The 144,179-nt window shown below is 40.9% G+C and overlaps 1 protein-coding gene across 2 annotated transcripts; it reads right to left on the bottom strand.

The window, feature by feature from the left end:
• Window positions 1–37,133: 37,133 nt before the first annotated feature.
• Window positions 37,134–116,929, bottom strand: ube2e3 (ubiquitin-conjugating enzyme E2E 3 (UBC4/5 homolog, yeast)). Of its 2 annotated transcripts, none has more exons than XM_078404031.1 (6): window positions 116,549–116,929; window positions 115,646–115,835; window positions 115,136–115,186; window positions 49,105–49,237; window positions 46,717–46,864; window positions 37,134–37,768 (listed from the first exon to the last, which is right to left on the bottom strand). In XM_078404031.1, the coding sequence occupies exons 2-6, from the start codon at window positions 115,828–115,830 to the stop codon at window positions 37,671–37,673; spliced, it is 615 nt and encodes a 204-aa protein (XP_078260157.1). In that variant the 5' UTR covers window positions 115,831–115,835; window positions 116,549–116,929; the 3' UTR covers window positions 37,134–37,670. The 2 variants fall into 2 exon arrangements, with proteins under 2 accessions (XP_078260157.1, XP_078260156.1); XM_078404030.1 differs by lacking the exon at window positions 116,549–116,929 and adding an exon at window positions 116,064–116,339.
• Between the last annotated feature and the right edge of the window lie 27,250 nt (window positions 116,930–144,179).

Genomic DNA, 144,179 nt, shown 5'->3' with positions numbered 1-144,179 from the left:
CTGCGAGACATCACGACGCGTGATGAATGTCGAGGTCACCAGTGTAGTGGCCTGGCGGAGGCCAGAGAAAAGGCAGGACGCCAGGCAGTTTTAGATAAAGGTCTTTATTAGGCTGTGAGCTCCTGCTCACAGCGTAGTCCACCTAGGGATGAGCCACGCCTCCCAACGGGCTGGTTTTTAACCACTTACGCCTGTCCGTCAAGTGACGAGGGGGCTGACCCAAGGAGTGGCCTGATCCCCAGGGACCGCCACAATATATTCAATTTTCATATTGTGAGTATGTATCAATGGAAAACACATCGTACTCTCCAACAGTGATGCATGTATCTGTGATAAAGACCCAACAAAATGTGCCATTGAATATCAACGGTAATTTTTTGCACAAGAACCTTAAGATCTCTTGGCCCAGGAAAGGATATTTCCCTTGGCATGGGCTTGGAATCTGTTTTTTTTTAATAAGCAAAATCAGCAAAAGATCATTGTTAGCTATTGCTTCAAAATTAAATGCATTAAAGATTTTACATCACTTACAGAGCAGAGTAAATTTGACTGGCAGTGCATGTTTAAGTCTGTAATACCTCAGTTGGTTCTAAAATATAAAGACAATGCTCTCCAAGGTTTGTTCAGTGGGTACTTGCCCTTAGGTGGTACAACACCTCGCACTACATCCCTGAAATGCTGCTTTATACCACATGGACAGGGGGAGACAGTGAATAGGATTTAATGTAAGCAGGCAGTTTCTAGCTTACCATCTGGGGTCTCTCTTTCATCATTAAGTTTAACTTCAAGATTTCAAGATCAGTTTATTGTCACATGTACCAATTAAGGTACAGTGACATTTGAGTTACCATACAGCCATACTAAGTAAAAAGCAACAAGACACACAGCCACATAAAATAAAATTTAACATAAACATCCACCATAGCGGATTCCACATTCCTCACTGTGATGTAAGGTAATAGAGTTCAACCAGCTTCCTCTTTGTTCTCCTGCGGTCGGGGCTGTTGAACCATCCACAGTTGGGGGCCCCCAATCAAAGCCCCCACAGCTGACCACTGCAAGGGCAGTACAATCAAGATAACGATTACCGTCACCTCCTCAATAACAATTCCAAACCAGGGAAGAACATTAAGAAGTTATAATAAAAGGTGAAAAATAAAATGATAAAATGCTGGAAATGCTCACTAGGTCAGTACAAACAAACATAATTAATGTTTCACGTTAATTATTTTTCAGAAATGACCTGAAATTTGGCTTCTCCTTCCACAGCAGCTGTGAACTTTTTGATACTTTATATTACCAACATCTGGAATATTTTGCTTTAATATATCAGCTTTATTTGTAATCCAGTCAAGATATGTCCTATATTATAAACGGTAAAAGTCTAATATTCTGCTCTCTGATAGTTCATGAATCTGCCGCACTCTGGCATTGGCCAATGTACCCCTTTAACACACCGTCAGGGGAAAGGGAGACGAGAGGTATAGACGGCGATAGAGATATCGGAAAAATGAATGAAAGAAAGATATGCAAAAAAGTAATGACGATAAAGGAAACAGGCCATTGTTAGCTGTGGGCTAGGTGAAAACAAGTTACAGACAATGAGACTGAACAAGGCATCTTTGAAGCTAGCCAGGTAGATCTGGTGCTGCATAAGCCTGGCAAATTTCAAACTGAGCATTGGTGAGCAATTTATTAGTCAGTAAGTGCTGATCGATAGCATTTGTGATGACCCTAACTATGAATTTGTTGATAATTGAAACGTAGACTGTTTAGGCGGTACCTGAGCCAGATTAGATTCATCCTGGTATTTTTAATAAATCGGAGAAACCTGGGCAATTGTCCACATTGACGAATTGACGTCTGTGTTGTAACAGTTCTGGAACAACTTGGCTAGAGGTGTAGCTGGATCTGGACAGTAGGTCTCCAGTTTTACAGCTGGGACGTTGCCTGGTCCCATAGACACGGCTGTAGCAGCCGTTTCCCCATACCGCGAGGAATTGAATTAAATTGGCTGAAGTCCAGCCTCTGAAAACGTTAAGCAGTCTACCACCTGTGAGCAACTTAAATTTAAATAATTGAAAATGACTTTGGCCAGAACTAGTGACTAGTATTCTTGCTTAATTTGTAAACTTAGTAATAATGAATTTTCTTTAAACTTTTAAAATAATAGGAATAGGAATAGGAATATATTATTGTCTAAGCACAGTGAGATTCTTTGCTGCATACACAATGTATACAAATAGCGGCCACCTACGGCACTAACAAAGTTACAAAGCACGCCGGCTCTCCCTTTTGTTCTTCCCCCCCCCAACAGTTCCCCCATTGACTTCCCCACATTGTCCATTGTTCTCCCCCCTTCCCCATCACGGTGGTTCCCCCACGCTGGGTCCTCTGTTATTCTCCCCCTCCCCCCTCACGGTGGTCCTCCACGCTCATCGACCATCGACCGCGGGCCGACCGGCGAGGCACCGCGAGGCTTCACCACCACCGAGGCCCCAATGTCGCGAGGCTTCACCACTGTTGATGCCTCACTTCACGCCTCTGTGGTGCCGACCCGGGCCCCAGCCGCGGGCTCTGTCGGCCACTTCACTCGACCCGGGCTTCTACCTGCGAGGCCCTGGCTGGGCCCCGACCCGGGTTTCTACGTGGTGATCCGGGAGGCATCAAGACCATGGCGCCTTGATAAAGGCCTCCGGTCGCGTTCCCAGTCCGCAGCCGCAGCCCGTCGGGAAGACTTCCGGCCGCACGGCCCGTCGGGAAGCCAGGTAGTTGGAGGGACTTTTATGCTTAAATATATGTTTATTGGAAACATAGAAATATAGAAACATAGAAAATAGGTGCAGGAGTAGGCCATTCGGCCCTTCGAGCCTGCACCACCATTCAATATGATCATGGCTGATCCTTCCATGGGTAGAATGAATAAGGACTTACTCTGGGGAAGAAAGGCTTAACCAATGATGTAGGATAGATCAGCTGCCAACTGCAAGACCAGCATAACTTGTGCAAACTATTCCCTTGCCTTTATGCCTTTTTTGGGATGGAAAAAAATGATTACTTTCCTGCACATTATATACACAAACGTACACCAATATTTAACATTCCACAGCCACTTTTCCGCAAACAAGGTTCCCAATTGTAAAATATAAACCATAAAATATATCCACATTTGCATTTTTGCATTGCTCAATCTGAACTAAAAAGGCTGAGTCCAGTTTACAAATTTGCACCTCCGCAATACATGTAAAATTCAGAATCCACTATTTACATTTAGCTCTGGTATTTTTTTAAAAAGGAAAATAAAGTATTTCTGCATTACATTAAGCTTTACTTGTACATTGATGTTTCATTTTAAATAACCAAGTACAAATTTCACACTCAAGTAACACGGACATTAAATTACAAGGTTACTATTATGAGGATCTGTCACTTTGGAATATATAGTCTAATTACCTGCAGCCGGTGAATGAAAGGATTAGAAATAAATTGCTCTTCAAAGGATAATTGATTTGGTATGATACTCAAAGCACTTGAACAGAATGTTTCAGTAACAAGCTTTCATACAATTCTGATTAGGCCATGGTGGCAGCAGCCCCTCGTGGAATTGTAAGATGAATAGCCCTGAAGTATAGCATGATTGGTCACATTGCTCTGGTCTTGTTGCTTATACAACTAGTACTATTGCCACTGCTTTGCCCGCAAAAAAGTGCAATTGACATATTCTAAAAATCTGACATTATGTGTGTTAAAAAAAAATTGACAATTAATTTATTGGATGAAATTATTAAAACAGATTTCATGAAGATGAGTCCAGTTTGCATCCCGCCGCAGGTAGATGCTCGGCTTGCACTGAAGGAGCTATTTCCCGTAGTCAACAAACATCAGACTGTGTACCCCATCATAGCCAGAGACTTCAACGAGGCTAGTCTGAGGAAATCACTTCCAAACTACCACCAGCATTATTCCTGCAGCATCAGAGGGTCAAATACTCTTAACTGCCACTACTCCACCATCAAAGATACCTATCGCTCTATCCTTCATCCTCACTTTGGAAAATCAGACCATCTGGCTGAGCCCCTTCTTTTGCCGTATTATGATCTGATTACCTCGTATTTGTTTAGTTTAGTTTAGTTTAGAGATACAGCACGGAAACAGGCCCTTCAGCCCACCGAGTCCACACCGACCAGTGATCTCCGCACATTAACACTATCCTACACACACCAGGGACAATTTACACATATACCAAGCCAATTAACCTACAAGCCTGTACGTCTTTGGAGTGTGGGAGGAAACCGAAGATCTCGGAGAAAATCCATGAGGTGACGGGGAGAACGTACAAACTCTGTGCAGACAGCACCAGTAGTCGGGATCGAACCCGGGTCTCCGATGCTGCAAGCGCTGTAAGGCAGCAACTCTACCGCTGCGCCACTCGTGGCCCCCCCGTGTTATTGTTTATTCATTTATTGTATTAGTTACATTTATTTGTGCGTTTGTGTTAATGGGCCTGTAAAGCTGCAGCAAGTAAGAATTTCACTATCATTTGCTGATACATAAGACAATTAAACACTCTTGACCCTTTACCTTTCTGATAAAAGCAGGAAAAATATTAACTGCAAATAAGACAAAGACTTATGGAAGAAATTAAAAAAATCATAGGATTTTTAAAATCTCTTAAATCAATAGATTACTCCTTAATTTTTTTAAAAAGTTTGCAGAAAACTGTTTTAATCATTTAGTGTTAAACGTTGTGACAGTACCAGCCTGAACTACCTTCTCCGGCAGCTCATTCCATACACCCATCATAGCCAGAGACTTGTGTGGAAAAAGTTACCCCTCAAGTTCCTATTAAATCCCCCCCCCCCCCCCCCATCTTAAACCGATGTCCTCTGGTTCTCAAGGGACTTTTAACAATTAAGGTAATTTCAATGTTCCAAGCATCGTGAAATAGTGAATACAAATATAATCTTCTAACACTGTCTCTCATACATCAATTCAAATAGATCTGATAATATCTTTAGAAAAATATTTTTTAAAATCTTTTGATATCTCTACAGTAAGCTGAGTGTAACAAGCCTTGACCACTGTGTAAATGATAAGAATTGAAGTGCTGAGACTGGGTGGTAAAGTACAAAACCGTTATTTTACACCATGTCACCTCATGCTGCTTTGTACTACCAGCAGTATGCATTAATCTTACTGATAAAGATGCACCATGAGAGGGCAGTAGAATGCGCTGAAGCATTGAGCAAGATTTCACACAACTACTGTGTAGCAATGAAATACAGTAAAATAATCGTTTGTCACATTTTCAACACATGCTATTGATTTTTTATTCCGTCATCTGTGCTGCTTCGCATTGCAGCAGCAAAACATTGGTGGTTTCTTCCTTCTAATGATTTTGCCACAACTGAGACCTCAAATGGGTTTGTCATATGATCCTTATTTGATATTTTCAGTGATATTTGTATGTAAGTAAATTCATGCCATCAGCTTAGATTGTCCAGCTCTCCATAAAAATAAACTGAACACATACAGGAAAATTAAATGCCATCAATAACTGCTAATATTTCTTTACAATCCAATAAGTGTCTCTCTTCTTCCATTGTCCAGAGCTGGAAAAGTGCAGTCAGGGCATCAATTGAATGGATTCTGCCTTATGTTGTGCACCCACACATATCCATCCCTGGACCCCTGACATGGGTTTTGTTAAAAAGCTTGTCTGAAAACTGAATACACTATCTTGTGGAAAAAATGGCAAACATCCTAAAACATCAGGATGTACTACAATTACCGAGCATAATTAATATTAATCTGCCTTTAAAGTAACATGACACACATCAAAATCTTGCACTTCATAATGTTATTTTAGTTTGTGCAATCTTTTTCAGCTGTCAAGGTACTGTATAATTGCCACCATGTCTATGACTATGCTTAACATCTTCATTGTATATTCAGCATCAATCTCCCAATGGCGGCACGGTGGCGCAGAGGTAGAGTTGCTGCATTACAGCGAATGCAGCGCCGGAGACTCAGGTTCGATCCTGACTAAGGGCGCCGTCTGTACGGAGTTTGTATGTTCTCCCTGTGACCTGCGTGGGTTTTCTCCGAGATCTTCCGTTTCCTCCTACACTCCAAAGACGTACAGGTATGTAGGTTAATTGGCTGGGCAAACGTAAAAATTCCCCCTTGGGTGTGTAGGATAGTGTTAATGTGCGGGGATCGCTGGGCGGCGCGGACCCGGTGGGCCGAAGTGCCTGTTTCCGCGCTGTATCTCTAAATCTACAAAAATCCCGCCAATAAAAAAATGCCTCTTGTTCTCCATGGCTGTCAGTTGATGCATGGCTATATTATTAAAGCAAAATTTTCATTTTCATTGCTGAGTTGGATTTTACAGCAGTGAATGAATGCACAGATGCATTGGAGCAATGTGATGTGTTAAGATGCTTGCACATCATGAGATTAATTATTACCAATGATTCATGATCACCTAATGGAATAAAAAAGGGACATCTGAAAGAAAACAAAAAATATTGATAATAAACCACTGGCTGAATAGCATCTGTAAAGAATAGAGGCAACTGTACAATTGTTAACAGACCAGGTACTTGGACAACAAATAAGCTCCTTGCAAAGCAGAACAGAAACATAGTGACAGGAGCCAGAGGAAAAAGGAGATAGATTGTCAAGTATTGGGTGTTTCACAGACAGGTTTATTCTTCACATCAATGGCAGCAGCGAACTGGAGTTACTATTGAATTAAATGGCAAACAAAAGTTCAATAAAATCCTGGGAATTGTTGGAAACAAAAATATTTATAGTATCAATTGTAGCTCAGTTCTCTTGACAGAACATGAAACCAGGTTCAGTATAAAAGAGCTGTAATTTGGACCTGCTAACTTTATTTGTTGATAAATGCTGGCCTATGTCTTGTTTTCAGTATGTTCCTGATGTGATTGTACCTTTAGAAGATAATCGATCATGGACTTCTCTTGAGCATTGTGCTTTTATCAGTACTCCTTCGGCTTAGAAATAAACTGTCAACAAATATGGGAAAACTAACTTAAACAAATTCAGTTGACAGGGCAATGTAATTTTTACATCATAAACTTAATGGGTGATTTATTTTTTGATGTTGATGCAAAAATGTGATTAGATCAAAAATACATTGAGGTCCAAGGGTATTCTGTTGAAGAAATGGTGTAAGGTTGTGAAGGCTGGTTCAAGAACCTAGTTGTAGGAAAGTAGCTGTTCCTAAAACTGGTGGTATGGGACTTCAGGTTTCTGTACCTCTAGTAATGGCCTGGATTGTGGGGTCCTTGACACCACCATCTTGAAACAGCATTTCATGTACAGTGCATTCAGAAAGTAATCAGACCCCTTCACCTTTTTCCACATTTTGTTACAGCCTTATTTTTAAATGGATTAAATTATTTTTTCTTATCATCAATCTATACACAATACACCCGAAAAAAGAAACGAAAACAGGTGTTTAGAAATTTTTGCAAAGTAATTAAAAAGAAAAAACTGAAATATCACATTTACATAAGTATTCAGACCCTTTGCTATGACACTCAAAAATGAGCTTAGGTTCATCCTGTTTCCACTGATTATTCTTGAGATGTTTCTACAACTTGATTGGAGTCCACCGGTGGTAAATTAAATTGATTGGACATGATTTGGTAAGGCACACACCTGTCAATATAAGGTCCCACAGTTGACAGTGCATGTCAGAGCAAAAACCAAGCCATGAAAATGAAGCAATTGTCCGTAGACCTCCGAGACAGTTGCGTCGAGACACAGATCTGGGGAAGGGTATAAAAACAATTTCTGCAGCATTGCAGGTCCTGAAGAGCACAGTGGCCTCTGTCATTCTTAAATGGAAGAACTTTGGAACCACCAGGACTCTTCATAGAGCTGGCCACCCGGCCAAACTGAGCAATCGGGGGAGAAGGGCCTTGGTCAGGGAGGTGACCAAGAACCCAATGGTCACTCTGACAGAACTCCAGAGATCCTCTGTGAAGATGGGAGAACCTTCCAGAAGGACAACTATATCTGCAGTACTCCACCAATCAGGCCTTTATGGTAGAGTGGCCAGACGGAAGCCACTCCTCAGTAAAAGGCACATGACAGCCCACTTGGAGTTTGCCAAAAGGCACCTTAAAGGACTCTCAGACCATGAGAAACAAGATTCTCTGGTCTGATGAAACCAAGATTGAACTCTTTGACCTGAATACCAAGCAGCACCGCTCATCACCTGGGCAATACCATACCTATGGTGAAGCATGGTGGTGGCAGCATCATGCTGTGGGGATGTTTTTCAGTGGCAGAAACTGGGAGACTAGTCAGGATCGAGGGAAAGATGAACGGAGCAAAGTACAGAGATCCTTGATGAAAACCTGCTCCAGAGCGTTCTGGACCTCAGACTGGGGCGGAGGTTCACCTTCCAACAGGACAACGACCCGAAGCACACAGCCAAGACAACACAGGAGTGGCTTCGTGACAAGTCTGTGAATGTCCTTGAGTTGCCCAGCCAGAGCCCGGACTTGAATCTGATCGAACATCGCTGAAGGGACCTGAAAATAGCTGTGCATCCACGCTCCCCATCCAACCTGACAGAGTTTGAGAGGATCTGCAGAGAAGAATGGGAGAAATGACCCAAATACAGGTGTGCCAAGCTTGTAGCGTCATACCCAAGAAGACTTGAGGCTCTAATCGCTGCCAAAGATACCTCAACAAAGTACTGAGTAAAGGGTCTGAATGCTTATATAAATGTGATATTTCAGTTATTTCTTTTTAATTACTTTACAAAAATTTCTAAACATCTGTTTTTGCTTTTTTATTATGGGGTATTGTGTGTAGATTGATGATAAAAAAAAAGAATTTAATCCATTTTAAAATAAGGCTGTAACGTAACAAAATGTGGAAAAAGGTAAAGGGGTCTGAATACTTTCTGAATACACTGTACATGCTTTCAATGGAGGGGAGGGCTGTGTCCAAGATGGGCTGGGCTGAGTCCATCACTCTCTGCAGCCTCTGTTAAGCGTCTGTCTGTGACTCCAGCTCAGTTTGAAATTGTCTCTTTGTGCTCTTCAAGAATTTTTAACTGGACTTCTTGTATGATATTGAATTGTCACTCTTAAACACCACAGATCTAGCCCTCAGCAGATTACAGCGTGCTGGTTCATCCAGGGCTTCTGTTGGGGGAAAGCTCTGGATATTTTTGTAGTTTCACGCTTGTCCACACATTATGAAGTTGGTGACGGCATTAACTTATTCATTCAGGGCCGCTTACATAATCTTGAACATGGCCCAGTCCGCCGATCTGAAGTGGCCCCTAACCCCTTGCCACTTCCTGTTATTTTCCCAAATGCGGGCACGGTATGAAGAAATAGGGTTTTCCTGATGTTGGTCTAACAATGGTCAAGTGTGCTGGGTGCTCTGGTGTTGAAGGCGATGTGTTGATGGTAGTTTGGCAAATACTTCTTCAAGCTAGCCTGGTTAATTCATCAGTGCTGATGTGGAAGGCACCAGGATATCCTGCTTCTTGCTGGTACTACATGCAGGAAACATACCTTTCATTCATTCTGCTTTCTTTCATCCAGACTACTGCTCAGTAATGCAAGATAAAACCCTGCTACAAAATAAGCTTGTTTTCTCAGCTAGATCAATGGTGTGCATACCCTGGCCCATAATCCTCAACCATCTCTGTTTATACTAGTACAGATATAAATATAACTGGAGCTCTTCAAGACTGTAATCACAGGACAATCCCGGCTTTATTTCCCAGTAACTTAATTTATTGTATAAAATGAAACATCAAAAAATATACATCTGAACATTAGATGGGTGTAAAACATTTAAAAGTAGTATTCAATAAGCAGCATGCCAGTTCTTACCAGTTTACTAGTCAATATCTATACCTCAAACACCATTAAAAATGGCATTATTATTGTCTATGCAAACTAATTACACATTTCCCCACATTACAACAGTAGCTTTTTTTTCCCAATAATGCCTTTTTTTGTGGTGAAATTGCGAGGTTACATAATAATTGGATGTCCCCAAAATCAAAGATGGGGTATTAATAGGAATAATTCCTGTAAACAGGAGCCTATGATGTATTTATGTACAGATGTTCTCATTTAAAACACATCAGTATTTTAAATGCAATGGGTACATCTAATCATTGAAACAGCCAAACAAAATGTTCTGTTTCTTGCCACTTGGCAGGACTAAGAGGAAAGTTACTGGACCAAATCTTGTTGACTGTTGGCGGCTTCGAATGGAACAGTTGACTGTGCTATTTGAGCTTAAACACATCCTGGCCTTGTGTGTGTACACAGTAAAAGGTGGGAGACCAATACAAGCTGGTGGTCAAATGCCAGAACGTCAAACTGTACTGTTTTGTTGCAGTATAACTGTGGAGCACTCATCTTGAGAAATGGTCCATGCGCAAGTGGTCATGTGGAAAAATGTAGGTACACCACCCTGGTGCACAACCATTTGTCCCACCCACCCCTCAATCACCCTACTCCTTATCTCTCCTTCATACACTCAACTCCCATCCCCGTATTCTCCCTTTTATGCCCCCTTTTTCCCCTCCATCATTTCTTCCCAATCATATCCCTCCCTCCAGCTTTACATTTCACTCCACCACCTGTCTCCTTATTTGATGGCCTTTTGTCTCCTTTTCATTTCAAGCCTTTGTCACTTACTACACCCATTTGCCATTCAAAACCTATAACCAAACCACCTATCTCTTACTATGCTTTACTCCATCCCACCTCTCTTTTCCAGCTTGCGCTCTCTCCTCCCCCTCCTCCTCCTTCCTTCCTGTCCTGGCCCTAAACAGCATCTGTCTATTCCTTCCACAAATGCTGCCTGACCCACTGAGTTCTGGTCGCACTTGGTGTTTGATTGAATTATTTTCCTTTATTTTAATATTTTTGTTTAAAAGATGGGCATTTTAATGTGCTTTTAATTTATTTTAAAAAACATTTTATATTTTTATCATTTAAAACTACTTGGATATTTTTTTAAATTTCTATCAGTCCCTGGGTCTATTTGTTGTTCATAGCCTGCTTCGCCTTGTAACGTGTTTGCCAGATGCAGGAGGTCAACTTATTTAACCCTCTGCATCTGTGGACAGGGACTGTGAGTGGTGGGTCAGATTCAGCATAATCCAGATCACCCTTTTTTCATCCTTCTCAGTGAAAAACAGAGTCAGAAATGAACTAAAAAGTAATATCGTTATAAAAATAAAACCTAACCTAGAGTGCGAGTAACAAATTCAACCCAATTCCTGCATATTGAATGTTGACAAACTGGAGTACTGTAATTTACACAGGAATATATTTGAACTTAAATACTTATATATAGATATACCTGAGATATATATATATATATATATATATAGCAAGACACCAATGGGAGAGATATATATATAGATATATATATACACATCTATATCTCACTGGTGTCTTGTTTGCTGCATAGTTACACATATTCACAACTTCAACTTCTTACAAAAATACACCAATTACTCCAGCATCTTGGAACTGTGGCTTCATCGTTCTTTCTTCTGATCAGGTAACCATACAGATTGTCACATGAATGTGTTAGTAAGGATGTTTTTTCTTTGCAGTCCAAAGGCTGATACGTATATATTCAGCCTCTCTTGGTCGTGCCACCCAGTTTTCCCTGCCGTGCTGAAACTGGCAAAAACAAACTGGAAATTAAGAAAATTAACTCTGTGTCTGCATCTCTAAATTTGCCACCCAATGCAAAAATGAAGGGTTTGTATTTATATGATCTTTTGCATTTAATAGCCAGTTATGTAATTTGATGAAAAGCTATTGGTGTGATGTAGGAAACAAGGCAGCTAATGCCGAGAGAAGGTTTTCCTGTTGGTCGTGTCAACGGGAATAACCATCTTGTGCGACTTCAAAATGGTGCCATGGGGTCTTATACAACCAGCCATGAGTGGCAGAGAGGCCTTCGGCGAATGCACCAACACGTTTTACATTGGAGTTTCAGCTTAGATTTTAGTGCTGAAGCCTCAGACTTAGGACCGTCTCTATGAATAAATCATTTATTTTAATCTAGATTTTTTTTTAAAGTTCCTTTGTTTCATCTACATTGGTAATAATATCATACATCCCCTCTGTGATATCAGCCACAGCATTTATTTCTTTATCAACTTGAAAGACAATTTGTTGCAGATTGAAAACAAGTTGATTCAATCCATCTTGAAAGAAATCCAATAAGCAAGGCTAATCTTCTAAGTACTTAAGCTTTATACCCGATTCCCATACACGGAGAGTTTTCAACAGAATGGCAAAAGAAAACCTTATTCAACAATTTATTAATCTTGAGGAAACCTAATCTCTCCCTTGCTGATCACTCAGAGGTCTGAAAAACTGCCAATTTAATATGGGTTTTTAATCCTTTATCTCAGCAATTGCCAAAAGAACCAGAGGAAAAATCTTTTTTTTTTTTCACACAGCAAGCTGCTATGATCTGGGATTCATTACATAAAAGTGTGTTTGAAGCAGAATTTAATAGTAAGTTTCGAAGGGAGTTAGATAATTATTTGGAGAGAGGATAGCAGGGTCATGAGAACAGAGAGCTAATTTTCAGAGATAGTCATAGTCAATGATACAATGGAACAAGTGGTCTGCTTCTCTGTTGTACTTTTCGTCATTTCCCTCCACCATCAATGGCTTTGGCTTCCTTTACAACCTTGGGTCCCTTTGATGCTATCCTGACATCATTTGATTATAACCTTAAATTCAATACGTCTTGATTCCCATTTTTCCTGCTGAACTGAGATTAGCCACATTAGATTATTTCATTAATTAAAAACATTTGGGATAGGTATGTGGATATGGTAAGTTTATTGGGCAGTGGGACACCAGGGGGCACCGCACGATGGCTGCCTCACCTACAGTCTGTCTGTCCTTTTCAAACTCTTTTTGTTATTTTTGGTAAGTTTTAAAAGTTGGTGTAAATGTTCTCTGGTTTGTTTTATGTGGGGGGTGGGGGGAAACTTTTTTTCAATCTCTTACCTAGCCGGAGATGCGATTGTTTTCCGGATCGTATCTCCAGTCGCTCTGCGGCCTAACATCACGGAGCTGGAGGTCTTGCCTGGGACTGACCTTGAGTCCCCGCGGGGGCATGGACTTATCATCTGAGCCTGCGATCCCTTGCCTGGGATCGACGCTCCAATGCAGCCTGCGGACTTTAACATCAGGAGCTCACATTCTCGGGTTGAGACCGGTCGGCAGCACCAAAAGCTGCACGAAGTTCGACTGGTCCCGGCGCGGGGGAGCTTAGATTCCCCCCCGATGAAAGAGCTGGATTGCCCCGACGAGGAAGGCTCGCCGCCGGCTACGGGAGTCAAGATCATCCCGTCAACGGAAGGTTAGAGCCCCCGACCGCTGGAGGACAAAGAAGGGAGAGATTGGACTGTTTTTTCACCTTCTATCACAGTGAGGAATGTGGAGGAATCACTGTTGTGGATGTTCATGTTAAAATATATGTCCTGTGTGTCCTGTTGCTTTTTATTATTATGACTGTACATCAACTGAAGTTCCTCGTATGTTGTAAAACATACTTGGCTAATAAAGTTTTATTGTGATTGTGAGTTGGTCGAATGCAGGCAAATTCATTGGGCATAGGCATCTTAGTCAGCATGGATGAAATGAGCTAAACAGTCTGTGACCATGCTGTATAACTATGAATCTAATTCCTCAATGAACTGGTGTATAGAAATAGTGTACAAATCTATCCTTTATATATCTTTATACTTCAAAGTGTCATAAATGTGCAGGTTTGATGAGTCAAGGCCATCCTTAAAGATTATATGTAATATATCCATTTGAGGGAGCACGTCCATATTGAAAGATATGCAGTCCATATAATTAAATGCTAAAGACATTGGGCATAAATGAAAGGGGAAAAAAAAAGTCGGGACAGAAACAAACTAGAAATTCAATAGATAAACCTCAGTCCAGAAAATTAAAGGAGTAAAATGACAGAAATATTTGAATGTGTGCTTGAAAAAGGGGGTAAGTTTGGAGATGCTTATGTTTGAGTTAGTCTTACAAAACAGGCCCAATTATATAGAAGTAAAATAGTTCACTGTCCATCATGCAAAAAATGATCAATGAAGTTGAATACATGGTAGACACAAACTGGTGGAGTAACTCAGCAGGTCAGGCAGCATCTCTGGAGAGAAAGAATGAGTGACGTTTCGGGTCGAGACCCTTCTTCAGACTGATGTCAAGGGAGGGGCCGGTGCATGACAATACATGACTATTTTTTAAAGTGTTCAGAGGATACTTTATTGTATGCAAATTGAAACATACTTTTCTATCCTTACAGCTTGCTCAGTTGGTGGAAACGTACTTGGAATATTGTGTGCAGATCAGGAACTCCACATTTTTAAAAGCGCGCCAAAAGATTCAGGAAAAGGAAACAAGAATGACTAAAGCACTTATCCTAAGTTATGAAAACAAGCTGTTTCCTTAATTGGATCTGCTGTTGTAGCTTGAATAGTTGGCCACGAGGTGGCAGTATGATTTTAAATACGACAAGAGGAAACTGGATTTTTCAGAGAAAGGGGCTTTGCTGAAACAATAACGATGGGCTGCATTTTGAGATTTACATCAATGGCTCAGTGTTAGTCAGAAATTCTGGGAAGTTCATTATAAGTGGCAAAGTGTGAATTCACAAAATTAAGACAAAGATTCACAGAGAGGGGTTGGGTATATGGAATTACCTGCCAGAGGAGGTAGCCGAGGCAGGTACTACAACATTAAAAAAAACATTTAGACAGGTACATTGATAGGAAAGATTTAGAGTGATATGGGACAAACGGGACTAATGTGGGTACAGCACCTTGGTCGGCATGGGCAAGTTGGGCTGAACGGCTTGTTTCCGCGCTGTATGACTTTAACTATGAGACTTGAGAACCTCCAGAAAGGGGCTCGATTTACCTGGTTCTGCCAGTGGCTCTGCACAATTTCGTTTGAACACCAATATTTTAAAATAAATTGCTGATTTTGCACATTAATATGCATTAAACACACTACAGGCAAGTTAAGGCTAGCAATAAATAAAGTTCCTGTGGAACAGCAAGCACTGCCAATCAACCTTGCTATCTTCAAAATCGAGCAACCAAATTGAGGTATCTCATTTCTTCAGATGGTAAAGTGTTTTGAAGAGATTCTTTTAAACAACAAATTTTGAGCTTAAAGCTTATCTTTTAAAAAACATTTCACTTTTAATTGTAATTGTAATTAATTTATTAGCCAAGTATGTAAAAACATACAAGGAATTTGATTTGCCATAGAGTCATACCAAAAAAGCAACAAGATACATAACTACATAAAAATTAAGACAAACATCCACCACAGTGCACTGTGGTGGAAGACAATAACATATTGCCTCCTTTTCTCCCGTGATCGGGGTAGTCGATCCATCCGCAGTCGGGGTGATCGAAGCTCCCGCGTCGGGGCGATTGAAGCTCCACTTTGGCGGCAAGAACAGGAAAGCAGAGTATTACCTGAATGGTGGCCAATTAGGAAAAGGGGAGATGCAACGTGACCTGGGTGTCATGGTGCACCAGTCATTGAAAGCAAGCATGCAGGTGCAGCAGGCAGTGAAGAAAGCGAATGGTATGTTGGCATTCATAGCAAGAGGATTTGAGTATAGGAGCAGGGAGGTTCTGCTGCAGTTGTACAGGGCCTTGGTGAGACCGCACCTGGAGTATTGTGTACAGTTTTGGTCTTCTAATCTGAGGAAAGACATTCTTGCCTTAGAGGGAGTACAGAGAAGGTTCACCAGATTGATCCCTGGGATGGCAGGACTTTCATATGAAGAAAGACTGGATAGACTAGGTTTATACTCGCTGGAATTTAGAAGACTGAGGGGGGATCTTATAGAAACATATAAAATTCTTAAGGGGTTGGAGAGGCTAGATGCGGGAAGATTGTTCCCGATGTTGGGGAAGTCCAGAACCAGGGGTCACAGCTTAAGGATAAGGGGGAAGTCTTTTAGGACCGAGATGAGAAAACATTTCTTCACACAGAGAGTGGTGAGTCTGTGGAATTCTCTGCCACAGAAGGTAGTTGAGGCCAGTTCATTGGCTATATTTAAGAGGAAGTTAGATGTGGCCCTTGTGGCTAAAGGGATCAGGGGGTATGGAGAGAAGGCAGGTACAGGTTACTGAGCTGGATGATCAGCCATGATCATATTGAATGGCGGTGCAGGCTCGAAGGGCCGAATGGCCTACTCCTGCACCTATTTTCTATGTTTCTATGTAAGCTCCCGTGATCGAGGCAGTTTGAGCTCCCAAAGTCGATCCCTAACCAAGGTTCCGCAAGCTCCATAATGTTAAGTCCGCAGGCTCCTGTGGTTGGAGCTCGCGAGATTGATCCCCAGCAAAGGGACCGCCGGCTATACAATGTCAGGCTGCAATGCGGAAGGAGATACGATCCAGAAAAAGTCGCATCTCCGTTGAGGAACGAGATTAAAAAACGTTTCCCCCACCCCCCACACAATACAAAACTAAAGATACACTAAAACATACATTTAACAACAGACTAAAAACAACAAAAGAAAAGGACGAGACAGACTGTTGGCGAGGCTGCCATCGTACGTCACCACCCATCATGTTCCCAGAAATTGGACTTGGAAATCAACGAGAATATGAAACATTTGTAATAGCCTTTCGAAGGCTAAAGTATCTCATTAAATGCAACTGTCTATTATGTAGCTCTGTATAACACCTCATGCCACATGTCAATTTATTGAGGAGGAGGAGCAGGAGGTGCTCAAAGCTTCTTTGAAGAAGTGCAATATTCCTGTTGATTCCTGGGAACCTTTGGCCCATGATGGATCAAAGTGGAGAAGGAATATTCAGGATAGTATTGAAAATGTCGAACACAGAGTGTTGCATAAGCAGCAGTATCGCATAATCCGGCATCTACTTATCTGCCTGGACCATTATGTGTCTCCTGCCCCACCTGTGGAAGAATCTGGTCTCTTCAGCCACCTCAGAACCTCCAAAACAATCCTGAGGAACTGCATGAAAAGAAGTCATCATCATATGGGCAGCACATCCATGCAGCTGGTAGAGCAGCTGCCTCACAGCACCAGAGACCTGGATTCACTCTTGACCTCGGGTGCCATCGGTGTGGAATTTGGATTTTCTTCCTGTGACCACGTAGGAGGAAACTGGAACACTTGGAGGAAACCTATGTCCCAAAGATGTGTGGGTTTGTAGGTTATTTGCCTTTGTAAATCACCCCTAGTATGCAGAGTATGGATGCGAAAATATGATAACACAGATCGAGCGTGATCGATGGTTGGCATACACTCGATGAGCCAAAGTGCCTGTTTCCATGATGGATCTTTCAATTCAACTCAATCTTCCTCTAGTCCAGTGATTAAATTATCTAGACTGATGCTTTGTTAAATTTTAGAACAACATACTTGTTCTTTTATCCAATTCTTGATTAATCTGTGATTAATTGATCAATCTAAATATTTCATATACATGTACCCATTCAAATGTCTTCTAAATGGTGTTATAGTTTCTGCCTCACCTATTTCCTCCAGCAACTCATTCCATATACCCACTACCCTCTGTGGGAAGAAGTTGCCCCTCAGGTTCCTCTAAATCTTTACCCTCTCGCCTTAAACCTATGTCCTCTATTTCTTGATTCCCCTACTCTGGATAAAACACTTTGTGCATCGACCCTGTTTATCCCATACTCTGTGTATGCACCCAATGTGTTCCTTGTTATTCCCTCAAAAAGATGGAAATGTCTAATTAAACTCAGAGTTTATTATGTGGATTCTGCTGAGTTTAATGGTGTATTTCAGAAGATTTTGACCTGCAACATTAATTCTCACTGATGTAGCCTAACTGGCTGCACATTTATAGTATTTTCCCTTTGTTTTCGATTTCCAGTATTTGCAGGTTTTTTTTCATTGTTGCTTACATGGTGGAAATGCGAAATGTGATCCAACCATGAATTTTATTTAATACCACTGCAATAGTAATATTTTGGCAGTGATCCTATTCAATAAATTAATTAACCGTAGCTCAGAAATTCATGCCTATTTTCAAAGAAAGAGATTTTAAGCCATATTTTATCGAATAACATATTTACATATCGATTATTATATAAGTAATTGTAGAAAATCTGGTTCATAAATAGCCCTTACACACATTTTTAAAAACAAGAGATGGATGATAGGCAAATGATGCTTAAATACAACATTTGCATGATGCATTAAAACTGATTAAAGCCATCACTGAAAATCTTTTCATGTTCAGGGAAATTTTTATGCAATAAATATTGATGGAGCTTGATATTAAATCACTTTTATACCATCCTTGCAATTAGAAGCCTGCCAGGAATCTATACTAACATAAAATTCACAAGGCTAAATTTTTTATCAGGTTCCAAGCCATTAAAAAAATATATCATTTCCTTTTTAAACACAACAGTCAAGAGAACTGATTTAAATAGATCATCCAGAAAGCTACACATTCCTTGCATGCACAGATTTATTGTTATTACATTACCACATAAAAGTGCTGTAAAGTTGACATCTTTATGAGCAAAAACAAAGACAGTAAGCTCCATTAAAAGTAGCTTCTGTTTTTGTTTTAAATTATGAAGAGTATCACTGCAAATTGCATAAAATGAATGTAAGAAAAAACAAGATCAATTCAATTAAATTTCAATTTTAAAATCCAAATAAACCTTTTTTCCCCCAGGGTGGAAATGTCAAAAATTAGTGGCATAGCTTTAAGGTAAGAGGGCAAAGTTTTAATGAGATGTGCAGAACAAGTTTTTTTTACTTAGAGTGGTGGGTGCCTGGAACACACTGTCAGGAGCAATGATAGAGGCAAATACAATAGGAGCATTTAACAGGTTTTTAGATAGGCACAAGGGTTATGTAGGGAATAGAGGGATACGGATTACGTACAAGCCGAGGAAATTAGTTTAGCTTGACATCATGTTCCATGTGGACATTGTGGCCGAAGGACCTGTTCCTTTGCTATACTGTTCTATGTTCTACAAAACAATTATCAAAGAAAGAAGTGTATTGTCAAGTTCGAATACATCAGAGAATATTGAAACACTGAACATAAGGTTTAATTGCAGCAGTGTGAAGATATAAAGCAAGACAATGCTCATATCATTCACAGTTAAAATTAGGCACTGAAGATTTGTTGAGCAGTCCCTGCTTTGTAAGGAATTCACATTCAACTGTTGCCGAACTGGTTCTTTTCAGGTGGGAGTACTGATTATTTTAGCATACTGTATGTATCCAAACAGGCAGAAATATTACAAGGAAGCCTGGTTTATATCCTTGGGCCACAAATAAATACTGCAGGTAATAGCTTTGCAGCATCTTTCTTTTTAGACATTTTATAGCTCTTCCTGAAAATCAAAAGAGAGTGTAAGGAATAACCACAAAATGAAGAACATTGGCTCTGCCAAGTGGAATAGTGGCTGCATCCCTAAGAACATAATTAGAAACATGACAGCTGAAGTACTGTAGACATATTACACAGACCTGCACCTTTGAAGCACATGCTGTCAAGGCCAAGGGGAATTTACATTACTGCCGCAACTGTGCCATCCATACCAAAGTGCTTATAAATGATTCATTGGAGGTCATGAAGAATGAAACACCTGCCACACTTTTCAGACCAGCCCATCAACATTCCATGTGGGGCTGTTCCTGAGCAAACATAAACATCTATTATTTGGTTAAAAATAATGAAAATGTTGGGCTACTGAAAAATTGAATGATTTATTGAAAACCACTCCAACAATGCAAATTTATATGGAAATCACATTTGAATCTGGTGTGCATTCCTGAGAGTGTAACTGAGTTAACAGATGGGTGAATAAAGACATAATAGATTTCAAAAGGAAGTTGTCAATGGTATTGTTCAAAACACACGTTAATATTTATTGTAAGGATAGACAACTCATAAATGTGACAAATGGATTACATGGAAATAAGACAATATGACCAACTGTCACCACACAAGACTCCTACCACCCCTTTTTGTCAAATCTCATTATTTTACTTTCCTTCCTATATTTATCCAGCTGCCCCTTAAAAGCATCGACAATGGGCAGGGGCCATTCTTTGGACCTGTACTTTACATAAATTGGTGGAAATTTTCAAGGCTAGGGTCTAAATGCCTTAAGTATTTGTATGCAAACAAATAGAATACAGTAATAACACAAAATATTACTCACAAAGGGGGGGGGGGGGGGATTAATTGGACAAAGGCCATAGGTACAAATACAAAAAGTGTGGGAGTTATGAGATAAGAATCGAAGAGGCAACAAAATGTGAAGCCAGAATATATGTGGAAGGGGAGGGTCGGGGGAAAGGGAGAAATGGGTGTGCATCTGGGCGGGGCACAGGTAAGAGAGGGTTAAAAAAGGAGGGGAGAGTGGGTTGTGGGTTTGAAGGTTAGTTACCTGAAATTGAAACAGCCCACCCCCCTCCCCATTTACCCCCTCTTCTCTGCACCCCACCCAGATGCACACCCATTTCTCCCTTTCCCCCTCCTCTCATCCAATTCCACCCATATTCCTTCCAATGGTTTCATATTTAACACCTCTTCTATCCCTAACTCCTTATTTTACCTTGTTGTCTTTTCATCTCTGGCCTTTGCCTAACTATCTGTGCATGACGCAACCCAACGTCCTTTTCATTGATTTCATCTACACTTCACGCTGCCTCAACAAAGCCACCAGCATAATCAAGGACCAGTCTCACCCCGGTCACTCCTTCTGCTCTCTCCCATCTGGCCAGTACAGAAGTTTGAAAACATACACCTCCAGATTCAGACAGTTTATTTTCAATTATTATCAGGCAACTGAACAGTCCTCTCGCCAGCTTGAGTGCTGATCTCCCATCTACCTCAATGGAGATCTTTGAACTATCTTTAATTAGACTTTATCTTGCACTAAATGCCACACCCTTTATCCTTTATCTGTATAATGTGGACAGCTTGATTGTATTCATGAAAAGTCTTCTTTGACTGGATAGCATGCAACAAAAGCTTTTCACTGTACCTCTGCACATGTGACAATAATAAACAAAACTAAATTTAAAACTGGAGGGCAATGGCTGAACTTGAGCGGGGTGGGATTTAAGAGGAATCTCAGGGGCAACATTTTTACTCATAGGATAGTTGGTAACTGGAATGAGCAGTCAGAGAAAGTGACAGAGGTGATTGCAATTACAACTTTTAAAAGGCATTTGAACAGAAATATGGAAAGGAAGGGACCAGAGAGATATGGGCCAACTGCAGGTAAATGGGACAAGCCTAATTTGCCAATTTGGTCAACATGGACAAGGTGGGCTGAAGGCCCTGCATTCATGCTGCACAGCACTATGACTCTAACATTGATTGAAGATTGTGCAAAAAAATAGGTATCCATAGGTGGACCATAGTGTTCTATTGCCAATTTAGGACCAGGTTTGTATAGTTTGTTTCAAGAACCTGATAGCTGCATGTCAAAGGTGCTCTTCAACCTGGTGGAACTTCCTTCCCAATGGTGGCAGTTAGACGAGGGCTTGAAGAGGGATGGTGGAGATCCTTGACGATAGATGGAACTTTCTTGCGACAGTGCCTCAATAGATGCTTTCCATGGAGGAGGAGAGCTGTGCCCGTTATGGGCTGGGCAGAGTCCTCCACTCTCTGCAGCCTCCTGTGCTCCGTAATTGCCATACCAGATCATGATGCAACCAGTCAGGATATTTTCTAAAGGACATCTGTAGCAGTTTGTTGGAATATTCAGAAACATACAGAAACTTGTTAAACTTTTAAGAAAGTAGCAGGAATGTATTCTTCACGATAGATCAATGTGCAGGCCCAGAACATGTCATCCGAAATGTTAATTTCCAGGAGATTGAAGCTGCTCTCTTCACCTCCGACCCACCAATGAAAACTGACGCATGGCTTCCTGACTTCTCCTTTCTGAACTCAACAATTAGTTTCATGGTCTATTTGGTAATTGAGTGAGAAGTTGCTGTTGTGGCACCACTCAACCAGGTGTTCAGTCTCTCCTCTGCATGCCAACTCATCACCACTATTGATTGATTCAACCATAGTGGCGTTGTCAGTGAATTTGTAGATGGCTTTGGATATGTGCTTAGCCACACAATCATGATTGTAAGGAGAGAAGAGCAGGTTAAACCTCAGGTGCCCTGAGGTGCACGTGTGTTAATGGTCAGTGTGGAGATGCCATTACTGATCCACATTTATTTCCACTTTGACACATCGCCCATCTGTTACCACTGCCAGTGAAAGCTTCTCCTCAATTCCTTTGATAACCAGAGGCTTGACTTTTTCAGCTGATTCTTTCAGATTCTACCTTGCCCAAAAGTAGGGATGAAACATTAAATTGAAGCAATGAATCTCTGAACCACCCTATTGATACGATCGCACCTTGTCCTTGTCAACCCTCTCACCCCATTCACACCAAATTGGACATCAGTCTGAAGAAGGGTCTCGACCCGAAACATCACCCATTCCTTCTCTCCCGAGATGCTGCCTGACACGCTGAGTTACTCCAGTTTTTTATGTCTCCCTTCAATTTAAACCAGCATCTGCAGTTTTTTTTCCTACACCAAATCGATGCATATACTTCAACTGTCCTGGCTTTTGATATCTATGAAACTGAATTTTTTAAAAGGAACATAAAACTGTTCTTTTAAAACTTAATATTTTATTGACCTACGTGTAGAGAAACACATTTACAAGGAATTTGTATTCTGTCACACAAATAAAAGCTTCAAAATAAGCTGCTGGTATAACAATTCTTTCATCAGCAGCTTATTTTGAAGGCCCCCAATTCAAACAGCAAGAAAAATAATTTATGTTTGACTCATGGTGATATAAATGTAATGCTCTCACTCCATTCAATTCTCTTCAGAATATTTTGTCTCATACACTCAGCAGATGCTTGCTGGCCTCTTGTACCTCACTAGAATGGTCTTTCTGAATCTGAATAGTGTGAACAGGTTGCTCAAACAGTGGCATGGGGATATTTCATTTTAAGATCAACCTTGACCTTTTAACAGTGACATTGCACCGTTACTGGTTGATCAGAATCACTTATTTTTGCACCATTCAACAATTGGGTAGTGAAGTGAGTATTTTAGTCTGCTTAGAATAGTTAACACACAAGATATTGGAATTAGAACTTTGGACCTACTGATAGTTCACAGTACATTGAATAGTGCAGTAAGTTCACAGTGCATTGAATAGTGCATTAAGTAATGAAGTTACCTGAAACATAGGATGATAATGGGCTTACAGAAAATGGAATCAAAACTTCACAGGCAAACTAAATGGTGTAAAAAAAGACACAAAGTGCTGAAGTAACTTAGCTAGTCAGCTAGCATCTCTGGAGAACATGGACAGGCAAAAGAGATGCTGCCTGACCTGCTGAGGAACTTCAACAATTTGTGTCTTTTTTTTTGTAAACTATTATCTGCAATTCCTTGCGTAAACATCATAAAGCATTTAAGGTAGAACCACAGGTCTCGAAACATTCCGATGAGGGAGATAGGTAAGAAAATTAAAGCCAGAACTTCATGTATGAACAAAAAAAGAGATTAATATAGAACTGAAGACAAAGAGACAGACAAGTAATACAGTTGATTAGTAAATTCAGAGGAAAAGTGAAAAATGAAAAGGAAAAAACTGGCAGCATCAGAGAATCCAAAGTTTGAAGAAGGGTCTTGATATGAAACATCACCCATTCCTTCTCTCCAGAGATGCTGCCTGTCCCGCTGAGTTACTCCAGCTTTTTGCATCTATCTTCGGTTTAAACCAGCATCTGCAGTTCCTTCTTACACAATCCAAAGTACACTGTAAACATGTGAACAGGAAGCAAATTGTGAAAGGAGAAATGGGCCAAATAAAGACCAAAGAAATTGTAAAAGTAAAGGCTATGGTAGAATTACTTAATTAGTACTTTGCATTGGTCTTCAGCAAGGATGAAATTGCTGCAAGAGCTTCATTTACGGAATTAGATTCTGATGGACTAAAAATTGATAAAGGTAAGGTGCTGAGAAAGATGAGCTGCACTTAAGGTAAATAAATCATCTTGCTCACATCAAATATATCTTAGGTTGCTGTGGGATGGAAGGTGGGAAATTGCAGAGTCCTAGGCCATAATCTTTCAAATAGTTACAGATTCAAGGATGGTGCCTAAGCACCTGAACATGGGAAAACAAAAGGCTGCAGGGATAAATCCTGTAATCAAATTTTAAACATTGATATTGAGGAAAGTTGAAAGTATAATCAAAGGCTGAAATAGTGGTCACATATTTAAAGTTAGACAGACTTCTTAAAGAGCCAGGATGATTAATCCCTTTCTACTATTTATTTCCCTGTAACCTAATCTCACACATGCCTATTAACACTTCTGATTCTTCCAGCCACCTACACCAGCTGCAACATAGTCACCAATTAACATATCATCTTTAGGATGTGCAAGGAAAACTGATGAACCGAGGGGAGTGGGTGAGGGAGGGGGGAGTGGGTGAGGGAGGGGGGAGTGGGTGAGGGAGGGGGGAGTGGGTGAGGGAGGGGGGAGTGGGTGAGGGAGGGGGGAGTGGGTGAGGGAGGGGGGAGTGGGTGAGGGAGGGGGGAGTGGGTGAGGGAGGGGGGAGTGGGGAGTGGGTGAGGGAGGGGGGAGTGGGTGAGGGAGGGGGGAGTGGGGCAAGTAGTCACCGGGTGAACAAGCAAACTGCAATGACACAGACTGAAGGTCAGAAATGAACCAGTCATTACAACTGTCTCAGTTGCAACCTGCAGCACTGCCATGCCAATGTCTAGATCCACTAGAAATCATTACTCAGTGTTGCAGAGTGCACCTCTCCACACAGATAACATGGTTGAAATACAAACCATTCAGAAAAAGCACTTTGATCATTTCAGAAATGAAAAGTAGACCAATATGGAATAAGCAAAAGTAGTTATGTTTATTAAATACAACCTCAAAATCAAAATTTAGTCTTTAAAACATTCCATGATTCAAAAAGTTAATAAACATCAACCTACTCTGGTATAGATAAGAGTAGGCAGTCAGAAGCTTTGTCCCAGGGCATGCTGGTAGATTGATTGGTCACTTTAAATTGCCACTTAGAGTAGGTAAATGATAAAAGAGGAATTGATGGATATGTAATAGATAATATATTGCAGAGCTACATGGAATTGGAGACTGGGGCTGATGACATAGATGGGAGCTGGCATCAGCAGGATAGAAGGATGTAGTAGAACCAAGGAACTGCAGATGCTGGTTGACAAAACAGACATCTAGACTAACTCAGCAGATCAGGCAGGATCTCTGGAGAACATGGTAGGTGATGTTTCTGTTTGGGGGAGGGGAGAAAGAGGGAAGAGAGGAGGGACAGTTCAAAGCCTGGCAGGTCATGTTGGGAGGCAGATGGTTGGACAAAGTCTCGAGATGAAAAGATGTGAGACAAAAGGATTCAAGGTCAGTGTCAGTTTATTGTCACATGTACCAATTAAGGTGAAATTTGAATTTCCATACAGCCATACTAAGTGAAAAGCAAGACACACAACCACATAAATGTTAACATAAACATCCATCACAGTGGATTCCACATTCCTCACTGTGATGGAAGGCAATAAAGTTCAATCTTCTTCCTCTTATTCTCCTGCAGTCGGGGCAGTCAGACCATCCACAGTCGGGGCGATCAAAGCCTCCGCAGCCGATGATCGAAGCCCCAGTCAGGGCGGTTGAAACTCCCGCGTCGGGGCGATTGAAACTCTCCGCGGCATGGAGCTCCCGAATCGGCCTCTTCTTTCCAGAGACCGCAAGCTTCACGATGTTAAAGTCCAGAGGCCCCACAGTTGGAGCTTCGATTCCCGGCAAAACGATTGCAAGCTCCGTGATGTTAAAGTCCCGCAGCTTGGAGCGCCAGGTCGATCTCCAGGAAAGGCCGCCAACTCCATGATGTTAGGCCGCTGTGGGGACGGAGATACGATACAGAAAAAAAATAGCATCTCCGTCCAGGTAAGAGATTGAAAAAAGTTCCCCCCCCCCACCCCACATAAAACAAACCAAGGAACACTAAAACATACTTTTTAACACATACTAAAAATAACAAAAAGAAAGGATAGACAGACTGTTGGCGAGACAGCCACTGCAAATGAAGGTGTGAGACAAATGATGAAGCTAGAAGAAGGAACATGTGTGGAAGAAGGTGCATGTCCAGGTGTGGTATAAAGGATGGGGAGTGCGGGTGGAAAGGCATGTGGGGGAAGAAGGGAGAGGGGAAGGTTTTGCAGTTACTGAAAACTGGAGAATTCAATGTTAATACTGTTAGGGTAAAGTTAATGAAATCAATGAGTTCTGCATGAGGTGAAGGAGGCAGCCCCCATTGTTTTCAATGCAGCGGAGAAAGAGTTGAGAGATGGTGCCAGTGTACTTTTGGAACAAGAACTGTTGGACATAACCAGCAAAAGTGGGGACGTATAGTTGGGGCTGTGCTGAGTGCCAAAAGCTGCACCTTTAACTTGGAGAAAGTGAGAGGAGTTAAAGTGAGTTGTTGAGGGCGAGAACATGTTCTGCCAGGTGAAGGAGTGTTAATAGAAATTTCTGATAAAGGGAGAACTAGAGGGCCTTGAGACTTTCCAGATGGGGATAGGGATGGTGGTGTAAACTAAAATAAGAACTCAATATTAATAACTACTATCTTAAAAAACATACCAACTTCAAAAAAACAAATTAACTTAAATCAATTGCTCGTTCTAGTCTGCCATCTGTGGACAACAGTTCCGCTCCATTGATTTTAATGGGACTGCTGCGTTTATAGCAGATTAACTGAGCGTAGGCTCAGTAAACAGATTTTGCAGAATCTGAAGATCTGCCAACTCATTCATTATTAAAAAATATGGTGCAATATATCTTTCTATATTGTTTCAAGCACCTTTAATTTTAAAAAAAACATGCAAATTAACATTCCTGTGAATAACTTGAATTTCCACAAAACGAAAACCATTTGCAAGCATAATTTGAAAACACAAAGTGCTGGAGTAATTCAGCGGGACAGGCGACATCTCTGGAGAACGTAGATATGTGACATTTCACATCGAGACCCTTCTTCAGACTGATTGTGGTAGGGGGAAAAAGCTGGAAGAGAGGTGCGCAAGTGATAGGTGGACACAGGTGAGAGGGATTTTATGTATAAGAAGGAACTGCAGATGCTGATTTAAACCGAAGATAGACGCAAAAAGCTGGAGGAACTTAGTAGGACAGGCAGCATCTCTGGAGGGGAGGAATGGTTGACGTTTTGGGTCAATACCCTTCTTCAGGTTTTAAATTGGCTGATGGATAAAGGCCAGAGATGGGAAGAGGCCAAAATGTGGTAAGATAGGAGGCCCAAAATATGAAGTCAGAGGAAGGGATGTGGGTTGAAGAGAATGGGGGGGGGGGGGGGGAAGAGGGGGGGAAAGTGGGAGTAATGGGTGCTCATCCAAGTGGGGCACAGGGAAGAGAGTGGGGTAAAAAAAGAGGGGGGGGTCAGATATTGTTGTTAGGTTACATAAAAGTGAAGAATTCAATAGGCCACATGTTCATACCGTTAGGTTGTAACCTACCCAAGAAGAATAGGAGTTGCAGTTTCTCTATTTTGTGCGTGGTCTCACAGTGGCAATGGAGGTGGTCCAGGACAGAAAGGTCGGTATGGGAATCAAAATGGGAGTTAAAATGGTTTGCAACCATGAGGAGATTTATTGCAGAACTCCCATCAGAGAGAGAACTTTTTCCAAAGTAGGTGAGATCAAGTGCAGACCGTTTCTCTGAACACTTAAGCTTGGTCCACCAAGACCTAATGGATCTTCCGGATACTACCCATTTTAACACCCCTTCCCACATGACGTTTCTGTCCTTGACCTCCTCCATTGCTAGAGTGAGGCCACATGCAAATTGGAGGAACAACACCTCATAGTTCATTGGGGCAGTTTTCAATTCAGTGGTATGAACGTTGAATTCACTCATTTTAGGTAACGTATACAAACACTCCCCACTCCCTTTAAAAGTCTGTTAACCAGTTCCACAGTTCACAACGATCACAAGATCATAAATGATAGGAATTGAATTAGGTCATTCAGCCCATCAAGTCTACTCCATCATTCAATCATGGCTTATCCATCTCTCCCTCCTAACCCCATTCTCCTGCCTTCTCCTCATAACCCCTGACATCCGTATTAATAAATAATCTATCTATCTCTGCCTTAAATATACCCACTGACTTTGCCTCAAAGAATTCCAGATTCACCACCCTCTGACTAAAAAAATTCCTCCTCATCTCCTTCCTAAAATAATGTCATTTAATTCTGAGGCTATGACCTCGTCCTAGACTCTCCCACGAGTGGAAACATCCTCTCCACATCCACTCTATCTGAGCCTTCCACTATTCTGTACGTTTCAATGAGGTCCCCCCCCGCGTTCTTCTAAACTCCAGCGAGTACAGGCCCAATGCCGTCAAATGCTCATCACCTATTAACCTACTCATTCCTGGGATCTTTCTTGCAAACCTCCTCTGGACACTCTCCAGCACAACTTTCCTCAGATATGGTGCCCAAAATTGCTCACAACATCCCAAATGCTGCCCGACCAGCGCCTTATCGAGCCTCAACATTTTACGGGGAAGGGGGAGATACAATATCATTCAAGGAAATGGGAAACTTAAGAGTAAAGAACAAACACGTTGAGATGGAGAAATTCCCCAATAGAATACAGTTATTTAAAAGTCAATAGCTACAAAAACTACAAGTTATATTGGCTTTTTGCTTTTAAAAAATGGTTTACATTATTTTACTTCAAATTGTCTTGCTTTACTTATCTCTTGGCATGCAAAACAGCATTCTTCAGAAAATCGGCAGTCAGAAGACTGGCCACCAGAAGGCACATGATAACCTACTTAAAATCATCTATTTGATTTTGCCCAATTTGTATCCATACACGAGTCTTTAAACCTTTATCCACTTTAAGGCCAGATTATTTTGTTTTGGAAAGCATTGGGAAGGTCAACATATTACGCAAAAACAACACAGCTTTTGATCAGAAAGTATTCAGACCCCTTCAGTTTTTCCACATTTTGTTGCAGCCTTATTTTAAAATGGATTAAATTCATTTTTTTAATCATCAATCTACACACTCAATCAATCAATCAACTCCCCAGAATGAAGAAGCAAAAACAGGTGTTTAGAAAGTTTGCAAATTAATTAAAAAGAAATAGCTGAAATATCACATTTACATAAGTATTCAGACCCTTTGCTATGACACTCAAAATTGAGCTTAGGTTCATCATGTTTGCATTGATTATCCTTGAGATGTTTCTACAACTTGATTGGAGTCCACCAGTGGTAAATTAAATTGATTGGACACGATTTGGAAAGTCACACACCTGTCTACATAAGGTCCCACAGTTGACGGAGCATGTCAGAGCAAAAACCAAACCATGAAGATGAAGGAATTGTGCGTAGACCTCCGAGACAGGATTGTGTTGAGACACAGATCTGGGGAAGGGTATAAAACAATTTCTGCAGCATTATAGACAATAGGTGCAGGAGTAGGCCATTCAGCCCTTCGAGCCAGCACCACCATTCAATGTGATCATGGCTGATCATTCTCAATCAGTACCCCGTTCCTGCCTTCTCCCCATACCCCTTGACTCCACTATCCTTCAGAGCTCTATCTAGCTCTCTCTTGAATGCATTCAGAGAATTGGCCTCCACTGCCTTCTGAGGCAGAGAATTCCACAGATTTACAACACTCTGACTGAAATAGTTTTTCCTCATCTCCGTTCTAAATGCCCTACCCCTTATTCTTAAACTGTGGCACCTGGTTCTGGACTTGCCCAACATTGGGAACATGTTTCCTGCCTCTAACGTGTCCAACACCTTAATAATCTTATATGTTTCGATAAGATCCCCTCTCATCCTTCTAAAACCCAGTGTATACAAGCCTAGTCGCTCCAGTCTTTCAACATATGACAGTCCCGCCATTCCGGGAATTAACCTAGTAAACCTATGCTGCACGCCCTCAATAGCAAGAATATCCTTCCTCAAATTTGGAGACCAAAACTGCACACAGTACTCCAGGTGCGGTCTCACTAGGGCCCTGTACAACTGCAGAAGGACCTCTTTACTCCTATACTCAACTCCTCGTTATGAAGGCCAACATTCCATTGGCTTTCTTCACTGCCTGCTGTACCTGCATGCTTCCTTTCAGTGACTGATGCACTAGGACACCCAGACCTCGTTGCACATCCCCTTTTCCTAATTTGACACCATTCAGATAATAATCTGCCTTCCTATTCTTACCACCAAAGTGGATAACCTCACACTTATCCACATTAAACTGCATCTGCCATGCACCCGCCCACTCACACAACCTGTCCAAGTCACCTTGCAACCTCATAGCATCTTCCTCACAGTTCACACTGCCACCCAGCTTCGTATCATCTGCCAATTTGCTAATGGTACTTTTAATCCTTCATCCAAGTCATTATTGTATATTGTAAATAGCTGCGGTCCTAGCATCAGGCCTTGCGGTACCCCACTAGTCACTGCCTGCCATTCTGAAAGGACAGGTCCCGAAGAGCACAGTGGCCTCCGTCATTCTTAAATGGAAGAACTTTGGAACCACCAGGACTCTTCATAGAGCTGGCTGCCCGGCCAAACTGAACAATTGGGGGAGAAGGGCCTTGGTCAGAGAGGTGACCAAGAACCCGATGGTCACTCTGACAGAGCTCCAGAGTTCCTCTGTGAAGATGGGAGAACCTTCCAGAAGGACAACTATATCTGCAGCACTCCACCAATCATGCCTTTATGGTAGAGTGGCCAGACGGAAGCCACTCCTCAATAAAAGGCACGTGACAGCCCGCTTGGAGTTTGCCAAAAGGCCCCTAAAGGACTCTCAGATCATGCAGCGCCGGAGACTCAGGTTTGATCCTGACTACGGGTGCTGCACTGTAAGGAGTTTGTACGTTCTCCCCGTGACCTGCGTGGGTTTTCTCCGAGACCTTCGGTTTCCTCCCACACTCCAAAGACGTACAGGTATGTAGGTTAATTGGCTGGGTAAATGTAAAAAAAAAAAAAAAAATTGTCCCTAGGGGGTGTAGGATAGTGTTAATGTACGGGGATCGCTGGGCGGCACGGACTTGGAGGGCCGAAAAGGCCTGTTTCCGGCTGTATATATATGATATGATATGAGAAACAAGATTTTCTGGTCTGATAAAAACCAAGATTGAACTCTTTGGCCTGAATGTCTGGAGGAAACCAGGCACCACTCATCACCTGGCCAATACCATACCTGCGGTGAAGCATGGTGGTGGCAGCATCATGCTGTGGGGATGTTTTGCAGCGGCAGGAACTGGGAGAATAGTCAGGATCGAGGGAAAGATGAACGGAGCAAAGTACAGAGATCCATGATGAAAACCTGCTCCAGAGTGTTCTGAACCTCAGACTGGGGCGGAGGTTCACCTTCCAACAGGACAATGACCCTAAGCACACAGCTAATAAAACGCAGGAGTGGCTTCGTGACAAGTCCGTGAATGTCCTTGAGTGGCCCAGCCAGAGACCGGACTTGAACCCGATCGAACATCTCTGGAGGGACCTGAAAATAGCTGTTTCATCGACACTCCCCATCCAACCTGACAGAGGTTGAGAGGATCTGCAAAGAATGGGAGAAATTACCCAAATACAGGTGTGCCAAGCTTGTAGCGTCATACCAAAGAAGACTTGAGGCTGTAATCGCTGCCAAAGGTGCCTCAACAAAGCACTGAGTAAAAGGTCTGAATACTTACATAAATGTGATACTTCAGTTATTTATTTTTAATTACTTTGCATTATTATGGGGTATTGTGTGTAGATTGATGATTTAAAAAAAAGAATTTAATCCATTTTAAAATAAGGCTGTAACATAACAAAATATGGAAAATGTGAAGGGGTCTGAATACTTTCTGAACGCTTTGTATAATCATTATGCTATTATAGTAAAAGACATTTTGGTATCATTATTAAAAATCAACAATACTGACTTCATCTTGATCTCATGTGAGGGTTAGTCAAAATCTCATGAGGATGGTGATAGACATGTGAAGTGGACAGACACATGCAGGTAAAATTTAGATAAATATGTTTAATGACAAAGAGAAGAATTGGAAAATATAATACAAATTTTAAAAATTGTATTCAACCCTATAAAGGTTGTATTTAAAGGGGGTGCAGGAAGATTGCGACCCATGTGTTTAAAAATAAAATCTTCAAAGAAAACCAAGTTAAGAAGTTGTCACATTAGTTATTAAAGTATAAAGTATGTAAAGTAAAGTATATGTTACATTAAAAAAAGCAGTGATCAAGCATCATCTGAAGTACTGTGTGGTCAATTTGAATAACAGGATGTGTAGGAAGGAACTGCAGAAGTCTGTCGACCCGAAACGTCACCCATTTCTTCTCTCCAGAGATGCTGCTCGTCCCGCTGAGTTACTCCAGCATTTCTTGTCTACCTTCGATTTAAACCAGCATCTGCAGTTCTTTCCAACACAAGGAACTGGAGATGTTGGTTTAAACCGTAGACACAAAAAGCTGGAGTAACTCTGCGGGACAGGCAGCATCTCTGGAGAGAAAGAATGGGTGACGTTTCGGGTCGAGACCCTTCTTCAGACTGGTTAGGGATAAGGGAAACGAGAGATACAGACGATGATGTGTTGAGATAAAGAACAATGAATAAAAGATATGCAAAAAAGTAACGATGAAGGAAAAAAGGAAACAGGCCATTGTTAGCTGTTTGTAAAGTGAAAATGAGAAGCTAGGTGACTTGGGTGTGGGTGGCAGTGTTGCAGTGCTAATTTTTTAGGTGCCGGAGCGGCAGCCGTTAGGTTCCCCGTTAGTTAAAATTCCCCGGTTTATTTTGGCTTTTTTTTTTTACAGAGGTGCCGGAGCGGCGTTCTGGTGAGCTCTGGCAGCACTGCACCCCTGGTGGGAGGGACAGAGAGAGAGGAAATGCCAGGGCTACCTAAAATGAGAAAAATCAATATTCATATTACTGGGCTGTAAGCTGCCCAAGCGAAATACATGATGCTGTTCCTCCAATTTGCATTTAGCCTCACTCTGACAATAATGGAGACCTCAGACAGAAAGGTCTATGTGGGAATGGGAAGGAGAATTAGTGTCTGGCACTCAGGAGATCAGGTAGGTTCAGGCGGGCTGAGCGAAGGTGTTCTGTGAACATCACCCAGTCTACATTTCGTCTCGGCGATGTATAAGAATCCACATCTTGAACAACGGATACAATAGATGAGGTTGGAGGAGGTGCAAGTGAACCTCTGCCAAACCTGAAAGGACTGTCGGGGTCCCTGAACAGAGTCGAGGAAGGAGGTATCGGGATAGGTATTGCATCTTCTGCAGTTGCAAGGGAAGGTACCTGGGGAGGGGTGGTTTGGGTGGGATGGGATGAGTTAACCAGGGAGTTGCAGAGGGAACGGTCTCTGTGAAAGGTGGAAAGGGGTGGAGATGGGAAAATGTGGCTCATGGTGGGATCCCGTTGGAGGTTTGATTATGTGTTGATTGTGATGGCTGATGGGGTGGAAGGACCAGGGGGACTCTGTCTCTGTTGCGACTAGGGGGAGGGGGAGAAAGGGCGGAGTTGCGGGGTACCGAGGAGACACGAGCGAGGAGAAAGGGCGTAGCTGCGGGATTATTTCACTTGGGCAGTTTACAGCCCAGCGGTGTATTGATTTCTCTCACTTCAGTTAGCTCCGGCATTCACTCTCTCTGTATCCCTCCCCCACCCAAGTCATACTAGCTTCTTGTTTTCACCCGACAAACAGCTAACAATGTCCTGTTTCCTTTTCATCGTTACTTTTTTGCACATCTTTTATTCATTGTTCTTTATCTTTCCACATCAGTGTCTATATCTCTCATTTCCCTTATCCCTAACCAGTCCGAAGGAGGGTCTCAACCCGAAACGTCACCCATTCCTTCTCTCCAGAGATGCTGCCTGTCCCGCTGAGTTACACCAGCTTTTTGTGTCTAACTTCAGAGGATGTAATGGCTATAGAGAAGGCTATAGAGATTCATTTGAATGATACAAGGAATGAACAATTTCAGTTGTGGTGAGAAACTGGGGAAGATGGGGATGTTCTTTGTATCCATAGAGTGAGGAGTGATTTGGGAAGGGCATTTGATGTGCAAGAGATGATTTTCATTGGCACAAGGGTCAGTAACAGAGGTCACAGATTCTAATCAGCAAAGGAGCCAGTAGTATCCCATGAGAAATGAAAATGGGGAACATTTATCATTCACTCCCCAAGAGCATTTCCAAAATAACACTTCAAAAAGAGAATTGGATAAATACTTCAAAGTGAAAGATTTGTAGAACTTCAGAGAGGACAAAGGAACAGAACTTGGTGCACAGTTCTGGACAGGCAGTATGATAGTGATTCAAAACATATCTGCAGCATGAAATCTCATTAGTTATACTGTACACATGCAAAAGAATACCATAAACATTGCAAACTTCAACTATTACCTGTGAAAAGTAAAAAGTACAAGAACCATGGAGAGATGGCCAATTAATCCCTCAACCCTGCACTACCATTAATAAGATCATGGCTGATTCAATCTTGGCATGAATACAATTTTTCTTTGTCCCCATTGCTCAACTCAGTTTCATTTCAAATATCTGCAGATCTATCTTGAATATCTTCCCCACTCCACTTCTCTCCCAGGTCTCTGGGGTCTAGAAGTTCTTCTGCTGTTTGTGATGTATAGAAATGACTTGGACATAAATGTATATCGATGGATGGATTAGTAAATTTGCAGATTACACCAAGATTGCTGGGGTCCTGGATTGTGAAGAAGGCTTTCAAAGTATACAATGGGATATAGATCAGCTCCAGAGGGCGGCACAGTGATGCAGCTGGTAGAGCTAGGGTGAATGGGTGATCAATGGTCAGCGTGGACTCCAAACTAAACCAAAATTGACAGAGAAATGGCACATAGGATTTTGGTTAGGCCGGATATGGAATGTACCATTCTGGTTACTCCATTGCAGGAAGGTTGTGGAGGCTTTGGAAAGGGTGCAGAGGATGTTTATTAGAACGATGCCTGGCTTAGAAAGCATTAGCTGCAGGGAGAGTTTTGACAGGCTTGTATTGACTTGTATTTGTTTTCCCTGGAATGTCAGAGGTTGGAGAGAAACGTGATAGGAGTGTATAAAGTTATGAGAGGCATAGAAAGGGTAACAGTTTGAGATGTATATAAATGACCTGTCAGAATCTTTTCCCAAGATGGAAAAATAAAATGCTAAAGGGCATGGCTTCAAGACGAGAGGGCCAAACTTTATAGATGTGTGGGGCAAGTTTTATTTTTGGAGGTGATGAGTGCCTGGAATGTGCTGCTAGGGTTGATGATTGAAGCAAATATGTTAGTGGCATTTAAGAGACATTTGGATAGGCGCAAGGATATGCAGTTGCTAGCTCCACTCCAGAACTAAGGTCCATTAGCTTATCTCTGCGTTTCTCTCCTCACAAATGCTGCCCGGCCTGCTGGGTATTTCCAGTGTACTCTCTTATTTTAGATCATCAGATATTGCAGTGCAATACTTACAAGGCTGTTATAAATTGGAGGTCCAAATCATGAACTGTATCCAGTTGCTCAGCAACTACCCATGGATCTGGTCCTGAGTGCAAGGGTGAAGCAAGAGGTCAGGTACCCCAACATGCGATCTCCTGCTCATTCCCACATGCCACACTGCAGCATGCAAACCAGCCTCCACCATCCCCATTGATTCTATCTATACATCACTGCCTAAGGACAGCAGTCAACATAATCAAGGACCAATTACACCCCAGACATTCTCTCTCCTCTCCTGTCAGATAAACAAAAGCCTGAAAGCCTGAACCACTAGATTCAGGAACAACCTCTTCCCTGCATATATTAGGCTTTTCTTCAAAGGACCTCTCATAAGATACGGGTTTAGTCCCGATCTCCCAAAGTACCTCATTGTGGCTCTTGTAATTTCTCCATAGCTGTAAAACTATATTCCACTTCGGTTATATTTCATACTATACTACCATACTACCTGTTGTACTTGCATGTGGTTTGATTGCAATGAGACGGGTTAGTATACAAAACTTTACATTGTAGCTCACTACACATGATGATAATAAACCAATACTAATATGTCCATTGAAGTACAGAGCACGCTGACTCACAAAAGACACCATTCCAGCAGTTCTGAACCACTGCTAAAACGCAAGCACATTTAAGTCCCTTAAAAATTAATGTACAGGTAATTACATTAACTGAAATTATTTGTGACATTCTCCATTCCCATCTTGTCTTTATACATTCAGATCCTTTGATAGGGTCCTTGGGAAAGGCATTTTTGACACTACTGTTATACTGCTCTGAGAACCGGGAGCTGACTTTTAAACACGTGAAAGATATCTTAAACATTCCAAAAACCTGAATAAAACTAATCAAAAACATGTTCTATTCAAGTATTAAAATACAGAAAAATAACACCATTTAAATCAAACCAGTTGCAAGGCTGTTATAAACCAGAGGAACCAAGCACAAAGTGTGTCTGCTTGCTCAGCTGAGGTTGATCAGTAACGTAGGTAGAAACAGCCACTTCTTAATATTAAAATACCAACTCACAACAACAAGAGATTGGGAGATATTCAGCGAATTATACTGTCATTGTAAATCAATGTTTACCAAATTCTGCTCTTCTTCAGTAAGAAAGTGCCAAAGATAATTACACACTTATACAAGTGCACCACAATTTGCATTGTCAACTTCATATACTATGGAGTGTTGTTACTTAATATCCATCAATATATGCTTTGCCCTCCCCTTCTCCAATACATGGTTATTTTCAAAGCATTCATTTCTACAGCACCCACATAATTTATCCACCTATACAGAAATATCAATCAATTTCAATTACATCCAAACATCTACTTTAAGATATACTACAATGCCCACCAAATAATACACCAAATATAAAATAAATAAATAACCTCGGAAACAAGTTTATTGTGTTTTGAGATGATACATCAGATGCTCATTATTTAGAGCTACAAAGTTTTAAATGAAATCTCTTCATTACAAATTGACAAAAGGTAAAACGGATTCACAACAGCATGTACCACATGATCAGAAATGGAACTGAGTCTAATACGAATGCCAAAATTCTAATAATCTACAGCTATAATAGATTTCATACAGATAATGGATTAGGCTAAAATGCACCATAATATTTGGTTGACTTGAGGAACAGTTTCCTTATTACATCACAAAATACATTTTCATATCCCAAAGAAGCAGACTTGCAAGTAGGCATTTAAACATAACTAATCTACTGCTACAAAGATCTACTTCAATAGCATTTACCTTTTTACAGGGTCTTGTCCCATTCTTCAAAAGATAAAAGCAGAGATTAGAATCAGTATAACATATACACAGAAGTCCGTATTGTAAAGGCTATAAAGAATTGTTGCACATTGTAAATAATGCCTCCTGCTCCTTTTCACAGCACAGGAAGTGATGCAATTTATGTAGCATATCTCTTGGTCCACTGTCTGGCTATCCTGTCATGTTCTGCTCTGTTGGTCAAATATTGGGTTGCTATGCTCCCAACTAGAGGATCCGCTGTCAAAGAAAAAAAAAAGATTGAATAAGCCAAAGATTTAAAAATTGAGAATGCTCAGAGCACTTCATCATCCCCCTCATCCCCTTTATTGTATTTACCATGTTTTTCCCTCTAAACACATGCATAAAATGGAATCCAATCAATTTTGTATTGTATTATCATCAGCATTATTTTTTAAAAGCAAAACAATAAGAATTTAATGTTATTGGAATCAATAGAAGTCCCAAAGTCAAATTTTCTAAAGTAATAATATATACAAGTACATTCTTGTATGGTGTTATTTCTAAAGGCAGTTTTTTCTTGTCTTCACTGTTTCCATTATATACAGCACCTGTCAACTTTACATGGAGGAAATACTAATGTAAAATCATAAAACCTTTTTGTGTTTAGGCAAACCCCACGTTATGGCAGTTTGCCAATAGAGATTCAGCCTTATGAAATCCACAAATCAAAAATTTGAGACAAGGAATAAAATTGATTTACAGAATTGGTGGAAAATAAATAAATGCCAAAGAAAATGCAAATGTTGCCAATTTTAATTTAATCGGTCAATACTTTGCATTAATTAGATTTGAATATGACATGATTGCTTCGATTTGGTCGGCAGTCTCTGACATGTCCCTCCTTTGCCATGCACTCTCCTGCCAGAATACATGTGAACAGATGTCACAGTGTGCAGTGCCACCACGCTCATAATCTGTGACGAATTTCCTCTGACGGGCTGCAGTGTGGAAAACCGCAGTCGCCGTGGCCAGCTACTTAAAGTGATCCCTCAGCCAAAAGCTCCACTTCCATTAAATCACTGCGCGTTAACTCATTACCAAGTTCTTCTAAACCACCTTTATCTCAGGAACGTCAAACCTCGAATTCCATCCCTTTCCCTGATATCCTCACCTCCTAAACCCTTAACTAATCTACAAGCCTCGTCCAATTCCACCAAACCCTCCACCCCAGAATCTAATGTTAGCCTCAGCTGTTAAATTAGGCAGTGGTTCACTTTGCCTTGCCGGTATAATGGCTTAATAGGAGAAAAACACGTGCTTCCTGATTCTCCTCATTAGATTTAATGAGAAAAGAGACTACGATGGAAAGTTGTGGTACGAATGTTTTTTTCTAGGAATATAACTCCTCTGTACATCAGAAATTGCTTGTACTTGCGTAAAATAAGCAATCATACAACTTATTTGTCCATAAAATGGCTCCCTTTTCACTGCCTCAAAGTTATGAATTACCAGACTTGGATTGTGTCAATTAAGTTCCTAAAGTTTTATTTACCCTTTTCTCATCCTCAATGGTTAATTTAAAGAGCTCTGGGCTTTATTTCTATGGTTCTGCAGTAAAAGACAATAGCACAGTTAAAGTAATCAATGGCCGTCTGGTTGTGGAACAACTCACCCTTCCAGTATGCCATTAAGGCCTGTCAGAACAATATTCTTGGGTCGATCGTTCATAAAATTTGAGAAATGCAGTCTGTTTTCCCATAGTCCTGTCAATCTCTAGCCTCAAAGACGGATGATGGTTGGGGGGGGAGGGGGGGTGCTGTGAAAGGTGAGTCAGGTAGTGTACATTTCCTATTCACCTGACAACTGAAGCTGATGAGCATTGACATAGAAAAAGGAATCCGAGTAAATGAAAAAGTGCCGTATAAATCTCAATTCTTATTCTGGCATTTTGACTTAGTGTTGCATAAAATCAGGTCATACATGACTTGGAAATCAACCATAGGCCATCAGTACATCTGACCTGCAGCTATTTCATCCAAGGTATAGATTCATGGTTTGATATTACATTTCAGCAGAGAATTTAAGAGTGTTCAGAATGGAAATCGTACTTTAAATGCCCTATTGTATGCATGGGTCCAAAGGAATACTTTATATATTTATCAGCATGAATAAACAGGCCAAAAATGTCAAAACAACTGAAAAATCCAACTAATAGCAGTGGTCAACCAAAGGGAGAATTTTGTAAAAACCTTCAACCACTAATGGCTAATATTGAACTTACAACCACATTTTATTCAATATACCTATTTTCTATATCCAGAAGATAACCAATTAACAAACTGATCAAAATATACCTCCGTAAGGATAAAGCTTGAGGTTGCAAACCTCATGGAACTGCCATTATTGCAGTTCAACAGGACTCTGTTTACAACATAGTTGAATGCATTTAAACTCAAACCCCTTTTGAATAGTAAAAGTAGTAATTTCAACAAGTCATTGAACTGGCAAACTGATCAAAATCAAAAAGAAAAGTGCAAATTTGTTGCACTGTTTGGGAGGCTATTAAAGACATAAAATGTTGGAAACACTCTTCAACCTTTTAAGCTTTGTTTCTCTTCCCACATGTGTGGGAAGACCTGCCGAGTATTTCCAGCATAGTGTTTTTATTTTTGATTTCAAGTATCTGCAGTTTTATTGTTTTTCACTCTTTGAGAGCTATATTTTTAGTCAATATCTTGACCATATGATTTATAAATTATCAACCATTGATATGATAAAGAGGATTTTCTGCATGGCTGAGGGTTTTGACCAACTCCCCCCCCCCCCCCCCCACACCACACCAAATGAGAAAAAATGCCCACATTTCTAAATGCCTGGATGAAAAACCTCAGCATAATTAAGTGGCTATCAATAAACACAAAAAGCATTTAACAACAAGCACAGTAAAACTAATTATGCAGCACCCTCAGGAGTTTAGTGGTGAAGGACTGGCTGATATTCTAGGCAGTATTAATATTCCTGTTAATACTGCAACACACTTATAATTTCTTTTAGTTTCTTAAGATATTACACAGTGCTGTTAGAAACTTTACAGTGAATCCAGAGAGTTGGAAAGCAACACAGGAACCAGGCACATAGGAACACAGGATCTAAAGGGAGTTGCCGGACCCCAGAGGGAGAATAAGGGGAAAGTGGCACACAGAGAATTCAGACTAGAGATATGTTAGGAAAGATTCTCAGCAGAAAGGTTTTTTTTTTCTGAATGCTAGGTTTAGATTGAAACTAAATATAATTTAGTTGATGGCAGTGCTGTGCTAAAATTGTAGGCATTTATAGATTTGGTGCCCAAACTAGAAAAGCACAGTGCAGTGAACTGAAGTTAATGCTGATAGTCAGATAATAAAGTATCCTTGTACACACATGTCTCTGAAAGCCAACTTGCAGGTGCAGTAAGCGATTAGGAAAACAATTAATGTAACAGACTTTACTTTGAGCATGTGAATACAGAACTCAAATTTTTATTGCAGTTGTGTGGGATCTTGGTGCACCTACAGTCCTGTGCACAGCTTTGCTCTCCTTCATACACGATCAGGTGTTTGTTTTGCAGGAACTGCAGCAAACATTCACTGTAATTTTTCCAGTGATGACAGAAGACAGAAGCAGGGGAATTTATTATGGGCAACAAGGAAATGGCAGACGAATTAAACCGTTACTTTGGATCTGTCTTCACTGAGGAAGATACACACAATCTCCCAAATGTTCTAGGGGCCGGAGAACCTAGGGTGATGGAGGAACTGAAGGAAATCCACATTAGGCAGGAAATTGTTTTGGGTAGACTGATGGGACTGAAGGCTGATAAATCCCCAGGGCCTGATGGTCTGCATCCCAGGGTACTTAAGGAGGTGGCTCTAGAAATAGTGGAAGCATTGGAGATCATTTTTCAATGTTCTATAGATTCAGGATCAGTTCCTGTGGATTGGAGGATAGCAAATGTTATCCCACTTTTTAAGAAAGGAGGGAGAGAGAAAACGGGTAATTATAGACCAGTTAGTCTGACATCAGTGGTGGGGAAGATGCTGGAGTCAATTATAAAAGACGAAATTGCTGAGCATTTGGATAGCAGTAACAGGATCATTCCGAGTCAGCATGGATTTACGAAGGGGAAATCATGCTTGACAAATCTACTGGAATTTTTTGAGGATGTAACTAGGAAAATTGACAGGGGAGAGTCAGTGGATGTGGTGTCCCTCGACTTTCAGAAAGCCTTCGATAAGGTCCCACATAGGAGATTAGTGGGTAAAATTAGAGCACATGGTATTGGGGGTAGGGTACTGACATGGATAGAAAATTGGTTGACAGACAGAAAGCAAAGAGTGGGGATAAATGGGTCCCTTTCGGAATGGCAGGCAGTGACCAGTGGGGTACCGCAAGGTTCGGTGCTGGGGCCCCAGCTATTTACGATATACATTAATGACTTAGATGAAGGGATTAAAAGTACCATTAGCAAATTTGCAGATGATACTAAGCTGGGGGGTAGTGTGAATTGTGAAGAAGATGCAATAAGGCTGCAGGGTGACTTGGACAGGTTGTGTGAGTGGGCGGATACATGGCAGATGCAGTTTAATGTAGATAAGTGTGAGGTTATTCACTTTGGAAGTAAGAATAGAAAGGCAGATTATTATCTGAATGGTGTCAAGTTAGGAAGAGGGGATGTTCAACGAGATCTGGGTGTCCTAGTGCATCAGTCACTGAAAGGAAGCATGCAGGTACAGCAGGCAGTGAGGAAAGCCAATGGAATGTTGGCCTTCATAACAAGAGGAGTTGAGTATAGAAGCAAAGAGGTCCTTCTACAGTTGTACCGGGCCCTGGTGAGACCGCACCTGGAGTACTGTGTGCAGTTTTGGTCTCCAAATTTGAGGAAGGATATTCTTGCTATTGAGGGCGTGCAGCGTAGGTTCACTAGGTTAATTCCCGGAATGGCGGGACTGTCGTATGTTGAAAGGCTGGAGCAATTAGGCTTGTATACACTGGAATTTAGAAGGATGAGGGGGGATCTTATTGAAACATATAAGATAATTAGGGGATTGGACACATTAGAGGCAGGAAACATGTTCCCAATGTTGGGGGAGTCCAGAACAAGGGGCCACAGTTTAAGAATAAGGGGTAGGCCATTTAGAACGGAGATGAGGAAGAATTTTTTCAGTCAGAGAGTGGTGAAGGTGTGGAATTCTCTGCCTCAGAAGGCAGTGGAGGCCAGTTCGTTGGATGCTTTCAAGAGAGAGCTGGATAGAGCTCTTAAGGATAGCGGAGTGAGGGGGTATGGGGAGAAGGCAGGAACGGGGTACTGATTGAGAGTGATCAGCCATGATCGCATTGAATGGAAGGGCTGAATGGCCTACTCCTGCACCTATTGTCTATTGTCTATTGTCTATTTGCCAAAAATGGCCCGCAAAACCACGTCGATTGAAAAAAGATCTGAACAATTGCAGCCTGACAAGAAATGGCTAGAAGATCAAAAGTTTGACTTCAAATATCACAAGTCAAAAGTCCCAATTAGAAGGTCCCAATAATTCTTCCTTGAAGTTACCAATAGCTTTTTATCATTTTGTCATACACAATGTTACTCCAATTTACAATTGTATATTAAGAATGAAACGTTCCACAGGTCACCAGAGATTCTCTCATACTTCAAATATTCTTCCTGAAAAAGTTGATCAATGCTCAAGCTATTAGTTTAATGATTTATTGTCACCTTTTCTGCATGACCATCAAAATGACCTAATTTTGCTCTATGTATCATTATATGGCGAGACAGTAATCAGATTTGCATTGTTTGTCTTGTTAACTAATTTTACATCCTTGTGACTTTAAAACTGCAAACTTCTACACCTTAAAAGTAGCATATAATGTTTACTCATCAAGTCCATTGAGTTATCCAGCACAGAAATAGCACAGCACTTGGTCAGCCCAGCTTGTCCATACTGACCAAGATGCCCCCATCTAAGCTAATCCAATTTGCCCATATCCCTATAAACCCTTATTATCCATGTTCCTGTCCAAGTGTCTTTTAAAAACTATTAAAGTACCTGCTTCAACTTACTCCTCTGGCAGCTCATTCCATATACCCACCTTGCTCCAACTGATATGTTGCCCTACAGGTTCCAATTAAATATTGTCCCTCTTTCACCTTTAATCTATATCCTCTGGTTCTTGGTTTCCTATCATGGGTAAAAGATCCTGTGCATTCACCTATTCCCCTCATGATTTAAGCATCTCTATATGATCACTCTTCAGCCTCCTGTGGCCCAAGGAATAAATTCCACGCTTGCCCAACCTTTTCCTGTAGCTTTGGGCCTCAAGTCCTGACAACATCCTTAGATTTCTGCACTCTTTCCAGCTTAATGAAATCCTTCCTACAGCAAGGTGACAAAACTGAACACAGTACTTTAAGTGTGGCCACACCAACTTTTGTACAACTATAACATTACGTCCCAATTTCTAAACTCAGTACCCTGATGATGAAGGCCAAAGTACCAAAAGTCTTCTTGATCATTCCATCTACCTGTGACATACTTTCAGGGAACCATGTACCCGCACTCATTGATCCCTCTGTGCTACAACACTCCTCAGGCCCCTACCATTCACTGTGAAGGTCCTGCCTTGGTTTGACTTCCCAAATTGTAACACATCATACTGATCTGCATTAAACTCCATTTGCCAGTCCTCACCTTACTTGCCCAGCTGATCAAGAACCATGTACAAATTTTGATAACAATCTTCACCATCCATGATCCCACCCACTTTAGTGTCATCTGCAAACTTACCAATCATGTCTTGTATGTTCACATCCAAATCGTTGATATAAACCACAAACAGCAATGGGCCCTGTACTGATCCCTGAGGCACACCACTCGTCACAGGACTCCAGTCCAAAAAACACCCTTCCACCATCACCCTCTGCTTCCTTCCATGAAGCCATTTCTATAAAGAAGGATCTTGACCTGAAACATCACCTATTCCTTTTCTCCAGAGATGCTATCTGACCCGTTGAGTTACTCCAGCTTTGTGTCTATCTTCGGTTTAAACCAGCATCTGCAGTTCCTTCCTACTAATTCTGCATCCAGTTTGCTAGCTCTTCCTGGATCCTATGTGATCTAACCTTTAAGAGCAGACTACCATACAGAACCTTTATCAAAGGCCTTGCTGAAGTCCAAATAGACAATGTCCATTGCCTTGCCCTCGTCAACCTTTTTGGTAACCTCTTAAAAACACAAATTCATAAGACATGAAAAAACCCACCAAATTCAAAAGAAATTCTTTGAATTTTTCCGAGTTATCATGTTTGATGCACAGCACAAAGCTTGCAAGTGAATTTAGTCTTTTTACGGAATCAATGGAACACAGAGTATGTTCATTGTAAAGAGTATCATGTTCTCAGCTGTCTGAGAACTAATCACAATATTTATTCATAATTTTATCTGAGATCATTCATTCCACGATGACAGAGATTAAAATTCGAGGAAATTCTTTAATTCCGTAGATTCAAATGTATGGATCAAGTCTGATCCCAACTAGCATTGAAATGCAAAAACTGCAACTGAACTGGAAATTCAGAGTCTCTCTGGGGATCCTTAAGTGCTTCTACTCTGGGGCTGTAGAAAGCATCTTGTCCGGCAACATCTCAAACTGGTTTGGGAACAGCTCTGCCCAGGACAGGAAGGCTCTGCGGAGAGTAGTGCGTTCGGCTGAACGCACTATGGGAACTACACTCGCCCCCCTGCAGGACCCATACATCAGGAGGTGCAGATCCAGAGCCAGCAACATTATGGGGGACCCCTACCACCCCAGCAACGGACTGTTCCAGCTGCTACGGTCAGGCAAACGCCTCCGCTGTCATGCTGTGAAAACAGAGAGGATGAGACGGAGTTTCTTCCCACAGGCCATCAGGACTGTTAACTCCTATATCACCAGGGACTAATTTACTGTATTAATTTATTTTTTGTGTTGTGTCTTTTAAAAAAATTGTTCTATTCTGTTTTGTAGTTTTAGCACAATCCGCAGGCATTGCCACTTTCATTTCACTGCACATCTTGTATGTGTATGTGACAAATAAAGTAGACTTGATTAGTATCTAGATATCAATATAAGAAAAAAACATCTACAACTGCCACAAGACTGTAATCTTAGCAGTGACCCATGCCCTTCTCAATATTTCTGTAAAAAAATATAACCTGCATCCAGCCTGTAACCTGCATGTTGCCTGTAACTCTAGTTATGTAGTACACATTTGAGGTTTCCTGTTTGTTAGGAAGGGACTATTTTGGAAGCAAGCTTTTAAGCTGCAAAACTTCTTCATTTAAAGCATTAACGGTACTGCAATTCTAACTAGGAATATTTATCACTACCAGTAACTTCAACTAAAACTTCATGTTTTTTCTATTTTTAATTACTTTGTTCCTATGAAGCAAACACAGTCAGTGGAACTGTACAAGATGATAACTGGACAATCAAGTAAACAAGGAAAATTATTGAGCAACTAAAGAATGAGAAGTTAAGCAAATGAAAGAGGGAAAAACAGACAAAATAATATTGTGCAGCCAAATTTTAAACAGTGGGTTCATTTCACGTCATATTTTCATGCTTATGTGATGTGCAAATTTGGAGGAACTAACAAACACACACTTAAAATTAAATGCAAGTTGACAAAATAGCTGATAATATTTTACCAATGATTACATATGAACACCACTGCAACTATGTGACTTTTATACTGATGCCCACCTTTGTCAATGCAAGGCGACTTCCAGCTAACAGGCTTCAAGCACATTGACTAGTTCCTGGTTACATCTTTGATAACAGAGAACTGCGAGTTGCTTAAAGCATTTGTAAAAGACATTCTGAAAGATAACATTTACAGAAACCTATACTTAAAATGACTTCCATTGTGTCAGTAGATAATATTGCATGACACTGTACACCAAAGACTACAAATGTTGAATATATGCTTTCTGAAAGCATATACACAACAGAGATTATCAAGTAGCAGTTCATTTGAAGGCAAATGAACAAGGCTTCAGGTCTAACAATCTAGAGAACAAACGACAAACTTTAATATTTAATTTTAAAATAAATAACATACTCGATGCCCTGAACTGTAAATAATCTTGAAATGGATAAGGTTTGAAGTTTCTTCTCCAAGATTCTTTCGGTTATTATTTGCTTACCTGGGTTACAGTCTGTCAGAAGTGAGCAAATAGAAAGTAAAACTTTTGAAATGGTCAGAGCTGGACTCCAGTTGTCTTTCAGAATATCCAGACAGATTACTCCCTGACTATTGATATTGCAGTGATAGATTCTGGTCCGGAATGTTACCTAAAGATAACACGCAAAAACATTTTTTATTAATTGGCCACAGCTGTCAACAATGGTAAAAGTTACAGGTAAATTATGCTAGGAATTCAAACTCATCGTAAGAGATGAAAAATAATCAACAGGATAGGTAAAGGAAAGAAAAGTAGGTTGAAGCAAAAGGAAAAGTTAAAAAAACAGAAAAAGACAATGACAGTAGTCTTAGATTCAAGAATATTTCAACCTGAAATTATACAAATTAACTATGGAACAAATTCTATACTTGCTTGGTTAAGAATGCAATTTCAATATGCAAAAATATAATGCAGCATAAACACCATCCCATGGAAATAAAAAGAGAAACTAATGGCAACATGGAATATTTGTGAAGAAACTAGGTATGTTACGACGCTTTAAGTATACCAGAACATCAGAATAAATGTGCCAGGAATTCTAGTGTGTAGAATATTTCTTGGAACAGGATTCAAGACTCAACAAATTTCCATGATCAAAAGGCCAAATCCCTTCTGTTATCCTGGTATTCAGTGAATCATAAGAAAATACAGCAGTGTAAGAAAATATTTGACACAATAAATGCATACTGAATCCATGAAAGAGGTCTCATATCCCCACAGGCCTACAAATGCCTCCTTTTGAGAAGCCAATTTAATCCAATTCCCCTTTGAATGCTACAATTGCTGCTGGTTCCACTATTACCCCTGGCAGAGTCTTCCAGATCCCAACAGCTGTGTAAATGTTTTTCCTCATGGTACATTTAATTCTTGTGTCAATTATTCCCTTTCTATGATCCCTGGAATAACTCTTCCGGCAATAGGAATAGTGTCTCCCAATCTATTCATTCCCGACCTGTCATTATTCTAAATGTCCCATCACATTATTCAAGTATCACTGCATCTTCTCTCCAATCCAAAATTCCAACCACTCCCATTTCCTATTATTTGAAAAATATTTATTCCAGCTGTGACAGCCCTTTAATTCATAGGCTTGAGCCCTGTTGACAGCAATTCCTGGGTACATGTAGATCACATCAACCACATTTCAAAAATAAACAGTCTGCTATTTGATTAAAACAAAAATTAAGTTAGTTAGCTATGTCTGGCTATAAACAAATTCATGCTGGGTTTATCTTATCAATTCATACTTATCCAAGTAACTACAGATTATGTCCTCATTTCTGGAATCTACCTCACCAGAGATTAAATGGATTTACCTGTAGATTGCAGATAGATCCCTACATTTTATCTTTAAAAAGAAAAATAAATGGCATTGACAATTTTACATTCTTTATCCATTGAAAAAATCTCAACACTATTCATCTTTAATAACTCTTACTCTGAAGAAACATTGATCTCTACTCATATCCATGTTCTTGCATAGATGCTTCTAGCTTCCTTTTTTTTGCCGTTGCATCATAACTTGATACGAGGGTGAAGGGAGAAAGAAAAATGAAGTGAATCTGACGAAGTGTATCAAGGCTAGTATGGAAGCAATTTGCCTTTTGGAGGATCCTTTAACTTCAACAAAATGGCGTGAATCTCAAAATAATTTTAAAGACTCAAGAAATTTCTCTCATTTACAAAATATTAAAAATGAATATAGCATTTTGTTCATTGTTTTCTGTCTGTTAAGAACAGAACTGTATAAATTACAGAAACATGAATAGTGAATAAAACAGTGTTTTAATAGCAAAATTGGTTCACATATTTAACATAAACTGCAGCTTCATTGTCTGCTTATTTTTTGAATAGTGGTTTAGTTTCAAATTGACTGTTTAATCTGTTGAGTTGTCATTATTAGTTTCAGAGATTAAATAGACTCCATTAAATCCAATTTTAAAATATGAAAAAGAGCATCCAGTTAAGCAGAGAAATTACAAGCATTATATTTATTCCTGAATTTGTATTCAAACTGCAGAGATTGAATAAATTAGATAAACGATGCTTTGGAAGGCAGCAATCTGTTTCAAAAATGTCAACTTTAAAAAATAGGTTTACAACAAATGGAATAACCTCCTCGCATGCTCTTAGATTGTAACATTGCACATCATAATGCCTTTTTTAAATAAAAAAATAGAAATACCATTAATTGCAAAATATCAACGATGCTTAACTTTTCAAATGATCTCCTAAAAGACCAAGCTTGATAACATCATTTGGAAATTCAGACACCATTCAGAAAAATATCAGATCAGTGTATGGAAACTATTTCAAAATGGATACAGTTCATGAGACATCGCACCTTACCTTTGGTGGTTTGAATGGATAATCAGATGAGAAAGTGATGTCCAGAAAAAAAACTCCTCCTTCATAAACTGAACCAGGAGGACCTAATATGGTTGATCGCCACTCATATATATTGTCGCCTTTTGGACCAGCACTGAAATAAATCCATTAAAATATGTTAAAACATATTATTTGCAATGTTTCATTAGCTAATTTGACCAAGTATTTTTCAGGTCCCTTGCACATTAACATTTGTATACATGTATCATGATTTTTAATGCTTTGTTAGATGTACACTGGTCACAGCCAAATAGATGTGACTGCAATTCTTATGCCAAGCAGAAATTGGAATAGAGTTTAAGCACGCACAAACAGTAGGACATTTGTAAACAGGCGATCTACTCAATTGTCTGATGCTATGATCAACTGATATATTGCATTACCCAAATTTCAAACACAATTTAATCCCCTAATACAAAAACTATTTTCACAACAATACCCCACCATACTTGTGCGTTTCACGATAAATTTAATTTGACGTGATATTTTCCATTAGCTCGAATCACTTTTGAAAAAATGATTTTCCATCACGTGGTCCTCTTTAGATTCGAGCCACCTTCAGTTTCATGTTCATTGGTGATAGAAGCAGAATTAGGCCATTTGGCCCATCATTTACTCTGCCATTCAATCATGGTGGATCTATCTTTTCCTCTCAACCCCATTCTCCTGTTTCTCCCCATAACCCCTGACACCTGTATTAATCAAGAATCTATCAATCTCTGCCATAAAAACACTCATTGAATTGTCCTCCTCAGCCGACTGTGGTAATGAATTCCACAGATTCACCACTCTCTGACTAAAGAAATCCCTCCTCATCTCCTCCCTAATGGTAGGTCCTTTTATTCTAAGGCTATGGACCTCTGGTCCTGGACTCTTCAACTCGTGGAAACATCCTTTCCACATCTATTCTATCCAGGCCTTTCACTATTCAATAAGTTTCAATGAGGTTCCCCTCATCCTTCTAAACTTCAGTGAGTACAGGCCCAGTGCCATCAAACGCTCATCATATCTTAACCCAATCATTCTTGGGATCATTCTCGTAAATCTCCTCTGGACCTTCACCAGCGGCCGCACATCCTTCCTCAAATATGGGGCCCAGAATTGCTCACAATACTCCAAATGCGGTCTGACCATCGCCTTATAAGCATCAAGCCTCCTTGCTTTCCTTCCACCCACCTTTTTTCGAGAAATTCCAAATTTTGCTAAATTTTACTGAAACCCATTCTACTGTGCACCAATTCCCTTAGATTGTTCATCCTCACTGATCAAATGTACCAGACCGTAACCCTCTATTTCTGCAGTACAATGATATTGTAACAGTTTCCAACCATTTAGGCTGCAATTCAAAATATCACATTCCTTCATTTTCATTTGTGCAAAAAAAACGTCAATGGTTAAACAAGTGTTTATCCCTTTTCCTAACTGCATGGAAAAACATGATATGACCAACATTCTTGAAGTGCTACAGTCCTTCTTGTGAAGATATGCTCACAGTTATGTCAGGTACAGAATTCATGGATTTTGATAAATGATGCAGAGCTTTTGCTGGGAGGGCCAGATAAAGCTGTCTGCAGGACAAGTGAAATATTCACATTTTACAAAACTAGTGTATATATTTTTAAAAATCAATTTCAAGCTATTAACATTCATGGAGAGTCAAGAAATAGTCTGAATTTTGGTTCATGAACATCACATTATTTATTTTAACATTGGTCCTATTTCACAAATAAAGCAAACTCAAGTTGGCATCTGTTCACCGTCATTTAAAAAGAATCTTAATTATCTCATCCAAACCCTGTTCAAATTGTTTTCATGTGAAGTCTGTGTTTAAGAAATAATTGCCTTTACTCCTCAACTTTAATTCTTAATCTTTTTTTCATGGAAATCCATACCACATATTTTCAAACAACTGGAAAGACTTCCATGTCTGTGAAACTTTAGAGAAATTTTCTTCTGCAGCCTGTCACTTATTTTCAGATCCAGTATGTTAGTTGTTTAAAGTTCAACAATTTCAAATAAAAAATGTAGTATTCCTATTAATGTCCAACCTTGGTCGTTGCAAATGACAATTGATATCTGCATGGCTGACTTGCTATATTTCAACCACCCATAAAAAACTTCTCAAAACCCATTGCTGTGCCAAGTTTTTGCCAATTTTTACAAAATCTCTCTACAAAATATGTTACAACTACATAGTTGTAACAAAGGATTTGTCATAATATTGGAGATTGATATTGATTGTTATAATGAAACAGTTCTGAAAAATACCTACATGTAAAAACCATGTAAAAGAGGAAGATAGACACAAAAAGCTGGAATAGCTCAGACGAAACTATGTGAACTTAATGGGGGTGCTTTGGAGATAGTCACATTTTAGTAAAGGAGGTGTGGTGTGTCTAAAAATGAATGAAGCTAAATAAATCTTTGGGGCCTCATCAGATACATTAAGAGGCAAGAGGCAAGAGTTTTATTTTCATATACTAGACCAAGTATATGAAACCTCTCCCAAACCTCTCCTGCATTGGTGCAGCACCCTTTCCTCCCCCCACCCGCCTTCCCCTCCCCCCACTCCATCCCCCCCTTACCCTCCCTCCTCCCCCCCTTCCTACCCCCTTCCCTAGGAGATAGATTTAAACTATCCAGAGAAGAGGTAAAGTTCATGGATATTATGAATCGTTCGGCAAGGATGACAGATGGACATTATTGTCTAGACTTACATTCCAAGCAGAATAATACCAGCATGCCAAACAACCATTGCATAGCAGAGCAGCGTATCCAGAGCTTGAAACGCATTTAATAAGAATGAGGATTTATAATGAATAAAAATCTTTCCTCACAGAAATGATGATGATTATGCTGAAAGAGTACCAAATGGACCAGCTGAATCGAAGTCAAGGAAAACTCTGGTACATTCCTCATCACTGGATGTATCACTCAAAGAAGGGAACCATGAGAGTGGTCTTTGACTGTGCAGCAGTTTTTAAGGGCACATCACTTAACTGCCAACTACTGCAGGGTCCAGACCTAACCAACTCACTTATTGGAGTTCTCATTAGATTCAGACACAAGCCACTTGCTTTGATGGCAGATATTAAAGCAATGTTTCATCAGGTCAAGGTATCAGAAAAGCTTGTTGACTATCTGCGATTTCTGTGGTGGCCCAGCAGTGATGTGCAGCAAAATCTTGTTGAATACCGGATGAAGACCGATAACCAAGATATGTCTGCTACTTGAAGCTGATACCCGAGTACAGCAAGGACTGGTGATCTTGAAGATTGAAGAATCACTATAGTAGATTAGATGCCAATATATAGAGTATGCTTTTTAGATTATGTATGATGTTTTTATGGCTTCTTTTAAAGTTTATTAGTAATTGTTGCGTTATACACTTAGTACAATTAGGGGCCGGTGTGTAGAAGCCATTTTGCGTTTATTAGTTATTTTTGCATATTATTATATTACTTTGTATCCTACTGTATTTTTGGACACCAAGAGGTTAACATTATGCTTACATATGGACTGGGAGGTACCATGGGTGGGACCAGATCCTTAGTACAACTTGCTTAACATTTACATAATGTTTTAGAGTGAGCCAATGAAGAAACCTGTTCATAATAAGGTCAGCAAGAAGAATCTTAATTACAGAAGCTTGCTAAAATAATAAGATTTTAGTAAGTCATAAGTTACATAGGAACGACGACATGATATTAGATTTTTACCAATCACACTACAAGTTAACGAGTCATAATATGTCAATGACAAGAGATATGACAATATATTTTATTGCAACTTCAAATAAACGTCTAACTACTACGTCGTGAAGATTTCTCTGTTGTCATTTGCGCAAGAAAGGTATCTGCACAATCCCTCGGTTAGTACAGAACGACCAGAACAGCCCATTGAGTCTATATGCAAGAGGCGATTACATTTTGGCATCATTTTACAGCCCAGGATGCAGCTGGCCATAAAGGCCAGTCACAGCCGTCATTTCCGTTCTAGTTGTCCCACAAACCGTTGCCATCTTGCACAGAACTCTTCAGCCCTTGTTCCCTTTGGGGCACCTCCCACAGCCAACCTTGAAGATAGGACACCACACCACTCCCCCCCACTGATACAGACCCAGTGCCATCAAATGCTCATTATACGTTAACCCAATCATCCCCGGATCATTCTCGTAAACCTCCTCTGGACATCCCTCCTCAGATATGGGGCCCAAAACTGCTCACAATACACCAAATGTGGTCTGGCCAGTGCCTTATAAAGCCTCAGCATTACATCCCTGTTTTTACATTCTAGTCCTCTCAAAATAAATGCTAACATTGTCTTTCTTACTCCGATTCAATTTGCAAACTAACCTTTTGGGAATCCTGCACCAGCACTCCAAAGTCCCTTTGCATCACCAATTTCTGAAGTCTCTCCCCATTTAAACAATAGTCCATGCATTTATTTCTACCATCAAAGTGCATGACTGCATACTTTGCTACGCTGCCACTTCTTTGCCCACTCTCCCAACCTAACGAAGGCCATCTGCCGACTCCATGTTTCCTCTGCACTACCTGCCCCTCTACCTATCTTTGTATCATCCGCATACTTAGCCAAAAAGCCTCCAATTCCCTCATTCAAATCATTCATGTACAATGTGAAGTGTAGCACCCTAACATTGACCCCTGCAGAACACCACTAATCATGAGCAGCCAACCCAAAAAAAGCCCCCTTCATTCCTAATCTTTGCCTTCTGCCATTTAACCAATCTTCTGTCCAAGCTAGCATCTCCCCTCTAATACCATGGGTTCTCATCTTTTTTTATTAACCTCATGTACGGCACCTTATCAAGGGGCTTCTGAAAATCCAGGTATACAACATCCACCGACTCTGCTGTGTCTCTCCTATTATTTACTTCCTCAAAGAATTGCAACAGATTTGTCAAGCAAGATCTCCCCTTCACAAAACCATGCTAACTTCAGCCTCTAAGTACTTGGAAACCTTATCCTTAATAATACTCAAAAATCTTACCAACCACTGAAGATAGGGGAAACTATAGGCTAATCGGCCGAGAGTTTCCCCTCTTTTGCTTCGTTCACTTCTTGAACAGCGGGTTAACATTTGCAATTTTCCCCTTCCTCTGGGACCACTCCCGACTCTAGGGATTCTTGAAAGATCACCACTAATGCCGCCACAATCTCTAAAGCTACCTTTTTTAAATCCTGGGACGTGACCATCTGGTCCAGGTGACTTATCCAACCTCTGACCTTTTTGGTTCCCAAGCACCTTTTCCTTGGTAATAGCAACTCCACTAACTACCGCCCCCTAATCTTTTAAATTTCAGGTACATTGTTGGTGTATTCTGTGAAGACGGACACAAAAAACCTATTCAATTCATCTGCCATTTCTTTATTCCCCATTATTACTTCTCCAGCATCCTTTACCAGCAGTCCAAAGTCCACTCTTGCCTCTCTCTTATCTATACATTTGAATTTTATTATCTTGGCTTAGTTTACCTTCATATTTCATCTTTTCTGCACATGTTGCCTTTTTTGTTTAAACCTTCGGTTGGTTTTTAAAAGTTTCCCAATCCTCTAGCTTCCCACTAATCTTTACAATATTATATATCTTCCCTTCTAGTTTTATGCAGTCTTTGACTTCCCTTGTCAGCCACAGTTGCCTCATTCTCCCCTTAAAATCTTTCTTCCTCTTTGGGAAGAAAGATTCTGCGTCTTCTAAATTCTCCCAGAAAATCCTGCCATTGCTGCTCTACCATCATTCCTGCTAGGGTCTCTTTCCAATAAACTTTAGCCAGCTCCCTCATTCTTCCGTACCTTTACTCAACAGTAATACCAACACATCTGATTTCATCTTCTCCCTCTCAAACTCCAGGTTGAATTTTACCATGTTATGGTCACTACTTCCTTGGGGTTCCTTTACCATAAACTCCCAAATCAAATCCTATTTGTACACAACACAAGACTGAATAGTGGGTATCATTGATGGTAGTTGCCACGTTATTGAGGTGGTATCTCATGTAGATGTTTTTGACGGTGAGGAGGGCAGTGCCCGTAATGGACCTGGCCAAGTCCGACATTCTCTGCAGCCTCTTGCACTGCTGTGTGTTGGAACTGTCATGCCAGGCCACAATACAACTCGGCAGGATACTTTCTACAAAGCATCTGTGGAAGTCGGTTAGAATATTTGTGACTTGTCAAATCTTTTTAAACTATTAAAATACAAATTGTCAAAACCTAATATGAAAACATAGTCATAACAGAAGTAAAACCAAAGCAATTTTAATAAGATGGAGCCTGCAAAATGAACTTTATTAGTAACTCAGTTTTAGTAAATAACGCAAGGAAGAAGACCCAGCAAAAATTTGATTGATACTATATAAAAGCAAATATCTTTTTTCTTTATAAGGTCAGGTCCAATACTGTATGCAACTTAAAAAATATAGAAATCAATCCTCGATAGTAGTTCAGATATAGCCAGGTCCAGTGGTGAGTCTGTGGAATTCTCTGCCACAGAAGGTAGTTGAGGCCAGTTCATTGGCTATATTTAAGAGGGAGTTAGATGTGGCTCTTGTGGCTAAAGGGATCAGGGGGTATGGAGAGAAGGCAGGTACAGGTTACTGAGCTGGATGATCAGCCATGATCATATTGAATGGCGTTGCAGGCTCGAAGGGCTGAATGGCCTACTCCTGCACCTATTTTCTATGTTTCTATGTCCATCATTCTACAAAAGGCAAGAACTGCATAATTTAAAGTTATTAGAAATTCTAAATACTCAGATAAATGGGATAATCAGCAGAATAGCATAAGATAATACTTACAAATAATCTTATAGCATTGTTAATTTTACGTAATTCTTAGAGAATTTGATTCATTTTGATCAATTACATAATTCTCAAGAGATCTGCTTACAAAGCATTTACCGAGTACAGATGTTGATAATCCTTCTCAAACTACAACGGTCAAAAGTAAATACAAGGATCATTTTGACAACAAGGCACAAAGTTAATTGAATATGTGTGGGAAGGAACTGCAGATGTTGGTTTAAATCAAAGGTAAACACAAAATGTTGGAGTAACTCAGCGGGGCAGGCAGCATCTCTGGAGAGAAGGAATGAGTGACGTTTCGAGTTGAGACCCTTCTTCAGACAAAGTTAATTGACATGGATTCCTCCATAAAGGGGGGAAAAAACCAGCATCAGAGTTGCAAGAGAAGGTGTCTGAATATGTTTAAATACTTTCTTGGTACTCAATAATTTTCCATTCTGCCTTCATAGATAAAAAACACTTCAGTGCCAACATTTCAAAAATCACTGCCAAGAAGGTCCCAATGTAGAAATTTACCAAGTAAACTAAACAATTTAAAATTCAAAAAACAATGCTAGCTGATCGGAACTACGTGTCACAAAATTATGCAGGCATTGAGTGTTTTTGAATAAGACAGACAATATTCATGCTCGCTTAAATCTCCACTGCGGAATCTAGACAATTTGCAAAATAGTAAAACAGCCCAAAATATTTCAGTAGACTGTTATCAAACACTGAAGTGATATCAAAACAAAAGAGGAAAGAGCTTAGTCAAAGTGGTGGGTTCAACATGTGCCGTAAAAAAGCAGAGAAAGGATAAAGCCACAGCAATTTGGACAAAAAATTCAGAGTTGCAGAATGGTCAATAAATGCAGAACTATCAATAATGACGCAACAAAAAGTGAGTTTTAGCACTGTAGAATGTTACTGAGGTAGACAGGGCCATGTCCATGTGGAATATGGAAAAAGGGTGAGAATTCTTTAAAAACAAGTACTAACAAGATCAGGGTAGAACGTAAACAGGACATGATGAGTATTCTGGAAATACTCTAATTTATTTGTAAATTGGAAGCCGAAGCAACAGAGAACATGGAATAGTAAAGTGTAGATATAGTAAGTGCTTGATTGATAATTTTAGCAGCAAACCTATTGTACATTATCTGGCCAGCAGCACACCAGTCCTTTCTAAAAGGTCTCAATTCTAATGGTAATTTTAGCAAGACGATATGATAATGCACAACTGGATCACCAGTGAAAAAGTTTGACTTGCTTCTGCAAAGCAGTGTGGCAAGAACAAATATGGACAAATGCAGTCTTTCACAAATAATAGTTGAGAATATCAAAATCAATCTTTACCTCATTGACATTCTAAGATTTTGGTAGCAAATTTAAAAATCAATACAGTTCTAAAAAGGAGTATGATTGAATATAACGTTTGAAACAAATGAATCATGCAATGAATTGGTTTGCAACAAAATTATTTATGATTCATTTTTATAAATATGTTCCTGAAGTTAGCAAGGAAGGATTAAATCTTAAAAGCAGTTGGAGGCATGTGACAAATAACGTGACTGATACTGTTTTTGAATACGTGGAAGAAATCCATGAGGATCAATTTGAAACTGTTCAACATCAAATGGTTTTACAAAAAAAATGTAAGAGAACCTGCTTCTATAATAGGGTAACCACTCAACCAGACCCAACATTTGTAAATTGCAAACTGCTAGCTGAACCAATAAACAAAGACAAATTGTAGGTCAAATGGTTCAATTCTTGCACTTAATGAAAATAACCTTATCAATGCTTTTTGACGTTATTAAATGTTAAGTTACATCTTCAGCAGGGTTTGTTAAATTGTAACAAACATACTTTCCAATAAATTGCATTGAACTCATGCTGTATCTGGACTCGGGACCAGACTTAAAAATGTTGGACAACATCAAAGGAAGGATTCATATAAAAGCGAAAAGTATCTGAAATCTACCAGAATCATTGATTGAAAATTTGATCAAAATTGTTGATTTTAAAGAGCAGCTTAATATCAAACAGGGAGGTGGAAAGGCAAAAATATAAGAAATAAAATAAATTCCACAACATTTGGTTTTGACAGAAGAATCAATGATATCAGAATTAATTCTGTGGACAAACAAAATTGAATGCTGATGTCTCAATGATATTACAAAATAGGAAGTGTCAATGCTATGGTGGCATCATCAAACAATAAAAAATTAGTTGCTTCACAGGATGAATACATGCCCACTTGCATAGTTTATGGGTAAAAATCAGCAACTCAAAAAGGTTTGTGAGAGGATTCAAAGATTTGTCTTCACAATATCTAAATATGTTCGTCCAGAATAAAGACAGAAAATCTTAGAAAGACGCAGTGGGTCAGGCAACATCAACGGAGGGAGTTTCCATGGAGAGAATTAATGTTTCAAGTTTAATCTTTCATCACAATAAGAAAATGTTAAAAATCAAACAAATTTTAAGATGTAGGGAAAGGAAAGTGAAGATAATACAGGGTATTTCTGTGATAGAGCACAGAATGCCTGAGTGACTGTACACTGAAAAAACAATGGTGGTGGGGGGAGGGGGGGGCTGGAAGAAAGAGAATCAATATTTTAATGTAGAATACAAAATCCTCCAAAATAAGGCAACACATCCGAAGCACTGACATATAAAGTTTTGCCATCAAAACAGATGTGAAGGGGCCCAAAAAACTGGGGAAAATAGAAAGGAGCTCTTTCAGGTACCAGGGTGGGAGAAGTTGATAGCTGAGGGAGGCTTTGTTGGATATTGGTCATCATCCTATACACTGAGTTGGAAAAATAGAAATCGAGAAAGAGAAAAGAATTAGAAGGTCCATATTGAAGAGAGAGCAAGGTGGAATTGCAGCAAAGATAACAAATACTGCATGAGAGCACAAAGCAGTCATAATGCACAGAAAGAGACTGTTCAGCCAAATTCTGCTTTGACACCATCTACAAGTTTGTAGATGACGCTACTGTCCTGGGCTGGATCTCAGAACGATGACAGTACAGGAAGGAGGTATACAGCTTAGTAACATGGTGCGAAAATTATTAACAATTTATCATAGACCAATCAATTTAAAGCTACAGCCAAGAAAGCACTTCCTTCGAAGACTTGTGTTATTTTACAACCAGATTTCCAGTGTGTGCAATATTCTCTTTTTGGTCAACTATCTTTATGCTAACTTGGCTGACGACTATTGTCCAGTACCATAGAATGCAAACGCGATGCGCTACGTTCATGTGTGAAAAACGACTATTATTTCCAACAGCAGGTAGTTCTTGAACTACATCTACAATGTCAGGCCTATCATGAGTATATTCTGCTATTTATAGAAAGGTTATTGAACAGATACTTTTTGCAACACAAAGAAAAAATTGTTTTGTTTTGGTTTTTCTATTTTGCTTTTTCCTTATACATCCCAATTCTCTTGGTATTAAATAAAACAATGGTCATAAACTGTATGACTAAGTTATGAAGAAAGAGTTGATATATGCGACTCGACAAAGCATACGGAAGGAAGTACTTGTTGAAGCAAATTTGCACATTAATTGATAATCAGCCCAAAAAGGTGATAATTGGCTTTTCTGCTGTGTTTTATATTTTAACCCCGTCTTAATTAATTAATATAGTTATATAATCTTTATATAATACATTTAATATTTACTCATTACAGTTCCACCACTGATTTTCTAGCACTCTTGGTTCCAGAGCTTTGCTGGTTTATCCAGCCGGCCAAGGAAGTTGGCTATGGGGATAGATGTGCTGGCTCCAGCTGAACTGGAGTTCCAGAGGCCCGGCCGCAGGTTGCAAATTCAATCCACCGATCGGACATGGAAGTCCCAATGAGGTAGAGATTGGTTGCCTTGCCCAGCCTAGGTGCCACATTTGCGGGGAGACTTCCAGGGCGTGGTGAATTTCCCGCGGAACCCCTAGCAACCTCCAGCAGCCGAATTGACAAATTGCAATTACCGACTGTTTTGTGGAAAAATGTGAGGCGAAATCAGAATGGCGGAAATTAAATAAGAAAGCGGAAACTTTCTGCCAAATTCGGAAAGGTTGGGAGGGGTGCTATGCCAATTGACAACATAATTCATTGTCTCTCTCCAAATTTATCTTTTCCAACCAATTTTATTCTATATTCTATATTTTTCCCTCCTAATTTATTTTGGTTCTCTATTGTTGGTTCTTGTAACTTCCTCATCCTCAGTTTTACAATTAGTCAACACCGCATTAACAGCCAATTTGTCAATTTACATGGCATAACAGGTCAGCCAGTAGAGCTACTGCCTCACGCCTCCAGTAACGTTGATTAAACCCTGACATCCAGAGCTATTTTTTCTGGTGTTTGTACAGTGCCCTCCATTAGAAATTACAGCTGTGTTTATACATAGTCCCCCATTTCAGGGCACCATAATGTTTGGGATACATGGCTTCACAGGTGTTTGTAGTTGCTCAGGTGTGTTTAATTGCCTGCTTCATGCAGGTATGAGAGAGTTCTCAGCACTGAGTCTTTCCTCCAGTCTTTCCATTACCTTTGGAAACTTATTGCTGTTTATCAACACGAGGACCAAAGTTGTGCCAATGAAAGTCAAAGAAGCCATTATTAGACTGAGAAATAAGAATAAAACTGTTAGAGACATCAGCCAAACCATAGGCTTACCAAAATCAACTGTTTGGAACATCATTAAGAAGAAAGAGAGCACTGGTGAGCTTCCTAATCGCAAAGGGACTGGCAGGCCAAGGAAGACTTCCACAGCTGATGACAGAAGAATTCTCTATAATAAAGAAAAATCCCCAAACACCTGTCCGGCAGATCAGAAACACTCTTCAGGAGTCAGGTGTGGATTTGTCAATGACCACTGTCCGCAGAAGACTTCATCAACAGAAATACAGAGGCTACACTGCAAGATGCAAACCACTGGTTAGCCACAAATATAGGACGGTCAGGTTATAGTTTGCCAAGAAGTACTAAGAGCCACCACAGTTCTGGAAAAAAGTCTTGTGGACAGATGAGATGAAGATTAACTTATATCAGAGTGATGGCAAGAGCAATGTATGGAGGAGAGAAGGAACTACCCAAGATCCAAAGCATACCACCTCATCTGTGAAACACAGTGGTGGGGGTGTGATGACCTGGGCATGTATGGCTGTTGAAGGTACTGGCTCACTTATTTTCATTGATGATACAACTGCTGATGGTAGTAGCATAATGAATTCTGATGTGTTTAGACACATCCGATCTGCTCAAGTTCAAACAAATGCCTCAAAACTCACTGGCCGACAGTTCATTCTATAGCAAGACAATGATCCCAAACATAGTGCTTAAGCAACAACGGAGATTTTCAAAGCTAAAAAATGGTCAATTTGTGAGTGGCCAAGTCAATCACCCGATCTGAACCCAATTAAGCATGCTTTTTTTATGCTGAAGAGAAAACTGAAGGGGATTAGTCTCCAATAAAAGCATAAGCTAAAGATGGCTGCGATACAGGCCTGGCAGAGCATCACCAGAGAAGACACTCAGCAACTGGTGATGTCCATGAATCGCAGACTTCAAGCAGTCATTGCATGCAAAGGATATGCAACAAATACTAAACATGACTACTTTCATGACATTGCTGTGTCCCAAACATTATGGTGCCCTGAAATGGGGGTGACTAGGTAATTTCTGTAATTTCTGTAATTTCTACATGGTGAAACCAAAATGTATAAAAATGGCCTTTATTAAAATCTGACAATGTGCACTTTAGCCACATGTGATTTTTTCTATTACAAATCTCAAATTGTGCAGTACAGTGGGAAATAAATAAAAGATGGGTCTTTGTCCCAAACATTAAGGAGGGCACTGTATATTCACCCTGTTAATGTATGATCCCTCCCACGTCTCAAAGGATTGGTATGTTAATTAGATACTGTGAATTGCCCCCAGTGTGTAGCCTGGAACAAGGCCTGGAACAAGTTGATGAGAATGTGGGGAAAATAAAATGGGATTAGTGTAGAAGTAATTTAGTAGGAGCTTGATGGCCAGTAGAGTTCCAAAGGGCCCATTTCTATGCTGTACAAATGTGACCGATTGCTATCCTTAGCCTATTTAGTTCACTCTTAGAGTTTTTATTTCACATTGCAATGAAATATTTCTTTCAACATTTGTCATTGATAATTTACTGAAAACAATTAAACTTATTCCTCCAATTACTCGAGTCAATTCTCTATGCATATGTGTTATTGACTGTAATGAAGTTGTGTCAGTCTCAAACTGAAGGTAGAATTCTACTATACCACAATCATTTGGCACAAATGCATTACAACCAGGATGGAAGTGAAAATAGCATGTAAAGTACAGCAGAGGCGGTCATATTCACCCCTCCCACCCCTTCCGAATTTGACAGAAAGTTACCGCTTTCTTATTTCATTTCCGCCATTCCGATTTCGCCTCACATTTTTCCGCAAAACAGTCGGTAATTGCAATTTGTCAATTCGGCTGCTGGAGGTTGCTAGGGGTTCCGCGGGAAATTCACCACGCCCTGGAAGTCTCCCTGAAAATGTGGCACCTAAGCTGGGCAAGGCAGCCAATCTCGACATGGCCGATCGGTAGGTTGAATTTGCAACCTGCGGCCGGAGGTCTGGAACTCCAGTCCAGCTGGAGCCAGCACATTCTATTCCCATAGCAGACTTCCTTGGCCAACTGGATAAACCAGCAAAGCTCTGGAACCAAGAGTGCCAGAAAATCAGTAAATATTAAATTTAAGTGCAAGATGATATAACTATATTAATGAATTAAGATGGGGTTAAAATATACAACACAGCAGAAAAGCCAATTACCACCTTTTTGGGCTGATTATCAATTAATGTGTGAATTTACTTCAACAAGTACTTCCGTATGCTTAGTCGAGTCACATATATCAACTCTTTCTTCATAACTTAGTCATACATTTTATGACCATTGTTCTTTTATTAAATACCGAGAATTGGGATGTGTAAGGAAAAAGCAAAATTGAAAAACAAAACAAAACAATTATTTTTATGTGCTGCAAAAAGTATCTCTGTTCAATAACCTTTCTATAAATAGAAGAATATACTCATGATAGGCCTGACTTGTACATGTAGTCCAAGAACTACAGACTGTTGGAAATGATAGTCGTTTTTCACACATGAATGTAGCGCAACATATATGTGCTGAAAAGTTGCATTACGCGCCATATTATGAATTTTGATGTAAAATTCTGAATTTGACATCAAAATTCTGAATTTGTAAAATCAATTGTTGGGAGGTCCGCATATTGTTTCCATCATGGTACCATGACGCAGCAGCAAGTGGTCAATATCGCTGCTTTATTGTAACACAAAGAAACTCGCATTATATGGCTAAATTTGATGCAAGATACTCAAAACTGATAACAATGTGGTTCTCAATACCACTTGTTCAAAAGGACTTCCAGCAGATCACAGCAGGTCACGAACAAGTCTCCTAAAGGTCAATAGGATACTGCAATCTTACTCCTGGATACAAATTTACTATCCCCTCAAAATAGTAATATTTCCACTGCTACCCTTGCCACTCTATTAGAGACCTCCCAGTTGTCCATCAGTCTTCTCAGACTCTTACAAGCTAGGTCAAGATTTCAAGCCATGCTCTCTTGGCCTGGAAGTTTAAGATCGTTCTCCAAAGAAATGTTTTCTTCTCATATCAAAATCAGCAGTCCATTGGTGAAGACTGCTGAAATTTCTTCCTTGGACTTGCACACACACCATGGTTCCACAAATTGCCTCAGCAGATTACTGCAAAGCTCCTCCATAGTTGTCAAGCAACGGAAGCACTGCTTTCAGGTGTTAAGCATAATAATAATAATAATAATAATAATATTCATTTATTGTCATTGCAACGAGTACAACGAAATTAAAAAATAGCCAATCCTGACGGTGCGTACAAACATATATGCAATAAATGCAAAAACAAATAAATACATAAATACAATTAAATACAATTATATGACCGATTTTTTAACGGTGTTGCCTAGTGCAAGGTAGTGTTCAGTTCTCGTATGGCCCTGGGGTAAAAACTGTTCTTAAGTCTGTTTGTTCGGGATTTGATCGACCTGAAACGTCGACCAGAGGGCAGATGAACAAACAGACGGTGGCCGGGGTGGGATGGATCTTTTATTATTTTGCCTGCTCTACTGAGGCAGCGTAGGCTGAACAGGTGCTCCAGGGAGGGCAGTGAGCAACCGATGATTTTCTGGGCCGTCGTGATGACCCTCTGAAGGGCCTTCCTGTCCTTTTCTGAGCAGCTGGCATACCATGTGGTTATACAGTATGCCAGCACACTCTCGATGGAGCAGCGATAGAAGGACAACATGAGCTTCTCCTGCAGGTTGGTTTTCCTGAGGATCCTCAGGAAGTGGAGTCTCTGCTGTGCCTTCTTTACTGTGGTGATGGTGTTGGTAGACCAGGTGAGATCCTCTGCGATGTGCGTACCCAGGAACCTGAAAGCTGGTACCCTTTCCACACAGACCCCATTGATGTAGAGTGGGTCGTAATCTCCACTGGTTTTTCTAAAGTCAATTATAAGTTCCTTTGTTTTGGAGGAGTTCAGGACCAGATTGTTCACTGAACACCATGCTGCCAGCCTTTGGATTTCATCCCTATAGGCTGTCTCATCTCCTTCTGAGATGAGTCCAACCACAGTCGTGTCATCCGCGAACTTGATGATGGTGTTGGTGGGATGGGTGGGGGCGCAGTCGTGAGTGTAGAGGGAGTAAAGGATGGGGCTCAACGCACAGCCCTGTGGTGAGCCGGTGCTCAGTGTAATGGTGGAGGAGAGGTGAGGGCCTATTTTGACTGTCTGGGGGCGGTTGGTCAGGAAGTCCTTGATCCATTGGCAGATGGTTTGGGAAAATCCAAGGTCGGAAAGTTTGGTGACCAGTCTGCTCGGGATGACCGTGTTAAAGGCAGAGCTGAAGTCGAGGAAGAGCATCCTCACATAGCTCCCCTGGTGTTCAAGGTGGGTCAGTGCAGTGTGAAGAGCAGTGTCGATGGCATCCCCTGTAGACCTATTTGCTCTGTAGGCAAACTGGTGTGGGTCGAAGGTGGGTGGGAGGCTGGCTTTGATGTGCTGCAGGACCAGTCTCTCGAAGCACTTTGTGATGACCGGTGTGAGTGCTACCGGACGGTAGTCGTTAAGACCGCTGCTCCATTATATCTATATCAAAAATATCTCACACTATCAACCGTATGCAAACATTTAAAACCTGAATCATGAGTGAGGCTCTAAGGGGATAATCTTCATTATCCATTAACTGCTCTCTGGTTTGTCAGAGAGGAGATCCAAAAAGGAGATAACAGCTGCCTGGATAATAGGCATTTCCCTGCATGGTTGCACCAGTTTCTCATTGTGAAAATTAATGTTTTCTTAATTCATAAAAAACAAAACATGTTTCTGATCACAGAATCATCATTGGGGAAAGTCTGAAGGTTATTCATTCCAATGCTCATTCGACTGGCTGTACCTGGTAAGGGAATGAAATGAACTCCTCTGTATATGGATCGACACGTGAAAGTGCACTGAAAAAAATATTTTCTTTGATCTTCATCAGCAGCCTGTTAGAAAACACATTTATCAAACCTTGAGAGATTAAGGCAGTGGTTTCCTGCTTCAAAGCTTCTTATCCAACTGCAGCAGCTGGCAGAATTCAGTCAACATCTCTGTGAATCAAAGATCTCCATGCTCTGGTCCTGGCTGAATGTGAAGAAAGAATTGTTCTCCCAAATTCTGCAACTGACATGGCTACTTGCCAAGTGGCTTCTCCCCACTGCCCAGTTATTTTTCAAGAATCTAAAGAGATTTTTTTTCCTTATATGCATCAGATATGAACCTGAACAATCAATTTCTTACTTGCTACAGGTTTATCGGCACATTAAGACGAATGGTGGGAAGGTGATAAACCAGGCAATGTCCACCATTTTCTGCACCCTTCTTCGCTCTTAAGCATTCAAATGAATGAACTAAGCTGTGATACAACTACTCAGTATGTTCCTTGTACGGTTCCCAACTTTCTCACTCCCAAATAAGGGATAAAAGGTGACGAGACCGCCCCACGTGGCCTCACCCAGCCAACGGCCACATGCTCCCGCTCCACAAATGGCAGCCGCCCGGACCAGGTGGCAGGATGCTGCGCAACCTCCATCAGGCGGTGCCTGGACCTCCGGGCATACACTATCCGGGCCTACAGCGGCCCCCGGGCCTACAGTGTCCGGGCCTACAGTGTTCGGGCCTAACAAGGGCGGTCCCGTACAGGCCAAAATACAGGATGTCCCGGCTAATACGGGACAGTTGGCAACCCTAGTTCTCTACTGTACACCTGTGATGTTTGATAGTGTATTTGTTGACATGCTGAATATCCTCAAACTACCATGGAAGTGAAAGCATTGGTGAGATTTCTGTGATTGCATCAGTGTGCTAGATCCTGGATAGATCTTTAGAGATGTTTACGGCTAAGAACTTAAAGCTGTTGACTCTCTCTCCACTGCCAATGCGCCGATGAAGACAGGTGCACAATTCTTCAGCTTTCTGTTCCTGAATTATCAGAGCCTTGGTCTTGCTAACAGAGCACAATATTGTCGTCCTGGCACCACTCAACCAGATTACGATTTACCTCCTGTTTTCTAACTTGTCATTACCCATTATGCTTCCAACGACTGCAGTATTGTCAACACTGAGCTATCATCAAACAACAGCTCCTGTATGTGTTCCTGTTGTTCAAGTAGTCCACTGCAGAATGGAGAGCCAGTGATTTCACAGCAGATGTTGTGACGGCAAGCGAATTATAGTGGGTCCAGGTGATTACCGTGGAAGGAGTTGATGCATTATTACCAACTTCTCAAAGCACCTCATCACAATGGGTTTAGGTGCCGCCAGCCAATGAGGCATGCTACCTTGTTCTTCTTGTGCTTGTATTATTCTTCTCGTCTTGTATCATGGAAGTTCTTTTAAAACCGTATTCTCAAGAGGTTGGAGATGACCATGAAAACTCCAGTTGGTCCACACCCAAGTACATCATCATGGACAGGGGCGTTACTGGGGTCCACTATAACTAAAGTTGTAGTAAACTCTAAATTGTCATTGGAATAAAAACTATAGATTGTAGAAATCTGTCAACAGAAATGAAATTCATGGAAAATATCAGGCAGGGCAAGCAGCATCCTTGGAGGGAAACAACCCTTCATCAAACAAGGAAAAGTGAGCAGGGATGTTAACGGATGAGGGAACATAGTGCATCTCAGTGCGAGAGAGAAATTTTCCGATAACTGCTTTTTTTCCTCCTCCTGTACCTCTATTTAATGTTTTTGCTCTTTGAGTTCCAATATCCACTTTTAAGTTAGCACTGTCTTAACATTGATCTGCACCCTATCACCCCTTTGAAACATCAATCCTGGTTTCTGCCCCCACCGATGTTGCTTGGCTGATGAGTGCCTCCAACACTGACTTTTTGGACATTGTTCATGATCCTTTTAAATAACATGATGCGTGAGCATTGGCACGGTGAAGGAGATGTGAGAAGGGGTCTTCGAAGGCATCATGTACTGTGAAAAAACAACAACATTCCAGAACCAGTTTAAGAATAAACGGAGATGAGGAAAAACTTTTTCAGTCAGAGAGTTGTAAATCTGTGGAATTCTCTGCCTCAGAAGGCAGTGGAGGCCAGTTCTCTGAATGCACTCAAGAGAGAGCTAGATAGAGCTCTTAAGGATAGTGGAGTCAGGGGGTATGGGGAGAAGGCAAGAACGGGGTACTGATTGAGAATGATCAGCCATGATCACATTGAATGGTGGTGCTGGCTCAAAGGGTCAAATGGCCTACTCCTGCACCTATGTCTATTGTCGATAACATTAATAATAATAATAATAATAATACATTTTATTTATATAGCGCTTTTCATATACTCAAAGACGCTTTACAGAGATTTTGAGAACATAGGGAAATTAATAAATAGATAAATAAGTAAATAAATAAATGAACAGAGAAAGGAGACAGAAGGTGAGGCGACCTTCAGTGGTTGAAGGCAGTACTGAACAGGTGAGACTTCAGTGATGTTTTGAATGTGGTGAGTGTGGGGGAGTCTCTAACGGTTTGGGGTAGTGAGTTCCATAGGGTGGGAGCAGCGATGGAGAAAGCCCTGTCCCCCCAGGATCTGAGTTTAGTCCGGATGTGGGGGGATAGGAGATTGGCAGCGGCAGAGCGGAGGGTGCAGGTGGGAGTGTGCCTGTGGAGGAGGTCGGTCAGGTAGGATGGGGCCAGGTTATGGAGGGCTTTGTAGGTTATGAGGAGGATTTTGTACTGGATTCTCTGGGGGATGGGGAGCCAGTGGAGTTTATAAAGGACGGGGGTGATATGGTCACGGATCGAGGTGTGTGTGAGTAGACGGGCAGCGGAGTTTTGAATGTATTGAAGTTTATTGACGATTTTTGAGGGTGCGCCATAGAGGAGGCTGTTGCAGTAGTCCAGACGGGAGGTGATGAAGGCGTGGATGAGGGTTTCTGCAGCTGTGGAGGAGAGGGATGGACGGAGACGGGCAATGTTTTTGAGGTGGAAGAAGGCTGTCTTTGTGATGTGTTTGATGTGTTTGTCGAAGGAGAGGGTTTGATCAAGGATGATTCCAAGATTCCGGATGTGAGGTGAGGTGGATACTGGGAGACCATCAATGTTGAGGATGAAGTTTTGGGTGGATTTGGTGAGCATTTTTGGACCAATGATGATGATTTCAGATTTGTTGCAATTGAGTTTGAGGAAGTTTGTTTGAAGCCAAGATTTTATTTCAGTAATGCAGTTTGTCAGTGTAGAGTGTGTGGTGGAGGAGATTGACTTGGTGGAGATGAGGAGATGGATATCATCGGCGAAGCAGTGGAAGTTGAGACCATGACGGCGGATTAATTGACCAAGGGGAAACAGGTAGAGGATGAAGAGGAGGGGGCCAAGGACTGAGCCTTGGGGGACACCTTGGGGGAGGGGAGCGGTGGGGGATTTACAGTTGTTAATGGAGATGAATTGGTGTCTGTCAGAGAGGTAAGATTTGAACCAGGATAGGGCTGTGCCGGTGATGTTAAGGGAGGTTTCAAGTCGGGTGAGGAGAATGGAGTGATTTATGGTGTCAAAGGCGGCGCTGAGGTCAAGTAGGATGAGGATGTTGAGGTTGCCAGCGTCGGAGGAGAGGAGAATGTCGTTTGTGATTTTGAGGAGCGCAGTTTCAGTACAGTGGTTTGAGCGGAATCCAGATTGGAAAGTTTCATACAGGTTATTGGTAGGCATGACATGACATCATCATTGGTAGGCATGACATGACATCATCATGTCAGATAAGCAACAACAACTACTTTGTGATACAAGCTCTATGTTGTACAATGCACAGTCCTTATTGTTTATTAAACCCTCAAGAACCTTAAAAAAATCACAGCCTGAAGTTATGCAATAGGGTTCCACGAGACAAATGCTTAACGATATTCAGCAAAGTTTATTTTCCTCTTTATTGAAGCTGATTGAATCATCTTATTAGCAAAGTACATGCTTGGATTATTGTATTTTTGTGCAGGGTAATCATATATAAGAATCATTCAGACCACCATATTCACACTGACCAGTGGATACCCATCCACATTAATCCATAGCCTACTGCACCTCAACAATTAAAATGCTCCTTTCAACAGTTCTTAAATGCTGTTTGCAACTCTGTTTCCACACGCTCTCTGGCAGTGCATTCCACGTTCTCACCATTCTGGGTGCAATAGATCCTGCACAGATCCCTTATAAATCACTGATTCTTTCCACTCAATCTACATCCTCTAATTTTATTCACCTCTGATAAGTTAGTTTTAGTTTAGAGATGCTGCATGGAAACAGGCCCTTCAGCCCATCGAATCCACGCTGACCATTGATCATCTGCTCACACACGAGTTCCACGTTATCCCACTTTCTTATCCACTCCCTACATACCAGGGACAATTTTTACAGGTGGCCAATGAACCTACAAACATGCACGGGCATTCCTTTGGGACGTGGGAGGAAACTGGAGCACCCAGAAGAAACCCATTCAATAAGGGGAAAGAGTTTCCCGTCATCTACACTATCTAATTTTATATATCCTAATCATGTCCCTTTTTAAGCTATCCTACTCCAGGGAAAACAGACATAATCTCTCCTCGACTTTAAAGATTGCTTGCTTCTCATGGCACTGACAGAACCAACATTTTAGCACTAGTTTAAATTAATAGTTGTAACATTTATTTCAAATTTATTTTCAACAAATTTTAAATGAAGAAAAATGTTCTAAATAAAATAGCCTGAACAAAAATGAAAAGCAGACTTTAGATTTTTTTTAACCAACTTGCAAGATTAATGCTGCCTTTATACTGCAAACATGTTGCAGCCAGAGTGTCATAAATATATGTGAATGTAAACCCTGTATGATTACAAACTGGATAAAAGTATCTTTTACGATCTTAACACGTCTAAAAGTAATTGTTTTTAGTGTGTGTAGTCATTCTTATAGTGTAGCAAATGGGGCAGCCTATTTGTGTACAACAAATCTCAAAACAAGAGTATAACATTCATCAGGTCATCTATTTATCAGGAATCCAGGATAGTTACCAGGCTGCCAGGAAAAAAATCGCTTGCTGTTCAAACCAACATCATGGGATTTTAATTACCATACCAGGTGTCTGACAAGGTCTTGGTTTTGACATTTTATTTATGGCACTATCTAACAATACAGTATACTTACTGTTCTGTGCTGATACATCACGCTGGATATCTAAGTTTGTCTTGAAAGTGGAATTAAGAACTCCAACCAGAATTACTCAAGCAGCAATGTAGCAAATAAGCCACCATGGTTAAATAAATAACATTGTAGAAAGATCAACTAATTCTAGCTTACTTTGCGATCCAAGTAACAAAATAAACGCCAAACATTTAAGTATCAAAATGTGGAATATCAAATACCTTTTTCAATAAAATGTATATTGATCATAGTTTCGTTGTATAATCATAATTATACTTAAGTGATACGTAATACAATAATTTTTTTTTTTTAATTCATATGTCAATACCCTATTGTGTTAAATGGTTCAGATGGACAAGATGGTATATTATCGAAGGTATTTATTCACAAAATGCTGGAGTAACTCAGCAGGTCAGGCAGCATCTCAGGAGAGAAGGAATGGGTGACGTTTCGGGTCGAGAAGACGGGTCTCGACCCGAAACATCACCCATTCCTTCTCTCCTGAGATGCTGCCTGACCTGCTGAGTTACTCCAGCATTTTGTGAATAAATACCTTCGATTTGTACCAGCATCTGCAGTTATTTTCTTACAGATAGTATATTAGAAATTGAACATGCCTCAAATCAAATCGGCCCAGAGCAATAGCCAAGTTAAACTCCTTTAGAAAGTGTTACACTCTTGCTTCATTGTCAAATGATTAATTTTAGTGCCATGAGTTTGTTCATGAGATACAGACTTTCATTGCATTGAATGTTTAGATGTTGGGTGCCTTCTATGTGGAGTTTGCACGTTCTCCTTGTAACCAAATGGGTTTCATCTGGGTGCTCCACTTATTTCCCACATCCCAAAGACATGCAGATTTGTAGGCCTTAGTTGGCCTTTAAAATTGCACCAAATGTGGCGGGAGGGGATGAGAAAGTGGGGCAACACAGAACTCTGGTCAGCATGGACTAGGTGTGCCAAAAGGCCTGTTTTAATGCCATAACTCTAAACTATAAAGCAAGTTATTTTGTTCATGATTCCATTGCCAGTGGAATCAGTAAAATATCCTATTCACATAAGCATTATAACAAAGAAATTATAAGCTTATCATTAAAAATAGCTTTTCTTAATTGCTCAGAAATATGCAAACAGAGGTTAGAATTAAGGCAAAATGTTACCATGTTGAACCTGGAACTTGAATCAGCTTTCTCAAAAGGATTCACTGCCGCAATGAGATGAAGCTCTTTGTTTTGACAAGAACTGCATTTAAACAAACGCTGGTTTTCAGGTTATGCGACAAATTCTCTACTAAATCTGATATGTTCTCTTACTTCTTCCAACCTCTTCGGCTTAATTGATGCTCACTGAAAATGTATGTTTTTGTGCCTTGCAAAATATTTTGTCAATAAAGTGTTCATTGGTTTGAAAGTTTAAAAGAATTAATCAATAATTGAATTCACCTTATAATAGTCAAAAACTGTTGTTACTTTAAGTAAATGACGTACAATCAGACTTGCCGTTCATAAATCATTTGCAATATCAGTCTGTATTTTTCCCTATAAAATTAAGTTACAGTCAAGCAACTACTTTAGCTTGGCTCGTAGCCTTGAACCATTCTCAACAGCATCTGCAATCCCAAAGCTCTGGGCAACAGTAGAATGTGCTTATCTTTCTCGCTGTACTTCAAGAGAATAATGGCATCAAAAAATGGCATCTGCAATCTTCAATCTCAGAGCTAAGTAATTTTAAACAAACTGCAGAAACATTTGCACAGGCCAAATTAATTCATAGGCTAGTATTTGGAATTCAGTTTCAAAGGGGTGAACATTGTTCTCTTGAAGCTGACAACAAAGCTGAAACCAAATTCAAGTGCTTTTTCCCTGTCCCCCCTTGCCTCCCCACATCCACGGGGGCACATCCCGCCCGGCAACGGCTCCACGGTTGGGCTGAGGGGAGGGGTGGAGGGGAAGAATGGGGGCAGGGGAGGGCGTAGGGGGAGCGAGGGAAGGGGGAGTAGGAGGGGGGTATGGTGGGGGGCGGTAGGGAGGGGTGTCGGGAGGGGGGCGTAGTGAGGGGGGGAGGTGGGGAGATGAGGAGGTGGCGAGGTGAGGAGGGGGGGAGGTGGAGGGGGAAGGGGGAGGGGATGGGGTGGAGGGAGGAGGGTAGGGAAAGCGGAGAGGGTGGGGGGGAGGAAGGGGTGGAGGGGGAGGGAGAGAGGGTGAGGGGGAGAGGAGAGGGTGCTGCACCAATGCAGGAGAGGTTTGGACCCAACGGGTCCACTTGGTATAGTTCTCAATAAAAGTGTGAAGTGATGCATTTTGGCAAGTTAAATCACAAAGGACACAGTGAGGTTGATTGGATGATCGGGACTACAGCCTTACTTTATGAGAAATCTGTTCAGTATGCTGATAACAACTGGGATTTTGTTCCATGAAGGTAAGCAGACCAAGGGGTGTTAGAAGAATACAAAGTCATGGGAGGAATATAGATATGGTGAATGATCAGAGTCTTTGCCACAGTTTAGAGTGCAGAACTAGAGAGCATTGCTTTATGCAGAGAAAGAGAGGCAATTTTGTTACAGAGTAGTTACACAATGAGCTGCCAGAAGAAAGCTGCAGAGATAGGTACAATGAAGATGTTTAAAAGACATTTAGACATTTCATAGCCAGGAAACATTCAGTGAGACATGGGCCAAACACATACAAAATAGAACTATCTCAGCTTCCAAAACCTGGATGGCATGGACAGGTTGGGCAGAGAGCCTGCTTCCTGGCCATATTGACTCTATAATTGTATTATCTGTCTGCTGAGATGTACACAAGATATAGATTGTACAGAAATTGGTTACAATTGTCTACAGTAGTGGTATGTAATGTGCTGGATATATGATACTTTGCTGTTGCGAGTTTATAAAAGGCACTATGCATTTAAGAAATTACATGGAATTCTCTAAAATCAACATGAAACTGAATTCTGCAGGTTTGTTAGCTTCATGAAACCTGGCTTTATAATAATATTGAATTTAAGCAGACATTGCTGTTGCACTCAAAGAACAACCAATGCAGGAAGGTGCTCAACCAAACTGAGAAAGATCACATTATTTTCTAATTTTCCTGTTTTATAGTCTTTAAAAACTAACAGGTCATTGTCCATATCAGATGAAAAATCTCTACATTTATCCTGTATTAGAGATTTTAGTCAATCAAGTATAAACATTTCTTCTGTATCTGCAATATAGCCATGAGGTATTTTTAAAACAAGGCTTAATGAAGTTTATCGAACAATGAATTATCAATAATCATACTACTCATAATTGCAATCTAAACTTTTTCCAATTGTAAAATGCTGAAGATATAAAAAGATAACAAATGACATACATACACGTTTTATACTCATATTTAAATAATTACAATAATACAGGAATGGATGCAGATTCCACAACAGACCTCAATCATCCAACCCATTTCCTGGCCCTGTGGCCGCTCTCTTGGCTATTCCAGAGGATTTACAGTCTCCTTTTTGGCCACTGCCCACCTAATTTTGGTTTTGTCATCTGCCCACCTAATCTCACACACCAGACTCTGCAAATTAATCAATCACCCATGAGCAATGTTCCATGGGATATATATTGAAATAAAAGAAAAAGGAGGTAGTTGAGGCAGATCCTGTGATGACACTTCAAAGAAATTTGGACAAGTACATGGATAAGAAAGATTTAGAGGGATATGGGCAGATCGTGTAAATGGTGCATCTTGGTCGGCATGGGCAAGTTGGGCCAGAGGGCCTAATTGCATGCTGTTTGACTCTCAAAGCACGATTTGAATAAATGTATAATTTAATTAAAAGCACCCAATCTTTTTGTCCTGGGCCTCCTCCATTGTCAGGGTGAGGCCCAGCGCAAATTGAAGGAATAACACCTCTTATTTTGCTTGGGTAGTTTACACCCCAGCGGTATGAACATTGACTTCTCTAACTTCAGATAGCCCTTGCTTTCTCTCTCCATCCCCACCCCTCCCCTTCCCAGTTCTCCCACTCATCTTACTGTCTCCGACTACATTCTATCTTTGCCCCACCCCCTCCTCTGACATCAGTCCGAAGGGTCTCAACCCAAAATGTCACCCATTCCTTCTCTCCAGAGATGTTGACTGACCTGCTGTTACTCCAGCATTTTGTGTCAACCCAATTTTACATCCACTTTGAGAGTTGCAACACTTTACTGCCCTCTATTAATCATAGTTATTATACAGTGCTGTCATACTGTACCACGGGTGGTGAAATGGTAGAAGTGGCTAAATTGAGCACTGTTATAGATTACACAAGGCATTGTCCCAAAGAAAAGCATGTCAACATGGTATCATTGTTTTATACAATCTGCAATGTGACATTAGACAATTCTTGATCAGATCACCATCGAAATGGCAAACTGAAGCATGAATTAAATCACAAACGTAAAGCATCCAATAACAATTGGAATACATCTATGTTTCGTAGAATTATGACATGCAAAATGTGATCGATTTTGAACTTCTCAAACATTTCCAAAGTAGAAATATCCTTCTAGAGAATAAGAGTATACGGAAACAATTCCCAACAGGCACACTTCCTGCTGCCAGGTATCATTGCCACAATCTCTCACCCAGGGCATTTCAAATGCAGAAAAGGAAATGACATTACAAGTGAAAAAACAGCAGATTCTGCATTCGTTGTGTTTGAAAAGTTAACAGATGCCAAAGATAACCAGGTACTGAACACAGTAACTGCACTTCATGTGTGCAGCTCAGAAAAGCCACAATCATTTCTGTGCAGTACTGTTCTTTAAGTTGTAAATTATTCAATGTCATAAATTGTCCTCAAATGCCATACGAATTTTGAAATATAATTTGGCAATATGTCTGGGCAGACACAGAAAAGGCCATATACTGTACGACCTAACAATGACATTTTAAAGGAGCAACTTCATAATGAAGGCAGAAAACGCTGCTGTTTCGGCCATCAATCAGTGGCACAGTTATATTTCTCTCAAGTTGACAACCTCATACTTGCAAGGCAAAAAACTGTTCAGGTAACTAACAAACTTTGTTTCAAACATTTCTTTACAGACAAACAATGGATCGTGCCTGATAAAGTAGCTCTGTACCAATTCTTTAACATACTGACCATATCAGTGAATGCCACAACTTCACTGAGCATGAACTGAAATTTCACCTGACGTGAGAGTCATGGACAAACTGATCTCACTATTAACTGACAAATCCACCACTTGACACAGTTCATCGTTCACACTGCCAAGCCATTGATAATAACCATCCAGTGTTTTGGAGATATGTTCAGATGCCTTTCAAAGAAATAACACTCAAAAAGAATTGACACAAAACAAAGGCCCAGAAGATTTTTGCCTTGCATTTTTATAAGAATATTTCAAAAGAAACCAGACAAGCATCTAGTAAATCAAGGTCAGTGTGCAGTTTTTAAGATTAAAAGCTAGCGATTAACACCGTCAGCCTACCACATCACATAAAGCCCATGCTTAAGCCATTCTTCAAGTAACTCAATGTTTTTTTAGAAAAAAGATAATTCCTTAGTCAGTTGAAGTGGTTTTGATTTAATAACCCATCCAACAATGCATTGTTTCTTCACTTTAAGTCCAGTGTTGGCTTAAGTTTTATCATAAAAACCTTTCATCTCAGATACAACTGATTCAAGATGACATGCAAAGCTCTCAAAAATAAAGCAATATTTTTTGAAGTTACATACAATAAAGTTATTGATACCACTGGAGAACAATACCGCCAGTTACTATTTCAAGTGGTCCTGAAATCAGTTCTAATTGCACCAGACTACAATTAAATGTTCCAATGTTCAGGAATTAAAAGAAACACGTAAAGCTATGTACATGATTAACCTAGACTGGTAACCTAGGGAGTTTAAATGCAAGCTTTGGAAACAGAACAAGTGCATGAACGTGGAACAAATACACATTCACAACCACTCAATTTATTCAGGAAATTATAGGAACAAAGTAAACAATCCAATTTGACTTGAATAGTATTTACCAAAAGAAGAGCCAAGCACAAGATGGTTTGCGTGATGTACCGGGCACATCCACAACATTCCGCAAGTTCTTGTGATCTTGGGCAGAGCAGTTACCATAGCAAACTGTGATGCATCCCGATAGGATTCTTTCTATGGTGCATTTATAGAAATTGGTAAAAGTTATTCGAGACACTTCAATTTCCTTAGCCTTCTGATGAAGTAGAAGTAAGCATTAGTGTGCTTTTTTGCCCATTAACGCAATTGAACCAGGATAAATTGTTGCTATTTATACTTAGGCCCTTGAAGCATGACCATCTCCACTTCAGCACCATTCATGTCAACTGGGGTATGAAAACCATCTCAATAACTAGCTATTCCAAGTCAATAACTAGCTATTTCATCTTGCTGACATTGAGGGAGAGGTTGCTCCTAAACACCATGTTACTAAGCTCTCTATCTCCTTCTTGTACTCCGTCTCATCATTACTTGATATCTGGCCCACTACAGTGGCATCATCTGCAAACTTGTAAAATGAGTTAGAGCAGAATTCAGCAGTAAGAGTATAGGGAGTATAGTAAGGGGCTGAGAATGTAACCTTGCAGGGAATCGGTGTTGAGAATTATCGTACAGGATTGCCCATCCTTACTAACTGCAGAATGCGAGTCAGGAAATCAAGGAATCAGTTGCAGAGATGGCTGTTCAGATTTAGGTCCAGGAGTTTGGCTGGATTACGGACACAAGATGGAGCTGCAGTCAATAAATACAAGTCTTGTTATCTAGATGTTCTACAGATGAGTGTACGGCCGGGGAGTGTCGTGGAACTGCAGCGGGGGTAGGCAATTGTGTTGGATCGACATTGTCCGGGATGCTGGAGTTGATGTGCGCCATGACCAGTCTCTCATAGTTGGCGGAGTCATATCCATCGCACTGTAATCATTAAGGCATGCTACCTTCCTTTCTTTAGCACCGGGATGAAAGTGGCCTTCTTGAAGCAGGTGGGAACCTCACTGGAGTAAGGAAAGATTAAAGATGTTTGTGAATACTGCTGCCAGCTGGTCTGCACGTGTTCCAAGTTCACATCCAGGGACTTCATCCAGGCTAGTTACTTTTCATGGATTCACTCGCAGGAAGGATTGATCTGACCTCTACAACTGTGACTGTGGATACAGGTGCAGTGGTTGCCGGGTGTTTGGCATAATTCCATTGCCCCGTTTTTTAAAATATGCACAGAATGTATTGAGCTCATTTGGGAGGGACATGTTGTTGCCAGAGATATTGTTCGACCTCGCTCTGTAATCCGTTATAGAATGCAAGCTTGGCCACAACCAACAAATGTTCATTTGATTATCCTGGCACTCTCTGGTGGTTCCGAATTTTATCTTGGCATTGTTGATGGCTCTGCTACGGTTATATATAGATTTCTTGTGCAAATTGGGATTGCCCTACTTGAACACCACAGACTTGCCCTTCATCAGAATGAAGTTCATCCATCATTTCTTTGGCATGCAGTCCTCCGTGCACTTACTGATCAAGTCTGTGATAGCAGTGGCATGTTCATTTCTATAAGCCCAGAATCCTTGAATATGGACCAAATCAAAGCAGTCATATAAGAGCTCATCTGTTTCCTCAGACCAGCACTGTATGAATCTATACCAGATCCTCACACTTTGGTTTCTGCTTCTAAGCAGGGATTAGAAGCACAGTCAGATGGTTAGATTTTCCAAAATGAGGGCAGAGGATGGAGTGGTAGGAGTCTTTGATAGTTGAGTCGCAGTGGACGAGGGGCTCTGGTGGGACAGGAGATGTGTTGGTAATATTTTGGTGGCATACTTAAGATTGGTCTGGTTCAATCCACCAGCTATGATGAACAAGACCTTGAAGTTCTTAGTTTCAATGCTATTGATAACAGTGTATAGATCATCCCGTGCAATCTTCACATCAGCATTGGACAGAATGCAAGCATCTGACAGAATACCTGAAGAAGTGAATTACAGTGGCAAGTAGTTGGGATGACACTTCACTGTTGGATATTTCAGGTCTGGACAGCAGAATTTTGCCAGAACTGCCACATCAGAGCATACCAAGGGGTCGATTAGGAAGTAGATGTCTCCTTGCCCATGGATAAGGTACAGTTCATCTGGTGAATTAAGAAGCCCTCGGGTTTTATAGCAATAAGGCAAAGCAGTTGTGAGCTATGTCTCTGTGAAACAGAGTACACAGCCATGTCTCAGCTTCCCCAAAGTTGGTGAAGCTAGTTTTATGTCTGAAGAAGGGTCTCGACCCGAAACGTCACCCATTCCTTCTCTCCCGAGATGCTGCCTGACCTGCTGAGTTACTCCAGCATTTTGTGAATAATCTAGTTTTATGTTCATCCAGCTTATTTCCATTGCTTGGATGTCAACCAAACGTTTGCTAACGAAGGGGGACTTGAAACTACACCGAAGGAGTGCCTGTGGGGGTTGGGCACTCTTTCGGGTCAGGCTCTTGGCCTTGATGCTGCATGCTCCCAGAGGTCAGACCCCTTGTTCAGTCGAACCTCAAGTTCACTTGAGATGTGGTATTCCTACCGAATGTCGTCTTTGGTTGGGACGGGCTTTCGATTAGCAATTCCAGCAGATCAAGACTCTTTCCATTATACAAAAATATACTTTTGATTTGCACTTGCAGTAAAGCAGCGGATTTCGGAATGTAAATCAAGCTTGGGTCACATTCAAAGTTTTACAAAACACACTTCTTAATGGTCGCATTTACAATTAAAACAAGGTGGTTTCATGGCAGATGCTTCAAGTGTTGCTTGCAATAATTACACACGGCCAAATTTTATTCATATTTACTCATAAATATAGCAGGCAACAATGCAGCTGATTATTTTATGAAATTTACAGAGAGGTTTTGATCTCACCTCTAGTTTTATTTATACATCTTCATTATTTTGAATATTTACCACTATGTGTTCAGATTTCTGCTCATTTTAGGCATTTTAACTTATTTGATGCATGTCCTGCCATTACAGGTGTGAAAAATATCCTTATTTCAAAGACGAGGAAATCCTACAGCAGTTACCTCTCTCTCCTCCGTCGCTCCCCCCCCCCCCCCCCCTTCATTCTAAGTGGAAAGGTGTTGTTTTTGTAATAAAAGAACAAGAATATGGGGAGAGTTAAAAAAGGATTTGTGTAAGATCAGTGTAAATAGATGGTTAATTCTTGGTGCAGACTCCATGGGCCAAAGGACCTTGTTTCCGTGCTCTATGCCTTTGATCACAAGCATCTACATTGAATGCTTAACACAGACAGGTCAACTGACCCCACAAATCTTAACTGTGCTTATGCTCCACTCAAGTCATGTCCCAGAGCATCTACCTCAGTAGAGGCTTGCAGTATATCTTCGTATTTCCTCTTCTCTCAAGCCAATGTCTGGCTTCCTCTGAAATGTCTGGCTCCCCCTCAACCACTTCCTGTGGTTGGAAGTTCCTCTTTTTAACCTGTCACTGAATATAGTTTTTTATGATTGTCCTATTAGATTTAATAGTTACACTTGTGCCCACAATTTTGTACCTTACAACAAATGGAAACCATCACTTCAGATTTAAGATTACCCATCAGTCCATCACATCTGCTCCATGTCAGAAATTTAGCATTTACTGCTATTGCAATGGAAATTGAAAGATTATCCACTCAGCAATCCAAGCACTTTCTGTGGAAAGAGAAGCAATTAATAGTCTGTGATATTTTATTAGAATCACAAGATTTACAGATGTAGCAGGTATGACCTACTACAGGTGCTAAGGCACGGGTCAGTTTGTAGTGGAGTCCTTTTATAGATGGCACTTTTTATAATAGGGGGAGGAGCAGAATCATAACCAGCAGCCACCAATGAAGAAATGAGGCCAATGGTTTGGATCTGAAATTGTTGAAGTCTCTGTAGAGTATATAAGGCGTATTAGGTCATAACTGAAAGATGAGCTGTTCGTCCTCAAGCTTCAATTATGTTTCATTGAAACAGTGCAAGAAGCCAAGGATAGAACGGACAAAATAGAAATTGCCATAGAAATGAAATGGACGCAGACATAATGGAATTATTCAACAAAGTTTATTTTCTCTGGTTTATAGATCTGTGAATGGAGTACGCTGAACTGAAAGATGTGCAAATAAATTGCTCCTGTTTGAGGTTGTAAGTGGTAGAAAGAGATAATAAATTGCCACAAAAAAATATTGTGGATTGAGAAGTTTGTGTTGGAGGTGTCAGAAAAGCAATCACAGCAAGCTTTTTGCAATTGGTTCATTTTTCAGGATCTGAACATCGCTGGCAAGGCCAGAATATATTGCCCATCTCTAATCACCCTTCTTAAAATGGTGGTGACTGCTCCAGTCCTTCTGGTATAGGTGCTCCCGTAATTCTATTTGGCAGCAACTTCCAGGATCTAGACCAAGTAATGATGGAAGTGCTGCCAACAGCACGGTGTGCAACTTAAAGGGGAATTATACATGGGGGCATTCCCATCGGTTTTGTGCCCTTGTCTTTCTGGGTGGTGAGTTTGGGTGACATGTCAAAGTAGCCAAGTAACTACAATGCATTCTGTAGATAGTACATTCTGCAGCTTCGGTGCACCATTGGTGTAGACAGTGATTGCTTTGGTGGATGGGATTAGCTTATTTTACATGAAAAGTATCAGAACATTTTTAAAAGGAATTCTCTTAAATTTTATTATGATACCACATTCATCTTTTTTGTTACATGAAACTAATTGCAACAAACCAAACCGCATCCATAACAAGCCAAAAGTCAACCTCCATTGTACAAAAATAATACATTTAAGTCAATGGATGTGCATATATTTTGTACCAACGAATTCTGCATTCTACAAATTATCTAAACGGTTTTCAATAAATTAATGTATTTCCCATTGAATTTTTAACTACAATTTTTCATAAAGGAAATTTTCTACATATGTGAACCAAACCAGATAATAAGAAATAACGAATGGAATTAAAATGACTGGGGACAATTGCAGGAAATGGTGTTTTGTCACATAATTCCATTCTGCTTTGTAAGGAAAAAAAAAAATCACTCCTTCCAAGAACATAGAAAAACATAGCACAAGAACAGGCCCTTTGGCCCACACAGTCTGTGCCGAACATGATGCCAAGACCATCAACTACCATCTGCACATCTGCTTGGACATAATCCATATACCTCCACTAATGCATCTGCTTCAACCATCACCCCAGGTAGCGTGTTCCAGGCACTCACCATCCTCTGTGCACAAAAACCTGCTCCTGCACATTTCCTTTAAACTTTGCACCTCTCACCTTGAAGCTATGCCTTCTAGTATTTAATTTTAACATCCTGGGAAAAATATTCTGATTTAAACCCCATCTACCCTGTCGTGGCAACTTCGATCCTTCCCATCGAGTCGTCTCCGCTTGCCACCTTCACGGAGGAATGGAGTGATAGTTCTTGACACAAACAACAGAGAGATCTTCACGACGTTTCAATTTAATTAGTCGTTTACTGAAGTAGTGATACAAACAGATTTGTACTTCTCCCGTCATAGATCTGATAAGAATTGTATCCCGCCACAGCTTCTCCACGTCTGACGCATTACGTCTCTGCATTCCCAATTATACTCCCTGTTCTGGCTCCTCCCAGTCCATATATGCCCATTATGTATTCATCTCACGACAACCCCCAAGTGTCCAAAAATAATACAGCAAGATACAAAATAATATAATATGCTAAGACGGCTAATAAACACGAATGGCTCCTACATACCCTATCTATGCCTCTCATAATTTTATATATTTCTGAACAGGTCTCCCTGCAAACTCCAGCGTTCAAAAGTGCAAAGAAATTTAAGGAACATTTTCCCCCAACCCTCTGTGCTGTGTCACACAAGAATGCTAATCCAAAATCTACCACCCGAAATAGGATTGTAAATACAAGCCCACCACTGATTTTCTAGCAACTGGTCCATATCTGATTTCATCTGGACAAAGTTATAAGAGTGCTCTTGAAATCTTCCCTTGGAAATCTCCCCGAAGCTGCAGTGTCTCGGCTCAGTGAAGCGGCCAATCTCGACTTTATCGGGACTTTTGCAGCCGATTGACAGGTCAAATTTACCCTCTACAGCCAGGGCTCTGGAACTCTGGCTTGGCCTGGGCCAATGAAACTGTTCCCATAGTTGACTTCAAAGGTGACTTTCCAAACCGGTTCTGGCAGCCTAGGTAGACCGTTCCTGTGCCGTTGGACTCCTCCGAGGGGCCCGTGCTTGCCCTACCGCATTTTTGTCAGATTTGGCAAGTCTCAGGTCAGCCGGGGTCAGCCCAGTGGTCCTGCCAGGAATGTGGCATCTCAGCCCCAAGGCAACTCGTTAAATGGTGCCCAGACTGCCTGTGCAATAAGTGCATGTTTCACTGTAAAATTAATTTATATTTAATATTTGATTTTTTTAAAGTTTCTAGCAGTCCATGGTGCTTTAGAGACATGGGAGGGGTATAATTAGTGGGTCAGAGATGCATTGTGTCATTATTATGTGACCTCTGCTGGTCCAGCAAAAGGAATACAGCAAGGGTCTCGAACCAATGGTGCCACAAAAATCAGTGGTAAAACAATACATGTATTAAATTTAAGACTAGTGAATAGCTGGAAGAACCAATCTTGGGTGACCAAGACCAGCTGTCATGTTCAGAGGAAATCCATTTACTTGTCATGAACCCAGGATTGAACATGGTATGGTGAAATCACTAGATATGACATATAACACAAAATACTGCCATTTAACCCATATGTGCCAATTCTTTAAAATTGCTCTCTAGCTAACCAGATTCTCACACAATACTCCAAATTATGGAAAAAGATCCCCTTCAAGTATTCATCCAATTCCTTTCTGCAAATCATTTCTGACTCCGTAACACATTTGAGGCAGTACATTACAAATCACAACAAACTGCTGTCCTTCTGTTATCAATTACCAACATCTGATCTTATCACAAATCTACAGTGGTTCATTGTCAATGAAAAGATTTTTCTTTGTTTATCAAAGCTTCCATGATTGTTGACACAAGACCATTTATCTAAGACTCCATCCACTTCTCTAATCCCACTGTGTAAGTATAATCTCTCAAATAGAAATAGAAAATTATGGAAAATACACAACAGATTAGGCGGCATCTTTGAAGTAAGAGGTAGGGTAAATGTTTCAGATTGGTGATGAACTCATCAGAACTAGAAAAAGTTGACCACGTTTTAGAACATAGAGCCCAACCACAGGCTCTTGGGCGACAATGTCTATGCCTAATATAATGCCGAAACCATCTCTTACCTACCTGCACATTATCCATATCCCTCTATTCCCTGCATATCCATATGCATATTCAAAAGGTAGACACAAAATGCTGGAGTAACTCAGCAGGACAGGCAGCATCTCTGTAGAGAAGGAATGGGTGACGTTTCGGGTCCAGATCTTTCTTCAGACTGATTCAAAAATCTCTTCAATGCCATTGTGGTATCTGCCTCAACCACAACCCCCAACAGTGACTTCCAAGCACTCACCACCAGCTGTGTAAAAACTTTGTGCCTCTCACTGTAAGGTTGTGCTCTCTAGTATTTGATTTATCCATTCTGGGGAGAAAGGTTCTGCTCATAATTTTAGCCTAACTAAAGTGTTATAAAGCTGCATCACAACTTATACTTGACGTACTGACCTTTGAAAGTATGCAGACCATAGGTCTTCTATATCAGTCCATCTACTTGGGAGTTATGGACAAGGACCCCAAGATCCATCTGTACATCAATGTTGTTAATTAAATTCCAATTAAAATCCATCTGCCAATTCTCCACCTATGTCTGGAGTTGATATATATCCTGCTGCGTACCTGACAGCCTTTCTCACATTCTGTGACCCCAGCAATCTTGGTGTTATCTGCAATCTGCATCTTGGTGTAACTTACTATGTTTACGTCCAAGCTATTTCACAAATAGCAAAGGACCTAGTACAGATCCCAGGGAACTCCACTGACCACTGAATATTGTCCTTCCACCACAACTCTGACTTCATCAGTAAACCAGTTCTGAATTCATACTACCAAATCACTGTTAATCCCATGCACCTTCATCTTCTGTATCAGCCTATTGAGAACTTTATCAAATGCCTTACTAAAATCCATGTAGACAACATCCACCACCCTACCTTCATCGATCATCTTCACCACCTCACCTGATCAAGTTAGTAAGACATAACCTGCCATGTACCATGCTGACTAACCCTCAAAAACACATTCTCTTCCATTTGAGTGTAAATCATTACCCCGAAGAATCCTCTCCAATAGCTTCCCCAACCACTGACATGAGGTTCACTGGCCTATAATTCTCTGGATTCACTCTATTTCCCTTCTTCAATACAGAATAATAGCTATCCCCCAGTCCTCCAGGGCCTCAACTGTAGCTCGAGAAGTCGCAAATATCTTTGTCAAGGCTCCCTCAATCTCCTCTTTCAATAACATGGGATTCAGGTTCACTTTCATGCTCCTCAAGCGCCGCAACACCACCACCTTCTTAATCTCACTGGTTACCCTCCTGTTTTTATAGGTATAAAAAGCTTTGGGATTTTCTTTGATCAGTTTAGCCAAAGCCATTATGTACAGTACATTCAGAAACTATTCAGCCCCCTTCACTTTTTCCACATTTTATTATGTTACAGCCTTATTTTAAAATGGATTAAATTCTTTTTTTTATCATCAATCCACACACGATACCCCATAATAAAGCAAAAAGTGATTTAGAAATTTTTGCAAAGTCATTAAAAATAAATAACTGAAATATCACATTTACATAAGTATTCAGACCCTTTACTCAGTACTTTGTTGAGGCACCTTTGGCAGCGATTACAGCCTCGAGTCTTCTTGGGTATGACGCTACAAGCTTGGCACACCTGTATTTGGGAAATTTCTCCCATTCTTCTCTGCAGATCCTCTCAAGCTCTGTAAGGTTGGATGGGGAGCGTTGATGCAGAGCTATTTTCAGGTACCTCCAGAGATGTTCGATCGGGCTCAAGTCCGGGCTCCAGCTGGGCCACTCAAAGTCATTCACAGACTTGTCACGAAGCCACTCCTGCTTTGTCTTGGCTGTGTGCTCAGGGTCGTTGTCCTGTTGGAAGGTGAACCTCTGCCCCAGTATGACATCCTGAATGCTCTGGAGTAGGTTTTCATCAAGGATCTCTCTGTACTTTGCTCCATTCATCTTTCCCTCGATCTTGACTAGCCTCCCAGTTCCTGCTGCTGAAAAACATCCCCACAGCATGATGCTGCCACCACCATGCTTCACCGTAGGTATGGTATTGGCCAGGTGATGAGCCGTGCCTGGTTTTCTCTAGACGTGATGCTTGGCATTCAGGCCAAAAAGTTCAATCTTGGTTTCATCAGACCAGAGAATCTTGTTTCTCATGGTCTGAGAGTCCTTTAGGTACCTTTTGGCAAACTCCAAGCGGGCTGTCATGTGCCTTTTACTGAGGAGTAGGGGGCTTCCGTCTGGCCACTCTACCATAAAGGCCTGATTGGTGAAGTGCTGCAGATATAGTTGTCCTTCTGGAAGGTTCTCCCATCTTCACAGAGGAACTATGGAGCTCTGTCAGAGTGACCATCGGGTTCTTGGTCACCTCCCTGACCAATGCCCTTCTCCCCCGATTGTTCAGTTTAGCCGGGCGGCCAGCTCTATGAAGAGTCCTGGTGGTTCCAAAGTTCTTCCATTTAAGAATGACGGAGGCCACTGTGCTCTTCAGGACCTGCAATGCTGCAGAAATTGTTTTATACCCTTCCCCAGATCTGTGTCTCGACACAATCCTGTCTCGGAGGTCTACGGACAATTGTGTTGTCTCCATGGCTTGGTTTTTGCTCTGACATGCTCCGTCAACTGTGGGACTCCGTCAAATCATGTCCAATCAATTTAATTTACCACTGGTGGACTCCAATCAAGTTGTAGAAACATCTCAAGGATAATCAATGGAAACAGGATGAACCCAAGCTCAATTTTGAGCATCATAGCAAAGGGTCTGAATACATGCAAGTATGATATTTCAGATATTTCTTTTTAATTACTTTGCAACCTTTCTAAACACCTGGTTTCACTTATTCATTCTGGGGTATTGTGTGCAGATTGATGATAAAAAAATGAATTTAATCCATTTAAAAATAAGGCTGTAACATAACAAAATGTGGAAAAGTGAAGGGGTCTGAATACTTTCTGAATGCACTGTAGCACCTTTTGGTTCTTCTAATCGTCCAACTGAGTGCTTTCCTCCATTATTTATATTCCACAAAGGTCCTGAGCTTCCATTTTCTACAAAAATGTTACCCTGTCAGTCTACAAGAAGTTCCAATGACTCGTTATTGAAGTGAGTCCCAGGAGCAAACAGTTGGGCTTCAGGAAGTAAAATGTTGCATTGATTAGGTCCTTGCATAACATCAACATTGAGCAGCTCAATACTGAAGATGGCATTTTAGTCTTATTGGTTTAAGACAGTTTGTTGTTACGAAACATTTCAACAGCTAATCAACTCTGCAAAAATTTGATGGTTTTCAACAAAGCTTAACAATGCTTAAAGGAGATGTGCAGGGCAATATTTTTTGCATAGAGAAGGTGGTGAGTGACTGGAGCTGCTGGGGTGATGGAGGCAGATACAATCGTGGCATTGAAGAGATTTTTAGATAGGCACATGAATATGCAGGAAATGGAGGGATATGGATTATGTCCAGGCAGATAAAAGTTGATCTTGGCATCTTTTTTATCAGCACAGACTTTGTGGGCCAAAGGGGCTATCCTCTACTGTACGGTTGCGTTCAAACCCAGTCAAACATGATAGGTTCATTGGCAAAATATCTAACAGGTATGAGAAAGGCAGCTATGTTACACTATAAAAACTATGAGGGCAGTAACAGTTATTTTTTAAAGCTTTGATTAAGTTTTTTAAATAATTTAAATTAACTGCTTAATCATTTTTATAAAACTTTTGCAGCTTTCACAGACAGAGCTGGGTACGTCTTTCCAGTCTATCAAACAATTCCTCAAGAATTGGACAGTTTCTGGCCTACCCACATAACCCAAATGCAGGACCTTGCTGGTTGTGTCCAGGAAGCTTCCATCCAACATATTCTTCTTTCCAGGTACAGTCACAAGTTATCGGAGTAGAACTAGGCCATTCGGTCCAGTCAAGGCAAGTGCCATGCCAATTTCAATGGCACAACAGGCCTCAGTCAGAAATCTAGCCCATTATCTCCATGTTTCTCTACAATTAGCACCAAATTGATTGGCTTGTATATGCATGCTCACTCCATTTTTTTTACGGAGTACAGGCCAATGTGACTTTCACCCTAATGGGATGCATCTCACACTAACCAATTTTTTAAATAGTAATATAAAATATTATAGTTAAGAAGTCTTGTGTTTCCATATTACTTTTACCCTATCCAATTGTCTACTATCTCTACTTGTGGTGTCCCACAAGGATTGGTGATGGGACCATCATTGTTTGTAATACATGTAAACGATTTGGATGCTGAGCTAGGAGGCATGATTAGTAAATTTATGATGACACGAAGATTAGCAGAGTTGATAGTTGGAGGCCAGTCTTTGGCAACTTATAGTGCTGAAAAGAGCTGAAAAATGGCATATGGATTTTGATCCAGACTAATCCAGACAAATGTGAGGCAATGTATTTGAGGAGTGCTCATGAAGTTAGGACTTACATCATGAAGTGTGATGTCGAAGGGAATATTGAGAAACAGAAGGCCCTTGGATTATAAATCCATAGATCCTTGAAGATGGCAAAACAGTTAGATAATGTAGTTAGGAAGGCAGATGGGACACTGATTTTCACTGGGGATGTGAATACAGAAGTAAGGAGGTGATGCTCCAACTTTATAACATTTTGGTCAGAGCTCAGCTGGAACACAGTGTACTAATGGCACTTACACATAAACGGAATAACACACAAAGATCCCAACCCAAAACATCACCTATTCACATTTCACCACAAATGCTGCCCAATCTACTAAGTCATAAGGCAATTGGTAGTTTCAAAGTTATTAATATTTTGAAGCCTTTATTGTTTTATTGGTGTTATCAATAGAAGAAACAAATAAACGTGGAATGATTTTGTAAATATATTCTTGTTCAACATTGCCAATTTAGGGCTCAACTACTCAAGACCACATACATAGTGGTTGATTATACAGGCTCAAACTGTCAATTATGAAGGGTTAGAATGGGGTTGTGATGAGATTCATTTTAAGTTGTTAAATATTATTATTATTAGGCAATTTTTATAGTCTAAAATTTTGATATGCACATAATCACATACTAATGAACAAAACTAGTTAAAGGATAACCAGAATTTACTTGTCTTCAAGACAAAATGGCATTCCGTTTTTTCAGCACATAAAATAAATCATAAAGCAGCCTATACAAATGGAGTGGAAATTATTTTGATTTTGTTCACTTGTTAAGTAAAAGACACCCTAATTCAAAACAGATTCCTTTCTTAAAAGGAAGGCTTTCTTTCTTTGCTACAATACTAAAAAACATGTCTGCTTTTTGAAGTTATCTTTTTTCAATCTTCAGAATCATGAAACTATGCCATCCATCTTTTTGGTGGTTGGTTAAATTAGGTTTGCTTAATGTTGGCCAATCTATATATGAAAGCAGCATCAACTTGCTTCAGATTTCCTGTCACATTGAAACTCCGATAGTCCACAAATGATCAAATGCAAATTTGGTTTGGCATCTGGCTCACTGGATGATGTTTCTTGCACTCCCTTGAAACTTATCAGGATCCTGTTTCTTGTGCTATCTTGAAACTCACCAGGTTCATTGGAAAAGCTTATTAATCTAGTATGCAGCACCTTTAAAAAATGAATTAAAAGTGTGTCAGGATATTAATAGGAATGATATCCAACAGTGCAGAATATCTGCAAGTCCGGCACTAATTTGTTAAGCATGTCAGGTTAATATAGTTATGAACTTATGAACATAATTTTTCATGTATTCTAGAAGTATTTTTAAGTTTAATTTTTTTAAGGATAGCATGCTACACAATTTTGTTATTTGATTTGACTTCATGCTATTTCCCTACTTTTTACTAATGTAACGTTACATTGGAATAAAGCAAAATGGTGATACAGACCACTTTACAGAAGAATTGCCCTATCATTATCAAGATTTTTTATGGCTACCGGGAATTTTATATTGCATCTGGTTCAGAGCAAACAATTACTTCTTTTGGTTCAATGGTTCAGAAATGAAAATTCTACTCAGTTGTGAAGGTATTTACTGTCTGCACTTATAACCCATCCCTACCAGCCCTTTCTGCAATGGCAGTCTCAGCTGTTTCAGAAAGTGTTTAAGGATCAGTTACTTTGCTCCAAGTCTGGTATCAGAGAAAGGCCAGCTGGGTAAGTTTCTTTCCCTAAAGGTAGAATGATGAATCAGATATAGTTTTATACCAATATATAAATATCATGGCCACAAATGGGAATACCTTTTATTTCAGATTATTCAATTAATATTTAGTTTAGTTTATTATTGTCACGTGTACTGAGGTAGTAAAAAGCTTTTTTATTGCGCGTTATCCAGTCAACGAGAAAACTATAATTTTTTTACAACCAACTGTCCACAAGAAGGGTCTCGACCCGAAACGTCACCCATTCCTTCTCTCCTGAGATGCTACCTGACCTGCTGAGTTACTCCAGCATTTTGTGAATAAATACCTTCGATTTGTACCAGCATCTGTAGTTATTTTTACACTTCATCCACAGTGTACAAATACAGGATAAAGTGTATATTATTTAATGCAAGTTAAAGTCTGATAGAGTCTGATGGAAGATCGTTCGAAGATCTTCAATGAGGTAGATGGTAGGTCGGAACCACACTCGGGCTGGCGAGAGGACAGTTCAGTGCCTCATAACAGCTGGGAAGAAACTGTCACTGAATCTGGAGGCGAGTGTTTTCAAACTTCTGTACTTCTTGCCTGATGGGAGAGGGGAGTTGTACAATGTCCTGTACCATAGTGGATTATTATTTCCACCCATCAGTCCAGGTGTCTAAACTTATAGCCCTGTAACATACCCACTGACAAATCATAATAATGTCACTTTTTAGATCACAGCAATAAAACCAGTAAAGACAGCTTACCTAAAAATATGATTAAAAACAAAACATGTTCTGAACTCAAACTTTCAAAATTAGAGGGGGAAAAAATGCATTCAATCTTATAATCTACAAATTTAAGATAAAAAATAATTAAATCCATAGTTTCTAATAAAAATGATTAATGTTCATCAACTCATTACCACCTCAGGCTCAATAACACCATCTCTTTCAGAACATTAGCAGAACATTATTCCCCTGAGACTTATACATTTCATTGTATGAACATCTTTACATACAAATAGAACCAACTGCCTGATCAAACTATTGTAAACCTCAGCTCTTTGAATGCTCAACTGTCTGCATTCCAACATTATCAAGATTGGTCCCAAGTCTGATAATAGCTTAAAATTTCTGTCACAAGTTTTGAATCTTCAGATCTTTATGTTTCAACATTTATGCTACTTCCTTTAAACCCCAAGCTACTGCCTTCTACAAACACACAATTCCTCAAAACCTAGCCTCTCAGTTGCCCCTCTTCCTTTCAGCCCACCATTTTTATCCTTCTTTAGTACCCGAGGCCCTGCACTGAACAATTTCATTTGCAAATTCTCAATTTCAGACACATCCTGAACACCAGAAAACAGTCACGTTTTCTTTCCACATCAATCTTTCCAATCTCCTGCAACAAACCAAAAAGTCATATTTTTACCATAAAGACTGAGAAATCACCCACCTGTGCGCAGCGTTAAAATCTTTCTCTTCCCCAAGCCTGACCACCACACAAGGTTCACACTCTACAAAAGACCCAAAGACCCTTTTTTTCTTGTCTCTTTCCAAAACACCCTATTTTTGGCTCTTCTCATCTAATACCCACATCCTGGTCCTCTGATCCCATTCCAACTGAACTAACTCACCACCCTACTTCACTTCATCCCCATGATGTTAGTTATGATTTTTCATTTTAAAATACCACTTCTCCCTATCTAAATAGCTATCATCATTCCCCCCCCATCTCAAGGCACCATAATGTTTGGGACATATGGCTTCACAGGCGTTTGTAATTGCTCATGTGTGTTTAAATGCCTCCCTAATGCAGGTAAAAGACAGCTCTCAGCACCTAGTCTTTCCTCCAGTCTTTCCATCACCTTTGGAAATCTTTATTGCTGTTTATCAACACGAGGACCAAAGTTGTGCCAATGAAAGTCAAAGAAGCCATAATGAGACTGAGAAACAAGAATAAAACTGTTAGAGACATGAGCCAAACCTTAGGCTTACCAAAATCAACTGTTTGGAACATCATTACGAAAAAAGAGAGCACTGGTGAGCTTACTAATCTCAAAGAGATTGGCAGGCCAAGGAAGACCTCCACAGCTGATGACAAAACAATTCTCTCTATAATGAAGAAAAATCCCCAAACACCTGTCCGACAGATAAGAAACAATCTTCAGGTGTGGATTTGTCAATGACCACTGTCCGCAGAAGACTTCATCAACAGAAATACAGAGGCTACACTGCAAGATGCAAACCATTGGTTAGCCGCAAAAATAAGATGGCCAAGTTACAGTTTGCCAAGAAGTACTTAAAAAGCAAAGATACTAGAGGAGCAAGATGAACCACTCCGTTGAAATCACCTATACTGAAGTGTAGTATGCAAAGGAGCGTAACGTCCGCCAGTCTTTGTACTCTATTTTCCACTCTTTGTATTTTTGATTTTCAGCCTCTGCAATTTGTTTTGCTTTGAACATTTTTCCATGGACAGATGCTTCTTGAACCTTTAAAGGCATTATCACATAGTGAATAGACATTTCATATGCAAAAGTCAGAGTATTTCTTTAAACTTTTGTTAACCCATATATTTATTCCAAGGCTAATCCTAATTTTGCTAAAATATAATAAAATTAAAGATGTTATAAAGACAGGGAAACATAGTTGCATTTAATAACAGCCACCAAGGTTAAAACTGCATGCCTTAATTTTACCAGAGGAGCCCAGAAATGAGGATACTATAAAGTTCTTTACAATGACAGTGCACCAAACCAGTCTTCCACAGTACATCTCACCAAATTTTTAATTCAAGTGATATAAATGTCTAGTTCATAAGAGGCAAGTCAGAGCCCATTGCAATAAAGCATGAAATTCATCACAAGGTCAACCAACCTTTATGCCAATGATGCAAGGATAATTGTGAACATATTTTCAAACAGCTTTTAATGCTGCTATTGTACATTTGAGCAATATTGTTAACTTATCAGCCCCAAGTGAAAAAACATTTCCTTTATAAAAACTTTGGAATGATATATTCTTAATGGGATTAGCAGAAAAATTGCTTGATCATTTATGCATCCTGAGTAGACAAACCTCAACACGTTTCTGAAAATTATTCTGTAAAAGGATCTATCTAACTGAACCTTTTATTAAACACACACACACCACAAAAGGCTGTCATTTCATAATGTAAAGTAGCAAACATTTCAAATGACAAGGTCCATAACTTTCTCACAGCCTTGGAGCCAAATGTTTTTATATTGCATGTTATTTTTTTGTCAAGCAAGTCACAGCATTCCATTGCAAAATGCATTCCAAAGTAGTACGTCAAGTTATTTTAGTGTCAACATTTTGTATCAACAATATGCCCAACACCTCTCAGCACAGTACTTAAGTGATAAGATATTTCATATCCCAAGTAACACTTCATACACTCCCAACTAAATAATCATTTTCTTTGCTGTCACAAAAAAAATCTTCATTTTCAACATAAATAATGTCACCAACCACTTGATTAGAAAGTTCCCCTCAAAAGCATCTGGCAGGCCAGATAAACCACAAGGTTGCACATTCAATAAAGTTTATAATTTTAAACTCTCCATTAAACACATTTAATTTCATCTGGTACGGTCATCCACCTATTTGCCTTCCCACAAAGCAGCCAAAGATCCATTTAGTCTTCATACAAAGCAGCAGCGTGGCCCCATTTGCCTCCATTCATCAGGTTTTCAGACATTCTGTTCAATTGAAGAGCACGGACCCATGGTTCTCTCGGCCTGCGTGGCCTAAAAGATTGCTCACGCACATATTTGTTCTCTGAAATGATAAAAAATATCCAAGCAATCTCAGGTCAGCCACATTGGTTAGGGACAGCCAAATGAAAACTAATGCAAGGAATTTGTTTACCCCTGCTTAAACCCTGCTTGAAATATATCCTAGATAATTTGGTCTCTCTCTTTTTCCATGTTTCCCATTGCACTTCAAATTCCATATCAGATCTATTGAGTTGACCAAGAGACTGGAAACCTCAAGATAGCCAGGTCTTCCTTTTCAATCCCACTAACTGATTTTTCTATATATAATGGCATTCCCACCTTCACCCTTACACAGACCTCCCAACATTTGATTTTACAAATTCATAATTTTCATGTCCAAAATTCATAATTTTAGATCAAAATTCATAATATGGCGCGTAATGCAACTTTTCAGCAAAGAAAAAGTATGCACGCCAAATGCGTTACATTCATGTGTGAAAAATGACTCATTTCCAACAGTCTGTAGTTCTTGGACTACATGTACAATGTCAGGTCTATCATGAGTATATTCTGCTATTTATGGAAAGGTTATTGAACAGAGATACTTTTTGTAACACAAAGAAAAAATTGTTTTGTTTTGTTTTTCCTATTTTGCTTTTTCCTTACACATCCCAATTCTCTTGGTATTGATTAAAAAAACAATGGTCATAAAATGTATGACTAAGTTACGAAGAAAGAGTTGATATATGCGACTCGACTAAGCATACAGAAATACTTGTTGAAGTAAATTCACACATTAATTGATAATCAGCCCAAAAAGGTGGGAATTGGCTTTTCTGCTGTGTTGTATATTTTAACCCCATCTTAATTCATTAATATAGTTATATCATCTTGCACTTAAATTTAATATTTACTCATTACAGTTCCACCACTGATTTTCTGGCACTCTTGGTTCCAGAGCTTTGCTAGTTTATCCAGCCGGCCAAGGAAGTCGGCTATAGGGATAGATGTGCTGGCTCCAGCTGGGCTGGAGTTCCAGAGGCCAGGCCGCAGGTTGCAAATTCAATCCACCAATCGGCCATGGATGTCCCGATGAGGTCGAGATTGGCTGCCTTGCCCAGCCAGGATGCCACATTTTCGGGGAGATTTTCAAGGCGGGGTGATTTCTCGTGGAACCCCTAGCGACCTCATTGACAAATTGTCCATGGAAGTCCCGATAAGGTCGAGATTGGCTGCCTTGCCCAGCCTAGGTGCCACATTTTCAGGAAGACCTCTAGGGCGCGGGGGATTTCTCGCGGAACCCTTAGCGACCTTTAGCGGCCGAATTGAGATATTGCAATTACCAACTGTTTTGCACAAAAATGAGGGGCGAAATCGGAATGGCAGAAATGAAATCAGAAAGCGGAAACTTCCCGCCAAATTCGGAAGGATTGGGAGGGATGCTTACATCTTTGAGAAGATGGCAACACAAATTCTTCTCGTTCAAAAGGACACCATCAACAATCTGTATTTACTGAACATCTAGTAATGTAGAAATGCATCCAAGATAGCTTCTAGTTGTAGAATCAAGAGTGAACCAAAATTTGGCCCAAGATGGAATCTCAAAGACTTCCGAATAAACATTTGCTGAGAGGTTCAGATAGAAAACCTTACAGCTCAGTACCTAGATACTTCAGGTTAGCTGAAGTAAGGGAGGGAGAAATGTATAAGTTTCCATAGTTCAAGGAACACAATTTTTTTGAAAGAGTGAAGGCTTGCACCAGTTTATGAAGATAGTGAATGCATGGTAATGAAAGAATTTGCATGATAATACGAGTGGTTAATTAGATTGTCCGCTACAAGACACTGAAAGTAAGATGGGAGTCGTGCCGGTCAGCTTAGATACAAGGTCTAAATTCTTTGATTGTGCACGATTTAAGAGGTGGAAAGCCACTTGCACTAACATTCGGGTGACTGTCCCGCTAAAGAAATTGAGAGGGGATGACAAAACTCTCAGATCAGTTGAGGTCAAGATTTATAGGTTTCCCCAGGTTGCACAAGGTTTCATTTGTGATAACTGTCCGTAAGCAGATTTCTCCTCAAGTCAGAAATGTGTTTTCTCTACTGCCACTGTACTGTCCCTGTCATACCACTCTACCTACACTTGGTATAATACTTTCATTTCATTGAAAGTGGATTACTACTTCCAGTCTGTTAGTGGTATTCTAATGAATACCATGAAACATTTTATTATTCTTATTACTAGCTTGAAAAATACACAGGAATATTTGAGTAAAGTCAGTTTTCTGTAAATTAAGTCATTAGTCATCAAGGGAGCTGCAAGGGCAATGTCAATAGTCTTCATGATAAAACAAATGCAGTTTAAATAACAGAAATAATTGTAAATTCAATCCAGCAAACAGCTTTAACCCTGAAGAATCGGATGTTGAGAACATGAAATCAGTGTCAAGTCTAAGGACTTTGTGATGATCCCAAGATGCCTACATTAACTACAGGAAATTGAAGTTCATGCAACATGAGCATTGAACATTAGAAAAAATAGCCAATGGGTATGGACCAGATAATATATACCATGCTTTGAAAAATAAGCACAAACTTAAAATAACTGCAGCTGCATGTAATATTGTATTAATACTTAAACATAAAATTAAACTGGAATAATTTAGAATAAGTATTAAATGCAAAACCACAAATAGCAGAACTACACAAGAGGCCACTCTGTCAAGAAGCCAATTAATCCCATATCCCCATTCTTTCCCCACAATCCTGTAAGTGATCTCTCCACCCACATTAATTTAATTATCTTCCGAAATGAACCTGCATCAGTCAGTGCATTCCAGTCAGCGCACAACAACTGAGTTTAAGCCTTTCATTCAATAATCAACTTAAATCAGTTTTCTTTAGTTGCCTCCCAGTGTAAAAGTGTGCCCTATTCATGAAATATAATTTTGAATCCCTCCTGGTAATTTCAACATTGTTTAATTTAGATATGCAGCGTGAAAACAGGCCCTTCGGCCCACCCTGACCAAGCAAGGATCACCCATCCACTAGTTCTATCCGACACAATAGAGACAATTTAAAGAAGCCAATTAGCCTTCAACCCCACATGTCTGGGATGTGGGAGAAAACTGGAACACCCAGAGGAAATCCATGCATCACAGGGAGAATGTACAAACTCCATACTGAAGCACCCACAATCAGAAACGAACCCAGGTCTCTGACGCTGCGCCACTGTGCAGTCATATTAATTCACAAAGTATCTACAAAGATTTCAGCACATACTACTCTGTTCCTTCATCTACATTAAAATTGGAAATGCACGTACATCTACTGTAATACACATCTCCATTCCCGCCCTTCCCTTGAAATTTTAATGAACTGTTTCATTTGCTTGCAGAAACAAGGATCTGCAGATGCTGATTCAAAATGTACGTCTCTTCTAGCTTCCTTTCCCCCTTCCCTACAATCAGTCTGAAGGCCCCCCACATGAAACGTCACCTATCCATGTTCTCCAGGGATGCTGCCTGACCTGCTGAGTTACTCCAGCATTTTGTGCCTTATTTCATTTGTTTCCTCCATTCCTCCTTTCAATATTGCAACACTTGCAATTCTGTTAAAACTTAACCTGCCATGTCTGTGTACTTTTGAAATCTACTGATATTATCCTCTCTGTTTATAACTTTTAAGTTTCATGTCATCAAGCCCAAGTCATTACAAACATTTTTTTTAAAGTCCCCAGCAATCCTGGATACATCCCTCTAAGCATAGAACTAAAAACAATCAGTAAAGTGATAGGAAAGAAAGTTCAGGCCAAATACATAGCAATCAAACTCTCCTTTCCATTAACTGCACTCTATCTTACTGCAACAGGACTACACTTTGAACTTCCATGTTTGTGTCGAATATACTGACCAATATTAAAGAACGGCTGACCATAATTGTCATTACAAAGGCTATATTAATTTCACATATCATTCAATTTTCTCTCTTTAAAAGAGTGTGGTTACAGTCTGGCAGCAGCTAAGAGATCATGGTTGGAAACATTATCCCTGCCAGAGATAGCCACAAATTGTTTATGCATATCTTCATATTTATATAAATTTATGACAAAGGAACTAGTATTGATTATAAGCATTTGGTAAGGAACAAGGATAGCTCATCACCAAAACAATTTCGCCTGTAAAATCTTTTCACAAAATTTAAATTCTACAGGACTCGCAAATTACTATAAATAGCACACAGATCAAAATTTGCATTTATGATCATGGCAAAACCAATATCGCATTATTAAACCAGCAACTGATTCCACCTGCACATTCACAGTACACTGCAGAAATCATTGTCAGTTATACATAGCTCTTCTATAGAGTCTCTCATTGTAGTTTTCATCAACAAAAATGAAATTGCATGAACTTCAATTTTAATAACTATTCGAATTGTGAGAAAAGTCACTCAGAATTTGCAATACATGCAGAATGATACTCAATGGAGTTTTTAAAGTGGATTACTTAACAACTTCTCTGGCCTTGAAAAAAAAAATGAAATCAAGCAACATTTGCTGCAATTCATGACAAAAAACAGAAATTTAAAATATACATTTTTGAGCTAATCCTACCTATTTCAGCTTTTTGTATTCCATGTGTTAAGTCCCAGTCTCAATTTTGACCTCTAAAAATCCTTAAATATTTCAGATTTTTTAAAACAAAATCCTGACCTGCTGTGGGGTTTTTTTAAGCTGAAATTAAAATACTAACTTCCACATTCAAAATTAATGACTCCTCACAGCATATGAGAATTAAATGCAACAAGACGTATCAATATACTTTCCCCTGCAACCGCAGGAGATGCAACACCTGTCCCTTTACCTCCCCCCTCGACTCCATCCAAGGACCCAACCAGTTTATCCAGGTGAGGCAGAAGTTCACCTCCAACCTCATCTATTGTATCCGCTGTTCCAGATGTCAACTTCTCTACATCGGCGAGACGAGACGCAGGCTCGCCGATCGTTTCGCTCAACACCTTCGCTCAGTCCGCCTTAACCAACCTGATCTCCCGGTGGCTCAGCACTTCAACTCCCCCTCCCACGCCCAGTCTGACCTTTCTGTCATGGGCCTCCTCCATTGTCATAGTGAGGCCCACCGCAAATTGGAGGAACAGCACCTCATATTTCGCTTGGGCAGCTTACACCAGTATGTATGCAGCAGTATGAACATTTTTTCTCTAACTTTAGATAGATCCTCTGTCGCTCTCTTCCTCTCCCCTTCCCAGTTCTCCCACTGTCTACCTGTCTCCAACTACACCCTTTCTTTGTCCCGTTCCCTCCCTGACATCAGTCTGAAGAAGGGTCTCGACCCGAAAAGTCACCCATTCCTTCCCTCCTGAGATGCTGCCTGACCCGCTGAGTTACTCCAGCTTTTTGTGATACAATAGGATACTTGCAAATAATTCCACATATGCACCTTATATAAAAAATGTGAGTAATAGACACAAAATGTTGGAGTAATTCAGCAGGTCAAGCAGTATCTCTGGAGAGAAGGAATGGGTGACGTTTCGGGTCGAGACCCTTTGCTGGCAAACTGAAATCTACCTTTGAAAAATAGTTACATATATTAATGCCACAATAACTTGCATTAATCATCCAAAATCTGTACCCCGTTCCTGCTTTCTCCCCATATCTCTTGATTCCCTTAGACCTAAGAGGTAAATCTAACTCTCTCTTAACATTGATCAAAATGCTCGAACTAATCTCGGACAAGACTACCAATGACCCCTATGCATAAAATGCAATCCGTAGAGTCCAATTGTTCAGCTTCTTTCTCATCAAGATAACCAGATTTGAGAGAAGAGGCACTTTTAATATTTCATAGCAATTTCAATTTTCTTATGTTCATAAGTTCTAAAAGCAAAAAGCAAAATTAGGCCATTTGTCCATCACCACTGCTCAGCCATTGACCTATCTTTCCCTCTCAATTCCATTCTCCTGCCTTCTCCCCATAACCCCTGACACCCATAACATCTGCCCTTATTGAAAAATGCTCAGGATTTTTGCTTTTATATTATCTTAAAAAGTGAATGCAGTGAAATAGATCTGGTATTTCTTTGTAGACACAAAAAGCTGGAGTAACTCAGCAGGACAGGCATCTCTTGAGAGAAGGAATGGATGGCGTTTTGGGTCGAGACCCTTCTTCAAACTGGTTAGGGAAAAGGGAAACGAGAGATATAGGTGGTGATGTAGATAAAGAACAATAAATGAAAGATATGCAAAAAAGTAACGATGATAAAGGAAACAGGCCTTTGTTAGCTGTTTGTTGGGTGAAAATGAGAAGCTAGTGTGACTTTGGTGGGGGAGGGATGGAGAGAGAGGGAATGCCGGGGCTACCTGAAGTGAGAGAATTAAAAATAAAAAAATTCATACCACTGGGCTGTAAGCTGCCCAAGCGAAATATGAGTTGCTGTTTCTCCAATTTGCGTTTAACCTCACTCTGACAATGTAGGAGACCGAGGACAGAAAGATCTGTGTGGGAATGGGAAGGAGAATTAAAGTGTCCAGCAACCGGGAGATCAGCTAGCTTCATGCGGGCTGAGCAAAGGTGTTCTGCGAAACGATCGCCCAGTCTGTGTTTGGTCTTGAACAACGGATACAGTAGATATTCAGTTATTACTCAATTTACATTTTATACTGATTTAATGTCACCAGAATGTACCATTATCACCAAATTTTATTATCTGATTTAATATCGTGTACAAGAGATCAGACAATGAATAAGTGACTGTGTTTTTTTTCATTTTCAGCTGCCAATTTTAACTAGCCAATTTGAATATGAGCAAGTCAATAATTTTAAATTCAATTGGCAAACACACCATCCATTATGCAATAGCATATATTAGAACAAATTACCAACATACCGAGGAAGGCCATTTTCCCCAGATGGCCAAATATAAATTGAACCTTATTCCATTGAGAAAAACAGATTAAACCCAACTGGTATAACTCCCTCCGGGGTCATAATTTGTAAATATTTGATTCCATCACCACAATAATCTTCAAGTTAAAAATCCACCTTCTCAAGATAAAAAATGATGGAGGGTTTCTAAAATATCATATTTGAACGAGTGGAATTTAGAGACAATGAGACAAGTGAGCTGGTGCGAAGTTTGGATAGAATATGGACAGGCAAAGTTTTGGATGACCTTAAGCATGTTGTTGGAAGATAGAATCATAGTTTCTGCAGAAACTGGTCAAAAATTTCAAGTGGCAGGACATATCATGGGATAATGGTCAAGATTATATGGATATTTATATTTTTATTATAAAGTTCATCTCAGGATTACTCAATCTGTGAAGAGGCAGAAATCAACAGCCGAAAGGATGGCCTCAAACCAAAACATCACCTATTAGTCTGAAGAAGTGTCTCGACCTAAAACATCACCTTTCCATGTCCGAAATGTCCCCTATTCCTTTTCTCCAGAGATGCTGCCTGATCTGCCGAGTTACTCCAGCACTTTGTGTACTTTCGTACAAATAATCAGGGATTGCTTTCCAATATATTCAATGGAGCGATACATTAAAAGAGGCTTTGGAAGAAGGTGCAGCAACAATTTTCTGATCAGTAACAGCAATTGTACTTGCTGCCAAGCTTGTAAACTGCCTAGTAAAATAAAGAGATCACTGTGGCATAGATTTATCAATTAGGGGTATCATTTGATACCAGATCAGCAAGAGGGAATTTGAGAGTTTGCCTTTGACACAAAAATGCCATGCTTGAACAAAATACAGTAGTTGAAATCAGAAACAGAATATAGGTAAGAGAGCGAGTTGAGTGGACAAAGAGTTGGCAAATTTAAGTTGCAAAGTGTGAGGTCACGCTCTGGTAAGAGAAATTAGAAAGGCCGATGAGCAAAGATGGATCGAGATATTTTTGTACATGAATCCCAAGTTTAGAAGAATGAGGGATGACTTTATTGAAACATACATGATCCTAAGAGTAGATGTCAAGATGTTTCCAATAATGGGAAAATACAGAATGATGGGGGGTGGAATATAGTCACAAAATCAGGGAGAAGTCAGTCAGTCAAGTATTTATTGTCATATACGCTAGTATGGTAAGGCACAATGAAAATCATGCCTGAAGCAGCATCGCAGGCACGTACACTTAGACAAGCACACAAAATCAAATGATACCAAAATCATCCAAGACAGCAAAAAGAAAAAGGATGTGCAAAAAAAAGACATTCGTGCAAAAAACACAAATAGTAAACAAGCTCATGGTAGGGCAAGAGGTGGTCCGTAGTTGCTGAGGTAGGATTAGGATTGTGCGAGTCAGTTCAAGAACCTGATGGTCATAAGAAAATACTGTAACGATTCCCACACCTGGTGAGGAAGGACTGCACACTTCCGTACTTCCTGCCTAATGGTAGCAGCAAGAACAGGGCATGACCAAAATGGTGAGGATCCTTGACAATAGCCTTCTTGAGGCAGCACTTCATGAAGATGCTTTTGATGGTAGGGAGAGCTGGCCTCAGTCCACGAGTCTATGCAGCCTCTTGGGTTGCTGTGCATTGGAATTGCCATACCAGACCATGTGCAATGACTCAGGATACCTTCTGCAGTGAATCTGTAGAAGTTTGTTACAGTATTCGGTGACATGCCGAGTCTCTCCAAATTTCTACGAAAGTCGAGGCATTGGTGCACCTTCTTCGTGATTTCATTTATATGTTGTGCCTTGGTCAGGTCATCCAAGATGTTAACACGCAGGAAGTTGAAGCTACTAACTCTCTTCACTGTCGTCCCATCACCAAAAACTGGAAAGTAGTCTCCAGACTTGCCCTTTCTGAAGTCATGACAACTTCTTCAATTTTGTTGACATTGAGCGGCACCACACAACCAGGTGTTGTCTCTCTCTTCTATATGTTGACTCATCATCACCCATGATTCGGCCAACAGTTGTGTTATCTCAGATTTGTGGACAGCATCGGAGCTGTGCTTAGTATTACAGTCCTGAGTGTGAAGAGAGTAAAGCAGTGGAGGTAAAGCACCTGTATTGATTGTCATAAAGGAGGAAAAGTTCCAGATCCTCGACTGAGGACTGCCAATGAAGTCAAGGAGCCAGTGACATTGATTCTTGGAGGTATAGGGGCCCAGGTCTTGCAACTTGACGAGTTTGGAGAGTTTGATTGCACTGTATGCAAAGCTGTGAACTGCAACCGAATATACACGTTCATGTTATCCAGATGGTCCAGACCAAAGTGGAGAGCTAGTAAAATAGCACCCGCTTTTGACCTATAGTGGCGATAGGAAAATTGAAGCGGGTGTAGGAGTTGATTCCTGCCATAATCAACACTATGATGATATATAGAATGGCAGATTTAAACATACACAAGATTTAAAACATGAAACCCAAACACCAAAAGACAAAAAGTAATTTGAATAGGAAATTTTAATTCCGAACGAATTCAATACCAGACACAAAAATTAATTTTACATCAGCCAAAGAAATGTGAAGTCGTTGTATGCCAATAAAAACTCAATTGCATTTCATACGAAGTGTAAAATCCTAAGGGCTTGTTTTTATATAGATAGAACAGTTTATAAGTACTTCAGCAATTCATCAATTCTTCTAAATACATCCAGGAAAGCTGTGCCCTGTAGAGGAACAGAGAAACAAGAAATTGTGATTTTGAATGCATTTCTGTATATTCCAAAGGATGCTCTCAGATTTCCTCCACCATATCTATGAGAACTGATAGCCTCACCATCATCCACTTTGCAAATTCTACAAGAGCATAAGTAAAATTGCAAATTGTGTGCAATTCAACCAAACTATTGCAACTGGGACATACTCTCCATAACACGGCTGCCCTTTACATATAGACTGTAGAATTCCCCAAGAGGTGCTGATGACAACTGTTAAAGATCAAGTGATCTGGTGTACATCAGTCACTACACAGATCAGGTAAAAATACCATTATTCCTTCCTAAAAGGTATCATTTAACATGGTGAACTTTGACAACATCCAAGGTAATTATAACTGCATTGGTACGCCATTTATTCCACATAGCACTAATGTCTTACAGAATATTTGGCCCTCCAATGTGAACACTCAATATTGTGTGCTCATCTGCCTTTCACGTTGCTGTGCTGAGAACTTCTGTGAAAATCCACTTTCCATCAGTGCTCTCTGCAACTCGGCCATGATTTGGTAGAATTCTTTATATTCCTGATCCATCCAGACTCACAACCTGACAAATGGCATGTTTGCAGCGATCGTGGTGTTTGTGGAGGAGGCCATAGGAGGTCCTCTGGCAACCTGGTAAGGGAGTGAATCGAGTGCAACAGAGCGGCAGTGGAAGCAGCCAACATCATCGTGCTAGTCCAGGCTGACTGCTACTTCAAGAATCCAGTGCTGCCAGGATACTGGAACTTAGACATTGCAAGGCTACCAGAACACTGCAAAAATAAGAAATTGCACATCTCCTTAAGCCAAGATAAGATATTTCAGAGACTTGGAAGTGGCAAGATAGCACCAGAACGTGGTGACGGTTTCTGTTCCAGAGGAGGATCTTGCGTATAGTCTGATTTGACAGGCTGGCATGCAGAACAAGCATTTCCCCATTTTTCTGTAACAAGACAATAACTAAACTAATATCCTGACAAATGAGACACCATTGCACCTGCTGCTGCCTTAACTTTCAGGGTACCATTCATACCACTCTACAAGCCCATCACTCCAGACTGCAAGGCTTCCAGAGGTACTCGAACATCTCCCTAAAATTGTTTGCCGGTATGGAGGAGGAAAAGAAGAACAAAATAGCATAAAAATGCAGCACAGTGGTAGAGTTGCTGCCTGACAGTGCTGGAGATCCTGGTTCAATCCTGACTACGGGTGCTGTCTGTACGGAGTTTGTACGTTCTGACTGTGATAGCGTGGGTTTTCTCTCGGTGCTCCGGTTTCTTTCCACACTCCAAAGACGTACAGGTTTGTAGGTTTATTGGACTTGGTAAGTTCTAAACTTGGATAGTGCCAGTGTGCGGGGTGATCACTGGTTGCCGCAGACCCAGAAGGCCGAAGTGCCTATTTCCGCGCTGAAATCTGTAAAGTCTAAAGTAAAAATCTAAAAAGAAGGGGGAAAGAAAAAGAGAATGGTGAATATCACCATACTCTTTCCATTTTCCACCTACCTCGGTTTAGGTGAAGAGAGGAGCGTCAACTGCCTACTTAACCATTTTGATTTGACACTGGGTCTTAGTATGTTTTGCTACTTTAGTTCAACCTTTCCCCTTTTGAGCATTCCAACCACTGCACCACCACCTCCACCCAAGCTTAATGGTTTTCTTATATATTGTGAAAAAGTATTGCTTTCCCATTTTTGTTCAACAGTGTAATAAAATAATACTGCCATAATTAATTACAACTACATAATTTAAGACTTTACACTACAGAAAGTTTTTAACTTTTGTTGTAAATCAAGGTAAAATTGCTGCACCTTACGCACAACATTGTTTTTTAAAGTGACCATTTTGGTGAAAGCACCCCATTTGCTGTAACCATAAATGTGCCTTGCAGTATGTGTTTTCATTGTTACATGATTTATCATAACTATTTTATAGGAACTTCATTGCATTGACTGCCGAGATTCTAACAAATTACGGCAAATATTTTTATAAATCCTCAGTAAACTGTTCAGTTAGATCCATAATATCCAACATGTTTCAATAAAGTGAAAAAACCTTGTAATAATAACCAAAGTTATACCAGTAATCATATTATGATTTTATTTTAGCTCAACCCGACTTAACAGCTCAAATTCTCTTGACCCTTCCCCTAGATCTAGGCAAAAGAAGGAGCCTACCCAAAATCCGAATCAGACCACTGGAAACCTGTATCCAATTAAATCAATAACTAAGCTTTCTATTTCTATCCTCTTTTATATAAAAGTGGTAGTAATTGCCTTCATCCATACGTTAATATGCCTGCTGCTGAAATCTTTTTGGTCCAGATTATCTTCAGATTTGACAACTCTCACGTTCTGTAACGCTGAAGATCGAACAAAGTCTTTTGAATGAAGCAGGCAGAGGAGGACTGTTTCTGTTCCTCATCACACTACCTTTTAAAAATATATAATGCTCATCACCAATGTTTCTTCGACTCGCTCTCCAATTTTACCCCGTTAAACTAATTTTGCAATGCACAGCTCACAACAGCTGTTAATCATTCATATCAAATCACTTATACCATGACCATTTGTCATGTTATTTTCAAAAAGAAAAGTTTGAAAACTTCTGACGTTTTTTTTCCGATCAGTCAGCATCCACCCAGGTTGCAGAAGTTACTTTGTTCTACAAAGTGAATTAAGATGAAAAATAAATATACGGAGAATGTTTGGGCAACAAATTTGGGAAAATAAAACACAAAAACAAAGGTAAACAAAGTTGCATTTTGCAACCGCAACTGAGTTCATGAAAGCAATGCCTATCCATGGAAAACAAAGAAATGAAGAATAAAAATTAAAATTATGCAATTATGTCCACAATGTTACCTCCACCATCAACAAAACAACTCCTCCAAATAATCATAAGAGTTATGGATGAAATATGCATCAATGCAGCAAATAGTCGAGCAGGTGTTTCACAAGTTTTAAGAGAGTGGTAAAGATGAAGCATAGATGCAGAATGGAAGAAACAATACAATGTATCTGAGTGAAGACAAAAACAACTAGAAGTGAATGGAAATGCTCACTGAAGCAACTTTTCAACAAAACAAATTCAATATAATCTGACAGTTCTTTGTCTTCCACCTTTCAGCATTCACCCGAAGAATATACAAAAAGCAGAGTACGAGCAAATCCATTAAAAGCTAGAATGTGAAAATCACGAGAGAAAGCCCACCGCTGATCAAGAGGAAAGGAATTGAAATGAAAGAAATGTTTGCTAAAAGTGAGTGTGAGAGAAGGCAAAGGAAAAAGAACAAGATTATAAGCAAAGCAGCAAAAGAAGTGGAGATATAATTACTAGTAAGTTCCCCAGCAAAAGGAACATTACCCAAGAAATTATGCACATCACTGATGCCAAATAGTCATTTGCATCTAGCAAAACAGGATCAAATTTCCAAGTCGGCACAGCTTAATCCCAGGCATGTCCACGAACATGATTTACTAAAGTTCTAATCTATCCAAGTCAAATGTGATGCAAACCTATTCTGATGCACATTTTCAGAACCAAACTGAAATTTCTGCACACTGGTCCTGATTTCCTGAACATTGGCCCAGCTATGCATAAATTTAAACACAAATTAAACTAAGCTTATTTAAATAAGAATGATTATATACAACTTAACAGGAGAAACCATTGTTTTTATTTAAACGAAAGACATCTCCTCCATGTCACAAGTTCTACCCTTTCCAGTTTGGTCATTGACATCATTTAAGTTCATTAACATCTAATGTTAACTTGTACTCTCTCTTCCCCCACCCTCCCCCATCAAATAGTACCTGAACTGTTGAGCATTATAACTGCAGTTAGAAGTTGTTAATACAGGTAATACCCTTTATTAGGAGCTATTTTCCCCAATGTTAAATAGAATTGTTATAATTAACTTTATTGCAATGGAGAAAAGTATACCAAACTTTGAAATTCTAGATCAAAAATAAATGTACACATGCTCATCTACACAGTAAGAGTCAACACAGGGGCAAAATTGGACCAGGATAAATCAATGCTAACAAGTAAAATCTGTAAAGTACAAGAAAATGTAATGGTTAAATCTGTTCAAGTTAATGAACAACTTTGTTTAGATGCTCATTTTGAACAATAATTACAGTAGCTTGAAGAGAAACGAAAATGTTTGTCCGAAAGGGACTTGTGAAAAATGTTTGTCCGAAAGGAACTCGCATAATCACTAAGGATCCTATGGCCAGGTTGCAGTGATGACTTTAGGTGGGTGAAGCTCAAACATTGGCATAAGCACTTCATGGAATATGATTGCTTTTTCAAAAACATGCTAATAAGCAGCCAATTTGTACAACCAAAAGAGGCACAAGGACAATCTTAAACTTTTAGCTTAATGTGTTCTGCTTTGTTCTTCATTAATGGCATCTTTTGATTTCGTACAGGAAAGGCAGCCAAGAAATGTAGGATCCAATATCTTCTATTTTTTGCCATATTGGCAAGTTAGTGTCAGTACTACTTGCACAAGAGTTTTCAATTATGATTTCCTGGTAATTTTGCTGTTTGAGAAAAACAACACATGAAACTAGATAAATTGTCACACTAAATCGATGCGGGTGATAAGCCATGTTTACACCTGTACATTTGGACAAGGAACACTTGAACAAGGGAAAATGATATAGCATCCATTCATGCAAAAATCTCCTCTTTAGTGAAGGCATTAAAGAGTAATTAGTAGAATTTGCTCCTTTAATGTATAGACATATGTGAAGTCTAAATTACACAGGTTTGTTATGTATTACAGCTGATAAAATACGGTTACGGGGGAACTTTGAGACTTTGGTTCCAAATTTGACAGAGCATGAAGAGCTTGTTAGGTAATTACAGACAGATTAGAAAGTGTTAACATCTGACATGCATGTCCAGGAAGAATGAATAACATTCTGTACAAAATTTCTGATGCACAAGGAAAAGTACTTGGATCTGGCGAGAACTACAAAATCTAATGGATTTGTTTGATTATCTGGAAACTTGAATGACCAATTAATTTTTTTGTAAGGATAACATCACACATGGTTCACTCAAATTTCAATTACATGCATTACAATTTTTTTTAATTAGAATCTGCAACTGGTCTAATTTACAAAATAATTAAATTTATTGGTAAGCTTTAAGAAATCAAATAACACTGATTCCAAAATACAACATTATTTTAATCCTGTATTTCACCATCATAATTTTTATTCTAAAGATTAAAGTATTTAAACTTTTTTTGCAAAATTGGAAGTTGTAATATTTCTGCTGTTCAGAAAACATCTGCCCTTAAAAACATATATGCAAAATCTTAAAACCCAAATTCTCTCCAGTTGATTAATATTGGCCTATTGCATTACCAGAACTGTAACCCGAGTCGAGTGACATCAAGGATTTATTAATATTACCAATTCCATTCAAATATTTGTACAGCAATTTTCTGGCCATAACACCTATAACATATCAGCACTGGCTTTTCAGATGGTTGAGGAAAAGATGCGTAACATGTCACACCACAAAATGTTCATGCTGCACAAGAAATCCTTTTTGCATGTTACACCCCATTCAGAGACTGTTATAAGCCCCTCCCTCACCCTGCTTTTGGTAAGGCAGATCACCGTTCCATTCTACTCCTGCCTGCATACAGGCAGAAACTAAAACAGGAAAAAATGGTTTCCAGGGTTATATATAAATGGAACAATGAGGTTGATGAGACCTTACAGGACTGCTTTGACACAACTGACTGGCAGATGTTTGAAGATGCAGCAGAAGGCAATACAGACTCTGTCTTAGGCTACATATGTAAGTGCATCGATGATGTGGTTCCAAAAGCCACCATCTGCACTTACCCAAATCAGAAATCCTGGGTCGGACGGGAAATCCATGCTAAACTTAAAGCACGGACTACTGCCTTCAACTCAGGCGACCTCAACGCCTACAAGGTAGCCAGATATGACCTCCGGAAGTCCATCAGGAAAGCCAAGAGAGACTACAGAAACAAAGTGGAATCTGACTACTACAGCTCGGACTCCAGACGCTTGTGGAGTGGACTACGCTGCGTTACAGACTACAAAGGGAAAAACAGGAGCACTGTTCAGTCTGCCTCATCACTCTCGGACGAGCTTAACACCTTTTACGCCCAGTTCGATGCAGACAACACAACGCCCACCATGAGTCCACAGGTGTGCAAGGGGACTACCACACTGTCCTTACAAACGGCAGACGTGAGGCGGTCCTTCAAAAAGGTCAACGACCGCAAAGCTCCAGGGCCAGACGGTATTCCAGGGCGGGCCCTCAGAGCGTGTGCTGATCAACTGGCAGAGGTGTTCACCAACATCTTCAACCTCTCTGAGTCAGTCTGTGGTTCCCACCGCCTTCAAAGCATCCATCATCGTTCCTGTTCCAAAGAAACCAGTAACCTCCTGTTTAAATGACTACCGTCCTGTCGCACTGACATCAGTCATCATGAAGTGCTTCGAGCGACTAGTCAAAACTCACATCTGCTCCTCTCTCCCTGACACCTTGGACTCTCTTCAGTTTGCATATAGACCAAACAGGGCCATGGACGATGCCATCGCCATGGCAATACATACTGCGCTCACACACCTGGACAAAGGAAATACATATGTGAGAATGCTCTTTATCAACTACAGCTCAGCATTCAACACTATTATTCCCTCAAAACTCGTCCCCAAGCTCCTTGATCTTGGACTGGAGACCTCCATCTGCGGATGGATATTCGATTTCCTGACGGGCAGGCCCCAGGTGGTGAGAATTGGCAGCCACACCTCTTCCTCACTGATCCTCAAAACAGGCCCACCACAGGGCTATGTGCTCAGTCCTCTCCTGTACTCCCTGTTCACACACGACTGCACTGCTAAGCACAGCTCAAACATCGTGCTGACGACACAACCATCTTGGGCCTCATCACAGACAACAATGAGACGGCCTACAGAGAGGTAAAGGTACTAAACAGCTGGTGCCAGGAAAATAACCTCTCTCAATGTCAGCAAAACTAAAGAGATCATCGTGGACTACAGGAGGCAGCGGGGGAGTGGACACCTCCCCATCCACATCGTTGATGCCGAGGTTGAAAGGGTCATCAGCTTTAAATTCCTCGGTGTGCACATCACTGAGGACCTTTCCTGGACACTGCACACGGACACAACAACAAAGAAGGCCCACCCGCGGCTATTTTTCCTGAAAAGACTGAGGAGGTTTGGCATGAACGCCAGCATCCTCACAAACTTCTACAGATGCACCATTGAGAGCCTGCTGACGGGCATTACAGTCTGGTACGGGAACTGTTCTGCCCACAGCCACAAATCACTACAGAGAGTGGTGAAGACGGCACAGCACATCACTGCCAACTGTCTCCCTGACATTCAGGACATTTTCTACTGGCGGTGCCTGCGGAAGGCACGCAGCATCATCAAGGACCACAGCCACCCAGCACGCAAGGCTGTTCTCCTTGTTACCGTCAGGCAGACGATACAGGAGTATGGCTGCGCATACCGCCAGACTTAAGAACAGTTTCTACCATCAGGCCATCAGGCTTCTGAAGTCATAAACACATTTCAAATCATATATGTTGATTATTTTTAATATTGTCTTTTTACCTATTTTTAATATTGTCTTTTTACCTTACTAATGTCATTTTTTATCTTATTTATCCTTGGAATATTACTGCTGAGGTGACCCATTGTCTTGTCAAATACATTTCATTGTACCGTTGACCCTGTGCCAACCTACATATGACAAATAAAATTTATTATTATTATTATTATGTTGTAAATCTGTATGTAGAGTGTTTTAAGTGTGAGCAAATTTCTGAAATGCAAATTTAAAATTATATTTTACTCCATCATTTCATATCTCAAAACAAAAGACACCCAAACTCAAGATATTTACAAGCTGTTCTTAAAGGTTCCTAGATGAGTTAAGCTTTACAAGTTTATTGTAAGAGTGGTGCAAGCATGAAATGCTCAATATGGGAATAGTATTCAAAATGTTGGCGTGGCTAAAATACAAGTGCTGGAGGAACCCAGCTGATTAGGCAGCATTTATGGAAGGAATGGACAGACAACGATTCAAGTCGCAACCCTTCTTCAGACAGAACTTCAATTGGAGAAAAGCAGATCAATACTGCCTTCTTTGAACTGTACTTATGCCTCAAAATAGAACTGCATTTCACAATGAACATTCTAATAACAGCCACAAAATAGTGACAGACTTTGTCCAAGATTCTCTATGATGGCAAGATATACAAAAATGTTTTTTTAACAAAACTTGTCATTACTCCACAGAGCAAAACTGTGTATCCAAAGCAAAATATAATAGTGATAAGAGTTATACAAGATAGAGATGGCCTTTCAGTCCAACTCACATTATGTTGCCGACCATTTGGTAGACAATTACTTAGACCCATTTGCCTTCGTTTGGTCCATATCCCTCAAAACTCCTCTTATCCACATACCTGTCTAAATTCTTCTAAACATTTTAAAATTGTACCTGCCTCTATGACTTTCGCCAGCTGTTTGTTTGACATACCCATCACCCTTGAGCTGATAAACATGTCCCTTAGGACCGCTCGAAATCTTTCCCCTTTCACCTCAAGCCTACAGCCTGCAATATGAGAACTGACCATTCACCTTATCTATGCCTCTCATGAGTTTTTATATTTCTGAAGTCACCTCTCTACCTTCTAGACTCCAAAGGAAAAGAGCCCCTGCCTGTACAGCCTCTCCTTATAGTTAAAGCCGTGCAGTACTTCTAACATTAATCTGAATCGTTTCTGCACCCTTTCCAGCATTGACATCCTTCCTATAAACCATAACTGTACACAATACTCTACATGATACCCCAATGTTTTCACTCAATACCCTGACCAAAGGAAGCACCATCAACATCCTGTCAACTTGTGCCGCCACTTTCAGGGAAGTATTCTATGACTCCATTGCTCGTTCATTTCTCCTCACCCACCCCTCTGCCTCCTCAAGCATTTCCCCCTGTAACTAGAGGTGAAACACTTGCTTTCTGTCAGTTTAGGGTCAGCTGGAGCTCCAGTTTACCAGTTTCAGCTCCACTTCCCCAACTGACTTGTCTATCCTTGACCTCCACCACTGCCAGAGCGAAACCATTCGTAAAATAGATCACATATTTTGCTTGGATGTCTACAACCCAACAGCTTGAACAGTAAATTCTCCACATGTCAAGTAAACCATTCACCCCTCCCCCAAACTACACCCCCTCCCCTCATCTACCTCCACCACCCAGTTGCACCTTCCATTCCACTCCACCCTCCCACCACCCAGTTCCTTTCCCCTCCTTCACTGACTTATGACCCACCTGTCCTTACACCTGGTCCCCCTTTTTTCTTCCCCACCTCTCCCTGCTCCCCTCTTCCAACTACCCCATGCCCCCTACAGTTCTACATTTCACTCCCCAACTTTCTTTCTTCTTAGATTCTCTATTTGCATTATTTTGACTTCTCCACATCACTTCCAGTCTTGGTTACTATCTCCACCCTTCTCTCCCATATCTGCCAGTCAATCCCTCTTTACCTGGATCCACATGTCACAGGCCTACTCTTATCCACCCATTCCCCTCACCTTTCACCAGCCATCTCTCCTCTGCTCCAATCTAAGTAGCAATCCTACCTGAAATACTATCAGCATTTCCCTCCACAGCTGCTGGCTGCCCTGTTGTGTTGCTCCAGCAATATATATTTTTCTCATGTACCTGTTCTACACTCCCTGTTCTACACTCTGCACGGCTTTGTCAGTTACTGTGCAAGTCCTGGCCTGGTTTAACAAAATGTAAAAATACAGCATTTATTTATTTGAATGACTAAACTAAACACAAACACCCCAATAAAGTTCTTCTTTCTCTCTGCAAAAGAAATACTTGAAACAATTTTTTTGCCTCCATAGATCGTCCTTCCTCATTAGATATTTCTCTTCTGTGGATCTACAGGGCACCCACTTTGAAAATATATAAAGAATGCTGCAATAATATATTTTTCTTTTAAAAAAACATAACCCCAGTATATTGTTTCTGTCTTTAGCCTACCAGTCTAACTCCACATCTGAGAAGCGTCTTAGAACATTTTATAACATTAAAATGAGTTATAACAACTGTAAATTAGATTGAGGCACACTGGAAGAAATTAGTCCAATTTTCCCTTCAAAACCTCCTGCTAATTTTTAAAGAAACCAATAATTTATTTTCCAAGATAAATATAGGAAAGAATTGATGCATCACATTTCAGAAAAATGTTGAAAATCTTCAAAAAATGAATTCACAATTAAATAATGACCTAATTTGTCATGCAAATGATATGGAATTTCAATTCTATTTTAAGATTTCACACTGAACTAAATTATAATTGTAGTCATTAAGCAGAAAAATGCATTTCTCACACGTCATTTATTATCTCAAATCAAGAAGCAAACAGGACAATATTTACATGAGTATGGGATGCGTTGATTTTGTTAAAGCCATATAAAAACCAAATCCAACAAAATGCAGCTAAGGCGTACTTTCAATTACAAAAAACCGACAAACATCAAGATATCTAAACTATATTTTAAACAAAAATTTGTGAGATTTTGCGTGATCTGATAAAATGACAGACTTCGTGTAGTCTGATTAAATAAAACAATTTGAATAGAAAGCCAACTAAAAAGCACCAACACCTTTGAAAAAGTACCAATTGTATTTTGTAGATTCCAGCTTATACCAGTATCACCAAATTTCAAATGTTTACATACACATTTAGGATTACTGCAGCACAGAAACAGGATTTTTGACACACCATTGATAAAAAAAATAACCCCTTAAAGTTGACAACTTCTCCAAACTGTACAAGACCAATAAACTAACCGTGAACCTCCCCAGATTGTCTGCAGAGTCCCAGCAAGGTGAGCTTATTTCACTTTCACAACAGAAAAGTTTTCAGGTAAAACTGAAACATCACTAATTTGACTACTGAGAGCATTTATGTAACTAAAATAAGTTAATGAAACCAAAAGTAAAATTTGAAGTTGTGATGGTTCAATTCAAAATTAACTTTCATCTTATAAATATTAACAAGTAGTGTTTCGTTTGAAAATAAAAATAACTCTACTCCAACGTCACAAATCACACCAGCTAATTCTTTGCTGTCAACTTTCCCACCTCAATTGCAACTTTATTCCAACAAAGTTATCAATGCCATTCACAACTATTTAAAACCCACAGAATCACTCAAAAAAGTATTTATAATTTTTCATTGAGATATTGGCATGCTTTCAAGTTTACAAGCAAGTCCATTATTTACTGTCACAAACGCCAATAACCATTGCTCAAATTACGTTTTATCTCGTGCCCTTAAGATGCTAATTACGTACAAATGCCTGCGTTTATCCGAGAAACATGTATCCACTCATATGACATTCATTTAAATTACATCTCTGTAATGCGACCAAAATCACATATTGCAACCTGCTAATTTTAAATTTGATCAGCCTCACTTACCTGCAGTTCGGGGGCGGATCCAGTGTGATTTCAGCCAGTTCCTTTTGAATTCTGAAAATTGATGGAGATACTCAGTACAAAATACTGTGCTGCATTTAGATGTAAAAGAACGATTACAGTGCCCTCTATCACCATCCTTTTCTCAGCAGCTCACCCAACCAAAGTGGAAAACATGGCTGCTTCCTCTTTGTTCTCAGCAGCGTTATACTCAAATCCCATAACAGGACAAGTTTTCATAAATTTCCACTATCTGTCGCTTGGCAATGTATATAAATTTGACTACAAATGGTAGAAGAGTACAGTAAATATTCAAATAAGGCCGTTTAATCCCGGTAGACATCGGGTTTCCCCAAATTATTCTCTTTTCAAGTTTATATGCAAATGAGGAGAGGAGTGTTTATATTGACATATTCGATAAGGACTTTAAAGGAGTGCAACCAGAATTGGCAAAATGCCGGTACTCAAGTGCAAAAACAGATTTTAAATAAAAGAAGAACGGGCCGGACTTACCTTTTAGCGCTGGTGGAGAGTTTTGCTGTTGTTTTGCTGGATACCTTGGGGTCTTTCTTTTTCGGCTGTTGCTGTGAGGATGGCTCTTTCCTCTCCTCTTGCGGGTTGTCACGCTGGTCGGCATCCGAGCTCCCACTGCTCGTACTCGGACTCTCGTCATCAGACCTCTGTCTGTCGCTGGACATCTTACCTTAAGCGTCAAAAGAAGCCACTGCTATCAACACACTTGTCAAAGGAGAAGGGATAAGTCGTCCAAATACTATTTAAAACTAACTGGTCGCATGGACATCAACAAGCAATGCTTGTGGCCACAGATCGGACAACCAGACAGCAACGTTGGCTTTTTCCTCTTTTCCTCCCTGCCCCCCTTCCCTCCAAAAGGATATAAAAACACACACTTTGCATTGGATTTACATACCATCGACGGAAATTAGAAGCATTATTTAAGGAATATAAAGTACATCCTTTGCAAAAAAAAAACAAGTTGTATTTGTATGGGGAGGGAAGTGGAGAGAGAAATCTCTCTCCTGTACAACGAGGTTTTGTTGTGTAAGGTGGCACTGCTGAGGATTTTAACATTACAGGATCTTGACGGTCATTTAAACGAGGGAGGGGTTGGGGTGAAAAGTCAGGACTTAGACTGAAGCAGTTAAGGACATAAAGTCGAAAGCAGGTCAGGTTGGAAGATATGTGTCCGGTTTGGGTGACTATTTTTCTTTAAGGGTACATTTTAAAATAACGAGGGGCGCTCCAATCAGCGTGGTCTCAGCCACTGATGCGTGAACTCGGCTCACTCCACAACCGCTGGAACAATGAGGAGGAATTTATCAAGTTTCCCGACCGAATGCTCTACCTTTTGAGAGGAGGGGGAAACAAAAAACTGACGGCCAACTTCCTCCTTACCTTTTATGAGAGTGATCCGAGCCCGAGGCCTGTGGCCAAAATGACGGGTGGGCAGCCGATGTTCACGGGAGGGCTTTTAAAACAAACAACTGCTTCCTTTAACAGAAAAAAAAATGTGGGGGGGGGAAGGGGGAGGGGAGGGGATGATCCAAGGAAGGGGGAGGCAGGGAGAAAGGAAATTAAGAGGGAAAAAAAAGTGTCAGGAGCCCGCAGTGTGAATCATTTGATTCCGAAACCGAGCTCAATTTTTCCTCAACCACACACACGCTCGGCTGTTTAATTCGCCTCCTGCCGCCGGCGCACGGATCGCGCCGAGTCAGCAGCACTGAGTGCGCGCCGCCGCCCTGCACGAGCACGCGCGGGGTGGGCAGCAGCAGCAGCGGCGGGAGGTGTGTGTGTGCCGCGCGCGCGCCTCGTGCACGGCGGAGGCGCGCGGGCGACCGTTAACGGCCGAGCAGACACGTGAGGGAGGGAGTGGGTGGGTAGCGCCCGCCAGTGCGGGCGGAGCGGCGGTGGCTCGTTCTTTCCTCCTGCTGCTGCTGCTGCCGCCACCTCCATCGACGTGGGACGACAACATGTTCTTATTTTTTTAAGTCTTTTACAAAGAACAGGACTTGTCCCCCAAACCCAAGTCCGAAAGGAAGTTGTCAACTCATCTCGGGGGCTTTTGCACGTTCGGGACATTCGCACAGATCAGGAGTAGGTTTGCTGCCAGATCTACAGTACGCGGGTTGTTACTTGAACTATTCATCTCTTTGGAGATGTCCGCTTACCAAATCATACCTAAGTTCGCTCTGACTGTGGAGGATTCAAGACATATAAAACAGAGGTGAGACTTCTCTTAACCTTTCATTGTGTGTAATGAAATTAAAGTGTGTTCTTTGCTTTAAAATGACCATTTGAACCTATCATCACTGGATGATATACATATTCAAGCTGGTGTGTAAAAAGAAAAATCGAGGTACTGAAGTTCGTGATCTTACTTACGGAGTGGATAACATTACCTCCCTGCAGCCCGAGGACAAGGTGAGCTCGGAATGTGTGTTTCACCTTAACCTCGGTCAGGCGAGTAAACGCTGTGTCTACTGAAGACCTTCAGAAAATCTTGTTCCATTTTTCTTCTCAGCTTTTAGTGTACGGGATGAAATGCACAAATTCCAAATGGTCGGTCAATCGTCTTGCTGAAGAAGCACAGAAAGTGTTGGAGATATTCATCTGGTCAGATAGCATCTGTGGAGAGAGTAATTGATGAGAAGGCTTTCCCTGTCAGATCAATTACACACTGAGTTTCATCATCACACCAGGTGCCCTGGAGGCCGCCGCGTCGACGATGAGACAGTCCTCTATTTCTTTCAGGAACATGCATTTATTAAGAAGCTTTTGGGGAAAAAAAGACATTTGTATTTGTGGAGGTTCGTGTTGAACGGACAAAGGTTCCAGACTGGTGCATTCCGACCTCTAAGATTATCTACAGATGGATCTGCTGCAAAGATTTCATGATTAAGGGCCACAATTTAAGGTCCTCCTACCACTACACACTGACAGGCTGGAGCCTTGGACTTTCACTTGCGAATGAAAAAAATATGTTATCCTTTTGATAGTTATTGCACAAATAAAATGTCTTACTAACTAAAATCAAGTTGTCTTACTAACTTCATTAACTTTTTTGAGCAGGTGACAAAGGTGATCAATGAGTGGATTGCCATTGATGAAGTCCCCCATAATTGGCTAATCCAGAAAATTAAAATGCACAGAATTTACAGTGATTTGATGGTATAGATTTAGAACAGGTTTACTGATAGAAGACACCGTTGTGGTGGAAGGATAATATTCAAGCTGGAGATCTGTGACAAGTGGAGTTCTGCAGGGATCTGTCCTGGGACCTCTGCTGTTTTATATATATATATATATGACTTGGATGTAAATATAGATGGGGTTAGTAAATTTGCAGATGACACCAAAATTACTGGATCGCAGACTGTGAGGAAGGCTGTTAAAGTACACGGTGGAATCCTGATCAGTTAGAGAAATAGGTGGACAAATGGCAATGGAGTTTAATCTGAGCAAGTGTGTGGTGTTGTACTTAAGGAGCAAATATGAGGAGGAAAAAAAAATCAGCGCATTACTTTTAACATCATTGATGTAAGAAGGATACTTGGGGTCCATCTCCATAACACCCTGAAAGTGGCAACACAAGTAGATAGAGTAGTGTGGTAAAGAAGGTTTATAGTACAATTGCTTTTGTTGGTCTGGGCACTGAGTATAAGAGTCACAGGCAGCAGCTTTATCGAGCTTTGGTTAGGCCACATTTGGAGTATTGCATGCAGTTCTGGTCGCCCCATTACAGGAATGATGGCTTGGAAAATAGTGGAGGTTTACTAGAATAATGACTGGATTAGGGTGTATTAGCTGCAGGGAGCAGTTGGACACACTTAGATTGTTTTCTCTGGAATGCCAAAGGTTGCGAGGACACCTTAAAAAAATAAAAAATTATGAGAGGTAGAGAGTCAGAACCATTTTTCCTGGATGGAAAAATCAAATGTGTGAGGGTGGAGGTTTTAGTTGAGAGGGGAAAACTTGAAAGGAAATGTACAATGCAAGTATTTTTACACAGGGGCTTGTGAGTGCCTGGAGCATGCTGTGGTTGAGGCAGATACAATAGTGGCATTTAAAATACTTTTGGATAGGCATATGGATATACAGGAAATGGAGGGATATGGATTATGTGCAGGTAGATAAGAGTTGGGCTTGGCATCATGTTTGGCACAGACATTGTCAGCTGGTGGGCCTGTTCTTGCACTGTACTATTCTATGTTCTAAATATAATACAATACAATATATCTTTATTGTCATTGTACAGGGGTACAACGAGATTGGGAATGCGCCTCCCATACGATGCAATAATTTAATTAATTTGAACAACAACAACCCAACAAAACAAATTGTAACAGTTTTAAGACAGAATAAAGTGCAAGTAGATCTGTGCCGGATCACTCTGCATTTTGACCATCCGGCTCAGCAGGACCGGTTCATAACAGCTATGGCCCTGGGGATGAAGCTGTTCCTGAGTCTGGAGGTGCGGGCGTAGAAGGCCTTGTATCGTCTGCCCGATGGAAGGAGTTCGAACAGACTGTTGTAGGGGTGTGAAGAGTCTTTGTGGATGCTGGTGGCTTTTCTGAGGCATCATGTGTTGTTTTTCTTTCCTCTATTGTGAAAAGCGGCATTCTATCTATTATAATTCCCAAATTTTAGGAATTTCAGCTGAGAAATAAAAATGTTAACATATCTGCTCATTGTTGACCTCATTGGAAAGTTGGAGATGAAATAAATTTTAAAATGCTGAAAGACAGGACCAGGGAAGAAAGAATGAATGTAGCAGTCTATGAATGGCAGAAAATATTAAATTGCAAAAGCTGTTAGAAATGAAAGAGATATAGAAACATGGGTCCAGTGGAGACATAAATGATAGAACCAAAACCATTATCTGAGATTGTTACTTTTACACGTATAGTCAAGCTTCATTGGAGCAAATAAGTGCAATGAAAAGTAGGAGTTGATGTGGACTGAAAGCAGATGTTCCACCTAAGCACTGACAATCAGTGTTTGCTCTCCTTTTTGTAGAGGGGAAAAAACTGCACAGTGAATACAATAGCCCTGGATAAGAAGGGGAATAAATATCGAATTCTCTCCTGGAAAGTATGTTTCTGGACCCTCGATGCTGATAATTTGTAACAGAAGAGCAGGCATTAGGTCTTCTGCGATTGTGTGGAAGCTGTTGTGGGATGCAAAGGGTATTACTAATGATTAACAATTTCATGACAGGAATAGTGTTCAGAATGCAGAAAGAAGAGAATAGGGTTAGGTATGTGGAGACAGTGCTGGATGTGCAGGATAAGGTGGAAGGTGATTAATTAAATGTGGAAGTCAGCTGGGTAGGGAACACCCTATTGTGATTCTGGTTGAGCTTGGCATGAAAGTGGAAGTGTGGCAATTGCAGCACTGGTGGAATCATAATTGGGTGGCACCATTGAGCTGCTGGCTTTCAATTCTTGCAACCAATGTTCAGTTCTGATCTGCAGTGGTGTCTGTCTGAAGTTTGCACACTTCCCTGTGATCCTGTGGGGTTTACTCCAGGGTACTGTTGATTCCTTCTGCATCTCAAAGATAAATGAGTTGACCACTATTTACCCCCTAGTGTGAGGGAGAATTAATAGGAATATGGGAAAAATAGATTCCATGGAAAATTATCAAAGAATGGGATTGTTGTTTGAGTTGGTAGAGATTCTGGGTCAAAATAGCCTCTTTCTGTGTTGTAAGGAAGTCTGGAAATAGCAGATATGATAGATTGGGGAAATAGAATAGAGCCCCTAAAGGAAACAGGGTAGAAGAAAGCATAATATAAGGTATTGTGTGAGATACTGGGCAGATTATAGAAATTAGTTGTTGGTCTATCATCAAAAATAGAGGCCACGGTCAGGAAAAGCAAGAATTAGACGCGATTGTGTGAAAGTGATTCCCACTGACTTAAGTTTCACCATTGCTTCTTGATGTCATGTGTGTAAATGCCAAGGCCAGTTACCCACAACACCTTTGGAATTAATTTATTTAGCTCATGTTAAGGGGTCTTGACAAAACCCAAAGTGAGCATTGGTGTGAGGAAGGTAATGATAATTTCTACTTGATGACAATGGCACCCTTGCTCACATTAAGATATGAAAATGGACTTGTGGGGCTATAAAAGACTCGAAGTGCTGGAATAACTCAGCGGGTCAGGCTGCATTTCTGGAGAACATAGATGGGTGACGTTTTAAGTCGGGGCCCTTGTCAAGGGGCAATAGGCAGCCAAACAAAATTTGTCCTATTTGTGACAAGGCAGACAATTGTCCACATTGTCAGGCAGATGGCACTGTGGTGCACTGAAACAGTGTAGCTATTTCTGCTGCACGTGTCTTCAATATTGCAACTTACACAGCCACTGGTGTTTCTGGTCACATTGTCTTTACTGGATGCAGAGTGATTAGAGTTTTCTTAATTTCACATGGAATTAATTAAATGAGCTGAGACTGGCTTCAGTGCTGGCAGGGACTAGACAATAGATAGTAGACAATAGACAATAGGTGCAGGAGTAGGCCATTCGGCCCTTCGAGCCAGCACCACCATTCAATGTGATCATGGCTGATCATTCTAGATCTAGACTAGAAGGAAGATGAGATGTTTTGCTCTGCGTTTCTGGTTGAAGATGGATGCAAATACTTAAAGGATCCCTTTGGTCAATCACAAGTTGGACTTGAATGTCTTCATGCCCAAAATGGTTTTGAATCCTGTTAGCTGCATAAAATCACTACAATTTATAGATGAATTTGGTAAAACTGCATATCTTGGATATGAGATCACTAAGATCAGGCAATGCTACTTAACAACTGCATACAGTCCTTTGTAGCCTTACCAGGTTGATAGCTCACATTTAAGTACACATAGTGCAATTCTTTGTATTGGTTTATTACTGTCACATGTACTGAGATACAGTGAAAATGTTACTTCAGCACTCTTCATTGAACCTGGCTGTTACCTTGGCTTGATTAAAGTGAAAGAGTGAGGTTATAAATTGTGGTGAAATACAATATTGTTGATTGTTCACTATTCTTCAAAGGTGTCTAGTTTGGAGGTGCTCCATCATTTCTATGTTTATCCCCATTTTGCATAATTCAGTGGGCAGTCACGTACAGGGAAAACACTGAATAAGGGGAACAGATTTCCTTTCATGCAGGGTATAAGTAAACCATTTTAGAAAAATAATTTGATAGTTTTGAAGTGCACCATTGTGGAGGGTGTCTCAGGTGAGAATTTGTTGAAGGACTATACAGTTTATTAAAACACAAACAAAAAGATCATATCCAGTAGTTTGTTGAAGAATTGCTGTCATTGACAGATGCGCACCAGCAGGCTCATTGACGGTTAAGTTCCAGAATGTTTATCTCTTTTATTGATTTATTAACTACCTGATACAAATCTAGCCTGGCAGCTGCTTCTTTCTGGAGTCTGTAACAGCATTAGTCAGTGGAGGTGCTACCAAGTCATACTTTGTGATTAACTCTGAAATATTCCATCTGTGGTATATTTTAACCCCGTGCAATTCTGATTTCTTTTAAGTTAAAAGCACTTTTTTATCATCCGATGGCGATGATAGATTATAATTTGCAAATGTTCTTTACAGATCTCTACTTTACTTAATGCTGCGAGATCTGGTGGGCTGCAGGTGGTGTGTTGATCACTACACTGTATTGCCACCTTGGGTAGATCTGCCCTGTCAATTGAATAGCATGTACCTGTAGATTGTGATCGGTGAGTCTTAAATAGCATGTATCCATAGATTTTGTTGGAGGAGAGTATAATATTAGCTGTAAATGATTTTTGTATGACTTGCATTGGGCTGTTGCTTGGGTCGTCTGTGGGGCAACCCTTTCAACTTAGACACCAGGTCCTCTGTGTTTGTGAAAATCCTGTTGTGAAGTGGTGACTTTTGTTGCCATATCTGAAATTGTCCATTTTTATTCTTATTCTTTAGTGGTATTTAATTCACTACATTTTGTAGTATTTAATTCACTATATTTCAAAAGAAAGTTGAGAGTTGCATGTTTGGATAAGTCTGATTAAGGATGACATATTTCTTTTTCAGAAGAAAGTTGTGTTAAAAAAAAAATCTGTAATTACCTGAATTTAAATTCTGCAGTGAACATAATGGAATTTGAACTCGAGCCTCAAAATTATAACTCAAGTAATGTAAGTGCAATATAAAATGTTAATTCTCCATCCTCACAAAATAAACAAATCTTCACAAATCCTCATTATGGAACAGCGACAGTGGTAAATTACTATTGCTCATGATTTTGTAATTTATTTGAGAACATAAAGTCGCTTAAAATCTTTTCTTATACCAATCCTGTAACTAATATATATCTATATATATATATATGATATGTGATGAATTGATTAAATAGAAACTTTTAAGAAATTGAAATTATGTTGTGGGATTGAACTTCTTGAATGAGACTGCAATGTTTCCCTTGCCTTTTTTCTCTCCATTAATTCAGGATTGATAACTTTTCTGTTTTTATGTCGGTATGCCGTGTTGTGCTCAAGATTCTGGAGTGAGGTTAGAATTCACAATCCAATGCCTCACATATGAGTTCAAGGAGCCACAATCTATTGTCAGACAGCAAGAGAAATGGATGTTCACCCAAAACGTGTTTGGGATAAGAATATACTTGAGATAGTGGTATAAATGAGTGGTGTTTGATTAGCTGCCAGCTATACATAAAATCTGACACCAAATTGCATTACAGTCAATGGAGGTAAATTTCAGATTCTATGCACTGCTCATTGTGTGCCAACAGGCAAGACAACATTTTTTATTATTTGACATTTAAGCTCAAAAGTGTTTAATTGTCATGTGGACCAGGACTGGAACAATGAAATACTTACTTGTTGTGTCTCGACAGGCATGTAAAATGCAGCAATACAATAAATGATCATTTATACAATTATGTTGTTCAGGGGCCTGATGGTTAATGGGAAGAAGGTGTTATTGAACCTGGAGATATTAAGTACATATCCCATCTTCCTGATGGTTGTAGCAAGATGAGAGTGTGGCTAGAATGATGTGGGATTGTGATATTAACTACATCCTATCACTCCCTCTGGTAGGGAGGTTAATACCTGCAATGAACCAAACAATATCCACCACATTCTGTAGCCTCCTTCATTCTTGGATGTTCGAATTATCAAACCAGACAGTGAGTATGTTCTGCAGCATACAGCTGTAGAAATTCAATAGAATATTCGGCCAGGTGTCGAATCACCTCAAACTTATGAGCAAATAGTGGCAAATTCATAATTATGGCCACGTAGAGATTCATGTTTTAGGAACAAAGGCCCATCAAGTCTACTCTGCTATTCAATCATTGCTGATCTATCTATCCCTCTCAACCCCATTCTGCCTTCACTCCATAACCTCTGACACCCTTACTAATCAAGAATCTGTCAATCTCCACCTTAAAAATATCCATTCACTTGGCCTCCACAGCCATCTGCAGCAATGAATTCCTCAGATTCACCACCCTATGACTAAACCAATTCCTTTTCATTTCCTTTCTAAAGATCTACAATACACAAACGGATGTAATTCTGAGGCTTTAAAGGCACTGGTCAGGCCGCATTGAAGTATTGTGAGCAGTTTTGGGCCCTATATCTAAGGAAGGATGCGCTGGCATGACACTTTGCTACACTGTATTCCATTTGCCACTTCTCAGCCCACTCTCCCAACCTGTGCAAGTCCTTCTGCAGAGTCCCTGCTTTCTCTACACTACCTGCCTCTCAACCGATCTTCGTATCATCTGCAAAATTGGCCACAAAGCCTTCAATTTCATCGTTCAAATCGGTTATATACACCATGAAGAGTAACGGCCACAGCACCAACCCCTTTGGAACACCGCTAGTCACTGGCAGCCAACCAGAAAAAGCACCCAGTATTGCCACTCTCTGCCTTCTGCCAACCTGCTATCCATGCGAGTATCTTTCCTCTGATACCATGAACTCTCATCTTCTTTAGCAGCCCTTTATCAAAGGCCTTCTGAAAATCCAAGTAAAATCTCATCCACTGACTATACTTTGTCTATCCTGCTATTTACTTCCTCAAAGAATTCCAACAGGGTTTGTCTGGCATGTTCTTCCTTTCATAAAACCATGTTGACCTTGGCCTATTTTATCATGTGCTTCTATGTACTCAGAAACCTTGGCTTTTATAATGGACTCTACAATCTTACCAACCATTGAAGTCAGGATAACTGGCATATAGTTTCCACTTTTCTGCCTTGCTCCATTCTTGAACAGCGGAGTCCTATTTGCATTTTTCCAATCATCTTGAGCCGCCCCTGACTCTAATGATTCTTGAAAGATCACAACTGATGCCTCCGCAATCTCTAAAGCCACCTCTTTCGGAACCCTGGGGTGCAGTCCATCTGGTCCAGGTGACTTATCCACCTTCAGACCTTTCAGCTTTCCAAACATCTTCTCTGTAGTGATAGTCACTCCACTAACCTCCACCCCTTAAATCTCTTGAATTTCCGGCACACAGCTGGGGTTTTCCACTGTGAAGACTGATGCAAAAATCGTGTTCAATTCCTCTGCCATTTCTTTATTCCCCATTATGACTTCTCCAGCATCATTTTCCAGTGGTACAACATCCACTCTTGCTTCTTTCTTACTCTTTATAAATCTGAAGAAACTTTTGTTATCCTCTTTTATATTATTGGCTAGATTACTTTCGTATTTCATCTTTTCTCCCGGTATTAGCTTTTTAGTTACTAATGTTTTTTAAAAGCTTCGCAATCCTCCAGCTTCTCACTAATCTTTGCAATGTTAGATGCCTTCCCTTTTAGTTTTATGCTGTCTTTGACTTCCCTTGTCAGCCACGGTTGCCTCATTCTCCCGTTCGAATTAGTTCAGCTTTTAACACAATAGTCCCCACCAGACTGGCTGAGAAGCTGCTGAAACTGGGGCTCAACACTCCCCTGTGTGCCTGGGTCCTGGACTTTCTCACCGCCAGGCCCCAAGTGGTCAAGATGGGTTGACATACATCTAACCCCCTCACCCTGAACACAGGATCCCCCCAGGGTTGTGTCCTTAGCCCCCCTACTGTACTCCCTGTACACGCATGACTGTGTGGCCAGGTTCAATTTCAACTCCATCATCAAGTTTGCTGATGACACTGTGGTGGTGGGCCTGATCTCCGATAATGATGAGAAGGCCTACCGGGAGGAGGTGGCTGATCTGGCACTCTGGTGTCAGGACAACAGCCTCCTCTTGAATGTCACAAAAACTAAGGAGCTGATTGTAGACTTTAGAAGGGCTCAACATCCGAGGATGCACACGCCACTGGAGTTAAATGGGATTACTGTGGATAGGGTGAGCAGCTTTAAATACCTGGGAGTTCACATCACAGAGGATCTGACATGGACAACACACATTGCCGCACTGGTTAATAAGGCAAGGCAGTGCCTTTACCACCTCAGACAGTTGAGGAAATTCAGAGTCTCTGAGGATCCTTCAGTGCTTCTACTCTGGGGCTGTAGAAAGCATCTTGTCCGGAAACATCACAAGCTGGTTTGGGAGTAGCTCTGCCCAGGACAGGAAGGCTCTGCGGAGAGTAGTGCGTTTGGCTGAACGCCCTATGGGAACTACACTCGCTCCCCTGCAGGACCTATACATCAGGAGGTGCAGATCCAGAGCCAGCAACATTATGGGGGACCCCTACCACCCCAGCAACGGACTGTTCCAGCTGCTAAGGTCAGGCAAACGCCTCCACTGTCACGCTGTGAAAACAGAGAGGATGAGACGGAGTTTCTTCCCACAGGCCATCAGGACTGTTAACTCTCATATCACCAGGGACTAATTTAATGTACTGTATTAATATATTGTGTTAAAAAAAAAAATTTAATTCTGTTTTGTAGTTTTTAGCACAATCCGCAGGCGTTGCCACTTTCATTTCACTGCACATCTTATATATGTATGTGACAATTAAAGTTGACTTGACTTGAATCTTTCTTCCTCTTTGAATTAAAAGATCCTGCATCTTCAAATTGATCCCAGAAATTCCTGTCATTCCTGTCCCACCCGTCATTCCTACAAGGGTCCCTTTCCAATCAACTTTGGCCAGCCCCTCCCTCATGCCTCTGTGGTAGTCTTTGCTCAACAGAAATACAGATGTATCCAATTTCATCTTCTCCCTCTCAAATTGCAAGTTGAATTTTATCATATCATGGACTACATGCTCGTGGTTCCTTTACCTTGAGTTCCCTTATCAAATCTGGTTCATTACATAACACTAAATCCAGAATTACCATTTCCCCTGATAGGCTCAACTACAAGCTGTTCGAAGAAGCCATCTCGTGGGCACTCTACAAATTCCCTCTCTTGCGGTCTAGTACCAATCTGATTTTCCCAGTCCACCTGCATATTGAAATTCTTCATTACCATGTAACATTGCCTTTCTTACATGCCAATTGTATGTCCTGCTGTAACCTGTACCCTACTTCCTCGCTGTTTGGACACCTGAAAATAACATTAATCAGGGTATTTTTAACCTTTGTAGTTTCTCAGCTCTATCTACAGGATTCCACATCTTCTGATCCTCTGTCACCTCTTGCTAAGGACTGAATTTCATTCCTTAGCAAGGCATTATTATGCACAGATAAATTTGCAACCATAATTTTATTATTTTTAAAGGTAAATCTTCTAATGCAAGTTGTGAAAGTACATAATTAGATGGACATGATATTTACAGATTGGAAGGAAATGAGGGCATCTGTAAGCCAAAAAAAGAAAAAATTCTGTGACCAGGCTTGTTGTGCCAAATTTAACAGCAGGAAGTGATTATGATTTTTTTTTCCTATGTAGCAGTCAGGCATGTGAAGAGTCTGGCTGGCTGCCAGATGGGAAAGTCTAAATACAAAGGCAGCAGTTGGGATTGAGCCTCTGGAAATCAAAAATTTAGCCAGGACAGGGGATTCAGAGTCGGAGAAGAAAGTGGTGCATTCTATAGTCCTGCAGAATTATACAGCAGAGAAAATGTGTAGGGAGGAACTGCAGATACTGACAGACGCAAAAGGCTGGAGTAACTCTGGGTCAGGCAGCATCTCTGGAGAAAAGAAATAGGTGATGTTTCGGGTCGAGACCCTTCTTCAGACTGCTTCAAGAAAGGTTTGGACCCTAAACGTCATATGTCCTTTTTTCCAGAGATACTGCCTGACCCATTGAGTTACGCCAGCCTTTTGTGTCTGTATATAGCAGAGAAACAGGCCCTTCAACCAAACTTATCCATGCTGATAAAGATGCCTGTCTAAGGTAATCCCATTTGCCTGTGTTTGCCCTGTAGCCTTCCAAATCATTCTTGTCCATGTACCCATCATGAGAGCATGGGAAGCTTCCTTAACGGGCCAGGACCATCACTTTCTGCTTCTGGCCAGCAAGTTGAGCTTGTAAAGCATTTCCTGCTGATGTTGATAGTTCCCAGAGTTCATCTGCCAGACTGTTCACTTTGTGTGAAACCCATAGAAAAGTGATACTTATGTCCTTATCACCAATTTTCCCTCTTTCTCACACCTCACTCTTTTTATCTGCATTGTACCACTAGCCTTCTACGGTTCACCGGTAAGGTTGAAATCCAAGTTCTATTTTACAGATCACAGATGGTGTTTGGCTTTTCAGAATTTAATCAATCTTCCTTCTCATCCACATCTCAGAAAAAATACTCCATTGTAAACTGAGTACATGGAAAAAATACATTGCAAAAAGGTGCTTCACAAAGAAGTGGTTGTGTTGCACAATTGTGAAATGTAAAATAATACAAAGCTGTATTCATATATCTTGGGGTAGTATATACCAGGCAGTTGCACAAAAGCTTAAAGCTCAGTTGAAAAGAAATTTTCAGCATTCTTATTTAAGTAGGATTTGTATTAAATCTAGCAATCTGGATGATGTGAAAATTAAACAATTTTAATTGAATGGAAGTTTGACATCCACCAGTTTTGAAACCCGAGCACAAACAGTGAAACAAAAGTTGGAACATTTGGATCATTGAGGTCTTAGTGGATATCAGATGCTTTTGCCAAGACTCTGAAGGTCAGGTTGTGCTTACATTGTCAATTATTTGGAAATAGTAGTTTACCAAACCCACTTAGTCTTTAACTAACTATGTATCTCAAAAAAAAGATTGAGCTTTAGTCAACTGATGAGTGGCTTAACTATTTAATTAACAAGCTCAGTCAAAAATCTGGAGGTCAAGTTGTTTTCCTGCAGCTTATTTCTACAACCGAACAGGCATAGAATAATTCCACCCCAAGCAGTTTATTATGGTTTTTTTTAGTTGAAATAAATAATTGACAATGATTTACCAGTATCTTGTTTACCAGTCTCGTGCTGCACTTTGGAAGTTTAAATTCTTAAGGCAGTAATTTTGCCATAGCTCATTTCTGCCAGATTTCCCATGATGTTTGGTGAAGGGATCAAGCTTTTACAAGGGAACTCCAGGTTCAAAGAAAGGTCCTGATCTGAAATGTCACATATCCATATCCTCCAGTGATGCTGCCTGACCTGCTGAGTTAGTTCAGCACTTTATGTTTTGCTCAGGATTCCAGCACGTGCAGTTCCTTGTTTCTCAAGGACAAGTCGCAGCTTTGTGTTTCCTTCTATGATGTCTCATGATAAATATCATAGATGTCCACTTGCGTGCAAGACAGCACTTGCTGTGCTCATTGACCTTTGGTGAATTCCTCTCTCATGGCATGTCAATGTAAAATATTTCTTTTTTTTCCCCATTATCTCTGACTTTCCCCCAATTAGCTCTCCAATGAACCACCTCCCAGGAGGCCATGGTGACAGATCACCTTCCAGGAGGTCATGGAGAAGCTGGGTGGAGAAGCCTGCCGAGGCCGTTGGAGCTTCATAGTAGCCAACCGAGCCTGGCCGCAGCGGTGGGGTCTTGCAGCAGCGGTCGAGGCTTGACAGTGGTGGGGCTTTGCAGACGGCAGCGGGGCATTGCAGGCGGTGGTGGTGCCTCACGGCAGCGGTGCAGCCTCGGTGGCGGGGTCTCGGCAGTGGGGCCGGGGTGGCGATGGGAACTCAGCCGCGACGGAGGAGCCGCGGCAAAGGCAGTGGGGCCTCACAGTGGGGCTTTGCAGGTGGCGGTGCTGCCTCAAGGCAGCGGTGGGGCCTAGGCGGCAGCAATAGAGCCTCGGCAGTGGCTGCGGGGCCTCTGCGTCGGTGGAACCTCAGTGGCATTGGGGCTTTGCAGATGGTGGTGGTGCCTCACGGCCGCAGTGGGGCCAAGACGGCGGCGATGGAGCCTCGACGGCGGCTGTGAGACCTCAACGACAGCGGTGGGGTCGTCTCGGCGACGGTGGTGGGGCCTCGGTGGTGGTGAAACCTCGACGGCAGTGGGGCTATATCGGCGGTGGGCCCATCTCGGCGGTGGTGGTGGGGCCCCGATGGCGGCAAAGGAGCCTCGACAGCAGCGGTGGGGCCTTGGCAGCAGTAAAGCCCCGGTGGCAGTGGGGCCACGACGGCGGCGGTGGAGGAGCCTCGACGGTGGGACCTCGGCGGTGACGGAGGGGTGGTGGCAGTAGAGGAAACCCGGCGGCCTTGCGGCGGTGGTGGAAACTCAAATTAGGGCTTTGCAGGCGGCGGTGGAGCCTAGACAGCGGCGATGGAACATCAACAGTGCCTGTGGGGCCTCGCAGCAATCGGGACTTGGTGGCGGTCGGGCATCTTGGCAGTGGTGGGGCCTCGCAGTGGGGCTTGCAGGTGGCGGTGGGGCCCCATGGCAGCAGTGGGGCCTCGCAGTGGGGCTCGGTGACAGTGGGGCCTCGCCAGCGGCAGTGGGGCCATCGCAGCGGTGGGGCCTATCTCGGCGGCGGTGGGGCCTCGATGGGGGCGAAGGAGCCTCGACAGCAGCGGTGGAGCCTCAGAGGCAGTGGGGGGGCAGGGCGATGGGGGGCCCTTGGTGGTGGGGGCCTCGGCGGCAACGGTGGATCTTTGACGGCGAAGGAGCCTCGATGGCGGTGGAGGAGCCTCGCGGCGGCTGTGGGGCTTTGCAGGTAGCAATGGAGCTTTGACGGCGGCTGTGGGGCATCAGCGGCGATGGGGCCTTGGTGGCAGTCAGGCCTTGTGGTGGCGGGAGAACGACGGTGGGGCCTCGCGGTTCGGCTTTGCAGGCAGCAGTGAGGCCTCACGGCGGCGGTGGGGCCTTGGTGGTTGGGCTTTGCAGGTAGCGGTGGGACCTCGGCAGTGGAACCACATGGCATTTGGGGGCTCGGCAGCAGTGGGGCCTCAGCAGTGAGGGAGCCTCGACTGCGCTGGTGAAGACGCTGCGGCGGTCGGGCCATGTTGGTGTGGGGCCTCGATGGCGGTGGAAGCTCACGGCGAAAGGGCCTCGTCGACGGTGGGGCTACCTTGGTGGGGGTGGGGCCTCGCAATGGGGCTTGTAGGTGCTGGTGGGGCCCTGCGGCAGCGGTGGGGCCTTGCTGGCGGCAGTGGAGCCATCTCGGCGATGGGCCTATCTCGGCGGTGGTGGGGCCTGCATGGCGCCGAAGGAGCCTCGACAGCAGCGGTGGGGCGGCAGCAATGACTTTGGCAGCGACGGGAGGGCTTCGGCGGTGGTGGTGCCTTGACGACGGTGGAGGAGCCTCGCGGCGGCGGTGGGGCCTTGCAGTGAGGCTTTGTAGGCGGCGGTGAGGCCTCAACGGCAGCGATGGATCCTTAACGGTGGCTGTGGAACCTCATAACGATGGGGCCTTGGTGGCGGTGAAGGCCCGGTGGGGCCTCGCCGGCGGCACTGGGGTCATCTCGGTGGACCTATCTCGGCAGCGGTGGGGCCATCTCAGCAGCGGCAGTGGAGCCTCAATGGCGACGAAGGAGCCTCGACAGCAGCGGTGGAACCTCAGGAGGAGTGGGGCCTCAGCAGCAACGGTGGATCCTTGATGGCGGAGGCGCCTCGACGGTGGTGGGGCTCGGTTGCGGCGGAGGAACCTCGCAGTGGCGGTGGGGCCTAGATGGTGGCAATGGAGCCTCGAAAGCAGCTGGGGGGGCTAGGCGGCAGTGAAGCCTCGGCGGCGGCGGCGATGGGGCCTCCGCGGGAGCCTCGACGGCAGTCGGGCCTCATGGCCGCGGGAGAGCGACGGTGGGGTCTCACGGTGAGGCTTTGCAGGCGGAAGCGTGGCCGCGGCAGTAGGGCATTGTAGGCAGCAGGGGGCTTCGGCAACAGGGCGGCGGCGGTGGGGCTGCGGCAGCGGGGCGGTGATGGGGCATAGACGGCGGCGATGGAGCCTTGACGACGGAAGAGGGGCCTAGCGGGGGTGGAACCTCACGGCATTTGGGGGCCCGGCGGCGGTGTGGCCTCAGTGGTGAGGGGGCCTCGACTGTGCTGGTGGAGCCTTGTTGGCGGTGGTTGGGCCATGGCGAAGGTGGATCTTGGTGGAGGCGGTGGAACCTCGGTGGCGGTGGTTGGGCCATGGCGACGGTGGATCTTGGTGGAGGCGGTGGAGCTTCCTGGCGGCGGTGAGGCCTTGCGGCAGTGATGGGGGCCTCGGGGTCAATGCGGGCGTGAAGCGGCGGCGGCGATGGGAGCCATGGTCGGTGGTCAATGAGGGCGTGAAGGAACCACCGTTAGGGGGGGAGGGTGAAGAACTATGGAGGATCTCCTGTGGAGTGCGCAGTGAGGGAGGTGGGGGGAAGAAAACAGGAGGAGCTGGTGGGGGTACTTGGTGACTTTGTCAGCGCCGTTTATGTGGCGACTATTTGCATACCTTGCGTATGCAAGCAAAGAATTTTATTGTGCCTGGTCACCTGTGACAATAATGTATTCCATTAAATTAAAAAACATAAATGTTCTGATGAAGGTGTTGCCTCCAGTAAACCCTCGTTAATACAAACCTCTTTATAATAGATTTCAGTTACAGCATTGTCATTCACCACAAGGCTGGGCTGGGACACCACTCCAAGCTAGCACCGCCTACCCAGCCACTTTCAGGCAGTCCTACCGACCTTCACTGCTAGGCCCATTCAGCCGACGCCGGTCTGCACTGCCACCCCGGTTGCTTCCAGGCCGGACCTACTGCCACCACCGCCGGCCCACACAGCTTCCACGGCCGCTTCCAGGCCACGCCTGTCTACACTGCCACCGCAGCCCTTGCCTGCTCTTCGGCCGCCCATAAGTCACGACCGATGACTCTGGTGATCCATGCCCCTCCCCTGACTGCCAGCAGGCCGCGGCCGTCAACTCACATGGATTCCAGACCGAGTGTCCCGACCCGAAACATCACTTATCCACGTCCTCCAGTGATGCTGCCTGACATACTGAGTTACTCCAACATTGTGTTTTTGTGTATGAACCAGAATCTGCAATTCCTTGTTTCCAGTACTTGTGCAATGATACTCTATTAATTGGTAATCCCTCCTTCAGTCATAGAGGACATTTGGCAATAACGAACCACCATTCCCCTCCCCTTTGTCCATTATAATGATGGTTTACTGTATAGTTGCAAGGTTAAAGGACATGGAATTCAAGGTGAGCTGGCCAATTGGATTTTAAATTGACTTTGGAGGAAGGAGTAAAAGGATAGTTGTTGAGGAACCCTGTGACCAGTGGGGTGCTGTGAGGGTCAGTGCTTGGTCCAATGCTGTTTATTGTGTACGTTAACAATTTGGATGACAATGTCCATCCCCTCCCCTTTCTGCATTCCGCAGAGATCGTTCCCTCCGTAACTCCCTGGTCCACTCGTCCCTTCCTACCGAAACCACCCCATCCCTGGGCACTTTGGGCCAAGCCTTGTTTGCCAACGGTCAGCCTGGATAAATTATGAGTTTGTAGACTTGTGATGGACATTGATCATCAACCTGTTTCCTGAGTTGGAGGTTGAGAAGTCAAGAAACGGATGGGAAGAGTCATTAATCGACAATGTAAAAGTAAGAGCAGGGTGAGAATTACATCAAAGGTAATGAAACCTGTACCACATTTCCCACAGAGAATGATGTATATTGTGGTTATGTATTCCTTTAATTATATCTTTGATTTGGAGAATGTGAGCCAGGTTCAAGGAGTTGTTCCTGGGGGAGATGAGGTCAGAGGAAAGTAAAGAAGGAGAATGATTCCGGCAAAGTAATAGAATTCAAGAGCAATGGAAGTCATGATATTACTGAGTGGCTTATGAACAATTCCAGATGAAGTCTTAGTAATTCATATCCTTGCATGTTTTCAACTCAAAATAATCCTTCAAGAAAATGCAGATGCTTATCAACATGACCATTGTATTTGCATAATGACATTGAAATTACCTCTTGGGGAATAAAATTTTAGGTGGGTTATTTTTGATTGGTTGCTATATTTTTTATTATAATATCTGTAATTAGTAGGTAAAGACTGACGACTTCGCTATGAGAGGTTACTTAAAGGAGGTTACCCTTTCAACCATTTACTCCTTGTGAGAAAGACATGCTCAAAATGATTGAAAGAGATCTACTAAGTTCAATGAGTGAACTCTTGTAAATTCTTAGGATGATAAAGTCATCCTCAGCCTTAACAGCAATATTGTGGATATTTTTTCGATCTGGAAGTATTTTATCAGCCTGAGGAGTAAAGTTACTCATGCTTGATGCCAGAGATGGGAAGTTGTAAAGCTGTAAGTTCATAAGTCATAGGAGCAGAAGTAGTCCATTCGACCCATTGTTTCTACTCTGCCATTCAATCATGGCTGATCTATCTTTCCCTCTCAATCCCATTCTCCTGCCTTCTCCCCATAACCTTTGACATCCTAGAATCAAGAATCTGTCAATCTCCACTTTAAAAATACCCAATGACTTGGTTTCCACAGCTGTCTGTGGCAATGAATGTCACAGAGTCATCACCCTCTGACTAAAGAAATTCCTTGTCTTCTCCTTTCCAAAGGTACATCCTTTTATTCTGAGGCTGTGCCCTCAGGTTCTTGACTCTCCCATTAGTGGAAACATCCTTTCCACATCCATTCTACCACAGCCTTTCACTATTAAGTAAATTTCAATGAAGTCCACCCTCATTCTACTAAACTCTATTAAGTACAGGCCCAGTGTCGTCAAACACTCATCATACATTAACCCAGTCATCCCTGGGATTAATCTTATAAACCTCCTCCGGACCCCCTCCAATGCCAGCACGTCCCACCTCAGATAGAGTGCCCAAAATTGCTCTCAATTCTAAAAATGCGGCCTGACCAGTGCCTTATAAAGCTTCAGCATTTCAGCCCTGTTTTTATATGCTAGTCCTCTCAAAATAAATGCTATCTTGGCATTTACCTTCCTTACTACTGATTCAACTTGCAAATTATCCTGTGTTGGAAGGAACTGCAGATGCTGGTTTAAATCGAAGAAAGACACAAAATGCTAGAGTAACTCAGTGGGACAGGCATCATCTCTGGAGAGAAGGAATGGATGAAGTTTCGGGTCGCGACCCTTCTTCAGACCTTTTAGCAAATTATCCTTTTGGGAATCCTGCACCAGCACTCCCAAGTTCCTTTGCACCTCTGATTTTTGAATCCTCTCCCCATTTAGAAAACAGTCTTTTCCTTTATTTGTACTGTCAAAGTGGATGACTAGAAAGTGCATGACTAGAAAGATAAATGGAGCAATAATAACAGGAATTCAATTATTTGGGAAGAACGTAAGTATATCTGTGTTTGCAGGCTTTGTTCCAGAATGCTTTGTTGCTGCCTTGGTGCAAGATTAAGAGCCAACATGAAAACAGATGTTTGCATCTTCAATTAAAATAGGAAGCTGGAAAAAAGAAAATAACAATCATGAATTTTGCTTGTGAAATGTAAAGACATTTACGTTTCTGTAATTAATGAAATAAAATGGATTTCTTTTTCTGAAAAGCAAACACTTGAAATTCTTGAGTGAGTTGAGATTTTCTTTTGCCAGAGGGTGATGAATCTGTGGAAGTCATTGCCACAGACAGCTGTGGAGGCCAAGTCAATGGATATTTTTTATGGCGGAGATTGACATTCTTGATTAGTATGGGTGTCAGGGGTTATCGAGAGAAGGCAAGAGAATGGGATTGAGAGGGAACGATAAATCTGCCATGATTGAATGGTGGAGTAGACTTGATGGGCCGAATGGCCTAATTCTGCTCTTAACATTTATGACCTTGTGACTTTCATTTGACATCCAGCAAAAATGTAATAATTCAGAGATGTGGAAGATTGTTCACCTTGCAAGACAGATAGCTTTTCCAAAAATATATAGAAATACTGCTTCAAAACAAAGCTGCAGTTCACTGAAAATTGAGTTGATATCAATTAGATTAATGGTAAATATGTATATTGGGATAATGGATCACTCAAATGTAGCATTTCAAAATAGACATGAGGATATACTGTCATCTTGATGACAGATGACATGGCTATTATCATCTCGACTGCATCTCAGAAGTTACACGTTGATCAGTCATGATAGAATGTTCTGAAATTGAATTTAATAATTTGTAGACAAGCACAGAAAATCTGTCTTAAACTAAGGTATGTATTTGTTCCATATTTGAGTGGCATTGAATTGTTTGCCAATCTAGTCGACCAATCTCTTAGCCCTATCTTTAATGGTTGTTTCAACAATAGAAGTAATTCCCACACTAATTTATCAGCATCAATCCCCCGAGCAATCAGTCTTCATTACCTTCGGATTGAGTGGTGCCGATATCAGATTTAACATTGATCTGCAGAAATGGACGAGTATGAATCACATGCTGGAAGAGGAGATTAGTTTAACATGGCATCATTTTCAGCACAGACATTGTGGGTCAAAGGGACCTGTTCCTGTGTTGCACTGTTCTATGTAAACTGGAGATGGTGTCGGAAAGATTCACCAGAATGTTTCTGGGGACTGGAGGGCTCCATATAGAAGGAGATGCTGTTACTTTTTTTCCCTGGAGCAATTGAAATTTACTGTATAAAACATGAGGGGAGTAGGTATGGTAAATGATCACTGTCCTTTTCCCAGGATAGAGGAGTCCAAAACTGGAGGGCATAGGTTAATGGTGAGAGATGAAAGATTTAAAGGAGATTCAAGGGTAAGCTTTTCCACACAGAGTGTGGCAGGAAAGCATCCACCCTCTGTGTGGGATGACTTATTCGAGAAAGCTCTCGGAAGCTTTAGAGGTGAGTACAATTACATTTTGACAGGTACATAGATAGAAAAGGTTCAGAGAAAGATGGGCCAAATGGACAAATGAGACTAGCTTGCATAGACATGGATGAGTTGGGCTGATGGGCCGTTTTTTGCATGCTGTATAATTCTATCACTCTGTGATGTAACCATCCATCTGCATATCTGTGTGAATTACAACGAACTGTTCTGCTCAGCCAAAGTGAGTCACTACTCAAAGGTCACTAATACCATGCAATTATTTCTCCTATTTTCTCTATCAACAGTCTCTTTACATTTCTTTATCCCATCACCCTTATCCTGATTTCAACGACATTCTACATGAACACCTTAATCATTATGATTGAAGTAATCTATTTAGCTTCCTACCACTCACTTTGCTAGTCTGTTCTGTCTTCTCCTCAAATCCTTTAATCCTTTTAATACTAAGAAATACATTCACCTGCTTAAAGTGTAAGAAAATAACTGCAGATGCTGGTACAAATCGAAGGTATTTATTCACAAAATGCTGGAGTAACTCAGCAGGTCAGACAGCATCTCAGGAAAGAAGGAATGGGTGACGTTTCGGGTCGAGACCCTTCTTCAGCTTGGCCTCCAGTGCCTTTTGTGGTAGAGGATTGCTTTTCGGGTGAAGAAATTTCTGCTGATCTTGATTCTGAATGGCATAACTTACATCTTGAGGCTGTGATCCCATGTTCATGACTTTCCAAGGAACATCTTCCTTGACATCTGTCAGTCTATAAAAAAAATTCTTATAGCCCTAGATTTCAACAAAAATACCCTCCCCTAATTCTGTATCTCTGTGTATTGCGACCTAACTGAATCAATCCTACCTGATCTGTCAATCCTGCCATCCAAAGAATCGTACTAGTGCATCTTCATTGCACTCTCTCCATGGCAAGAACATCCTTCCTCTGATAATGTAAACAGTGTGAAAAACCTCAGATGGGGGTCTCACTTCTACAACAAGACATCCTTGCACCTTTTCGTTTTACCTCAGTTGTAATGCAGTGCATTTAGCCTTTCAAGCCCCACGTTTGAAAAATTCTTCTCTCGGTCTATTTATGACCCACACCATCTTTAAGACCCAATGTTTTAGTTACCTTTCCTCATGGTTGCTTTTTCTGCTCAGTTTGATTTTTATCTCGAAAGTTGGTAAAACTTTGGCACTTAACGTTGTAGTGCAAACAATGACTCGGAAATGATTTTTTTAAATGCTTAAAAAAAAAACACTATTTATAATGAACCCTCTCCTGGAAATGTAACTAAAATCTAAACAGTTAATCACTTCCAGGTAATATTCTAAATATTAACAAGTAAATTAATAGCTCTTCATTATTGACAAGATTTGATGCAGAGTCAAGACCTGTGATATAGAATACATTGATTGAATGGCAAGTGTTATGGGATGAGTTAATCAGGAAGGATATTAAAGATATTTCAGGTTCAAAAATATTCATAATTTAAATTAAGTAATTGAAATATACAACACAAGAGACTTATTAACACTAACAAATGTAATTAGTCAGTAATTCAAATGAAGTCAATTGGAATTAACAAGAATGTTTTACCTTGGGTTTTAAAAGCCAGCAAATTGTAGGAAGAGGGAATTAAAAGGTTCCATACTTTCAAAATCCTGAGAAAGATTCAGAAAGAGCAGGAGCGATGAGGTGAATAATTATTTCAACTCAATGAGGATGCATGGAAATTGAACAAGGTGGAGAACTTATGTCACTCAAGCAACACAACCATACAATTTTTTTAAAATATTATTTTTATTGCTTTTTGAAATAGCATACAAAAACATTTAACATAACATAAAATAACATAACATAACAAGGGACATCAACAGCAAGGTCACTTTTAGGCACCTAAACGCACTTTAAATATAAAGGAAATAAGGCACGTTTCTGCTATAGTACATATTTATATATATATATATATATATAAACTGCTCCCACCTTTAATAACCTAACCAGACAATAATCACAATGAAAATAAAGACTTCTTCCCACCCTGTCTCCTGCAAAACGTCTATCCCCTACTCCCAATTCCTCCAGCTACGCCGCATCAGCACCCGGGATGAGGTGTTTCACACTAGGGCATCAGAGATGTCCTCATTCTTCAGGAAACGGGGCTTCCCCTCTTCCATTATAGATGGGGCTCTCACTAGGGTCTGTTCTACATCCCGCAGCTCTTGCTCCCCCTCCCCCCATTCGTAACAAGGACAGAATCCCCCTCGTTCTCGCCTTCCACCCCATCAGCCAGCGTATCCAACAAATCATCCTCCAACATTTCCGTCACCTACAACGGGACCCCACTACTGGCCACATCTTCCCATCCCCTCCCCTTTCTGCGTTCCGCAGAGACCGTTCCCTCCGTAACTCCCTGGTCCACTCGTCCCTTCCTACCCAAACCACCCCATCCCCGGGCACTTTCCCCTGCAACCACAGGAGATGCAAGGCCTGTCCCTTTACCTCCCCCCTCAACTCCATCCAAGGACCCAAACAGTCTTTCCAGGTGAGACAGAGATTCACCTGCACCTCCTCCAACCTCATCTATTGTATCCGCTGCTCTAGATGTCAACTTCTTTACATCGGCGAAACCAAACGCAGGCTCGGCGATCGTTTTGCTCAACACCTTCGCTCAGTCCGCCTTAACCAACCTGATCTCCCGGTGGCTGAGCACTTCAACTCCCACTCCCAGTCTGACCTTTCTGACATGGGCCTCCTCCAGTGCCATAGTGAGGCCCACCGGAAATTGGAGGAACAGCACCTCATATTTCACTTGGGCAGCTTGCAGCCCAGCGGTATGAACATTGACTCCTCCAACTTTAGATAGTTCCTCTGGCCCTCTCTTCCCCCCCCCCCCCCCCTCCCCTTCCTAGTTCTCCCTCTAACTTCCTGTCTCCACCTATATCCTTACTTTGTTCCGCCCCCCTGACATCAGTCTGTAGAAGGGTCTCGACCCGAAACATCACCCATTCCTTCTCTCCTGAGATGCTGCCTGACCTGCTGAGTCACTCCAGCATTTTGTGAATGAAAATAAAGACAGCAAGGGCTCAGTAAAACCTTTCCCCTCCAGAAGTTTCATAAACGAGCCCCAAATCTTTTCAAAAGTGTCGTATTTCCCCTTAACTATATATGTAAGTTTATCCAAAGCAAGACACTGCAGTAATCCATCAACCCAACTTTGCTTGTTTGATCTATAAACTGATTTCCATGACAAAGCAATTTTATGTTTAGCTTCAAGCAGGCAAAATATAACCAGCTTCTTATCTGTAGTGTTAAGTTTACAGCTTGCTGGGAAACACCCGAAAATACAAAGTTTAGGACAGAGTGGAAGCTTCTCTTTTGTGGCAATAGATAAAGTTGTTATTATCTCCTTCCAGTACTCTTGGATGGTGGGGCATTCCCAAAGGCAATGAAACAAGCTACCCTCATGTACACCATATTTGATATACAGATCAGGTGTATTAGGGTTAATGCGATGCAGTAAAACAGGATTAATATATAGTCTCATTATCCATTTGTACTGGAGTAATTTGAACCGCATATTTATTGTTTGGACTTGAGACTGTAAACATATATCCTACCATTCTTCTACAGTAATTTCTTCATCAAGATCTGAACACCACGCAGGCCTTTTATCTTCTGAAGATTCCTTTGCTGTAGCTATAATAATTTGGTAAAACCGTGAGATTTGGCCACCTGCCTCGTGATGGTTTAAAGCCGCCTTTTCTAAAGAGTTTTGAGTTGGCAGACCTAGTGAGCTTTGCTTTGCTTTGCTCACTAGGTCTTTGTTATGAAGTTTCTAATCTGGAGATACTTAAAAAAATGTTTTGGATCAAGTCCAAATTTTTGTTTCACTTCATTGAAACTTAAAAGAATACCATTATTATATAAATCTGAGATTTTACTGATACCCTTGTCTGCCCTTATCTTAAAACCCAAGTCATTAGTGCCTGGCGTAAAGTTTCTATTTCCTCAGATTGGTGAAAATTGGGATAGAGGAGGATTTTCCCCCAGATAATTTAACACTTCATGCCACACTATCAGTGTGTTTTTTACGAAGGGATTTAAAGTGTATTTTTTCAGTATGGATATATTTGCTGAATATAGATAAAGATTTAAAGGAATTTTAGAAGTTGTGACCTCCTCCATCCTTATCCAATGTAGGGGTAACTCAGGCTCAAACCAAAAAGAGGCTGCCCTCAGCTGGGCCACCGAATAGTATCCCTGGAGGTTAGGGAGTTTTAACCCACCTCTGTCATACGGTAAGTACAACAGGGTGAAGCGAAGCCTTGAACATCTACTGTTCCAAATATAGTTACGAAAAAGCTTTTTCATTCTAGTAAAAAAATTAAAAGGGGGAGCCAGCAGGATGGTCTGATAGAGGTAAAGGAACTTAGGAAGGATGTTCATTTTGAGAACATTAATACATCCGATCATGGATAATTATAAGGATTTCCATTTGTTAATGGATTCTACCACTGAGTCAACCACCGGATTATAGTTAGTGGGCACAATGGATTCTATTGTTGGAGTGATTTTTACTGCAAGATATGTAAAACTTTCCAAAATATTTCTGAAAGGAGTATGTAGTGGAGGAGTTAGTCTTTCAGAACTTTTAAGAAATAGGATCGTAGATTTAGATGTATTAACTTTATAACCTGAAAAACTTCCGTATGTTTCAATTAAATCTAGTAAATTGGGTATAGATTGTTTCAGATCCATTAAAAAAAAGTACAATATCATCCGCGTACATTCCTATTTTATTCTCAATGTCATTAATTTTAATACCAGCTATCCCGCTATTGCTTCTAATTCCAATAGCTAAAGGCTCAATGGCCAGAACAAAAAGTAGAGGTGACAGGGGACACCCTTGCCGTGTGCCTCTGAAGAGAGAAAACTGTTCTGATACCATATATATGGTCATTACTGAAGCCCTTGAATCATAATATACGATTTTGATCCAATTGAGGAAGTAACTGCCAATTCCAAAACGATTAAGCACTTCAAATAGGTATTCATGTTCGACCCTATCAAAGGCTTTTTCAGCATCAAGTCCTACCACAGCCGCATCTGGTGCCTCTTTCTTTGCATGTATAATATTCAACACTCTGTGTATATTATGGAAGCCCTGTCTTCCATTAATAAAACCATTTTGATCTAGAGCAACAATAGATGGCAGTTGTTTCTCAAGCCTCCGTGCAAGAATTTTTGCTATTATTTTTACATCGGAGTTGATCAAAGAGATTGGGCAAAAGGATTCAGACTTTGTGGAGGGCTTTCCTGGCTTTAATATTAAAGTTATAAGTGCACTCCGTAGTGAAGGTGGCAGCTCACCCTTTCCAGCAGATTCTTCAAGCATGCCTAATAATGGGATGAGTAGCTTGTCCTTAAACTTTTTATAAATATCAATCGGTATACTGTCTGGCCCTGATGCCTTTCCTCCTTTCATACTGACAATGGCCTCTGACAGTTCTGATATTATAACTGGGGAATTAAGCTCATCTTTAGCTCCTTCTAAAACAGGTATCTCTAACCAGGGCCGTCTTAACGCATGGGCCTGATGGGCACTTGCCCGGTGGCCCACGAGCATAGGGGCCCCATGCTGATCTGTGTATGTTAAGTGACTTGCAATAAATAAATACTACTTTAAAAATGTAGGTTCAATAAGTGCTTTTTTCGCAACATTTTCGGTCCCAGTGTTTCTCACAGCGATCTGTAAGTGCTTTTCGCAACAATGTAGCACCCTAAGTCCATCGCTAAGTGCTTTTCGGTAAGTGCTTTTTGCCGGCACGACAGGGGGGGGCTGGTAGGGAAAGGCGGGTGGGGGAGAGTAACAGTAGGGGCCCCAGTACACTGCTTTGCCCGGGGGCCCATAATGCTGTAAAAACGGCCCTGTCTCTAACTGGTCTAGGAAGTTGTGGAGGGTCTGTGAGATGGCTGGACCATCTGATGTATAGAGTTTTGAGTAGTATGATTGAAAAACATTGTTAATTTCTTGTGGATTTATTATTGTAGTCCCTTCCTCAGATTCAATTTCCAAAATTTATCTTTCATTTTGCAATGATTTTATACGCCAGGCCAATAGCTTCCCTGCCTTCTCTCCTTGATCATAAAATGTTTGTTTCAGTTTCATTAGGCTGGATGCTGCTTTATTTGTGGACAATTCGTTGTATTGTGCTCTGAGAATTGCCAATTTCTGTCTGGTCTCTTTTATATCGTAAAGATTAATTTCTATCTCAAGTTCTTTAATATCTTTTTCTAACTCTATCAATTTCAGATGTTGTTTATTTGAGCTGCTACTTGTATAACTGATCATTTGCCCTCAAATATAGGCTTTAAATGCTGAAGTTGATGCTGAAGTTTGAGTTGTATACAGTTGGAAATAAATATCAATATTTTTTCCAACAAATTCTAGGATTTTTTTATCATGTAACCATCGTGGGCTTAATCGCCACACAGCAAGGCCTCTACTAGCTGTCCTAATGGTATAATTAACTAGTAGTAAAGCATGATCTGAAATGACAATACTTTTATCTACTGAATCGTTCACACAGGTTATCATTGGTTTAGAAATGAGGAAATAATCTATGCGTGAATAGGAATTATGAGTAGCAGAGTGACATGAATATCCTTGAAGGATTTTTATATCTCCAAATATCACAAAGGTTCAACTCACACATAAACTGTTGTATTATTTTCCGACACTGCATATGAGAAGTATCCACGCCTGAGGATTTATCCAATTTTGGATTAAGAGTACAGTTAAAGTCTCCTGCTATACAGATGAAACCATGTAATGTTGACAAAGTAAGAAACAGATTATTATAAAAATTAGTATTGTCACTATTAGGGCCATATACACTTACTAAATTTAT

The sequence above is a fragment of the Rhinoraja longicauda genome, chromosome 8 (genome assembly GCF_053455715.1).
Source record: "Rhinoraja longicauda isolate Sanriku21f chromosome 8, sRhiLon1.1, whole genome shotgun sequence".
NCBI lineage: Eukaryota > Metazoa > Chordata > Chondrichthyes > Rajiformes > Arhynchobatidae > Rhinoraja > Rhinoraja longicauda.
The sequence above is the reverse complement of the archived record's forward strand: the minus strand, read 5'-3'. Positions and strand labels throughout refer to the sequence as shown.

Coding starts and splice junctions, on each gene's coding strand:
- ube2e3 (XM_078404030.1), bottom strand. CDS start 116,085: ATGCTTCTAATTTCCGTCGATG. Junction 115,187..115,645: donor CTCTCCACCAGCGCTAAAAG/GTAAGTCCGGCC, acceptor ATCAATTTTCAG/AATTCAAAAGGAACTGGCTG. Junction 49,238..115,135: donor GATCCGCCCCCGAACTGCAG/GTAAGTGAGGCT, acceptor GATTTATTTCAG/TGCTGGTCCAAAAGGCGACA.